The sequence below is a fragment of the Hyaena hyaena genome, unplaced genomic scaffold, assembly GCF_003009895.1.
Source record: "Hyaena hyaena isolate Hyena2069 unplaced genomic scaffold, ASM300989v1 scaffold_208, whole genome shotgun sequence".
Taxonomy (NCBI): Eukaryota; Metazoa; Chordata; class Mammalia; order Carnivora; family Hyaenidae; genus Hyaena; species Hyaena hyaena.
In genome coordinates this window covers 1,571,237-1,706,928 of record NW_024080839.1, presented here as the reverse complement: position 1 = coordinate 1,706,928, position 135,692 = coordinate 1,571,237, and the positions used below count along the sequence as shown (strand labels likewise).

Sequence of the window (135,692 nt, the reverse complement as noted above, 5' to 3'; positions counted from 1 at the left end):
GCGAAACACTGACATTAGTACCTATTTTCACTAACTGAAAGAAATCCGAAAACAATTTTTGCTTTTATGACAAAAAGCAAAAATAGCATTCAGCATTTGTTTTGCAGCAAAAGCCTATCCCCCCCCCCCCCCCCCCCCCCCCCCCCCCCCCCCCCCCCCCCCCCCCCCCCCCCCCCCCCCCCCCCCCGCTCCACACCTCCACACCTCAGCATCAAGCCGCCAGAGCTTTGAGCTGTGTCTGTGAGCATCTGGGCTTTATGTCAATTTATTTTGTGTATCCGTTAGCAAGATGTGTCCTAAGGTATCAGAAAAGCCTAGGAAATGTTATTTTTTGGGTCCAGAAACTCTTGAAATTTTTTCCATACATATTAATGGTAACTGTTTTTTCACTTCACACCACTTCTGCCTCCAAGAGGTTTCAGGGGAGACGTGTACTTTCAGAGAGCCGGGGAAGCATGTAGAGCATTCCTGTGGCCTCCTGGATTCTCAGATGCTATACTGAGGATTTTTCCTTTCTCTTACTAGATCAGGACTGGTATTCATTCTTGGTGACTTCTGCACAAAGCCACCTACTACTCACAAGGGACATTTGGTTAGACTCGGGACACATGAGCATCACAGCTAAGCCCTGTCATATTCTATGTCCTTGTAAATTCCCAGTACATAGAACTTTGCATCCCTTGTCTTCTTCCACATCCGCCTCCTGGCAGCTCTCACCCCCGTGTGTGTGTACACACACACATATATACACACACACGTACATACACATACACACACATGTTCCAGAGAGCATAGGGGACAACAGGCATTAACCCATCCGTCTTCCGGTGGTGACAAAGGGAATGTTGTGTGCCCCACAGAGGCAGTTTGTTTTCCTCTCAGACCTTGGGGATCAGGGCCAGCCCGTGGCATGGTTCCCATGTAATGGGATGATACTTGTGCATATATATTAAACTGGTGTGTTTTCTTTCCGATTAAATCACGGTGTTCTGCGGCTCTCCACCCATTTAATCAACAGGTTTCCATGCTTCAGGGAAAGGGAGATGCCAAAGAGAACAACCAGGTCATTGCTCAGCTTTGGCCTGCCAAATCCTCTCTCTCTCTCTCTCTCTTTAAATCACTGTAGTGAACGGTGGCCTCCAAAGTGGGGTGTGCCAACACATCGGGTGCAGGAAAAAAATATTAACACTTCTATTTTCATTTTTATCTTATCCTTTAAAATGCATTTGGTGGGGGGCACCTGGGTGGCTCAGTTGTTTAAGCATCTGACTCTGGCTCAGGTCATGATCTCACAGTTTGTGGGTTCAAGCCCTGCATCAGGCTCTGTGCTGACAGCTCAGAGCCTGGAGCCTGCTTTGGACTCTGTGTCTCCCTCTCTCTCTGCCCCTCCCCCAGTCATGCCCTGTCTCTCTCCCTCTCTCAAAAAATGAATAAAATTTTTAAACAATTAAAAAATTTTTAAATAAAATACCTATTGTGGGATATGTTTTATGAAACACATAATACCTTAGTACAGCATTATATATATAATTCTAAACATATATATGATGCACATGTATATCTAATATGTACATATTAAAAAAAAGTGTTGAATTTACTTAAATTCAACTTAAATCGCACTTCCAGTGTGGGAAGGCAGGGGAAAGAAGAGGAAGAAAGGCAAATGCCCTGCTCCCTATTCAGGCCTGAGACCCTGTTGGGTCGGTCTAGGGGCCTCCCAGAGCAGTGAGGCTATTCATTCTTTCCTCAGGCACCTTAGGGAAGATCTGCATCCAGCCTGGGAAGCCAAGGCCAAAGACGGTGAGTGGTAGGTGGGTTGCAAGGAAGTCTCACAGAGCCCTAAACTCTGCAGTGGCAGCACAGCCACAGCCAAGGGTACCCATCTCCCAAGGGGTTTGAGTGAGTACTTGGGCCCAGGAGAGTAGAGAGAGTTGAAAGAGAACGAGTGGCCACAAAACAGAAGAACCAAACGACCACAAGGACTATGGATGCAGGAGCCAAAGAGCCTGGTGAGAGCAGCTTCACCCAAGTGAGCCTTTGGCAGGCACTGGGTATTCAAAAACCGGATCAAACCAGCCACCCTACAAAGCAGACCAGGAAGGACATGGATGGTAGCTCCCAGACCCACCACCCTCGTGAGGCCACGTGCATATCCATTCCCACTCAGACGCCCCTACCACCAAATATCATTTGTTATGGGTTGAAGTGTGTCCCCCACCAAATTTATATGTTGAATTCCTAACCCTTTAATAAGATTTCTGCACCCAGTTTCAGTGTGGGGAGAGGGCTTTTTCACACACCAGCAAGCAATTCTCTGACACCAGCTAGGGTTCCTACAATTTAACCCGGTTCTGACACTGTCTACCCAGAGATAGTGTCAGATTCCACAGGTTAAGGGCTCAGCCCCACTAGACTGCCCTCCCTCTGATACTTCGGATGCCCACTGTAGGTCCAGGTCATCACCTGTGCTTCTTAGTGGAGGTTCCAATGACCTCCTTGGATTTGATTAATTTGCTAGAGTGGCTCCCATGCCCTCGCTGAGCAGGCCACTGTCCTTGAATCTCACCATCCTGAACGCTCTCCGAACTCTATCCTTTTGGGTTTTTATGGAGGCTTCTTTACATAGGCACAATGGATTATATCATTGGCCATTGGAAATTGACTCACTCTCCAGCCCTGCTCCTAATACCAAAGATGGGGGTGGGGAGTGGGCAGACTGAAAGTTCAACCTTCAAATCAGAGTTGGCTTCACTGGCAACCAGCCCCATCCTTGGGTGTGGTCCAAAGTTAACTTCATTAACACAACAGAGGACACGTTTATTGCTCTCATCACTTGGGAAATACCCAGAGTTTTAGGAGCTCTGTGTCAGAAATAGGACAAAGGCCAAACATATACCTCTTTCTATAAATCACAGTATCACATCCCTGGTGCCTTACAATGTGCCCTTATTTGGAACTTGGATTGTTGCACATATAATTAAGATGAGGTCATATTGAATGGGATGAGTCCCTAGTTCATGACTCGTATCCTTATATAAAATGGGAAACTGGAAGACATTATCAACCCTACTAACGCCTTGACTTTGGACTTCCAGCCTCCTGGGAGAGGATCAAATTCTCTCATTGACTGTGAGACAATCAATTTCTGTTGTTCCAGCTACTCAGACTGTGGTCCTTTGTTACAGCAGTGCCAGCAAATTAATACACCGTCTTTCCTGAAGGCCCAAGGTGCGTGGGGAGAAATCTGAAAGACTAGATCTGTATTCAAGAGGGGCTGAGAGAGCCTGGCGAGATTATTCTAAACTTAAAGAAAATGAGACCGTTTGAATTCCCTTTCATAGACAAGTGGAAGTCGAGGAAATAGAGTCCGTAGAGGAAGGGAAGAATAGTCACAAAGAATGTTGCCCTTTTCTGTACATCTGAGTGTACTGGGGAAGATTTCTGCCCAGCTTCACTCACTCTCCCAGAGATTTTGGCCTCCCCTGTTCCTCTGTTCCAGCGCCACCAGAGCCCAGGCTCCTGGGTATTTTATGTTTTCCAGGCTGGTCACTTATGATCATATAGTCTTATACTAGATCCCAGGCTTCTTGCTCTCGGCTTTGGCCCAGGCAGCAGCCTCCTAAGTTATATATGGGAGCAGTGGGCTCACTAGAACAGTGTGTGCAAACCCACAAGACCTGGCTGTTGAATTCTCAGGAATCTTAGGAGCCAGTTGTTAAATACAGGTATTATTTAAAATTAAATTACAGGGGTGCCTGGGTGGCTCAGTTGGTTGAGCACCCGACTTTGGCTCAGGTCATGATCTCTCGGCTCTTGGGTTCAAGTTCCGTGTCTGGCTCTTTGCTGACAGCTCAGAGCCTGAGGCCTGCTTTGGATTCTGTGTCTCCCCCTCTCTCTGGCCCTCCCCTGCTCGTGCTCTTTCTCAAAAATAAACATTAAAAAATATTTTAATTAAAAAAGTAAATTAAATTACAAACACTTATAGTGAAATAAATTGTATAGTTTTCAAAAAGTAATAAATATAAGCATAGCTTTGTATAACATAAGCAAAACATTATGTTTTGTTACAAATTAAAGGTTTGTGGCAACCTTTCACTGAGCAGGTCTATTGGAGCCATTTTTCCATCTGCATTTGTTTACTTCATGTCTTTGTGTCACATTTTAGTAATATTCTTGCAATATTTCAAAGTTTGTCATTATTATCCTATTTGCTGTTGTGACCTGTGATCAGTATGACTCACTGAAAGCTCAGATGATGGTTAGCATTTCCTAGCGATAAAGTATTTTTATTTTTAGCAATAAAGTATTTTTCAAAATTTTTAAATGCTTATTTTCTGTTTTTGTGAGAGAGAGAGCACAAGCCGGGGAGAGGCAGAGAGAGAGGGAGACACAAATCCGAAGCAGGCTCCCCCCAAGGCTCTGAGCTGTCAGTGCAAAGTCTGATGTAGAGCTTGAATTCATGGACCCTGAAAGAGTGACCTGAGACAAAGTCAGATGTTTGAGCCACCCAGGCGCCCCAATAAAGTATTTTATTTATTTTTTTTATTTCTATTTTTTTTATTTTTTATTTTTTAATTTATATCCAAGTTAGTTAGCATATAGTGCAATAATGATTCCAGGAGTAGATTTCTGTGATTCGTCCCCTATGTATAACACCCAGTGCTTATCCCAACAAGTGTCTTCCTTAATGCCCCTCACCCATTTAGCCCGTTCCCCTCCCACAACCCCTCCAGCAGCCCTCTGTTTGTTCTCTGTATTTAAGAGTCTCTTATGTTTTGTCCCCCTCCCTGTTTTATTAGTTTTGTTTCCTTTCGCTTATGTTCATCTTTTTCGTATCTTAAATTCTACATATGAGTGAAGTCATATGATATTTGTCTTTCTCTGACTAATTTTGCTTAGCATAATATCCTCTAGTTCCATCCCCATAGTTCCCGATGGCAAGACTTCATTGTTTTTGATTGCTGAGTAATACTCCATTGTACTTATTTACCACATCTTCTTGATCCATTCATCTGTCAATGGACATTTGGGCTCTTTCTATACTTTGGCTGTTGTCGATAATGCTGCTATAAACATTGGGGTGCCTGTGCCTCTTTGAAACAGCGCACCTGCATCCTTTGGATATACACCTAGTAGTGTCATTGCTGGGTCCTAGGGTAGTTCTATTTTTAACTTTCTGAAGAACTGCCATACTGTTTTCCAGAGTGGCTGCACCAGTTTGCATTCCCACCAGCAGTGCAAAAGAGATCTTCTTTCTCCGCATCCTTGCCAACATCTGTTGTTGCCTGAGTTGTTAATTTTAGCCATTCTAACTGGTGTGAGGTGGTATCTCATCGTGGTTTTGATCTATATTTCCCTAATTATAAGAGATGTAGAGCATTTTTTCATTGTCTGTTAGCCATCTGGATGTCTTCTTTGCATTATTTGTTTTCTGCCCAATAACGTCTTTTTAAGTTAAGGTATGTACATTGTTTTTTTATACATAGTGCTATTGCATACTTAATAGACTGCAGTACAGTGTAAACATAACTTTTATATGCACTGGGAAACCAAAAAATTCATTTGACTCACTATATTTCAGTGGTCTGAAACCAAACCCACACTATCTCCAAGGTATGCTTGTACTCAAAAATCATCATTTCCTATTTATTTTGATGAGGGAAGCAAAGGCAAGAGAAATGTAGCTTAACTGAAATCTCCTTACAGCTTGCAGCCCGCTGATAAGACGCCTGAAACACGCAGAGGGTGACCTGCCTCAAGGAACTGATGGCTGCCTTAGTGCCTTAATGTTTGTTTCATTAAAGACTAAAATTTTAACCTTAACAGTTGCTAGCCCATCAAGGTCCTGAAAGCCTTGCTTCCAAACTCCTTAGAGACGTATGCTGTCCCCAACCCCTACTAATTGAAATGTGTATGGTCAGTCACTCCTCACAATCCCATGCAGCTCTTTCTGCCCACAGCTCCTGTCTTCATGCTATAATAAAATCACCTTATTGCACTAAAAAAAGTCTCAAGAATTCTTTCTTAGGCGTTCACTCATGAACCCCACTTCAAATTTCATCAATTTCACTCTAGTTTGTGGTTATCTGTGATTTTGGGGTGCCTGAGTGGCTCTCAGTGAGTTGAGGATCCGACTTTGGCTCTGGTGATGAACTCATGGTCCATGAACTCAAGCCCTGCATCAGGCTCTGTGCTGACAGCCTGAAGCCTGGAGCCTGGAGCCTGCTTCTGATTCTGTGTCTCCCTCTCTCTGCTCACTCTGTCTCTTTCTTTCTTTCTCAAAAATAAACATTAAAAAAAACCTGATTATCTGTGCTTTGGAGATTATTTATATCTACTGCATCTGTATGGTGGAAATAACTTTATAATGAATTGCTACTGTGCATTTCTTGCCTATTTCATGTTCAGTGAAGTCATGCTGGAAGCTTGAAATCGACTATGGCGGCAGCATTTACACCATGGAAACTGGCAAATGCTTCAGCACCACCCCTCCTTCCAGGAGTGTCAGGTGGATTTTACCAGCATGCTATTGCACAGAGGCTAACATGGGCGTCTTTGTTCTGATAAAGTAGTGGATGTACTGAGAAACAAACCCAAGCTTCCAGGGTTGGGACCCTGAACAATTAGCTACTGACCTCAACACCTTTGTTCTCTTTTGCCACTACTGAAGATTCACAGTGCTGAACAGGGAACCCCCGAGCTGGCTTCTACCGAACCATTTCTAGCCCCACCTCCCTGCAGCAAGAGAGGGAGGAAGCTGAGAGGAGACCCAACCTCCAGGACTGAATCACAGTACTCTGAAATCCACTCTGTAAACAACCCCCTCCACTGGCCAAAATGGTATTTTTACTAGCTGGCGGAGCTGGATCCTTGGAGCTCTCTTTACAAAGTAATAGGTATAAAAATAGCAGGTGGCCCCACTTCAGTGATAGACGCCAAGCACAGTGTTTCTGGGACCACAGCACAGCAGGGCTTGGGGGCTGAGCAGGGCTTGTAACCAGATCCACCACTTACCAACGATGTGGCCTTGGGCAAGCGATGGTCTAAGCCTCCCATTTCCTCATCTGTAAAGCAGGGAAACAGACTGTCAACAGTTGAATGCGCAAGAGCAAGAGATTTAAGTAAATATTTTCCAGAGTTATAATGTTAACCAGTGCAGCGGAGGAGAAGTAGTAGTTTTTGTATACATAAATTAGAGGGGGCTGTCATCGCAGTGGTGACATAATCTAAACCCTTACTGTGACAGCAGAGCAGAATTCAAGCATATCGTTTAGAGGGAAGGGGTAGCTCCCAAAAGCAGTAAAAACAGAATCCGTAAATCAGTTACCTTTAGGTTCTGAGACTCAAGGTGGGGAAAGTCCCAGCTGTTGCTTTTCATTGCTGGATTTTCCGATTTTTTTTTTTTTTTTTTTTACTTCTTAATCCTGTTCATGTGTTACCTCATTTCAGTTTTTAAAGAAGGAAATAGCTGTGTATCATCTTAGCTAGAATTGTAACCTCTTGAAAAGCAAGTTGATTTCATTTGTTCTTTTCTCCGGAGTTGAGTTTACATGCCTTGCTTTGGGAACACTGGAAATCGTTTATTTTTACAGTTTCTAGGCTTTGTAAATTTCTGTAGCTCCTTTAAGTCTGTTTTGCATGTCTCTTGATTTATATGTTGGTGAATCATTCCAAATAAAGCTTTCTTTTCTTGCAGAAATATGTAAAGAAATAGCACCAGATGATTCAGAGTTTGAAAAAAATGCTTTCATCTCCAGAGCACGAAGCTGGGCAGCAAGCAGTTGTGGCGGCCTGAGTCTGCCTTCTGCTTGGGTCTCTCCAGCAAACTCCCTCCCTCTCCCACCCCTGCCCCCGCCCCCGCCCCATCTCCAAGCCTAATAGGAAATCTTGGCCCTGTTAACCCCAAATTCACAGTCTTGTAAGGGGTGTTTGGATAGGCTTCAGGAGACCCACAAACCCCCAGAATTACATATGCAACCGTGTACTTGCTTGGGAAGAGTGTCCAGTCTTCAGATTTTCAGTTTCCAGGACCCACGAACAGAAAAGTTTTAGACCCTAGAGCTGTAGGTCTCTAATACTCCTGACAAAGCAAACTTAAGTGGTTTTTACACCTATTTATAAACAGTAAAGACCGTGATTCTCCACCCCTTCTTATGTTTGTAACGTAGAGTGGTGGCAAAGAGCTCTAACTCTGGACCAAACTGCCTGGGTCTGAAGCCTACTTCCACCATTTCCCAGCTGTGTGGCTTCAAGCAAATTACTTAACCTCTCTGCTTCCCTGCACTCTCAATGAAAAGAATGGGGCAAATAACAGCACCTACCTCGCTGGCTTGTTGCTGTGAGGGTTAAATGAGTTAGTACAGGCCAAGTGCTTAGAACAGAGCTGGCACCAAGGCAGCGTTATGTGGTCTTTGGCCCATCCTTCATGCAGCCTGGCAGTTCCAAGAGGTCACCCCCAGCTGAACGGTGTGGGCAATCTTCCGTGCGCTTGGGGTGCAGCTGAAGCCCAGCCTGGTAATCATGCTTTACAAGGCCCTAAATGCATAGCCGACACCACAGAATTCCTTTGAAAAGAGCAGAGCCTTCCAGTTGATGTGCGTTGTGTGTTGAGGGGTGGAGATCAGAGGTCAGGGTGATTCTTGTGTTCAGCACCCCTTCCGTGGGCTCCTGGGACCCCTTCATCTGCTGGGCTAGAACAGCTGTGTACCATCCTCACCATCACCCCACCTAACCACCCTCTCCTGAGCCTGCTTGGCCAATATGTCCTCATCCCGAAAGACCCAGCTTGAGTCCCTCCTCTGAGAAGTCTTTTGTGAGCACCTCCTCCCTGCATGAAACCTGTTGCTCTTCCTTTGGGACCCCCTGCACGCTGAGCCACCGCGTGTCTTGCCCTGTGCCGCACAAGCGTCACACGTTAGCTCATTCACCCCTCCCAACAACCCCTGGAGTAAATGGAAGAGATTATCATCCCCCCTGTACAGATCAGGAAATTGAGGCTCGGAGGAACTTCTAAAACAATCTCTCAGAGGCTTCAGTCAGGACCCACGCTTCAATCCACTTCTACAGGCTTCCTCTGGTTCTGCCTCATTCCAGCAGCATTTTTGTTTTTTTGCCATTAATTTGTTTCTAATCTCCTGTAACCCTCCTGAAGACAGAGATCATATCTGATTCATTTCTGTACCTCAAACATCCACCACTGTGTGTAGCACACAGTAGGTATTCAATAAGTGGATGGATGGATCTTGAATTCAGGGCTCTGCAACATTTCTGCCCCAGCTTTTCCCAGATTACAACCTTTAAAAAAGACCTTCAGCCTTGGGGCGCCTGGGTGGCTCAGTCCATTAAGCATAGGACTCTTCATCTCCACCCAGCTCACGATCTCAGGATTGGTGAGTTCAAGCCCCTATGGAGCCTCGTACTGACAGCACTGAGCCTGCTTGGGATTCTCTCTCTCTGCCTCTCTCTCTCTCTCAAAATAAATAAATAAATAAAACATTTTTTTAAAAAGCTTCCAGCTTTGATCAGGTGATTTTTAAGCAATTAACTCAATAAAGAAGTATTTATTTAGTGTCTACTATGTGGCAAACAGGGAGGATGCAATGGTGAACGAAACAGCAGAACCTCCTGCTAGAGTGGCGCTTATGTTCTCTTTTCATGGACAGAACCTTTGTGGGGACCTTGTCCTGGCAGCGCCATCGTGATGCCTCTTGCTAGAAGACTGCGGTGAACAGTACCGACACACCTCTTGGAGTTCCGACCCCGATGAATAAATACATGCATAGCAATAAAAAACTACTCCCACACGCAAGCCCAAATACCGCCGGCTCCCAGGAAGGTTAACAGTCCTGGGGCCCCCATGTCAGACACAGACCTCCCGGCATCCTCCTCCGGGTTCCCACTTCCTGGGCTGCTGCTTCCTCCCCCCCCACCCCACCCCCCACCCCGTGCGGACCCAGGGGAGGAGCCTGGGCAGGTCCAGGACATTTGCCTGGGCTGCTGTCAGCACGGGGATCAAGGCGAGACAGCGCTGCCAGGAGTGCAGGGTGAGGAAGCCAGGAGCTGAGGCGAGAGCTGGCTCTGGGTTGGCAGTAACTGGGACACCGCGGGTCACTTGCAGGGACGTACTTCAGAGGCTCTGAGACTGACCAGGGACGCAAGGTCACAGAGCTCACCACATATGTCCTTCCTGGCATTTTCCTTCCATGCACAGATTTTTGAGTATGAAATCCCTTGTGGCTGTGGAAGGGATGGAGGTATAGTCTCTCACCTCAAATAAAATCTCATCAGATTATGTAGGCTCAGGGCAGAGCCCAGAGGGTGGGTCAGATCAACCCTTGATTCTTCCCTTCCAGTTGCCCCTCCACCCATCCTAGAAGACAAACACAGCAGTTTAGCCATCGGACCTCCTTACACAATCTGGAAGAGTCCTCAGCAGCCCTTTCAGCGTCTCCCACACCCTCTCACCTTCCACCCGACTAACCCTGGGCACCATCAGTCTAACACCCTCTTCCACACACCCCTGCAGCTTCTGTAATTAGCTCTCTTCACTTCAGTGACTATATATGCGTGCATTGGGTTACTTGGGGTGCGCGTGGGGAGGTTGGAATTTAGAGGCTTCTTCACCTTCAAAGGTCCAGATCATCTCTTGATTTAGGGGCAGGGCTGCAGCCTAAGATGATTCTCTTATTCTGTTAAATCAGTTGAAGGAGAAAGTCTGGAAGGAACTCAGAGTAAACAAGGGGTCACAGCACAGGTGCCTGGGAGTACTGGGTTTGCCCTTACTTTTATGCAGCGTGGAGCACTCTTATTTTCTTCCCTCCCTTTCCACCTGAATAACTCTTCCTTGATTTTTTTAAAAAAATATTTTTATTTATTTCTAGGAGAGAGAGAGAGAGAGAGACAGCATGAGCAGGGGAGGGCCAGAGAGAGGGAGTCACAGACTGAAACAGGCTCCAGGCTCTGAGCTGGCAGTCAGCACAGAGCCTGACGCGGGGCTCGAACCCACGAACCGCGGGATCATGACCTAAGCGAAAGTCGGACGCTTAACCGACTAAGCCACCCAGGTGCCCCAACTCTTCCTTGATTTTTAAGATTCGGTTTAAGTAGCCTCTTCTCAGTCACCTTCCCAGACCCCTCCAGTCCACAGTGACCTTAAGTTGCTGTGAATGTGTAGAGCTGTCACCACACATGTAGCACATTCAATCACATGTTGTCACTGTGTCTTCCCCTGGGTTGAAAACTGGATCAGTTCAGTTTTGGCCACCGGGGTCTGCATGGAGAATGCCCTTGAGTGCAGAGTCTACATGGGGAATCCTTGGAGACAGAGGGCACGCCTCTACCTCTGGGAGCCTCCTTTGCCCTCTGGCTTCCTGACGGGGTGTGTTAGTTAACACCTCCTTGCTCCTTGCTGAGTGATGGCCGATTCAAGGTGAAAACCTGCTCCATCATTCGATTCCACTCTTGATAAGACAGGGAGGCAGCTGGCATTTTGGGAAGGTGCCCATACCTTGTCTATTCTTTGGCTCCTGTGCTGTTTCAGCAAAAACCGAGGCTGAATAGAAATCCAAAGGAGTGGAAATTACAGGGAACACTGCTTTTCTAGGCTTGTGTTCCAAAGCGATGATAAAACATCCAAGTACACTTCCATTCCTAGCTCGGAAACCACAACAGATGGAAGCAAGTGTGGGCAGTAATTAGAAGCCAAGGTGAGGGAACAGAGTCATCCATCAGGCCCTGGAAAACCTCATCAAAGGAAATCAGCACAGAGAATAAATGCTCCTCAGGTTTGTTTTGGAAGAAAGGATGGGGGATTATGTCCTGGCTCCTACAAGTACAAGAGACCTGGCTCTGGGACGGACCATCCAAATATCAAACCCGGTAATTATGTGTTGTGGGCAGGGCCAGCCTGGCTTCTCAGTGCCATAGCCACTTCCTGTGGTGGGTGGCAGGTCTACAAGGCACAGTGATGCCAAGCTTCCTCAGCTCTCTGTGGCAGAGTTAGAATAAGGCCAAAGAGCATGGTCTAGAAACACATAGTGAGCCACTGTGAAGATTATTTGAGCAAGATGCACCAGGTTTCAACTACAACAGCTAGTTCTTTATGAACAGAGCTAAGCCATGGAATGTGGAATCTCCTGGATGAAGAGACGTCCGCAGGCAGGAAGAGAGTGAGGAAGCCCCTTCTCTGACCTGGGCCAGCAGACAGTTTGGCCAACTTCATAATCTTTCCCAAGAACTGCATGGAAGCACCCAGGGATTTCTGACCCTGTAAGGAGTTTAGGGTCATGGTCGCCACTCTCTCCCTTAGGCCTGGCACTGGCGCCCTCTATTAAGGGAGATGGCTCCTTTCTCTTCACCCCAACAAATCAACTAAATCAAAATGACCTATTTTGGTGAAAGTAGTCACTGGGTACCTTCACATATAGAAACTAAGGGTACCCAAGAGGAAGAAGTTGTGGCTCCCACAATTTTGGAGGGAAATGGGCTCAAAGGACGGAAATGGCCTTTGGGGATGACAGCTTTGGGTGCATCTCTCCAAAAACGAGTCTTTCCCAGTTTGTCCTCCAAAAAGGAGTATGCATCCCGTGGAGAAAACACCCCAGGATGTCCATCCCCTTATGCCCATGTGACTGGGTGGCCCAGGTCCTGGAATGAGGACCACCCAGAGAGCCCCTTTGAGGTCAGGGTCTCCAAAGGACCAACCGAGAGGTCTCATTAGCTCCACCTCGATGAAGATTATGGAATAAAGCCTTGCCCATAAGTGAGGGTCAATGATCTTAATAGGACATTTGTCCAAAATCTGCTTACCACATGTAAACCCTTTAAATTTTTAGGAGGTGCCCATACTGAGATGTGTTACTCAGCATTTTAGGAGTTACTTCCTCACATGCTATGGTTGGCATGCTGTTCACTGACTCGGTAAAGAGAGCCAGTGAGCTAGAGAACAGCATGCCTGCTGTCTCCTTTTCGGTTCTCCGCAGACATATGTCCCCACAAAGTCTTTGAATTTTCTTTCTCAGCTGTACTGAGATATAATTGATCGAATATATTTAAAGATTCAAAAAATTAAACAATTAATTTAAATAATTTCAACAATTATTTTTAGATTGTATTTGCTAACATTTATATCAATATTTGTTCATGAGACAAAATCTAGAAAAAAACAGAAAATTATTAAAATAATCTTTTAATCTCTTCCTTTTTTTTTTTATTTTGGAGAGAGAGAGCAGAGGAGAGGGGCAGAGGGAGAGAGAGGGAATCCCAAGCAGGCTCCATGCTCAGCACAGAGCCTATAGGGGACTTGATCCCATGTCCCTGGGATCATGACCCAGGTGGATATCAGGAGTCCAATTCTTAACCAACTGGGCTACCCAGGTAAATAATCTTTTTGGTTAAAATAATCTTTTAGGGGGGCCTGGGTGGCTCAGTCCGTTAAGCGTCTGACTTTGGCTCAGGTCATGATTTCACTGTTCCCAAGTTTGAGCCCTGCATTGCGCTCTGTGTTGACAGCTCAGAACTTGGAGCCTGTTTTAGATTCTGTGTCCCCCTCTCTGTCTCTGTCCCTCCCCAGCTTGTGCTCTGTCTCTTTCAAAAATAAACATTAAAAATTTTTTTAAATAATCTTTTACTCTCTCATAACTACAGAAACCAGAGTTAGCCACCACTACCTTTCTGTAAATATGCTTCCAGTATTCTCTCTGCCCTCCTTTCTATTTTTATCTTTAAGGACTGATTGATTTTTTAGGTGTATCTATTTTGAGAAGGAGAGAGAGTGTGTCGGTGCAAGCAAGGGAGGGGCAGAGAGAGAGAGAGAATCCCACACAGGCTTCTCACTGCCAGTGCAGAGCCTGACATGGGGCTCGATCCCATGATGGAGATCATGAGATCATGACCTCAGCCTGAATCAAAAGTTGGATTCTTAACCAACTGAGCCACCAGGTGCTTCCCACCCATTTTTATTTTAAAAATTAAGATCCTATGGTGTTATATCTGGTATACATGTGTGTGCACAGGTGCACACACACACACACACACAACTTTTATTTAGTCATATTGTAAATCCTGGCAATCAATATTTCTTCATGCACTCTTAGAACCCCTACCACAATCAAGATACAGAATATTTCCATTACCCCAAAAAGTTCTCTGTGCCCTTTCCCAGTCAGTCCCCTCAATCCCCAGCTCTAGGAAACCACCCGTCAGCTATCTGTCTCCATAGATTATATTTGTTTTTCTAATGTTCTTATATATAAATGAAATCAAATGCTATATATTCTATTGTGTTGCCTTCTTTCACACAGCATAGTGTTTTCGAGGTTCATCCACATTGTTGCAGGTCTAAGTGTTCACTCCTCTTGATTACGGAGCAGTGCTTATTCCATTGTACGGATACGCCACAGTTTATACGTTCACCTGTTGATAGGTATTTGGATTGTTTTCAGTTTGGGGCTACTATGAATAAGGCTTCTGTGTAAAGGTCTTCGTGTGGGCATATGTCTTCATTGCTCTTGAGTAAATATCTAGGAGTAAAGTTGCTGGATCATAAGGTCTTACTTTATTTTTTATTTATTTATTTATTTATTTATTTATTTTTATTTATTTCTAGGAGAGAGAGAGACAGCGTGAGCAGGGAAGGGTCAGAGAGAGAGGGAGTCACAGACCGAAACAGCCTCCAGGCTCTGAGCTAGCAGTCAGCACAGAGCCCGACGCGGGGCTCGAACCCACGAACCGCGAGATCATGACCTAAGCGAAAGTCGGACACTTAACCGACTAAGCCACCCAGGCGCCCCATAAGGTCTTACTTTAAATAATCACTTATATTTATGTATTCAATGTATACAGTTTAGGGGTGCCGGGGTTGCTCAGTCGGTCAAGCATCTGATTCTTGATTTGGGCTCAGGTCATGATCTCACAGCTCATGGGATGGAGCCCCATGTCGGGATCTGTGCTAACCGCATGGAGTGGCTTGCGATTCTCTCTCTCCCCCTCTCTGCCCCTCCCCTGCCTGCTTTCTCTCTCAAAATAAATAAATAAAACTTTATTTTAAAATGTATACGTTTTAAATGTATACATTTAAACAGTATTTGTACTGTTTTATAGTCCCACCAGTAGGGTGTGATTGCTCTGGTCCTGCCACACACTTGAACTTGTAGCCATTGATTGAGTGTGTCATTACCTGTACCCATCATGAGTGTTACTCATGATATTAAAGACTCTTTATAAATGTCACTCTTTGTGGATGCATTATATATCATCATGTAGGTGAGTCATACTTCAGTTCAGTAATTCCCTGTTGGTGAACATTTAGGTTGTTTGTTGTTTTCTCCATAAATAAGGCTGTGAAAACATCTTTGCAAGAACAAGCGGTTATTTCCTTAGGATAAATTACTTAAGCAATTCTTTCTAATGGTCATGAAAAAGAACAAAATCATCTATAATTTTACCATTTTGAGATAGCCAAACCACACCTCAAACTAATGCCAATTTTTATTTAAAAACAGCTATCTTCATTTGAAAAAATAAAAAGGATCATAGTGGAGAAAAAAAACTTACTTAGGACTCTTGGTGCATATTATCAAGAGCTCATTTCTGGCATTTTGGTGCCAGGAGAAGAGATTCTAGCATTTCAATCTGTCCGATGGGCAGCTTTCGGTTCTTCCAGTGGAACGGGTCCAGACCTTGAAGATAATTCCTTACAAATCTCAGGGCAGACTGTAGAGATGCTAGCTCTAAAAATGTCAAGTGCAGCCCTAACCCTCTTCAGAAGAAGCAGAATGCACAGAACTCAGAGATGAAACAACGGGTTCTTTTTTTCAGGCATCCTCATCCTCCTCTGCTAAATATATATATTCTACAAAGTGTTCTGATAGAATCCTCCCATTTCTGGGCTCTGGAAAGAATGCATTGCTAGACACACCCTCTCTAGATCCAAGGAGGAATTTCCTAAAAGATGGGTGGTGGGGGTTAAAAGAAAAGAGAGGCTCTGAGTTGGACTGTTAGGACAGGTCTTGACAGGCAAATGTCTCAAAGCCCCAGGCAGGTGAGCACCTGAAGAAGACACACAGGTAGAAACCTCCACTCTCAAGATAGTAAAGAAAGGAAGAGAAAAACAACTTTTTTTTTTCCATCCAGAGGTTATAGCTACAGGAGTGTACACTCAGGCAATTCGTAGGCAGACTGAAGAAGCGACACTGGGAAAATGTGCACACTTTCTATGTGCCACACACTGGACTGAGTGCCTTATGTGCATTAGCTCTCATAGTTAGTATTCAGAGTGACTCTGTGTGCTTGTTAGTACTATGGCCCCAATTTTGTAGACAAGGAAATAGAGGCTCAGAGAGCCCAGATGTGTGACCTGAGCCTCTCTGACCAGATCCATATTATATGGATCCACATAGCCCAGTAATTCCCAGTCTTTTCCCTTTCCCCCACCAAGCAGCAGTCAGAACAGTGCCCACTAACACTACCTCTGCTCTGTTCATTATATCCACATCTTCATCTAGGGCTGGTCACACTGGTGCTTTGGAAAGGATATACACCAGGATAGAAGAAAGATGACTGATTCTCCTGGGGCACCCTGGTGAGGGAGTCAACCTTGTGGAGAGCAAAGGGATGGGGATTAGAAGGGCCAAGTCCTAGCTTGAGATCTGCCATCAATAGCCTGACAACCATGGGTAAGTCATTTGACCTCTCTGGGTCTCTGTTGGGTCCTCTGTACAGGCACTGACATGCCTCCAGCATCCTTTCCACCATGTGACGGTAAAGGCTCCCTCAGGGCTCCCTGTGGGGACAGAGACTGAAGCCTCCAGAGCCACTCAGCTACTAGAGCAAACAGCCTGGATGGAATCCCAGCTCTGCCACTTGCTGGTTTGTGGGACCTTAAGGATTTTTATTAACTTGCTGTGCCTTAGTCTCTCCTCTGCAGAACAGACCTACTCCATGGGGCTGCGCAAGGGTTAAAGAGACAATGCCAGAGTAAGCAGTACCTATGTGTTATGATTCCTGTTAGCGCCATGGAATCTACATGCCCCCACACCTTGGTTGATTTTTCTTGTTGTCTAAGGCCCGCGCGTTAGTTCCTATGATGAAGAAATGAAATTCACACAGGCTTCTGGCTCCTTTCAGAAGGTTGCAGCAGGACGGGACACATGCTTGGTGCTGTTATTTAAAGGTATTTAAAACAAGAGCCAGGAACACAGCTGACTTCTTATTGAGAAGAGAGCCTCCTCCTGCCTCTTGGTCCACTGCACAGCGATTGGATCATAGGCAAGACGCTCCCCCAGAAGGAAACAGCACTAGTATGGTGTCTGGGCTCAAGTGTCATTGGAGATGTCTTCACCTGGGATCTGAAACCAGGGCAGAGCCGGGAACACAGGAAGAGGGGGTGCGGGAGGGGAGGGCTTTCTGTAGACATTAGGCATCTGCTTTTCATTTTAGAGACTGATGAGAGTACAGTGTTCTTGCTCCTGTATTTTGATAAAATTGTCCCAGTGGCACATTGCCTTAAAACCTGTAGGCACACCACACTAATTCAGACCAGGTGGACTTTGTAAAATGTCAGTGCTTTAGACTATTTCATTCAATTCAAAATATTTTTCTAATTTCCCTTGTGCTCTCGTCTTGGACCCATAGGATATTTAAGTGTGTTGTTTCATTTCTAAATATTAAGGGATTTTCCAGATATCGTTCTTTTATTGACTTCTAGTTTAATTCCATTGTGGTTAGACAACATACTTTGATTTCAATTCTCTTGAATTTGCTAAGGTCTGTTTTATGGTCAAGATTATTAGTGGGGCATATTTTGTGTGCACTTGAAAAGAATGGGTACTTACTGTCAGGTGAAAAGTCCTATAAATGTCAGTTTGGTCAAGTTGGTTACTAGTGTTGTTCAAGTGTTCTCTATCCTTACTGTTCTACCATCTGCTTTGTTTACTCCCTTCATCTTCCTACTGAGGGAAGAGTGTCAAAATCTCCAACTATAATTATGAATTTCTCCATTTCTTCTTCCATTTCTATTACTTTTTATCTCAGATATTTTGTAGCTCTGTTATTAGGTACATTTATGTTTAGAACTGTTATGTCTTCTTGATAAAATTGTTCTTCTATCATTATATAATGGACCTCTTTATTGCCAGTAATATTCCTTGTATTTGAAGTCCACTCCAACATTGTTGTGGTTTACTGTTAGCATGATTTATCCTTCTCCATCTTTCTTTTAAAAATTTTTTTTAATGTTTTATTTACTTCTGAGAGAGAGAGAGAGAGAGACAGCGTGAGCAGGGGAGGGTCAGACAGAGAGGGAGTCACAGAATCTGAAGCAGGCTCCAGGCTCTGAGCTAGCTGTCAGCACAGAGCCCGATGTGGGGCTTGAACCCATGAACTGTGAGATCATGACCTGAGCTGAAGTCAGATGCTTAACTGACTGAGCCACCCAGGCACCCCTTCTCCATCTTTTTACTTTTAATTTATGTGTGTCTTTATATTTCAAGTATGTTTCTTATAGGCAGCATCTCTAGCCTTTTTTATTCAACCTGATAATCTCTCCCTTTTATTAGGGACGGTTTAGACTATTTACATTTAATGTGGTTACGGATATGTTGGGTTTAAATCTATCTTCTTGCTAGTTGTTTTCCTTTTGTCACATCTTTCCTTTGTTTCTTTTTTCTCTTTCCCTGTCTTCTTATGAATTCATTTAGTAATTTTTTATTATTCCATTTTACCTCCACTTAACCTTTTTATTTATTTATTTGTTTATTTATTTATTCTTTTTTTAAGTAAATTCTGTCCCCAACATGTGGCTCAAACTCACAACCCCAAGATCCAGAGTCACATGCTCCTCCAACTGAGCCAGCCATGTGCTCTTTCCACTTAAACTTTTTAAATTGAAAGTGTTCCCATACATACTGAAGCCTTTTAATGTACTGAGTCTTTTTTTAAAGTTTATTTATTTTGGGGAGAGACAGAGACAGTGCAAGTGGAGGAGGGGCAGAGAGAGAGATGGAGAGAGAGAATCCCAAGCAGGTTCTGCATTGTCAGTGCAGAGCCCAATGTGGGGCCCAAACTCAAGAAGCCGCGAGATCATGACCTGAGCCGAAACAAGTCAAACGCTTAACTGACGGAGCCACTCAGGTGCCCGTACTGAATCTTTTAATGTATTGTTAACCAGAAATCCTTTTTATTTTAACTGAAAGAGCACAGACTATGGAGTCAAACAAACCTCCACTTGTAACCTGGCTCCACAAACTGGCTGTGTGACCTTTGTCAACCATAAGACTCAACTTGCCCATTTGTAGAATTGAAATAATCCTTATTACTTTTCAGAGTACAATGAGAATCAAATGAAAAAGTCAATTATGATAGCTAACATACATCTAGAACACAACAAATGCTTAATTAATGTCATTTGCTTTCATTTTATTTGTTTTCTTCACACAACTGTTTCTAAAAGAGGTTTGAACACTACCAAGGAAGCAAATACCTGGCTGATTTGCTACCACTTCTGATTATCCTTCATGAGCCCAGAGCAGACATTGCTAATCAACTACAGCACTGTTTTAAATAAACTCAGATATAACATGGTGCCAGCCAAATGGAGAAGGACCAAAGGCTAACACATCAAACCCTATTTAAAGTCTCTTTAATACATTTATTATTGTAAGTGGTTAAATCTCCCGTTCCTCTAACAACTTTCTACTTTGTTCGCTTAATCAAACCCTTCACTAAAGGTATTGCAAAGGAAAACATGTGTGTCCAGCTCCACTGATCCCGAATGCTGAATCAATGAGGTTTGTATTTGGCATCTGTGAAACGAGACACCAAAGAAGAGAACTGGGTGAAAGCAGAACCACTGGCCAGACGTCAGGGGCAGGATCGCAGCGCTGGCTCATCATCTCTCAGTTTAGAGTCTGACACAAGCATGTGATGAGGGCCTGGCGTCTCATGACAAGCACTAACTATTCCTCCTGGGGCCTCGGGTGTCACTTAGCTATGGATGCACAAAGGACGATCTGTCATTTGTCATTTGCTTTGAAAAAAAGCCTTGACCTCGTACCATAGCAAAGCACTGAACCAACTCCTTGTCCAGCTGCCTCTCTCCTGCCCAGCCCTGAAAAGAAAGACTTCCTGTTAATGGTGCTGGGGCCACTGGCCGTGTCCAGAGGCGAGCTGGTGATCAGGAACATACATGCAGCTTTGTCTCCTCAGGATCCTGAGCCTACGGGGGGAAGTGGGGGTGGGACACCAGCTTGGTCAGCGGCGCCCAGGCTGCCCTCCTTGTAACCCCAAAAAGAACTGATTTATAACAAGCCTGGCTTCTTTTTAGGAAAACATCAGTGAGAAAACAACCCTGCTATCTGAAGGGAGATTAAAAAAGGTCCCCTATCCTACTCTAAGCATGGATCTGCAGGGACATCTGTGTTCTCCACCACCACTCTCCTTGTTCTCTTTCCTTTTGCTTTAATTAATTAATTTATTATTTTGAGAGAAATAGGGAGTGCAAGTGGGGGAGGGGCAGAGAGAGGGGGAGAGAGAATCCCAAGCAGGCTCTGCCCTGTCAGCACAGAACCCAATACAGGGCTTGAACTCATGAACTGCAAGATCAGGACCCAAGCCGAAGTCAGATACTTAACAGACTGAGACACCCAGGGGCCCCCACTATTTCTCCCTATTGTTCCTGTTGTGGAAAGTTTCACAAAAACATCAGGGGTGGGCCTTCTTAAATTTTCCCTTATTACCGTAGAGTGTTCTATACTTGAAAAAAATTGAAACATAGAAATAAACTGAACGAGGGCCTACTTCCAACATACTTCCTGTGATTTGGGTAGATATTACCAGAATCCTTAGAAACAGAGTTGGAGGAGGGGCACCTGGGTGGCTCAGTAGGCTAAGCGTTCGACTTCAGTTCAGGTCATGATCTCATGGCTCGTGAGTCTGAACACTGCACTGGGCTCTGTGCTGACAGCTCAGAGCCTGGAGCCTGCTTCAGGTTTTGTGTCTCCCCCTCTCTGCCCCTCCCCTACTCATGCTCTGTCCCTCTCTCTTTCTCTCTCTCAAAAAGAAACATTAAAAAAAGAAAGAAACAGTTGGGAGAAAGAGTTCCTTCTACTTCATTTATCACAGATATCTTACTCTGGCATTTACTATTTACTGTTTAGAAAATGATTTTGGTCCAAATGTGTAAGAATGGTTAAAAATAGATGATAGATAGATAGATAAACACACACACCTGATTCTTACTCTAAGTTTTCAGCAGTGCTTTTCAAGTCTTTCTGCAAGGTGGATGTACAGCTTAAACCCTTGGCCTCAGAGTTCTTGTTGCCCTTAATACTGCTTCATGTTCATGATCATTTGGGAATGTCATATAGCTCTATACCAACATTGCTTAGGCAAAATAATAACGGTAACAATATCAAAAACCACTCAAATGCCAATGGAATATCTACTTTCAGCTGGCTGCTTTCATATGCAATCCCTCATTTCATCTTTATCAGGGTCCTCTGAGCTGAACATATTAAGCCCTTGTCCAGAAAACTTGAACACCAATGAATGGCTTACTCAGAACAGACAATTACGTGGCAGAGCTGGGATTTTTTTTTTAAGACTTTATTTTTAAGTAATCTCTACACCCAACACGGGGCTCAAGCTCACAACTCTGAGATCAATAGTTGTGTGCTCTTCTGACTGAGCAGGCCAGGGGCCCCCAGAGTTGGGATTTGAACCCAAGCCTAGAAACTGACTCTAAATCCAATGCTTGTTCAACTTTTTTTTTATACATAAAGAGGGGCATTATTTCCTTAAGACCACAATGTTGAAATGTGGACTCTTTTTCTCTATTTGGAAGATGGAGTCCCCACAAGTTACATGAATTTCTTCTCAACACAGAGGGCAGGAGAGGAACTGGGAGGGGGCACCCCGTCCATTCCCACGATTGGTCCCTGATGGACACTGAGGCAGACTGGGGAGCCAGCAGGGCCAGGAAGTGTCGCTCAGGGCTGTCAGTCACTGGAGCAAAAGCTCCTGTCCCCTCAGCATGCCTCCTCTTCCCCTGCCACCATGTTCCTCACTCCACATGCCGAGGGCAGTCCCTGGACCTGACAGCAGCTGTCACTCCGAGATCTCCTCTTAGCTTCACCTCAAGAAATGCTCTCCCCTCCCCTCTTTTCTTCGAAGTTCACTTCAGCGTCTGGGTTTCTGTGAGCCTTTGGTGATTCCCAGGCAAAGGTCATCAGTTAGGCTCTACACCTCCGCATGGCAGTGGGCATATGAAATGTGCCATCTGTCACATGATATTAAAATGAACTATTTTCATTTCATCCTTTTCTTGGTAGACTGTGCAGTCTTTAAAGGCAGGGGACAATCATTACCAGTGCTTCTAAGGGCCTAACACAGGTCCTCACTAATGGTTAGTTAAACTGAAAGGAATTTAATTAAATTGATTAAACTGGTTCATTGAGACAAATTGGAGCAGGAACATATTTCGTGATTTGTTATGAAGACTCTTTGATAATGTTTCTGCAATATCAAAAGGTTAAGGAGCAAATATTCTCATGAATATATCCAGGCTTGTAATCCTGACTGAATATGTGATTGAATATGTATATTGTGTGCAAGGCAGACACAGCTAGGTGTATAAGGTTTATAATTTTGTGATATGAGAATGTGATGGAATGAGGCAATTTTGAAATTATGACTAAAATATGTTTGGTGTAGATACCATGAGTTCCTCACAGAGTTGACTCGAACTAGCACTACAGATTTGACCATTAGTTTGAGATAGTCTTTCAAGTGCATAGGAATAGACACAAGCATCCCTTCCAGGAGCCTGTTCTAGAAGTTTTACTATCCTCGGTCATCAGCCAATAATCACACACTTCTTGGGGCTTTGCATAATCACCTCATGCCATCCTTCCCACGACGCTATAAGGCACACACTCTTGGCCTCCCTACTTCTCACATGGAAAGGTGAGGTAGCTTGAGGGAAAGTAACCTACCCAAGGCCTCACAGGGAGTAAGTGGTGGAACAGGATCTGAACCCGGGCAGTCTGGCTCCAGAGCCCATGTTCTGTATACTCTAGCTACTACACACCAGCCCACTAATCTACTCCGAGCAAACTCATCCTTAGATCTAGCATCATCTGAATTATTACATATTTGCCTCTTGATTTCCAGTTGTGCCCTCTGTGGGAGACAGAAAAAGATACTCAACACTCTCTTTATAATCACACCATGAATACTGGAAGACAGTTTTTAAGCTGTTTCTGAGTTTTCTTTCGGATATGTTTAATAATTCCAATCTCTTAGAGATTCTCTACCCCCTTTCCCTCATCCAGTCACCTACATTTCTCAGGGCACGCTGAATTTCTTTTAGATAGTCTTCCCAAATTGCAAAAACACCCTAACTGGATAGGCATGTTCTCTAGCTAAGGCCCTACGAAGGCCATATGTGGGAAAGTATTCCGAAACTGTGCTTATCTTTTCCACATTAACATTCCAGCATCATGTTCTTTTGTTTTCCCAGTATTTTCCGTATTACTAATTTTGGAGTTGCGCCCCAGCTGTTAACTTTGAAACTTTGTAACATTTTATTTTTTACTATAGTGGTTGTAAGCCATTTCTCATCTTGTATTTATGGTGCAAATCATTTCTTTTTTTAATTTGTCAAAGTCAATCTAGGAGGGTCATATTGAGTTTACTTCTCAGCATTGGGATGCTGCCAGCTCCACCTAATTTGGTATCATCCACCAAAAGCAAGATACTTATTCTCAACTCCATCATGTGGGTCACTGAAGAAAGTATTTATATAAACCTCTTTTCCCATAAATATACTTTTCTGGTTTCCAGATAGTCTGGGAGTGGTGAACTGAGTTCACATTTAATCTTTGCCAAGAACTGCAGTTGGTTATCTAAGCATTATACCGACCTATGAAGAAACAATCAAAATTCATTTCCAAATCTGAAGAAACGCTGATGTTTGGCCACTGCTCAGTTCCTGGAGGACAATCAAAGTTGAATTTATTCTAAATACAGGAGGGACAGCAATGTTCTTTGGAAGCAAAAGCTTGGCCTGGGTATCTGGAACTTGCTGAGAGGTCTCTGCCCCTCATCTTGCTTCTAGACTGGCATTCCTTTCAGTTATTGCTAAACAGAGAAAATTTACAAACTGGTAGCAAGCCAGGGTAACAATGAACCGAAGTATAGGAAGCCTTTAAACACAGGTTTTTATACTGTTTTGTATCTTGTGTCCTAGAGAGGAGAAGATAGGCCTTTTATAAAAAAAAAAAAAAAAAAAAGGAAGTTTCAGGCTTTTTGTGGGCTTTCATACCTGTAGGGTAAACTGATGCATTGGTTATGCCAAAAAAGTCTCAGACCTGGCTGATAATCAGAACCACCTGGAATGTTTGGAAAATTCTTATGGTCAACCCCTCCCTAAACTTATGAATTTTCATCTTGAAGTTGGTGTTAAGAAATAGGGACAGGGCATCCCTATTTTTTGAAACCTCCCCAAACTGATTAAATCTTTTATGGTTAAATCCATGTCATGGAACACCAAACAGCCACTTGAAAAGGCTACATGGGCTGACGTGGAAAGAGCTCACATTAGCCATACAGAATGTGTAGTAAGTTTCCATTGGGATGAATTTATCATGAAGACCTTCTTCCACAGACTTACATGCATCCATTTCTATGTGTATATTGTATATACATCCAGGTGCTTCACCAGAGGCACCTGTCAATCAGGAAGAATGCCCGCAGAGCACCTATGCCTGGTGTAACCCCTTGAGAGGACACATCATAGGGGACAGGGAATGAGGGGAGGGACCAGGGAGTCTGGGGTCCCACGGGGGTAGAGACAGTGTCTATTTACCAACTGACATGGAAGTTGAAATTTCAACATTTTTACACCAGGTAAGGCTTAGTCCTGCATTCACATGCATAAAACAATTCTGGAAGTTTTCCTAAGAATCTGAGACCAGTGGCCTATCCATCAACACTGGCTGAGTTAAGCAGACAGGTAATTTACTAGGCATGTATACTGGGTAGAATTATCAGGAAAGCTTGGAAAACAGACAAGAATAGAGGGAGAGTAGATGATTAGTCGCAACCACTGGCAAGGCCACATTGCTGCACCCACTGCTGACGCCAACCCCATCACTGAAGGTTGCTGCTGTCACCACTGTCACTTGCAAACTTTGGAGTATCACTTGGTGCATCATAGTCATGACTATCTAAACATTTACCTGCCTCTCCTACTGGACTGTGATCTCCTTGAACTTAGGGACAGCATCCTATTTCCCCAATTTCCAGCCCCCACCAGAACCTGGCACCCAGTAAGCAGAATGTTGAATGAAATAAATGAGCAAATAAAATTTAACTTCTACATATTATGCTAGTATAGCAGAGAGAGAGCTATATCTAGCTGCATGTGCCACTTTATTATTTACTTATTTATTAATTTAAGTAGGCTTCACGCCCAGCACTGGGTGCAACACAGGGCTTGAACTCATGACCCCAAGATCAAGACCTGAACTGAGATCAAGTCAGACCCTTAACTGACTGAGCCCCCCAGGCGCCCCTGTATGTGTCACTTTAGATCGTCTTAGAATATCAACAGGTGCACGTGCTTTCCCATCTTCCTTTTCTCCACTGATGGTCTATCAGATGTGGCTTCAAAAAAACGTTGGGTTGGGTTTCATGGTGGATTCGTTCTGTCTCTTTCTTTGAATTGAGCATTATTTTTAGCAGAGATTGTATAAACCATGGCTCATGAAGTGATTATCTCAATTTCAAATCTTACATCCAGACTGAGGTGGGTCTAGGGGTCAACTGTACTTCCATCTCTGTTAGGACTTTTGTTTTGATTGCTTACATACATGAAAGAATGCCCAACCCCTGGGCCTTAACAGCAAAAACAGAATTGAAGATTTCTCCTTCAACCTGTTCTTCATCCACTCTCCCCTATGGAGATACCAAACACCCGATTGGTCAGGCCAAAAAGTTTAGAGACTTCCTTGCTCACTCTCTCTCTCTTCTCATCCCCAACAGCAAACAGATCAGCAAATCCTGCCAACTCTACCTTATCCAGAATCCATCCCTAGTCTAGCACACCACCTTCCCTCTCCTGGGCCACCTCTGTAACCTCTCATTGACCTCCAGCCTCCATTCTCCATCCCTCCAACCCTAACCTCAGTCCATCTTCCACACAGTAGCCAGAATAATCTTTTCAAATATAAACTGGATCATGTCACTCCTTTGCCTAAAACCCTCCATCAGAGGCCCATCCAATTAGACAAAATCCCAACCGCATGCTACAACCTACAAAGCACAAACCATCTAGTTAGTCCCTGCTAACTACCTCTCACTCCACCCTCTGCCTGGAGAAGCTCTAGGCGTGTAGAAGAGCACAGACCATGTCTGCCTTGTAATAGGAGCAGTGTTCTCAGCCCCTAGCACAGCAAGTGCACAGTAATCATTTATTTGTGAATCCGTAAACCAACGATTTCATATGACAAACTTAAAATTCTAGACTGGTAACAACAGCTCTGTAGCTCAGAGTCCTGGCTTGAAAAGTCAGCAACTATAACTACCACTCTTCCCAGTTTGCTGTGAGAACTAATGGGGGTAAAATTCTAGCTCTAAAAAATCCACTCAATTGTTCTTTAATGGGTACATGCTCCAGTGTGAGTCCTGCAATGACAGATAGGGCTCCTCCTCACTTTATTCTTTGTGTGCAACGACACAAGACTCGAGTCGTCAAGCAAATGCTCCGTTTGTGCCTTCTACATCTGTTTCAGTGTGTGATTATCATGGCATGATAAGGGATGTGTGTGAAGGGAATAGGGTGCGTGTGGAGAAGGAGATAATTATTCCCAAGCGAAGCAACAGTGTTTGGGTAGAAAGCAGCAGATTTATCCAGTCAGTGGGGCTAAGAGAAGCCACACAAAAGAATATAGTCCCTGAAGCAGGAAGTGTGCTACCAGCTGGGTCCGCGCGAGATGTGACTGCCCCCGCTGGCTCAGTCTCCAGTGGATGCCAGTTGTCCGCACATGATGGATTTACTGCATTTTGTTCATGTGTTCTCTTTCTTCAGGGCACATTTTGTTTGCTTGATGGTCTCAGGCATGCTTTCGTTGGCGCTTGTTGCAAAGGGAAAGGGTCGGGGAAGAGGGTGTCGCACTCCCCAGCCAAGCTGCAATCCCATAACGTAGTTCAGGAGAATTGATACCTACGCATTTTTTTTTTCATCTCCCTTTCTGTCGCCAGCCTTTCTTCTTCCTTCCGTAAATATTTAAGTTTATGCCTCTAAAAAGTGGGGTGGTAGAGGGCTTACAAAACCACAGCAACATTATGTCTGACAGATTTACCAATAATTCCTTAATATCAGATAGCCCCCTAAGTAGAAAATTGCCCTGATTCTCTCTCTCTCGCTCACACACACACACACGTTAATAATTGGTTTGTTTAAATCAAGATCCAAGAAAGGTCCACATACTGCATTTGACTGATATGCCTTTTGTGTTTTTTTAATCTAACGTTTCCTCTTCCTTCCTTTCTTCCCCCTTGTTACTTACTGAAGAATAAGGTACGTTTTTCTGTGGAGTTCCCCCATTTTGAATTTTTCTGATTGAATTCCTATAGTATTATTTAACATGTTGATCCTCCCCTGAATTTCCCATAAATCAAATGTTAGATTTAGAGGCTCAATATGATTTGGGCTTTGTATTTTTGGTTTTGTGGAGAGCAGTTTGGCAGGAATACTTTTTTTAAGTTTGTTTTTGAGAGAGAGTTGTCACAGCAGGGGTGGGGCAGGGAGAGAGAGAAAGACACACACACACACAGAATCTGAAGCAGGCTTCAGGCTCTGAGCTGTCAGCACAGAACCTGATGCGGGTCTTGAACCCACGAACCATCAGATCATGACCTGAGCTGAAGTTGGACACTTAACTAACTGAGCCACCCAGGCACTCGTGCAAGAGCATTTCATGGGTGGTCTTTCATATTTCCATTGGAGGCATTTGATGACTAGATGTCCCTCACAATGTTGACTGCCACCGGCAATCAGTGCCTAGATCCACTATTCCATTGATGTTTTGCAACACGGCAAGAGTCTAACTAACTTTATCATTCGTTTTACATTTGTCATCTGGAATATTTCGACACAGAGAAGTTTTCCCTCGTCAACTATCTGGGTTGCCCTGAGTACACTTGAAAGAGTTCACTGCCTACCAGGGAAACAAGGCAAACTCAGATGCACCTGCTGTGCCACACGGTAAGTGGTCACCAAAGCATCAGTGCAGGAGGAAGATGGCATGAGCAGGAGAAATGAGATGTGAGTCCCTCCTCCCCGGGGTCCTCGTTACTTCTGCAAGGATGATTATGAGCTGGCGGATTGCTGAGCCCTTAAGTTTCCACTTCACAACTGAGCTTACCTGCACACTTCCCCATTTTGTATTGAGCTTTTCCTGACTCTGGAGTTGAGCTGTGAGAACAGGAACCCCACCTTGTTCTTCTTCTTTTTTAGAATTTTTTTTTAAATGTTTTATTTATTTCTAGGAGAGAGAGAGAGAGAGACAGTGTGAGCAGGGGAGGGTCAGAGAGAGAGGGAGTCACAGACCGAAACAGGCTCCAGGCTCTGAGCTGGCAGTCAGCACAGAGCCCGACCCTCATAGGTCTAGCAAGGCACTGACTACTGAGTAGGCTATCCGTCCATGACTGATGACTGCTTATAAATTCAGGATGATAAACTATTTATCATTATCATAATCACCCTCCAAAGCACTTCTGAAGTATCTATCTGGTCACAGGGCTGGCTGAAATGATATAGTTCCACCCCTCATTAAGTCTCAAATTATCACAGATTGACATGAAGGAGCCCTATATTTAAATCAGCCCTAAATGAAAACACAAGTACACAAATCTGTTCAAAAAGTAATATATTATTGCCAAACTGACTTCCAGAGTATATTTTCTCATCAGTGTGTGAGAATGCCTACTTCCCCACCCAACTGCCAACATTAGAAGTTGTCTTTTCTTAACATCTTTGCTAATTCTATAGGGGAAATGGAATCATATGTTCTAATTTAGACTTCCAATGAGTAGTGAGAACGAATACCTCCCCATATTGGCCATTTGTGTTTCTCCTTTTGTGGCTAATTACCTACTCACATCTTTTGCTCATAAACATTGAGATCTCTATGTGCTGCCAGATGGGGGTGGTATTAGATGTCACCACTATGCAAGAAATTGGGGACACTATTTTTAAACTATTGTAAAAAAAGAAAGTATAAAGTACATGTAAGCAAAAATGTTTAAAGAAAAACCATTCATGGGGTGCTGGGTGGCTCAGTCAGTTAAGTGTCTGACTCCTGGTTTCAGCTCAAGTCATGATCTTATGGTTTCATGGGTTCGGGCCTTGCATGGGGCTCTGAGCTGACAGCGTGGAGCCTCCTTGGGCTCCTCTCTCTCCCCCTTCCCCTCCCCCACTTGTGCGGTCTCTGTCTCTCTCAAAATAAGTAAATAAACTTAAAAAAAAAATAAAGAAACATCATTCACAATCCTACTTCTCAGGCAGAACTGTTAATAATTTAGTTATTTCCTTCCAGACTTTCTGTAAATATATGAGTGTTTTAGACACACAGTATCTTACTATATTTAGCGTTTCTATAACCTGGTTTCCTCACAGGACCATTTGCAATTTCTTCAAAGAAAGAATGACACATCAGTATAATAAAGATCAAAATAGAGTCCAGTAATAGAAAAAAAATGCAAAATGTGTGAGTAGTAAATAATCAGGTACCTGAGTTCAGACTGTTCTGCTCTCATCACTCCCAGGCTGGAGGTGAGGTTGGCAGGTCAGGAGTTGCTGAGGCAGATGAGAACTCCTATAACAAGTACCTAAAAAGCACTTTGACAACTTTACCTGGGATCTGGAAAGCATTTTAAGATTCTGAGCTAAAAGAAGGACAAACGGATTTTATCAATTAAGAACAAACACCCAGAGACCACTGGCCTTCATCCAGAACTTATGACAAGGGGCTATTATTTTATTATCTGTGATGCCATAATATAGTACCTGGGGTTGGGGAGTGCATTTACTCCAAGAAACAAAGCATTTCCTGTATTATGATTTCTGTGATAAACCAGGAAAGGAGATACAATGTGAAGAGGTATTCATCCCTACTCTTATTTGGGAGTATAAATTAGAATGAACATACAAATCTATCTTTCACTATCTTAGCATTTGCAATGATTCAAAGAAATGATAATGCCCAAGGGAGGAAGTGAGGATTCTCATACAGAGATGGAGGTAGTGTGCTTTGGGGCTAACCTTCTGGGAAGAGATTTGGTAACAATAAGGTCTTGAAGAGGAGTGTGCTCTTTGATGCAGCAATATCATTGCAGGGCAATGAGAAAACAACCATCAGTTTGAGTGATAAAGTGTGCATAAAATAACATAAGGGATTGGGCAAGGGTACTGTGACAGATTCATACCACAGAATATGACAGGGCTGAAAATCATATTTTAGGGGCACCAGGGTGGCTCAGTCAGTCAAGCGTCCAACTCTTGATTTCAACTCAGGTCATGATCTCATGGTCATGGGACTAAACGCTGCATCAGGCTCCAGACTGAGCACAGAGCCTGTCTGGGATTCTCTCTCCCTCTCTCTGCCCCTATCTGGCTTATGCTATCTCAAAATAAACATTTTTATAGATTTTTTTAAAAATGTTTTTTATTTATTTCTGAGAGAGAGACAGCATGAACATGAGGAGGGTCAGAGACAGAAGAAGACACAGAATCTGAAACAGGTTCCAGGCTCTGAGCTAGCTGTCAGCACAGAGCCTGACGCAGGGCTCGAACCCACGAATTGTGAGATCATGACCTGAGCCAAAGTCGGATGCTTAACCGACTAAGCCACCCAGCCGCCCCAACATTTAAAAAAAATATTTCAGATAAGTATTGGCTGCTCTAGATGCATTACCACAGGAAGAAGGGAGGTGCAGAAAAAAAACCCAGTTTTTGTTTGTATATATATGCACATAAATGACTAAAAGGGGATTCACAAAACATTAGCGGTAAGTTTTCTTTCTCCTGTGCTTTTCTAAGGTTTTGCGTCTTTGTGTTAATTTAAAGAAAAAAAGAAATTCTGAAAATTTATTGATATATTACCATTAACTACAATCCACTCTTTATTAAGATGTCCTTAATCTCTTCCTAATGTCCTTTTTCTATTTCAGGATTCTTCCAATATACTACATTACATTTAGTCATTGTGTGGCAGTTTTTCAGAAATTTCTTTAAGATATAATTCACCTACTATAAAATTCACTCTTTTAAGGTGTACAATTCAGGGACAGTATATTCATGATGTGTAACCATTTGCACTATCTAATGCACTATCTATCTTTCTCTGTCTCTGCCCTACACTCGTGCTCTTTCTGTCTCTCCCTCAGAATAAACTTTAAAAAAAGAAAAAAGAAAAAAGAAAAGCTGTAAGACAAAAGACAGTTACATACAAAGGAAACCCCACAAAGCTGTCAGCAGATTTTTCAGCAGAAACTATCCAAGCCAGAAGGGAGGCATGCTATATTCAAAGTGATGAATGGGAAAAAACTGCAGCTAAGAATACTCTCTCCAGGGGCCCCTGGGTGGCTCAGTCGGTTAAGCGTCTGACTTCAGCTCATGTCATGATCTCACAGTTTGTGGGTCCATGGCCACTAAATCAGCCCTGCAAGAAAAACTAAAAGGGATTCTTTGAGTGGAAAGGAAAGACCAAAAACGACAGTACGATGTGAGGAAACACAAAAGCAGTAAAAATGAGTATTTCTGTAAAAAAAAAATCATTCAAGGAACTCACAAATAAAAGGATATAAAATATGACACCATGTACCCAAGATGTGAGAGGAGAGGAGTAAAGAATGGGCTCAACCTTAAATGACCATCAAATTAATATAGGCTGCTAGATGCAGAGGAGGTTGTAGACAAACCTAATGGTAACCACAAATCAAAAACCACTAATAAATATGCAAAGAATAAGGAGAAAGAAAATATTACATCTCTAAAGAAAGCTAGCAAACCTTATGGAAGAAAGACAAGAACAGGTTGGAGAAAATCTTCAGAAAAAAAAACACAAAACAAGTAATAAAGTAGCAATAAATACATATCTGTTGGTAATTACCTTGAATGTAAATGGACTAAAAGCTCCAATCAAAAGACATAGGGTGACAGAATGGATAAAAAACAAGACCCATCAATTTGCTGCATACAAGATACTCATTTTAGACATAAAGACACTTGCAGATTGAAAGTGAGAGGGTGGAGAAACATTTATCATGCAAATGGATGTCAAAAGAAAGCCAGAGTACCAATACTTACATTGGACAAAATAGACTTTAAAACAAAGACTATAACAAGAGTCAAAGAAGGACACTATATAATAAAGGGGACAATGCAACAAGAAGACATAACAATTGTAAATATTTATGCAACAGAGATCCACTTGGGATTCGACCTTTCCCTTTCTCTCTGCCCTTTCCCCTGCTCATGCATGCATGTATGCTCTCTTTCTCAAAATAAATAATCTTTTATTTTATTTATTTATTTATTTGGGGGCGGGGGAAAGGCAGAGAGAGGGACAGAGAGAGAATCCCAAGCAGGCTCTGCACTGTCAGTGTGGAACCCGACATGGGGTTCAAACCCACAAGCTGTGAAATCAATACCTGAACTGAAACCCAAGAGTCAGATGCTTAACTGACTGAGCCACCCAGGCACCCTTGAAAAAAATAGCTTTGAATGACACACTGAATCAGATGGATTTAACAGACAATATTCAGAACATTGCATTCTAAAACAGCAGAATACACATTCTTTTAAAGTGCACATGGGACATTCTCCAGAAAAGATCACATATTAGGCCACAAAACAAGCCTCAACAAATTCAAAAAGACTGAAGTCATACCATGTGTCTTTTCTGACTACAACATTATGAAACTAGAAGTAACAACAAGAAAAAATCTGCAAAGACCACAAATACATAGAGATTAAATAACATGCTACTAAACAATGAATTAGTAAACCAGGAAATAAAAAAGAAATCAGAAAGCACCTGGAAACAAATGAAAATGAAATCACAATGGTTCAAAGCTTCTGGGATACAGCAAAAGTGGTTCTAATAGAGACTTTATAGCAATACAGGCTTATCTCAAGAAGCAAGAAAAATCTCAAGTACGCAACCTAACCTTACACCTAAAGGAGCTAGAAATTGAACAAACAAAACTTAAAACAAATAGAAGGAAGGAAATAATAAAGATTAGAGCAGAAATAAATGATATAGAAACTAAAAACAAGCAAACAAGAAAACAAAACAGATCAATGAAACCAGGAACTGGTTCTTTGAAAGAAATCAATAAAATTGATAAACTTCTGGCCAGACTTACCCCCCAAAAAGAGAAAAAACCCAAATAAATAAAACCACAAATGAGAGGAGAAATAACAACCAACACCACAGAAATACACACAATTACAGGAAAATATTGTGAAAAACTACATGCCAACAAATCGGACAACCTAGAAGAAATGGATAAATTCCTAAAAACATACAACCTACCAAAATGGAAACAGGAGGAAATAGAAAACTTGAACAATCTGATTACCAGCAAAGAAATTGAACCAGTATTCAACAATTTTCCAACAAAGGTCCAGGATCAGATGGCTTCACGGGAAAATTCTACCAAACATGTAAACATGTTAATGTCTATTCTTCTCAAACTATTCCAAAAAATAGAAAAAGAAGGAAAACTTCCAAATTCATTCTATGAGGCCAGCATTACCTTGATACCAAAATCAGATATACACACCACACACACACACACACAAAAGAGAACTACAGGCCAATATCCCTAATGAACAGATTCTGTGTCTCCCTCTCTCTTTCTCTTCCTGCTTGCAATCTTTCTCTCTTTTTCAAAAATAAACATTAAAAAAATTTTAAACCATTTTAAATATTAAAAAAAAATCCCCCAAAGTAAAATCACATCAACATATTCGAGAAAGATATTTGTTATGACACAGTGTATTATAACCAATTTCTCTACATAAATTAAAAGTCCAAGAAAGATTAGCGCATAGCCCATGATTTTGATAAAAACTTTGCAGTTTTAATGGGAGTTGTCACTGGAATTGACTTGGATGGTTAAGAATAACAGCATGAAAACAGGGTATTTGAAGCCACCCCATGTTAGCCCTAGACTGGAGCTGATGTGCCTCTGCTCTTGATATTAAATCTGGGGAAGGTGTCCAGTTTTCTCTGTGAAATGAGAGCATCTTTAGCTAAAGGCTAATGAGGATTTTTTTAATGTTTATTTATTTTGAGACAGAGAGAGACAGACAGGGAGAGAGCATGTGCAAGTGGAGGAGGGGCAGAGAGAAAGAGAATCCCAAGCAGGCTTCATGCTGCCAGCACAGAGCCCAATGTGGGGCTCGATCTCACAAACCTGAGAGATCATAACCTGAGCTGAAATTTAGAGTCGGACACTTAACCGGCTGAGCCACCCAGGGGCCTCAGGAGGACTTTGAAGCTTGAGGATAAACCTTGTGACCACAGAAAGGTTCGTTCAACCCAGGTGTTTTAGCGGGTTTAAACTCCTACAGGACTTTAAAATGGTAATATAGAACCGGCGGCTCTGTATTGCACATAGCGAAGTGGTTTCCTGAGTGATTCCTAACTGTCGCCTGCCAGAGAAAATCCGACTCACTGCCTAGTGAACATTCAGCTGTCCTTTGCGTGCTCCCCAGCTGTGCTCTTGCCTTCCTCAGTCACAGGGCACGCTTGTTCACCTCTGTTTTTGCACGTGTTCTTCCTTCACTGGAAGTCCCCCTTTGGTGCCACCCAATCCCTGCAAAGCCAAATTCAAGTCAGAACGCTCCCGGTCCCCCAAGAAGGGATTGCTCTTCTGCTCAGTTCTCTCAGGGCACTTGGTTTTTCCCTCTTTTATGGTCTCTAACACATTTAAAATCATCTTGTGAGCAGGTGTGTATTTTATTTATCTCCTCTACTATCCAGACCTGAGCATATGGTCTCTGTCTTGATCCCTTTTCCCTACATAATCCACCACAAGGCTCTGGATGGAGCAGAGGCTTTTTTAAAAAAATGTTTATTTATTTTTGAGAGACAGAGAGAGACAGAGTGCGAGTGGGGAGGAGCAGGGAGAGGGAGACACAGAATCGGAAGCAGGCTCCAGGCTCCAAGCTGTCAGCACAGAGACCGACGTGGGGCTTGAACCCATGAGCCATGAGATCATAACCTGAGCCAAAATCATATGCTTAACCGACTGAGCCATCCAGGCACACCTAGAGCAGAGGCTTAACACATATCTGTTGATAAATGGGTAAATGAAAGAATGAAACGCATATGCTAAAAGGCTTTCAAATGGCTCAGATGTACTTTATATCTCAATGCCAAAAATAATATAGCCAATATAAAGAGATTTAATTTTAAAAACATTTTATTTCCTTTATAAAATTTCATTTTTCAATTTCAAAAAGTGTGATAATAATAAATATTAGTCCTATATAAAGTGATTAAGTCAAAGCAGTTTACTTCAAAAACCGGGACTTACTTACAGAAATGGAACGTACAAGGATTATTTAGGGAATGCTGTTTGAGAGGACAATGTTCTCATGACTAAGTCCAGCGTATCCTGGATCCGCATGTTATTTCTTTCTATCAGGGAAGAATGTGCCCCAGACATTCTTGTGTTTTCTTCTGGTTCAAGGGGAAGAAGGGTATGGGGGTTGAACAGACATCGAGGCTCCCCCAAGATGCCAACTCTGTGAAAAGAATTATTGGTATAGCTGAAGCAGTGTGGCCAAAGAATAAGGTATGTGGCTGTGGTTGTGTGCCTGTGGGTAAGCTACATACACATGTACACACACACACACACACACACACACACACGTTTTCTATTTCCATGAACTACCATTGTGATTTTACACTTGATCTTAGGCAAAAGGCCGAGAAGTGTACCACTGTGATTTTAAATAGGAGTCCGAAAACAGCCCACAAAATGATTTTGTAATGGCCCCCCGCACGCTTACCAGAGATGATTGTTCTAATGGAAAAACCTCAGCTTACAGAGTTTGCTATTCCCGCCTCCAAATGAGAGCTATTTGAAGTCTGGCATAACTTTCGGGCAATGTTTTCTAGTCTAGCTGCTTGGGAAAGGAAACAGGTAGAGAGGAGAGGGTGGGTAGGAAGGTGGTGCTTTCGTCTAGGTTCAACTTTCTGGCCTTGGCATGGTGTCTAAACCCCTGCCCCTCCTGGCCCTAGCTAGCACATGACACAGGGCTCTCCTTTCTCTCCCCTTGGGCCACGTACTTTGGCATGAGCGTAGAGTCCAGACTTTCCATGTGCTCTTGCATCTGGGCTGGGAGTTTGACATCTCCTTGATGACACTTCTTCTCAAAGACATTCTGAGCTTTTTCTCTGAGAGATGGCAGCAGAGTAGACATGACTGGGGAGCGCATGTTAATGGCTTTTTTAATCGCTGGGCGTTTCGCCATCATTCTCCTGGGGTGGGGAGAGGTGAAATTTAGGTTACATCATCCTGTTTCCTAGAAATGGTCTTGAACTTCGGAAAGGCAAAATATCATACCTGAACTGTACAAAAGTCATGCGTTTCTTTTCGCCTCCTAATTCTTCATCCTCACGCTTCCTCCGAGGAGTATTGAACATACTGGTACGAAAGAGCCTTCCTATTTCTTCTTCAATCTCTGTGAAGTGTTGACGTCGGAAGACAATCCAAGCTACATACGTACAGAAAGTGTAAAAGGACTACAACAGAAAACAGACAAGAATCACAGTGCACGGCTGCGGTAGTAAAAACTCCTACTTGTCTATGTAACATTGCTAAGCAGACGCAAACCCTGATGACCCAATTTCTGCACGTTCCTGAAAAGCTCTGGAAAGTTACACATGTACTCACCTTTGCAGGAGGCAAATCAAACCAAAAACTTGAGATGGCACATAGCTTGTCAGCAATCTTTTAAGAGAAGATCTTCACTGAAAATAAGTGCCTGACACATGGCTATTGGTTCTTGGTCTACTTCATGTTTCATATAGAAAAGCCCCAAAATGTAAGTGACTCACCTCAAAGAATTTCCAGTCTTTTTGCGTATCTGAGATTTTCTCCCTGCAATACAAAAAGCACAACTATAGGCTGAGAGGGAAGTTCAATCTTTCAGTGACCTGGGCAAGCCCCTGTCTTTAAAAGGCCTCTCCATGGGATCATTACCTGTGGCCCCAAGGCTATTTACCCACATAAATGCTATCAAAAGGCACTGATGAATCCCAGTATCTTTTCCTTCAATGTCTTAGGTTATCTATATCAAAACCCCTCAAGTGTTAAGCGATGTAAATTCAGGATAAATGAGACAGCAGGAAATGAACATTTTTGGTGGTGAGTGTTGGGGGCGTAAGGAGAGTGGAAAGGTGGTAAGGAGATAACATGGGGTGTTAGTAGGTAGGGAAATAAAGAACTAGAAGGTAAATCTAAAATGGAGAAAAAGACAAAGAATCCAAAAAAATGATAATAAAAAATTTTTTTAAATGTCTAGTTGATGGGGAGAGCGGCATGTTCTTCCTTCTGGATCCAGTGGGTACGCTGAGCCTCATCTCTTAAAGGCAGGCATCTGCACAGGAGTCCTTGTGACACAAATTCAAGGTTAAGGATGCCGTTCTGGCATGGACATGCTTACTTAATTTGCCCTCCCACAAACAGGCCTCTCTAATTCTGATTCCCAGGCTTAGGAGGGCAGGCGTGGCCTGCGGAGGACATGGGGACAGATGGAGAGGGCTGCGTACCTTCTATTCCCCCATCACTCAAGGGGGTCAAGGAGAGAGCCAGCCACTCCAAGGATGATTCTGGTATTGCTCTGCTTCTTGCTTTCGGAGCAACAGACTCTAAGCACTGGCCCTTGTTATCAGACTTTCAAGAACTGTCCTGAACTCTGGTAGTCTGGGCAAGAGGGCTCAAATCCCTCAGGACCTCCAGCATTCTCACAGAGACCACACAATCTGTGTGAGCCCAGATTAGCCCTCCATTTGAGGGAAACACTGAAGAACTGGTTCGGCTTTTCCTGAGGTGGACCCCTCCCCTCCCACAGCATCTTCATTCATACACTGGCATCCCAGTGTGCAAGTCTTCATCAAGGAGCCAAGGTAATAAATACAGTGAACATGCACTAAGTACGGACTATGTGGCAAGCACTATGCTAAGCCATTTACATCCTCATATTTAGTCCTCGTAAGATCCCTATGGTGTAGTCAGAATTATTATTCCCACTTTACAGTTCAGGAGACTGTAGTCCAAAGACATATTTAACTAGGAACAGAGGCTGTACTAGAACTTGGGCCTGTCAGATCTCCACCACTGTCCCTGTAACCAAAATGCTAGGGAAACAAGCTTTTCCTTTAGAATATTTTGCAGATTAAAAACATGAAACTACAGAGTGCAGCAAAAGCTTTCAGGACAGACCTCAGCCTGAAGCCTCCACCTGACAGGAGTGCTCCTGTGGCACCTTCTACCCTTCTGAGGCCCTGCCCACTGAAACCAGACACCATGCAGCCCTGCCCAGCTGAAGTACAAACCCACCAGACTCAGTTTCTGGAATACCAAGTCAGCTTGGCTTCTGGGAGAAGGCTGAGAGCAGCACTTAACGTTTGTATAACTCAAACCAGCACCATCTTAGTGAGGTTTTGAAATGATAGAGGGATTGAGCAGGAAACATACACTTTCTCCTCTTCTCTTTTTAAACATTAGAAGAGAAATACCGTGAAACTCTTCCCCTTCCCCTCAAGTTGCCATAAAACTGGGACTTCTTTCTCCCTTAAAGCCCAAAGCAAGTTGATGTAGCCTACACCAGCTGCAAATCAAGTACAGAAGGTAATGGGCTTCTTACCATTCTGATTTAGCTCCGCATATAAACCTGAAATGAGTCCAGGAAATGCAGGCAGAGAATGGGCACATTTAGGACCCTCCTAGTTTAATCGGCAAATTCATCTCTTGGTGAATTTTGAGTCGTTTTTCTTTTTAATTTTATTTCATAATTTTTATATTATTAAGTATATAGTAATTATAAACTGATTATAAATTTAACATTTTAATATAAATAACAAATTTAAACACTCCAAATCCTCCACAAATTGAAATAGAGTATAAAAAAATTTTTTAACATTTATTTTTGAGAGAGAGACAGAGTATGAGCAGGGGAGGGGAAGAGAGAGAGGGAGACACAGAGTCTGAAGCAGGCTCCAAGCTCTGAGCCATCAGCACAGAGCTCAATGCAGGGCTCGAATTCACGAACTGTGAGATCACGACCTGAGCCAAAGTAGGGTCTATAATAGCAAAACCCAACAGATACATAATGCAAGCCACAAATGTAATCTGTGTGGTTTCCTTTCTCTTTCTTTCCTTTCTTTCTCTCTTTCTTTTGTTTCTTTCAAGGAGAGAATGCAAGCAGGGCAGAGGGAGAGAAGAAAGAGAGAATCTGTTTTTGCTTGCTTGTGTTTTTATTTATTTATTTATTTATTTATTTATTTATTTATTATGAGAGCAAGTGCAGGGCACCTAGGTGGCTTAGTCAGTTAAGCAACTCTTGATTTCAGCTCAGGTCATGATCTCATGGTTTGTGAGTTCAAGCCCTGCATCAAGCTCTGCACTGATGGCTTGGGATTCTGTCTCCCTCTCTTGTCTCTTTTTTGTATAGTATATATTTTACATTTATAACACCTTTAAATATGGACCAGCTACATTCCAAGGGCTCAATAGCCACATGTGGCAAGTGGCTACCAGGCTAGTCAGCAAAAATGCTACACATTTCATCTGTGAGGGCACACTCCAAAGGAAAGAGGGGAAAGGCAGCTTGGTGATAAAGCCAGAGATTTTCAGTGGCCTATTATTATGCTTTCTTATTCCTTCTTGCTACATTAGACTCTCAGCTCTAAGCCCAAATGAAGAAAGTATATCATATTTTTAGTCATTCCTGGGGAAAAAAAAAAAAAAAAGCCTAGGGCCAAACCCATGGGGTTCTGGTCCTGAGAGAAGAAAAGCTATGATTCCCACTTATGTTATGTTATGTTCCCATCCCCCCTGCTGCTTTGGGTGAAATCAGGTTTAAATGAAGGTCAAGGGCTACTCTGCACAAAGGAAGGGAAATATAAAAGGAATGCATTTGGGAGGGGGGAAAGAGGCCTTATTACATGTGACTGGGGGGAGAGATGGGAGGGGGTGGTGGAAGTAAGGAATAGGGCTTAAGGATGATTTATAGACTGAGCTTTAAGGAAACCCCTTATCTTTATGCTCATCCACGCACCAGCCTCTCTGGTCAGCCACCAGGTGCCAGTGGCAAAGGAGAGAGGTAGAAATCCTAGGGTATAGATGGGGGTGGAGTCCAAATTAGCCACAACCAAAGAATACATCTGATTCTATGGCATGTGCCACATCGAGAGAGGCTTTCTTATCTATCTTGGAAAACACAGAGATCTTTTACTGAATATGTTCATCAAAACTGTGCCAAAGCTTTTTCGATACTAGGCTTTTACAGATGTATTTAGAATAGAAAAGTATGTCCTCCTACTTTTCAAGAAACATGAAAGCACTAAATTAACAGCCCCCAAATTGCTGGTTCTTCTGAAGTCTTTAACTTCAGAGACAAATAGCGTAAGATGTCCTAGTCCAGTATTAAGTGTGCATATATTAGAGGAAAAAGTCAGAAAATACACATGAGAATATTCTTGTGAGAATATGAGCTTATTCACATTGGAAGTGAAATAATGATATGTTAAAATCAGGTAATCACTTGACTGGCAAAAACTGTCCTCATCTTCTTCATAAAACAGTCGAAGAACAGTATCAACCCCACTGGACGACATAATCAACACCCAGGGCCAATTAACAACTTTTACTGGCAAAAACATGCTGTAATCTGTTTGCCTCAGTATCCTTTGTTTGGCTCTTTGACCTGTATGGAATCTGCTATGTGAATGGTGGGTGGTACGCTCTAACTGGATTCTTCTCCAAACTGCTATCTGACAGCCAGGAGAAAAGCAGGTGGTGTTGCAAAAAGACCAGCACCTCCTGGAGATTAGCTCTTGCCAAACAGAGGCAATTGCTATCTTTCAAACATAATGAGATTTTTTAAAGTTTGTATAAGGATTACAGTGTAATAAAAATGTACCATTAAAGTATAATAACTTGGGGCGCATGGGTGGCTCAGTCAGTTAAGCCTCTGACTTCAGCTCAGGTCATGACCTTGCGGTTTGTGAGTTCAAGCCCCAAGTCAGGCTCTGTGCTAACAGCTTGGAGCCTGGAGCCTGCTTCAGATTCCGTGTCTCCCTCTCTCTCTGCCCCTTCCCTACTTGCATTCTCTCTCTCAAAATTAAACATTAAAAAAAAAGAGAGAATTTATCTTAAGAAAAATAGTATAACTTAAGTGTAGGTTCTATATGCAGAGAACTAAAAGATATGATAAATTCTCTAATTATGATATTGTTATTTATAGTTTGGGTTTTTTTCATCTCAAAATTAGTCTGAACTGCACATATGCTTTTATTTTTATTTTTATTTTTTTTTAAATTTCTAATGTTTTATTTATTTCTAGGAGAGAGAGAGAGAGACAGCGTGAGCAGGGGAGGGTCAGAGAGAGAGGGAGTCACAGACTGAAACAGGCTCCTGGCTCTGAGCTGGCAGTCAGCACAGAGCCCGACGCGGGGCTCGAACCCACGAACTGCGAGATCATGACCTAAGCGAAAGTCGGACGCTTAACCGACTAAGCCACCCAGGCACCCCTGCACATATGCTTTTAAAGATTAAACATTAAATGTTGGGAATTCAATTATTTTTTAGAGGTGTTTTTTAAAACTTTGTTGTAGACTGAAGGTTTGTGTCTCCCCAGCTGCACCCCCAAATTCATATGTTGAAGCCTTAACAACCCCCACTGTGATAACATTTGGAGGGAGAGTCTTAGTAATTAGGTTCAGATGACATCATGAGGGTGGAGCCCCATGAGGAATTAGTGTCCTTTCAAGAAAAGAGAAGGTACCTGCGTGACTCAGTTGGCTAAACATCTGACTTCAGCTCAGGGCTTGTGAGATCAAGCCCCTCATTGGGCCCTCTGGGCTCTCTGCTATTGGCAGGGGGCCCGTTTCTGGTTTCCAGTCCTGTGTCCCTCTATCTGTCCCTCCCCTGCTCAAGTGTGCTCTCTCTCTCAAAAGTAAATAAACACTTTAAAAAAGAGAAGAAGGAGAGACTAGGGCTTCCTCTTTCCACCAATGAGGCAGCTGTCTGCAAGCCAGGAAGAGGGCCCTCCACAACTCGACAAGGCTGGCCTCCTGACCTCGGGTTTCCAGAACTATGGGAAAATAAATTTCTGATGTTTAAGGCATTCAGTCTGGGGTAATTTGTTATGGCAGTCCAAGCTGACTAATACAAGCCGCAGATTCTAGTTTTCTCAATGTGAAGTGACAATTTACAGACAGAAGAAATGAGAGCAATGTAGAGAAAAAGAAATTTTACAAGTGATTGAATAGGACACTATAAAGCTGATGATGAACTTATATGACTTGAATAGAGGGGCACCTGGGTGTCTCAGGTGTTCATGTGTCTGACTTCAGCTCAGTTTGTGGGTTCAAGCCCCGCATCAAGCTCTCTGCTGTCAGCAAGGAGCCTGCTTTGGATCCTCTGTCCCCCTCGCTCTCTGCCCCTCCCCAACTCTCTCTGTCTCTGTCTCTCTCTCAAAAATAAACATTTAAAACATTTTTTAAAATAAAAAACACAAGGTAGAAATGTTCAAGTAAACAAAAATTCTTAACATTTTCATAATGTGTAAACACATAAACATCAAAAGGAAAGCAACAAACTAGAAAAACAATTAGCCAGTCCTTGCTATATGAAACATAAGTTATACAAACATCCAGGTTCCACTTGATAAATGGTTAAAACTAGCTGAGGCAATAATTAAATAATTAATATAATAAACAGGCAATAAATTATTTTATGCAGAAAAAGAGTCCAGACTCCAAAGTCATGAAAGATATTCAAAAGTCAAATAAAATAGCTGTAAGCTTTTTATACAACTATAAGCTACGAAAAAAATCAAACTAATAGAGCTAGGTATGCTTACTGCTGATGGTGATACAAAATGGCTTAACCTTTCTGGAGAACAATCTGGCAACATGTAACAAGAGCTAGAAAACTATTCATGGTTTCTAGGTAAATACATTCTGGGCAATACGCCATAAGTAAGTATCCCAAATGGACAAAGTGGTTTATGTAAAGATATCCAATGCAGAAATGTCGCGAAGCAGAAAAACTGAAACCACGTAATAAGCATGCATAGAAGGAACGCTGAAGCAAACTGGTATGTTACACGGTAGAGTAACTATAGTTGCTATTCAAAGTGGTAGATGAAATGATGTAATAAGCAGAATAAGAGAATAAGGGACACAGAAAATGTAGAATATAAAGCATACAGAAATCTCTGTATCTTGAAAATGTGGGAGATGCAGAGAGAACCCATGAATTGTGTTCTTTTCCTTTAGTTTGGGCCATGGCCGTGGTATGGCTTCTGAGCCTGTTATGAAACTGCTCAGAGAAGGAGATTTCCGAGGTGGGGTGGTGTTTAAGGATCAGAGTTTTCTCTCTAATACCTCCAAACTCTCCTGTGATAAGATGCTTTTAAATTTTAATTAAAGAGGGCACCTGGGTGGCTCAGTAAGTTAAGTACCTGACTCTTGATTTTGGCTCAGGTCATTATCACATGGTTCATGAGATCGAGCTCCAAGTTGGGCTCCACACTGAGAGCATAGAGTCTGCTTGGAATTCTTTCTCTCCCTCTCTCTCTGCCCCTCCCCTGCCTGTGTGTGTGCACATGTACACACACTCTCTTTCTCTTTCTCTCAATCTCTCTCTAAATAAATAAACTTAAAAAAATAAATTTTAATTACAGTAATACATAAACTGTCCTTCTAAGGCAAAGATTATCTCCCCACAAACCACATCATCTTATAACCCCCACCTTACTAGTTTGCACCCATTACTATTGCTACAAAATGAGCAGCGGAAGGGCAGGGGACACACCTGTAACACTGGCCCATCACCCAGCCTCCCGTCCCAGGAAGCCATGGAGACCCTGGCCGGCCCCAGGAAGCCTTCCAGGTTGACAGCAAGATTCTACTGAGCCAGTAGATACTGAGAGAAAAGTCTTTTAAACCTAAGCAGTGTAGATTCTGTGATTCTTCCCACACTCACTTGGCTTTCTCAAACAAGACATCACACGCATTTGGGGCAGTCTCACCTGAGCCCCATTTTTCTGTACAACAGAAAAGGAAACTTTCGCAAGGGCTCCAAAGGTCAAATATAAAGGTCTTGAGGATATAGATACACACAAAGTGAAGATCTCACGAGATGGTCAGTGTGCACTTACTTCCCGCAGCACATGTGATGCTTCTCGGGCATTCCCATGCCCAGGACGAGGATGCAGTACTTCTGGGCCAGGTATTTCTGTGCTGCTTCTAACTTCCTCATAACCAATTCCATCTCTTTTTTCTCTACAAGGCCCCTGAAAAGAAACCAGTCATTTGGATTAATTTTGGCAAATGCCAACATTAATCAGCACAAAGTCAGAAATGTAAACTAATTTGAAAGAGATACAAGTGAGTCAGCATATGTCACTTACCCTTTAGCTGATCTGAGCTTTGGCAGAGGGATGGCTTTGATATTTATCTTTGTAATTAACATCTCGGGTTCATGGTGAGTTTTCACTTTTTTGTAGATTCTTTATGCTATGTATCTCTAATGTTACACACAGGCAGTCCTAATTTACACAGAACAGCCCAACAGCCCAACTAACCAATTACCTACACTGGTTTCTGAGGCAGCTGGCAGCCCATTTTCCTGCAGTTTTGCTGAAAGAGCTACTGGAGACTCTTCCCCGGTCAGCTTCCCCTGGATTCCTGATGTTACTAGGAAGCTTGAAGGCTCAGTGTTTGAACCACTCAACGGCTCCGTACTCTCAGTCTGCGCTTGCTGAGGAAGCATGTGCGGAGCACTAATCTGGGAGCTTTGGCATCAATTATAATAGACTCGCTTTCCTGTGAAAACACTGCCCCAGTTCCAATTGAACTGCAAATAAACGTTTCCAAAAGACAACCTGTTACAGCATGTCTGGAGCCTAATTTTAGAAGTTTTTGCAGTACAGCCGAGTAGAGAACAATATTGCTAACCACATATTCCAATGATTGCTATTGAAAAGTGAAGTGTCACTGGCTTTTTATCTGCCTTTTCACTTTCAGAAAGATTTAAACCCAATGAAATGCACTCTAAACAACAGGGATGAATTACTGCCCCTTCTGATGTTAACTATGAGACTGACTGACCACAGGAGGATATGCTGTGGAGGAAGGGGTATAATCGAGGTATTTCAAAGCACAACATGTTATCACATGTGATAAGAAGGCTTGTACGTCACTGGAATAAAATGAGTTTATGGAATAAATGGAGTTCCAACTTTAAATGCCCAAATTTCAAATAACCCAAACACCTACACCCACACCCACTTGCACCTCAATGGCCATGACTATGCCTGCCCCCTGCTTCCTTCAGCAGCCCCCCACCCTCACCCTTTACCCCAACTTTTCCAGGGCTGCCAGTAGCTAATATGCCTCTTTTCTGTTGAAAACAAAACAACAACAACAAAAACACCTTGAAACTTTTAGGCCAATGGTTCCAGAGCTTAAATGTAAGCAAGAATCGTCTGGGATACTTGCTAAAAGTGCAGATTCCTAACGCCACCCCCTCTCCAAGATCTGACTTAGCAGGTCTGGATACAGTCTGGCATTTAAAACAAGCCCAGGTAAAATCCTTTGGGGGAAAAAATTGATAATTTCAAATACCATATAATTGATCATAAACTTGGGTCCGATAATCTCTCCTAGAAATTTATCCTTCTTAAAAAAATTATCCAGAGGTGCCTGGGTGGCTCAGTCAGTTGAGTGTCTGAATCTTGATTTTGGCTCAGGTCATAATCTCACAGTTTGTGGGTTCAGACCCTGTATCAGGCTTCATGCTGGCAGTGCAGAGGATGCTTGGAATTCTCTTTCTCCCTCTCTGCCTTTCCGACATGCGTGCTCTCTCTTTCTCACTCAAAATAAATAAATAAACTTTAAAAATTATCCAAAATTAAGGAGGAAATCTAATGCATAAAGATATTCAATAATATTCAATTATTATCTATTTGTCTATTAGGAAAACTGGCAACTCCCAAAAATATATAAAATGGAGGGGAAAAAGAAGTAGTAATGCAGACTGTAGTAATACAGTCAGGTGCCATTTAAGGACTTGACATTTATTAACTTAACATATGAGTCCCATAGGATTTATTCGAGCACCAAAGTCCATACCCTTAACCAGTATTAGCGCTATACTAGCTCTTAATAGATAAGTCAGTCAATAACACACATAAGCTTGATGGAAAGTTATGCCACCATTAAAAATTATAATTATGAAGATTGTAATAACTTGAAAAATGCTTACAATGCTTTAAAAACTACATTTGGAGGTGCCTGGATGCCTCGGTGGGTGAACTGTCCGACTCTTGATTTCGGCTCAGGTCATGATCTTGCAGTTTGTGAGCTTAAGCCCTGCTAACAGCACAGAGCCTACTTGGGATTCTCTCTCTCTCTCTCTCTCTCTCTCTCTCTCTCTTTCCCCATCCCTCCTGCTTACTCTCTCTCAAAATAAATAAATAAACTTTAAAAAAAGTAAAAATTACATAGTTTTGCCTTTCTTCAGACAGCACAAATCCTAAGTACAAACAGATAAATTCTGTATAAGAGAGCTCAGCTCACTGGCAGGGGTGTGGACACAGGGCTCAGTGGCTTAGCCGGGGGCCTGGGAGTTAGATCTGGGCTCTCATCTCAGCCCCACCCCCAACTAGGTGTGTCATCTCCAACCAGCTACTTAGCCTCTCTGAGCCTTGGCTTCTTCATCTGTAAAATGGGGAAAAGGCTCCGTCCTCTGGAGTTGGGGCTTTTTTAGTTGTCTAAACCCACTGAAGTATACCTCTGTAGCGCTTTCAGTTCTCCCCCCACAGGTTGAAGGCTTTCCTCCCGAGTGGCAGCCTCTGGTTTAAGATAATATGCATTATCTCATATATCTAGATGATAACTCTGTAAAGTGGATACTACCATGACCCGGAGATCATCACCGGAGCCGAAGTCGGACGCTTAACTGACTGGGCCACTCAGGCACCCCACAGAATCAATCATTTTAAGATTTGGATTTTTCTGTCATCTGTAACTGATTCCTTCTAAAAAAGTCTACCTTATTCCACTGTGCTCTAATAACTTTTAGTGTATTTTAAAAACAACCAAGAAACCTTTTTTCTCTGTTACCCATTTCTATAAATTAAGAAATGAAAGAAATGTCTGCTAGAGTAGCAGTAACTCTCAGAATTAGAAAACATCACATACAGTATAAGCGAATGTGCTACCAAAGTCTGATAAGTTCTTCTGGGGGGACGACAAGTCCCCCAAACCTTCTGAGTCTACAGCTAGCTGAGCCCTTTTCCTTATCACTGTAGAAACCCTGCATGATCTCTGGCCGCTCTGCTGTGAAATGCAACTTTGAAATAACATGGATGTGGTATATTCTGATGGCTTTACTGGATCAGCAATGTTTGAGTTATTTATTTGGTTCTTTACAAAACTGCTGCCGAGATACACTTATCTATCCATAAAATGTTTTTCAAACTGGTCATACACAAGGATTTTGCATTTTAAAAGCATTCCACAGCAACAGATTGATGACTCGACCAGTATTTCTAACAGCTAAATCATTGAGTTGATTCCACACGTACTAGGGAGGGCAGCCTGGGCACTTGGAAAGTTCCATGGTTTGCAAAAGGTCACCGAGCCTGAGAGGCATTGTTCTCCTCTGGACTTGGAGTTCCCGGATTCTTGCCCCATAGGGCTCTGAGCCACCTCTGCCTAAAGCAGTGAAATTCTTCCTATGTAGCCTAAGAAATCTTGTTTTCTTCTGCAATATGGAATATCATTTTGGTCATATCTATTAATTTTCTTTATTCTTAGTTTTTTTCATTAGATGCTTCCAAAAGCCCTAGCAAGAACTTTATAAGCATAAAACCAAATATCTGTATCTGCACTGTCCAACACAGTTGCCATGGGCCACCTGTTGCCAGTAAGCACTAACTGTGGTTAATCCGAATTGAAGAAATTGTAAGCATCAGATTTCAAAGAATTACTACAAAAAAAAAGTAAAGTATGTCATCAATAACTTCCTAATATTGACTACATGTTGCAATGACATTTCTGAGTCATTGCATTAAATAAAATACATTATTAAAATTAACTTCCCCCTTATCTTTTTATAGATATTTTATTTTTAAGTAATCTCTATGTTCAATATGGGACTCGAACTCATGACACTGAGATCAAGAGTTGTGTGCTCTACTGACTGAGCCAGCCAGGCACCCCCACCTTTATCTTTTACATTTCTTAAATCTAGCTACTGAAAAACTTTTAATTACATATGTGACTTTCATTATATTTCTACTGGGCAGTGCTGGTCTATATTATCTGGGATATTCTGTTGTTAGAATGACTATCTGAATTATTCAGTGAGCTTTAAAAACTAATGATTTCTGGGGCGCCTGGGTGGCTCAGTCAGTTAAGTGTCTGACTTTGGCTCAGGTCATCTCACCGTTCGTGGATTCAAGCCCCATGTCGGGCTCTGTGCTGACAGCTAGCTCAGAACCTGGAGCCTGCTTCAGATTCTGTCTCCCTCTCCCTCTAACCCTCCCCTGCTTACGCTGTCTCCCTCTCAGAAATAAAAACAAACAAACAAACAAAACCCAAAAAACTAATGAATTCCTCCCATGTAAATATTTTAGTAGACTCCAAAAATTTTTAAATTTCCATCATCTCTATTACTCAGCCATCAAAAAGAATGAAATCTTGCCATTTGCAATGATGTGGATGGAGCTAGAGTGTATTATGCTAAGCAAAATAAGTCAGTCAGAGAAAGACAAACAGATTTCATTCCTATGTAGAATTTAAGAAATGAAAGAGATGAACATATGAGGAAGGGAAGGAAAAATAAAATAAGAGAGAAACAGAGAGGGAGACAAACCATATGCGATTCTTAACTAAAGAGAACAAACTGAGGGTTGCTGGAGGGGAGGTAGGTGAGGGGATGGGCCAAATGGGTGACAGGCATTAAGGAGGGCACTTGTGATAAGCAATGGGTGTTATATGTAAGTAATAAATCACTAAATTCTGATCCTGAAACGAATACTACACTATATGTTAACTAATTTGAATTTAAATAAAATCTTGAAAGAAAAAAGTCAGTTTTAGTACTGGCAATGATAAAACTTTACAGTGCACTGCAAAGTCCTACTTACACCATATAGCTTTTGGGTTTCTTTTCCAGGGCTATTTTTTCCAAGTAATGAGATAAATAGTACAATAATGCCATGAGGAAATGGTCCAGATTCTTATTCCTATGGAGAGAGTTTAAAAAAAGAAAGAAAGAAAGAAATGAATGTTAACATATTTCAAACATAAAACTTCTCATAAAAATACATGGGCACATGACATAAAAATAAGAAGAAGTACATGTTATCATGCCTATCACACAACTAACTTACTATTTAATATTCTATCTACTGGGGCGCCTGGGTGGCTCAGTTGGTTAAGCGTCCAACTCTTGATTTCAGCTCAGGTCATGATCTCATGGTTCGTGATCATGATCAGGTCATGGTCTCATCAGGTCCCACATCTTGCTGACTGTGAGGAGCCTGCTTAGTATTCTCTCTCTCCCTCTCTCTCCTCTCCCTGGTTGCACATGTGTGCCTTCTCTTTCAAAAAAGAACAAAAAACAAAAACCCAACAACAACAACTTTAAAATTCTACTATACTATTGAAGATGTAAGAAATCAGATTTTTGTAACCAAAACTTTTTGGGAGGTCACACACTAAATTATAGTTTTGTTTATTAATTAGTTTTCCTTTTTAGTAAGTTTTATGCTATAAATAATATTTTTCCACTCTTTAAAAAAGGTACACAAATGTGTAAAGTAAAAAGTCCTCTCCCTCCCATGCTATCATCCTACTTCCCCGTAGCAGCCACTGCTAAGAGTGGCATGAAGCCTTTCTAAACTTTCGACAGCACAATTACATAGAAGGTCCTCTCCCACCAACACACGTACATATAGTATAAGTATATGACTTAAAGTCTTCTTTGGTAACACCGAAAATAATGCTATACACACAAGTCTTTGCAACTTGCCTCTGCAACTACATGTTTGGCATGGACCTCTTTCCTTAATACTATGGATCAATTTTCCTCATTCTTTCAAACAGCTGGGTAAGATATTCTATAACTCATAACTTATTTAACTAGTCCTCTACTTTTTTAAATGTTTATTTAGTTTTGAGAGAGAGAGAGAGACAGAGTATAAGCAGGTGAGGGGCAGAGAGAGAGGGGGAGGCACAGAATCTGAAGCAAGCTCTAGGCTCTGAGCTGTTAGCACAGAGCCTGACACGGGGCTTGAACCCACAAACCGTGAGATCATGACCTGAGCCGAAGTCGGCTGCTTAAGCAACTGAGCCACTCAGGCACCCCTAACTAGTCCTCTATTGATGGATATGTAGGTCTTTTAGAAATATTGTCGATACCGCTGCAGTAATTATCCTGATGGCCATGTCTCTGAGTAACTTCCTAGGACTGAAATTGCTAAGGCATAGTGTAGAGCATACTAAAGTTGCATAGTTTTGTTCTAGGAAAAGGTTGCACTGATTCACAATCCTATCTAATTTGTTTAAAACTACTTTGGGATGCAGCAAAGGCAGTCCTAAGTGGAAAAACTAGAGGTCTTTGTCTTCGTTCTAAATACTTTTACAAGATTTTTGCTACTTTCTTTCTAGCAAACGGAAATTCATACCGACATTCTTTCTTCAACTATACCTTGACAACAGGATGACCGTGGGCATTGCAGATTTTTTTTCAAACAACATTAATATGTCCCTGTCCTAGGTTGAGTTCTCACAGAAACAGACTGAGACAAAGACTTGGGATGTGCGCACAGGAAACGTCAGTAGTGGGGTAGGGAAGTAAGACAGGAAAGGGAAGGAAGCCCATAACGGGGGTGTTAACACTTGGTTATCCCCGTGGACAAATGCAGTTCAGTCCTGTGGGGGAAAATTTCTCAGACTTATCTTGACAGATGAAAATTAGGATATTTTTCTACCGACACTCCCTCCTGGCACACACTGACTGAAGGCTGCTTCTGGGACACTGCCTCCTCAGTGCTCCCAGCCTGCCCTATGGTCAGGCTGAGCGTGCGCCTGCTGTGGAATAAGGCCTCTGGTGTTGCCACAAACAGCCTTCACTGAATGCAAGGGGCTCTGAGAGGCCTGCCAATCAGAGTTGGGTACTTCTCACTGAGCATGCACGAGTGTGGTGCCATGAGAAGCACCCTCCACCCACAGCCTTAGGGAGACACGATGACTTCCGATTTTGTATCTGAGGAAACAGGCTCTGAAAGGTCAAGAAGCTTCGCCGAGTCACACACCTACTACTTGCTGGAGCTCCAAACATGGAGAAAGCAGGTCTTCAGTGAACGAGTACACCCTCTATTATATGCACATAATGTAGTCTCAGTGGGACTCCTGACAACACGCTCCCCATTCTCCTTGCCCTGGGGCTTTATTCTGGGCTGCTGGGACTTCTGGTTTCCTCTCTTTGGTCTCAGTCTGAGGGGATGGCAGAGCCAGTCCCATACCCTTTTTTCAAAATCCAGATTTGTTCATCATTTATCAGGCAGAATTACTTCAAATTAAGGATAAAAAATCTAAAATGTCTCGAGCATTACATACCTCATAAACGTTGTAAAAGAACAGATCCGCTGCATCTCAGTATCTTGTAGTAAAAACAAAGCAACAACTGAAAGGAGTGAAGATAGACAATTGAAAGAGGGACCATGGGCTGCCTCAGAGGTTCACCCCCGACACGGTATGTGAAGATGACAAACCCGTTACTCACATTTAGCATCATGGAGTGTCACATTGCCCTGCTGACCTCGCTTCTCTAAGGCTTTAGGTGATTTATCGTCTCTTGAAGCAAACTTTTTATCGGTCAACCTGTTTTGGAATAGAACAGTCTCTAGAAGTGGCTTGAAATGTTTTAATTATACGTAATTGATCCTGAGATGCATGAGGCTTTTACTATAAAGTAAGGAGAATTTTGGAATGCATTTTGTTAAACATCCTACTTACCATGTTAGGGGTAGGAGAAATGCACACTACCTGATATAAAATGTGAATGTCAATTCCATCCCAAACAGATCATTTAGATCATCTATTAAGATAATTCATTTATGGTCTTGCTACCATTTCCAGATTTTTAAAAAAGGGTAAGGGTGCCTGGGTGGCTCCGTCAGTTGAGTGTCCGACTCTTGGTGTCGGCCCAAACCATGATCCCAGGGTCCTGGAATCAAGCCCCATGTCAGGCTCCACACTGAGCATGGAGCCTGCTTGAGATTCTCTCCCTCTCTCCCTCTGCCTCTCCCCTGTTTATCTTCCAACACACACTCTTTCTCAAAATAAAGTAAAAAAAATGTTTTTTAGGGGCGCCTGGGTGGCTTAGTCGGTTAAGCGTCCGACTTTCGCTTGGGTCACGATCTCGTGGTTCGTGGGTTCGAGCCCTGCGTCGGGCTCTGTGCTGACTACCAGCTCAGAGCCTGGAGCCTGTTTCAGAGTCTGTGTCTCCCTCTCTCTCTGACCCTCCCCTGCTCATGCTGTCTCTCTCTCTCTCCTAGAAATAAATAAAAATATTAAAAAAAAATGTTTTTTAAAGTATAAAATGTTGAAAATTTGCTAAGAGCCAAATTATCACAGGGATACATTTACAAGTGCTATTATAACTCCTGCCATAATTATGAAATAGGTACATGTTCCTTCCTAATGGGTATTTGCATTTCAACCTCAGAAAATGGGAATGATATTTTCTTAGAGTTTGTAAACACTTGAGACATTCTGCTGAGAGGTTCTATCAGCAGCACTGACACAGCTGGGAAGGGACGGTACCTGTCCGAAGCTGGACCATCAATTTCAGCAAAGTGTATTGCTTTGCCTCTCCTTCCTTTTTCCTTGAATTCTACTGCAGGTATAAAACTGTAATAGAAATGAGAAAATTAGGAACCTAACTTGTCGCCAGGGGAGACTAATCCTATCACGACAGTAACTCATGGAATCTCAGGACTGGAATATGAGTGGAGCGTGAGGAGAATCTGAGGCACAGCGGTACTCAATTCATGTACTTACATATGGAACAACCATGTAGAAAAAAGGATTAACATTTCAGACTTTATATTCAGCCTCTACGTACCAGCAGCCTCTAGAATACCACCGTACACAAAACATTTCCTTCTGAAGATGTTGTAGTAACTTCACAAAAACAGAAAGTTCGCGATAAAGTTTGAGAGATGTTTTTATTTATTGAGCACTTGTGCACCAAGTGCTTCTAGGCACGATCTCATTCAATCCTCATAGCAACTCTATCAGGAAAATATTACTATTCTAGCCATTTTTCCACATGAGAGAAACTGAAGTTCAGAAAGAGGTAAGTAACTTGACCAAGATCACTCAGCAGGTGTCAGAGTCAGGACGGGGGGCCAGGATCTCTAGCTGCAGAGCCATGTGATTTCCTACCAGGCAATCCTGCCTCCAAGGAGCATCTCAGTTGTCCATGCTGTGGGCTGCTGAAAGGGCCTTGACCATCTCTTGGAAAGTGTTGGGACCCTTTACTTAATTTAGGGTGTCTTAAATTCTATAGCCGCACAAACATTTACTAAGCAGTAATGGGGCTAAGTGACAAGGGGCCACAACTGAGCAACAAACATATACCATGAGGCCACACTCTGTGTCACGCATTGCTCTAACATTGAAAATAAAATGGTACCTGTTAGAGTCAATGCACAGACTTTGAATGATATCCGCAAGTGCTGAATAGAAAACCCAGAGAAACATTTCTTTAAAAAAAATTTTTAAACATTTACTTACTTTTGAGAGACACAGAGACAGACCATGAGTGAGGGGAGGGGCAGAGAGAGAGGGAGACAGAATCTGAAGCAGGCTCCAGGTTCTAAGCTGTCAGCACAGGGCCCAATGTGGGCTCAAACTCACAAACTCTGAGATCATGACCTGAGCCGAAGTCAGATGCTTAACCATCTGAGCCACCCAGATGCCACCTCCTGCCCCTGAAAAACATTTTGTAGACCAGCAGGATGTGGTTCCTGCCTTTCAGAGTGCATTTTCTCCGAGAATTGTGGGGTCTACCAAATACACTGGTTTGGAAGCCCACTGTGGATTATGAGTTTTATTTTTCCACCTGAAACAATGCCATGATGATAACACAACCCAGAAGCCTAATCTCTGCCCACAGTGTCTTGTGTTTCTGCTAGGCCTAAGTGTTGGTAAAGTAATAGAAGCACATTCCCCCAGACTTTACTCATTCTCTGAAGATGGATATCAATCATATATACTCTCTTTCTCTTCTTGTCAACACAACAGTTTTGTGGTTTTTTTTTTTTTTTTTTTTTAACAACCGTGTGTTTTTGTTTTGTTTTGTGCTGTTTTGTGTTTTGACACAACAGTTTTAAAACAACTTCATTTGAAAATCTTCTGGGATTGATGTTACTCACAGAATAATTATTTTAGAGAAATAGCTCCCCATGGGAATAATAAAGTTAATCAGTTTGATTGATTCTTCTTCCCAGAGTTTCTGCCTACCTCCTAGCAGTGTTCAGGTTGTAGAATAGGTTAGCTCCTAAAAGCATATACATCATGACCCCACAAGGGAATGATTCTTTGCACTTTTCAACTTTTTTTTTTTTTTTTTTACAGATAATTGGCAGCAGGGGTGCCTGGGTGGCTCAGTTGGTTAAGCGTCTGAGTCTTGGTTAAGCGATCTGACCCGGCTTAGGTCATGATCTTGTGGGTTCATGAGTTCAAGCCCCAAGTCAGGCTTTACACTGGCAGCATGGAGTCTGCTTGTGATTCTCTCTCTCTCTCTCTCTCTCTAATCCGCCCCCACTTACACCGTGTCTCTCTCAAAATAAATAAATAAACTTTAAAAAAAAAAGATAACTGGTACCAAGTTGATCAGTGGATGATTTCTAAGGTTTTCATTGTTTCTGGTGCTCCTCTTATCCCTGGTCTCCTAGGATTGGGTATTTGCCAGGGAAGGTATATTGAAATACTGAGGGGGTGGGTGGGAAAAAAAAGAAATGGAAGAATGTGAAATGCTGATGGTGGCTACTGCTAAAAAGAGACAGGGGATCAGAAGGGGCAGAGAGGTGAAATGGTGATGAAGAGATCTAGCTTCCAATCTGTACACTTTCATATTATTTGAGTTTTTAAATAAGAATATATTGACTTATTACCTGCATAACTAAGAAAAAGTTGATAGAGACACATATAAAAAACACTATTTAGTTGATATGTTATATTGATGGACCATTTAGATCATCTTTAACAGAATAATAAAATCCCCCAAATACCCATTTTCCAATGGCTCTTTGAAGCCATTTCTCCTGCACAAGATGCCTTGTGCAGATTAGTACCTCCTTCTTTCATATAACCATCCTAAACAAGGAGACAAAGTTGTTTTCACATTTTTCCTTGGACCATCATATTGTTTTAGCTACTTACAATCCACTGGCCATTAACCTTCCCACCCCAGGCTAAGGAAGTCATTGGCCCTCCCAGGGTTTCTCTTCTCTAGGAGACAGGAGAAGACAGATACACCCAATAAAATTGCTGTCTCCTGCCCTTTTCTCAGTCCTATCCCTACAAATCAAAGTTTCCTGTCCTATTTGCCTGAGATGATTTGAGATGAGAGCACCTTAAAATAAGACACTAAGTGCCTGTCCTTAGCCAAGAGTCTGACATGTATTGCTAAGCCTCTAGTCCTTATTCTCTGACCTTTGGACATGCCTTCCCTACTTCACACTTGTCTGAGAGGTTTTTCACTTGACTGAAGTCATTCCCTACCTTGACTGGCAGGAAGGATTTCTCTCTGTTGAGGGCCGTGCCGTAGCTCTACAGGCAGCCTATGCTCACAGTGCATCTGAAATCACTAGGGAAGGGTCATAGTAATAACTAAAAGCTGCCCTTTGACTCGTACCTCTGATTGGCTGCCAAACAGCAGTCAGAGCTAGTTCTGTGCCCTCCAGCAGTCTCCACAGTCTTCCTCTCCTGCCGGCAACCCAGTTAGAATCTGGTCCTTTCTCAGACCACATTTTGTTACATTCCTAATATTACAACATAATCATGTCATTTCCCTTTGCCCTCAAATAAGTGAGGAAAAAAATCATACTTTCCCCTAGAACCCACCACTAAAATGCAGAGGTTGGACCACTCTTGGCTTCCACACAAATTGGAGCTCCTAATGGGTTGTGAGTTGGTTATAAGACTCTTCTCTCAGGCCATGATGAAAGATGAGAGAAGTTCGGGGCTTCTGGAGGTACAGTTTCCTCAGCTGTATGTCCTCAGGGGAGTCAATGACCTTGAGGTATTGAAGAAAGGTATTTCCTCTTTAACAAATAAGAAATGGGCATCCATAATGATGAAGATATGCAACACACTCATTTACTCCTCACAAGGCATTCTGATTTCATTTTATAGACAAGGGAACTGATAATTAGTGAGGCTAAGTAACTTGACAAATGATAATCACCTAATAAGTGGGAGAGCTAGGATTTGAACCCAAGTCTTCCTGCAAACCACTCTCTGAGGTCTTCTCCTTAACTGCCTATTCAGAAATAATGACTGGGATGCCTGCGTGGCTCAGTCAGTTGAGCATCCCACTCTTGATTTCAGCTCAAGTCATGATTCCAGGGTCGTGGGATTGAGCCCTGCATCAGGGTCCACAATGAGCGTAAAGCCTGCTTAAGATTTCCTTCTCTCTCTCTCTCTACCACCCCTGCCCCTGCTCGTGCACGTTTTCTCTTTCAAAAAAAGAAAAAGAAATAATGACCATCCTTTCCCTACCCATTACTGTGTGTCTACTTCTTGTGTGGAGGTTATGGATGTCTTATTTTATTGATACAGTTATTCCCTCTCAGGGTATTGCCAGTGACAGAGAGAGCCAGGTCTTCTCTGAAGGATAAGATTTCCAGTGCCACAGGAGGAAGTCAAACTTTCACTCTCCACAGATGACGCAATTCTCGATATGGAAAACCCAAGACATTCCACCAAAACACTGCTAGAACTGATCCATGAATTCAGCAAAGTCTCAGGATAGAAAATCAATGCACAGAAATTGGCTGCATTCCTATACACCAATAATGAAGCAACAGAAAGAGAAATCAAGGAATCGATCCCATTTACAACTGCACGAAAAACCATAAAATACCTAGGAATAAACCTAACCAAAGAGGTGAAAAATCTATACACTGAAAACTATGGGAGGAAAAAAAACAATTGAAAGCTAATGAAAGAAACTAAAGACAACACAAAAAAATGGAAAAATATTCTATGCTCCTGGACTGGAAGAACAAATATTAAGATGTCGATACTACTCAAAGCAATCTACATATTCAATGCAATACCTATCAAAATAACACTAGCATTCTTTACAGAGTTAGAACAAACAATCCTAAAATTTGTATTGAACCAGAAAAGACCCCGAATAGCTAAAGCAATCCTGAAGAGAAAACCAAAGCTGCAGGCATCACAATCCCAGACTCCAAGCTGTATTACAAAGCTGTAATCCTCAAGACAGTACGGTACTAGCACAGAAACACTCAGGTCAATGGAACAGAATAGAGAACCCAGAAATGGACCCAGAAATGGACCCACAGAAATGGATGAGTGTATGGCCGACTCATCTTTGACAAAGCAGGAAAGAATATTCAATGGAATAAAGACAGTCTCTTGAGCAAATGGTGCTGGGAAAACTGGACAGTGATATGCAGAAAAATGAACCTTGACTACTTTCTTACACCATACACAGAAATAAACTAAAAATGGATGAAAGACTTAAAGGTAAGACATGAAGCCATCAAAATCCTCGAGGAGAAAGCAGGCAAAAATCTCTTTGACCTTGGCCACAGCAATTTCCTATTCAACACGTCTCTGGAGGCAAGGGAAACAAAAGCAAAAATGAACTCTTGGGACCTCATCAAAATAAAAGGCTTCTGCGCAGCAAAGGAAGCAATTGGCAAAACTAAAAGGCAACTGACAGAATGGGAGAAGATATTTGCAAATGACATCAGATAAAGGGTTAATATCCAAAATCTATAAAGAACTTATCAAACTCAACACCCAAAATCACATAATCTAGTGAAGAAATGGACAGAAGACATGAATAGACACTTCTCCAAAGAAGATATCCAGATGGCTAACAGACACATGAAAAGATGCTCAACATCACTCATCATCAGAGAAATACAAATCAAAACCACAATGAGACACCACCTCACACCTGTCAGAATGGCTAACATTAACAACTCAGGCAACAATAGATGTTGGCAAGGATGCAGAGAAAGAGGATCTCTTTTGCACAGCTGGTAAGAATGCAAACGGGTGCAGCCATTCTGGAAAACAGTATGGAGGTTCCTCAAAAAATTAAAAATAGAACTACCCTATGACCCAGAAATTGCACTACTAGGCATTTATCCAAAGAATACAGGTGTGCTGTTTTGAAGGGGCACATGTACCTCAATGCTTACAGCAGCACTATCAACAATAGCCAAAATATGGAAAGAGACCAAATGTCCATTGACAGATGAATGGATAAAGAAGATGTGGTATATACATACAATGGAGTATTACTCAGCAATCAAAAAGCAATGAAATTTTGCCATCTGTAACTGCATGGATGGAACTAAAGAGGCTAAGCAAAATCAGTCAGAGAAAGACAAATATCATATGACTTCACTCATATGAGGAATTTAAGATACCAAACAGATGAACATAAAGAAAGGGATATAGTAACAGAGGGTTACTAGAGGGGTTGTGGGAGGGGAACGGGCTAAATGGGTGAGGGGCATTAAGGAAGACACTTGTTGGGATGAGCACTGGGTGTTATACATAGGGGATGAATCACTGGAATCTATCCCTGAAATCACTGTTGCACTATATGGTAACTAACTTGGATGAAATTTAAAAATAAGTTAATTAATTAATTAAAACAAAAGATTTCAGGGGCGCCTGGGTGGCTTAGTCGGTTAAGCGTCCGACTTTCGCTTAGGTCATGATCTCGCGGTTCGCGGGTTCGAGCCCCGCGTCGGGCTCTGTGCTGACTGCCAGCTCAGAGCCTGGAGCCTGTTTCAGTCTGTGACTCCCTCTCTCTTTGACCGTCCCCTGCTCACGCTGTCTCTCTCTCTCTCCTAGAAATAAATAAAACATTAAAAAAATTAAAAATAAATAAATAAATAAATAAATAAATAAATAAATAAATAAATAAAACAAAAGATTTCCAATGCCCACTCATTCAGGAAAGATGCCAAGAACTGCAAGCCTGGGAAGAGGAAAGAGATCATCTTTGCTGAACTGGAGAATACCTCCAAGTCTGCGAACTCCTGTTTGCTAGTAGGTGTAGTCTTCATGTGAAAGAAGACTAAAATCCCAGAAAGGATTCCCAGGGTCTGAAATTGATGGGATAAAAACTGAATGCCCCTGAGATCAAGCTGTTACTTTGCACAGCAAATTATCTGGATTTATAACACTTTAATATTCTTCCCCATTGCTGGCTGTTCTTTGTCTCCTTCTAAAAGCTCCTCTTCCTGGACATGTTCCCTAAATGCGAGTCTTTCTCAGGGTTCCGTCTGGTTACTCTTCTTACTTCTCTGAGTAATTTTATCTATTCCGCTAACATTGATAACTTACAATTATATATTTAAGGTTCAGCTCTTTCTTCAGACTTATAAAATGATACATCTACCTACTGGACACCTTCCCTTGGGCATCCACCACCCACCAGGTGGTCAAGTTGCAAAATGGTGTCATCCTTGCTTTCTCCATCAGCTGTAGCCCTCACAGCCCACTAATCACTTAATCCTTAAATACATCTCAAATTTGTCTACTTCCCTCCCTTCCCATTGCCACCTTCTTAGTTTTAGCCATCATTATCTGTCAACAGAATTTCTGCAACTGCTTAACTCATCTCCTGCCTCCAGTCTTGTTTCTCTCCAAGCTAGTTTCCACCCTGTAGCTAGAGTCATTCTTCTAAGATGTAGTTCCAATTAGTTTACATCTGTTTTTCTTTTTTTTTTTTTAGCCTTTATTTTATTTTGAGAGACAGAAACAGAGAGTGAGCGGGGGAGGGGCAAAGAGAGAGGGAGACACAGAATCCGAAGCAGGCTCCAGTCTCTGAGCTGTCAGCACAGAGCCCGATGCAGGGCTCAAACTCATGGACTATGAGATCATGACCTGAACCGAAGTCAGACACTTAACCGACTGAGCCACCCAGGCGTCCCTTTATCTCTCTCTTTAAAACCTTTCCAGGACACCTGGGTGGCTCAGACCATTAAGCGTCTGACTTCGGCTCAGGGCATGATCTCACCGCTAGTGGGTTTGAATCCTGCGTCGGGTTCTGTGATGACAAATCAGAGCCTAGAGCCTGCTTCTGATTCTGTCTCCCGCTCTCTCTCTGCCCCTCCCCCACTCGCACTCTATCTTTCTCTCAAAAATGAATACATGTTAAAGAAAATTTATGCTGATGCATAAGGGCACATGTACCCCAATGTTCACAGCAGCACTCTCAACAATAGCTAAAACATGGAAAGAGCCTAAGTGTCCGTCAACTGACGAATGGATCACGAAGATGTGGCTTCTATACAATGAAATGAGAAACAATGAAATCTGGCCATGTGTAGCAATGCAGATGGAACTTGAGGATGTTATGCTGAGTGAAATAAGTCAGGCAGAGAGAGACAGATACCATATGTTTGCACGTATAGGTGGATTAGGAGGAACTTAACAGAGGACCATGGGGGAGAAGAAGGGGAAAAAATAGTTGGGGAGAGGGAGAGAGGCAAACCTCTCATGAGAGACTCTTGAATGCCAGAACAAACTGAGGACTGATGGGGGTGAGGGGGAGGGAAAGGGGGTGATGGGCATGGAGGAGGGCACTTGTTGGGATGAGCACTGGGTGTTATATGGAAACCAACTTGACAATAAACTATTTAAGAAAAAAAAAAGAAATTTTAGGGGGAAAAAACCTTTCCCATGGCTCCCCAGTGCCTTCTGAATGAAGCTCAAATTCCTCAGCATAGCATAGCATGTGAGACCTTTCATGATCTTCCACTCACACCTGCCTGGAACTCTATATCCAGCTTCTTGAACCATGTACAGTCTCAAATACGCCCCTGGGCCCTCTCAGGATAGGGCTTTTGCACAAGCTGGGCCTTCTGCCTAGAAGACACTCTCATCCAACCAAATCTCCCTTTACCTTGCTAACCCCTATTGCCCTTCAGGTCTTGGCTTTGACTTGGATATCACGTCTGCTGGGAAGCCTTCCTTGTCCGCTCTGGACTTCAGGAAATGGCCCCATTTGGGTACTGGGTCAGTGTACCTGGGTGAATGCAGTTTTCTGCAGCCCTGGCCCCAGCCCAGTGGTGGCAGGGATGACAGTCACTAACGAATGGGCCCTACGGAGAGCAGCAATCTCAGGGGAAAGAGTTAGGGTCATAGCACTACTACCAAAAGATTTTCTTTCCAACAGAAGCCTAGAAGGGTCTAGTTTACTTTCGGTAAGAAGGGCAGCATACCCACCCCATCCCCAGCCCCTGGAACTGCCCAAGTCCTCCTGCGTCGTGTCTCTTCCTCCACCATACTCGGTGTGAAGGTGCTCCTATCTTTTCTGAGCTCTTCTGTACTCTTAATATTCCCTGCTCCTTCTCTTCTGTTCCATCTCTTCTTTTTCCCAAAACAAACAAACTTGAGATTTTTCTACATTTAAAACAAAACCAACAAAAATCCCCTTCCATCAGGACTGGATCCCCTAGAGGCTACCATCTCTTATTTTCCTTCTTCACAGGTAAACTTACTGATAAAAGTACACGATTTTTGCTAGGTTTTTTAATTTAACTTGTTAAATCCAAAGACCTGTTCTTAGTATTTGTCTAAACCTGAGCTCTCTTTAGCATCTGACACTGCTGACACTCCACACAACATCCCCTTTCTTAGAAAAACTTCTGGGATGCCTGGGTGGCTTAGTCGGTTAAGCGTCAGACTTTCGCTTAGGTCATGATCTCACAGTTCGTGGGTTTGAGCCCCGCGTCGGGCTCTGTGCTGACTGCCAGCTCAGGGCCTGGAGCCTGTTTCAGAGTCTGTGTCTCCCTCTCTCTCTGACCCTTCCCTGCTCACGCTGTCTCTCTCTCTCGCCTAGAAATAAATAAAACATTAAAAAAATTAAAAAAAAGAAAAAGAAAAAGAAAAACTTCTCATGCTTTCAAAGTCCTACGTGTCTCAAGGTTTTTTCCCTTACCCTTCCTTAATTATTCTTCCTCTTTGGCCAGCTCCTTTTTCTCTGCCTGTCTTTTGTTCCTGGGAGCCACGTAAAAATACCTATCAAAACATGTACACTTGATCAAAAGATATATCAAACCAATTACAATGTACGGAAATTATTTGGATCCTGATTGGCACAAACTTAAAAAAACACTGGACAGCGGCACCTGGGTAGCTCGGTCAGTTAAGTGTTCGACTCTTGATTTCAGTTCAGGTCATGATCTCATGGTTTTTGAGTTCGAGTTTGAGTTGCGAGTTGTGAGTTGAGTTTGTCAGCACGAAGCCTGCTTGGGATTCTCTCTCTCTCTCTCTGCCCCTTCCCTGCTCACCCGTGCTCTCTTTCAAAATAAATAAATAAACTTAAAAAAAAACTGGACAAGAGTAGATACCTGAATACAAACTGAGTACATGAGCTATAAAGAGATTACCATTTATATTTGTAAGTGCATAAACAGTAAGGTTTTTTGTTAAGAGAGTACTTATTTTTTGAGATACATACTGAGATATTTATAGATGAAATGATATGATGTCTGGGATTTGCTTAAAGACAATCCAGAGATGGAGTAGATGGGGTGTGGATGATATGAAGTTGACCTTAATTTGGTGACTGTGGATGCTGCCTCATGGGAATGCTGGGAGTTCATTACACCATTCTCCCACTTTTGTATATCCTTGAAATCTTCCAATATACAAAGTTTTTTGGGGGTATCTGGGTGGCTCAGTCAATTGAGCACTGGACTTCAGCTCAGGTCATGAACTCACAGCTCATGAGTTTGAGCCCCACTTTGGGCTCTGTGCTGACAGCTCAGAGCCTGGATGGAGCCTGCTCTGGGTTATGTGTCTCCATCTCTCTCTTGTGCTCTGTCCCTTTCTCTCTCAAAAATAAATATTAAAAAAAAGTTTTTAAAAATGTTTACTGTCTATTTATGTATACATAGAGAGAAAAAGAGAGAGAAAGCAGTGAAGGGGTAGAGAAAGAGAGGGAGAGGATCCCAAGCAGGCTCCACACTGTCAGCACAGAGCATGACATGGGGCTCAGACCCACAAACCACGAGATCACAGCCTGAGCCAAAATCAACAGTCAGATGCTTAACTGAGCCACCCAGGCACTTCTCTTCCAATACAAAAAGTTTTAAATGTTTACATTACTTAAAAAAAATTTAATAACACTGTAAGAAAAAAACTAGCAAAATCAGACCTGCAAAGATTTTACATACTGGAATAACCAGTCACACTGAAAATTAGTTTGAAATATACTGGAAATTAATTTCATTTACAAAGAATCTCAGTAAGTCCCACCTTCAAAAAAAAGAGGCTTGAGATGGCCTTTAAATATACATGAAGACTGAGGAAAGGGCATGTAGGCACTTAAAATTTATAACCACGTTTTCTGGTGTTGTAACATGTATTTAACTTGTATTTTGACTCCCATTATTATCTTGGCAGTCTAATCCCAAAGCTCTTTCTGTCTCTCTCACTGTCTACCTCACACACACTGAATGTGATATTTCAGGAGCTAGACAACAGGATTTTGTGACATGTCTGCAAACAAAAACCAGAAATCACCACTGTGGAAATGACAAACCACTCAGCAATATCGAAACAAATATTCTATAAAATATAAACTTTTAATTTTTTAGATTAATTGATATTAAAGGTCATTTTATTTATGATGTAACTATAAATTACATCTGCTTAGCCTTTCCTGACCTCTAGCCCCATTTGTCCAACAGCCTAAGAGACATACGCGTGTGAACATGTCATAATCACCTCAGACACATCACCAGTTTTCTCTATTATTCTGTATACAGGGGAAGGGCAATCCCAGCCACCCAATCACCAAGACAGACACTGGGAGTCAACCGCAGCACTTCCTCTCCCTCTCCCTTCACATCCTATCGATTCTATCCCAAATCCCGTCACTTCCACCTCTTGTATATTTCTTAGTCCTGTACCCTTCTCTCTCTTTCTTCCTAACACAGACTTTGTGCCGACTCACGGTTTCGTACCTATACAGCTATCTGTAAACCTCCCACAGCTAGCTTTTAAACTGGTCCCCTGCCTCCAGCCTTCCTCTACTTGAATCTAGTTGGTTTGCTGAAATATTCAATAAACATCTGGTTAGGGCCCACTCTGTGAAGTTCTGTAGACAGTTCCTTCAAGGGACACAAAGATGAGTAAGACAGTTCCTGCCACTGAGGGGCCTACAGTCTAAAGGAGGGAGACTACTGTCCATGGTGGGAAGGACTCTGGCATCAGACAAACTCTGGTTCAAAATGTCAGTTGTGCTACTTCCTGGCTGTAGGACTTTGGTTCAAGTCTCTCTTGCTCAGTCTCCCTGGGCCTTGTTTCTTCATCTCTAAAATGGAGATACTCATGCCCACTCTCCATGGCTGTTTCAGAATTAGAAAACACGCAAACGTCTGCCTCATAACAGATACGCAGCACAGCAGATAGTGCCTAGTATTGTTAGTTTACTTACGCACTTAATAGAATCAGATTTTCTCAACGAGGCTTAAAATCATTAGTTTTTTCTAATTTAATAATTTTACCTTGTAGACGTGACTATCTATTGCACAGCAAATGTAATACAGTCCCATTAATGTAAAACTCTTTTTGTATAACTCAAGGAGGCAATTTCATAAAGCAGTTAAGAATATGTGCTCTGAGCCAAACAGACCTAGATTTCAATCATCTTAGTCACCTGTGAGCTGTGTGATTTGGCCAAATCACTTACTTTTACTCCAACCGCTTAACCTTTGACTTCAGTTTCTTCATCTATAAAACTGGATGAACATGAAGCTTTTTCAAAGGGTTGGCAAAGTGATTAGCACAGTGTCTGGTACATAGGAAGCAGCTGATAAATGTTATCAGAAAATGATATCTGGATGACTGCTCACCAAAATGGTTTTCTCCAGATGGCTGGATTTCAGCAGTTATTTATTTTGCTCATTACATTCTTCTGTATTGCTTGAATTTCTTTTCTTTTTTTACTCCAGGCATATGTAATTTTTATAAAAGCTACAATAAGGTTCTCATAAAATTTACCTTCTGAATTCAAGAGTTCTGGTTTCATCTTTCCAGTACCACATTCCCAATCGTAATCCCAATTGCTGTAAAATGAAATGATAGCAGCAAACATAATTAAAAATTCAATTTACATACGCAGGTCATAATGAGCTTTTAACAATTCCCACTAGCCGCTCTTTATTCAATAAGGATGTAGAATCTTCAAGTGTTGCAGGGTTTGTTTTTAACTTGAAACCAGGCTTTTATCCATTTTGTTTTCAGGTGTAGTTTCAGTAGAAAAGATGAATGAGGGAAAGAGGAGGAGAAGGAAGGGAAGGAAGGAAACTTCTCTAAGCCTGCACTACTATCTCAAGGCTCATCATAGCAATTTACGATGAACTGGGACTCAGGCCACAATAAACTGATGCCCAGCGCGGCCTCAGCAGAGGAGAGGAGTTAAGACCCTCATAACAGGGGAACCTGCTCTAACCGACCCCGCCCAGAGGAAGTGGGCAAGGAACCAGCTTACTTTTTCAGCAGTGGTAGCTCCCAGCCCACCAGCCTTTTCTTTCCGCGGATCGCACCCCCAGCAGGACAGCTTCCTGCGCAGGAAGGCTATTTATTTTACAACCAACAAATTAGAGGTGGTGAGGTGGAACTTTCATAAACCTCTAAACATCCCGGTAAGGAGCCAGAATTCAATTCTGCCCTTTAGCCGAGTACACCTCCATAGTTTCGGTTTCGTAGGCAAAAATGCCCACATCTCTGAGTGCCGCCGGGTCGGGGCTGAGGGGCAGGGGGGCGCGCCGGGAGCCGAGGGCCGGGAGGAGGCGGCAGGGCCGGCCCTGCCTCTGCCTCGGGGGCGGGGGCGACCAAGACTGCGCTTACCTCCGCCAAGGAAGCCCCCTGTCCTTCTATCCGCTTCCTCCGGGGATAAAACTCCGGCACCGACATCTGATGCATGATCTCTCGAAACCAACCTCTCAGGGTCACCCAGGCAACAGCGCGCCAGCGCGGGGCAAACGAGACCGCGGGGCGTAGGGCGTAGGGGGGCGGGGACATGCTTCGACCGCCGGCTGCGCGGCGCCGACGCGCGGGCAGAGACGCGCCGGGGCCCCGAGGCTGCGCACGCGGGGCGGGGGGCGCCTCCGCCGGGCCCGGCTCTTGCGGGGCTCCGTCAACTCTCTGACTACCTTTGCTGGGGCGGCTCGTTTGCATTTTCGTGCTGAAGCCGCCCGGGGGTTATTTCCGATTCTTCCCGGCCTTCCAACTGTGAAGTAAACCCTTCGTAATTGGAATTGTTCGTAATTGGAATACCAAGATCAGTTCCATAGGGAAGATGCCTTTGTCGCGAACATTAATAGCACTAAACTCCAAATCCAGGCTGGGATTAGGTCGATGGGGGTGTCGGGGAGGTTCAGGGAAGGATGCGTGGAAATACGGTTTCTTAACTTGGTTCCGCTGCATAACTAGATGGGTTTGTCCAGGACAAGGCAACTCTGAACCTCTGTCCGAAGATACCCAGATCAGGAGTTAGGAGGATGTTTAAGGAGTAATGTGTATAAAGCACCCCCTCCCTTCCGTGCAACCCACCCTTCCGTGCTCTAAATTAGTGTCGCCCTAAGAAACGAAACTTGGTTTGTGTCAATGAGTGTTCAATTACATTTTTACATGTCGCTTTTCACTTTTTCTTTTTCTTTTTTTTTTACAATTAGTTTATGGTCAAGTTGGTTTCCATATAACACCCAGTGCTCATGCTTTTCACTTTTCAAATCATGTCTTGTAATTCCTTCTTTAACTAAGTAGATATGCAGACTTTGGTATTTCTTTTCCCCTCCAACGCTGATGTAAGCAATGCTAGATATCGCTACATGATTGAGAACGCCTAATATCTTCTGCCTTGGTTTTATCCCCATAGCCTAGTAAGGTAAAGAGATGCTCAGGAAATAGTTGGTAACTATACTCCCATACATTTAAAAAATAGGGGAGTAGTCAACCCACTGCTTTCCCTTACCTCACCCTCCCACTCTCACTACCTGATAACACACAATCACTGGTTACAGTGGTATAAAATTGTAATCAGCTAGATTCATGGTCCACTCCAGTCCACTGCTGTTCACATTGTATGGAAACCCACCTATCCCCCGGCAGTGGGGCTTTGAGGCTGTGGCCTCAGGACTGGCCTATTACATACATGAATGGCTCACTTGAAATAGGAGTAAGAATATCCCAGTTACCAAGAGTTTTTCACCTAACAATGTATGTAACTTGGGGTGGGGAGGACATTATGAGCTGAAGCTCCACATGACTGAGAGACACCAAGGACTCTGCGTAGAATCCATTCACCACACAACCAGTATCAGAAAGACCACACTTCAGTCAACCTCTTTGGTTTATCCCAGTGAATGAAGAAATGCAAACAGACAACCAAAGACCTTTTATACTTCACCATAGATTAACTTCAAGCTCTCTAAGGTACAAAACTAAGGTAAAAAAATGAGTTGCGAACTCCAATGATCTACATAAAAAGAGCATGACAAAAACAATTTTCCCTTTAAAAAAAAAACTCATGATGTTATAAAGAAGGGACAAAGGTACCATTCTAAATATATATAACAGTTTCAAGTGTCCTGTGAGGGAAAGATTTTTGTTTGGTTTTGTATTTGCCTAATGAAGAGAAACTTCTCAAGGTCATGTAACTAAGAGCATATAAGATAGAACTAAATTGCTGATCTCAGATTTTAGGCCCAAGACATTAACTGAATATAAAGTATGCTTATATATGAAAAAGTCATACTGGAGAGATTTTCCGGGTAGTATAATTCTACCTTTAAAAACTAACCTGTAAGGGGCGCCTGGATGGCTCAGTTGGCTGAGCATCTGACTTTTGATTTCAGCTTAGGTCTTGATCCTAGGGTGGTGGGATCGAGCCCACTTTGGGCTCTGCACCAAGTATGGAGCCTGCTTAAGATGATCTCTCTTCCTCTGCCCCTCTCCCTTCTTCTCTAAAAAAAAAAAAGAGAGAGAGATTTTTGGGATACCTTGGGGGCTCTTCCAGCTTCAGCTCAGGTCATGTCTCAGTTTGTGAGTCTGAGCTCCACGTTGGGCTCTGTGCTGACAGCTCAGAGCCTGGAGCCTGCTTCAGATTCTGCCTCCCTCTCCCTTTCTGCCCCTCCCCCTACTTGTGCTCACATGCTCTCTCTCTCTCAAAAATAAACATTAAATAAATAAAAACTAAATGTAAAAAAATAGCAATAGTACTTGAATATCAACTCCATTTTAGGTTGCTTAGTTCCCCAATCTTCAATTCATAAACAACCTAAACTAGAGAAGCCTATAGCTTTTTAATTTGTTCTAAGGGAAATACATTTCAACATTAAGCATCACCCCATTAAATCTCAGAAGTGCATATACCCTAAAGTATTCCAAGAGCTATCTCAAGAATAAATATTGGGCTCTTTTTCTAAGATCCAAAATTTTAAAGGAATGTATCAATTTTTCTGTATCTAATTTTAATGCTTAAGGAAAATCCTTCAAAACAGTTTTCTCATTCCTATTTCGACATTTTACAGAAGCAATTGAATATTTCTATTGTTCCTTAACCTAAACATATATATTGCCTTAGCAATTGTCTTGTGATGTATGGATTTGAGATTCTTTACAACTTTAATTCCAGTGTCCAAAAGCAAGGGGAACATGCCTCATGGCACTTTTATAAACTACATTCAATTCATAGGATAAAAGTCTCCCTGACATAATCATACAGGTGATACATTAAATATCCTATTATGCATGCTAAGTTTAAAGATGTGAACACCTGGGGCGCCTGGGTGGCTTAGTCGGTTAAGCGTCCGACTTTCTCTTAGGTCATGATCTCGCGGTTCGTGGGTTCGAGCCCCGCGTTGGGCTCTGTGCTGACTGCCAGCTCAGAGCCTGGAGCCTGTTTCAGTCTGTGACTCCCTCTCTCTCTGACCCTCCCCTGCTCACGCTGTCTCTCTCTCTCTCTCTTCTAAAAAAAAAAAAAAAAAAAAAAAAAAAAAAAAAAAAAAAAAAAAGATGTGAACACCTAAATTAATACCTCCTCATGAGGGTGCCTGGGTAGCTGGGTTGGTTAAAAGCATCCAACTCTTGATTTCAGCTCAGGTTGTGATCTCGGGGTTATGATCTTGTGGTCGATCATGGGATCCAGCCATTCCTCAAGCTTTGTGCAGAGCATGGAGCCTACTTGGGATTCTCTCTCTGTGCCCCTCCACCCCCCCCAAATGAACTTAAAAAAAATCTCATGAACAACTGTTAATTACCACTATACACATCAAACTAATGCAATAAAAAAAATTTAGAGTAAGCTTGTTTTGAAATTTCATGCATCTCAAATACTGTAAACAACCTGCTAGGTCTTATTTTGAAAGGTGTTTAGACTTATTGCTGTAAAACAGGAACTATATTAGACCTTCAGGTAAGAATTTAAGTGCCCATTTGAGAAATGTTCCTTTTTAATCCTTTAGAATTCTATATGTATTGCATTAGCCTTAGTCATGACTAGTTCCTAGTGTAACACTACTTTCAAGGTCAAGTGATGCTAATTATTCCTTAAACTGTAATTTAGCCTCATCCTAACATCAAGTACTTTTTCCATTGTCATTTGACTATGGCTGATCTAACATCTCCTAAGGAGTTCCCAGGAGTTATCCAATTACCAGTTTCAAATGACCGATGGAAACACTGAATGGCTACTTTGGTGGCTTTATCTTTGCAGTATTCAGATCTAGATAAATTTGAGAAGACAAAATTAAAAACACTCAAGAAGGCTGGGAGTTTTACAAATTACTGTTCAGAAAAACAGAAAATGCAGTATCTGCATACTGGTATTTGTGTTATAGCAAGTTACCAGAGGCCACACCACAGGATAGTCAAAGAAACTACCATTGGCCATTTTTTTCTGATACTTTAGAAACAAATCTCTTCTAAAGAAAGGTCTAAAATGAAACATACTATTACCAAATTGTATTTCTGCACTTATAGAATGATTCCATTATATTTTGAAGTTAGAACAAGGGATAAATGCTTCCAATAAATAAAGGACTAATAAAAGGTTAACACAATGAGCATTATTGGTAGAAATTCATGTTAAACATCACTCTATTGGGGCGCCTGGGTGGTTCAGTCGGTTAAGCGACCGACTTTGGCTCAGGTCATGATCTCACAGTTTGTGGGTTCGAGCACCGTGTCAGGCTCTGTGCTGACAGCTAGCTCAGAGTCTGGAGCCTGCTTCAGATTCTGTATCTCCCTCTCTCTCTGACCTCATCTCTGCTCACGCTGTCTCTCAGAAATAAAACATTAAAAACAATTTAAAAAAAAAAATCACTCTTTTGCTAGCTAGTATTCACCTGATTCTGTTAGTACTAAAGTAGTTTGTTAAATATTTATGTGATGCTCTTTGTAGTTAATTACTCTTACTGCCTTCCTTGCTGAAAACTTTCCACTAACATGGTATTAGCATCACAACATCTGAGTTATCAGCTTTTCAGTGTAAAGAGTAATTACCTTAAACACTTTTTAAGTTTATTTTGGAAACAATTTCAATATTGCCTTTTTATTCCATCCACTCAAATGACTTTGCTTAAAAAATAAAGACTTAATGTACATATGAGTCAGCTCTTGTAGGTGAGGGTTATTACAAAGCTCAACATTTTTAGGCTAATTTGTGCTGTAGTTTTTATATTTAAAAAATTAATCTCTCTGCATGATACAGAAGGGTCCACTACTAAAAATATAGTTTCTATAATTCACTGTTATCTTATGAACAACATGGAGCAAATCTACATCACTTGAAAAGAGATACTGAAGTGTCTACATGTGGTGAAAACATTAGGTTAACTGTATTTTCCAATCAGCTTTACTGAATTTCTCCCAAGTTCCCCTTAAAGACAATAGAACAGAGCAGAAGTGTCATTCCACTAAAAAATACAAATAAGAACCCCCTTCTCCTACAGATGTGGATTTTAAAGCTTAAGCCCAGGATAGTGTATCCCAAAGGGTTATAAGATATTCTTATCTGTTATAATCTCAAATCAAATCAAATATATAAGAAAATGGATAAGTTGTGTATTAACAAAACACAGGACTATCTTGCACTTTTGTCTTTTAGGAAAGAAATCTATTCTAGTGATTTAAGGCAGGCATTGCAAAAGCATCAGGATTCTCAAATCAGAAAAAAAAAATCATTATCTCCTTCTATCACCCAAGTAATGGTAAATGTTGAAAACACAGCCTTATGGAATTTGCCATAAGCTCAGAAGTTAAGCTGTTTCACTAGAAAATTGAAGTTAAAACAAGTTTGACTACATTGGACTCTTTAATATTAAGTGGCTTTGAAGTTTGCTCTGCTGGCTTTTGTTTCAGGCATCTGGATGCACAAAAAGCATTTGTTCCATACTGTGTCAGGCTATTATTGTCAGAGGACAACTTCTGCCCCAGTGTTTGTTTAGAGAAAGAATCATTTTATACTTAACCCCAGGATATAGTTTATATTTTGCTGGAATATTCAGGTGGATTTTCACTTGAACACTTAAGTCAAGCCTCAGGAGTCCGGGTACACTGGCAGACCTTCTTTATTAAAAGGAGGGGGAAAGTTTACCCAGATCTTCTCCCCTTAAATTATTGGTAACTCAAAGCAGGAATCTCATCTGAGAATCAGAGGAGACTGAGGTGGATACATTTCACCTCATACTAGTCTCCTAAACACCAACATGGTTAAAACTGTTAAGAAAGGAAAAGTGAAAACTCCAAGACAGTAATTTTGAGATCAATTTCAGCTTTACTTTAAATTTGTATTTAAGCATTTGTTTGCAAAAAGTATGCCTGTGCTTAACGTTACTAACTGTTCATTTTAACCTTAAAGTAGTACATAAAAATAAACAATTCAAGCTTCTATATATTTTATTGTTACCAAGCTTCCATAGAACTTGTGTGCAAACTTCAGGTTTCCCATCTCTAATAAATCTCCATGCACAAACTAAGCTACTCAAAAATGCTCAAGTCAGCAAACACCCAAAATGCATTAAAGAGAAACCTCAAATAATGGTTTTAAAAATCAAACTGTAGAACTAACCTTTTATAATTAAACTAAGTTGTTGCACCCTTCCTTTCATATGCATACACGGGCTAAAGACTTCCAACAACAGATCTCAGACTTGGCACAAAGGCATTTCAAAGGAAAAAAAAAAAAAAAAAAAAACAGAGAAAGGAAAAGAGGTTTACGCTGACTCGACTGCAAGCTTAGTCCACTTCCTCGATGGTCGGTCCCCCGGAGGCTCCAGAACCGCCGCCGCCGCCGCCGCCGCCAGGACCGCCTTGGTAAAGTTTGCTGATGATGGGGTTGCACACTCTTTCGAGCTCTTTCTGCTTGTGTTCATACTCATCTTTCTCCGCCATCTGGTTTCGGTCGAGCCAGTTGATCACTTCCTGACACTTGTCGAGGATCTTGTTTTTGTCCTGCTCGCTAATCTTGCCCCTCAGTTTCTCGTCTTCCACCGTCTGCTTGATGTTGTAGGTATAGGACTCCACCGCGTTTTTGGCTGCGACTCGGTCACGATTGGCCTCATCTTCCGACTTGTACCGCTCCGCTTCCTGCACCATCCGGTCAATGTCGTCCTTGCTCAGACGACCCTTGTCGTTGGTAATGGTGATTTTGTTTTCTTTACCGGTGCTCTTGTCAGCCGCGGTGACGTTGAGGATGCCGTTGGCGTCGATGTCGAAGGTTACCTCGATCTGGGGGACCCCGCGGGGCGCTGGGGGAATCCCGGTCAGGTCGAACTTGCCCAGCAGGTTATTGTCCTTGGTCATGGCCCGTTCGCCCTCGTACACCTGCACCAGCACGCTGCTCTGGTTGTCAGAGTAGGTGGTGAAGGTCTGCGTCTGCTTGGTAGGGATCGTGGTGTTCCTCTTGATCAGTGGGGTCATGACGCCGCCCGCCGTCTCAATGCCCAGCGACAATGGGGTCACGTCGAGCAGCAGCAGGTCCTGGACGTTCTCGGACTTGTCCCCGATGAGAATGGCGGCCTGCACGGCGGCTCCGTAGGCCACTGCCTCGTCGGGGTTGATGCTCTTGTTCAGCTCCTTGCCGTTGAAGAAATCCTGCAGCAGCTTCTGGATCTTGGGGATGCGAGTGGAGCCGCCCACCAGCACGATCTCCTGGATCTGGCCTTTGTCTAGCTTCGCGTCACGCAGCGCCTTCTCCACCGGCTCCAGGGTTCCGCGGAACAGGTCAGCGTTGAGCTCCTCGAAGCGGGCGCGGGTGATGGACGTGTAGAAGTCCACGCCCTCGTACAGCGAGTCGATCTCAATGCTTGCCTGCGTGGAGGAGCTCAAGGTGCGCTTGGCGCGCTCGCAAGCGGTGCGCAGTCGCCGCACAGCGCGCTTGTTGGGCGCAATGTCCTTCTTGTGCTTGCGCTTGAACTCCTCCGCCAGGTGGCTGACCATGCGGTTGTCGAAGTCCTCGCCACCCAGGTGGGTGTCACCGGCCGTGGACTTCACTTCGAAGATGCCGTCCTCGATGGTCAGGATGGACACGTCGAAGGTGCCGCCGCCCAGGTCAAAGATCAGCACGTTTTTCTCGCCGCCGGCGCAACCCTTCTTGTCCAGGCCGTAGGCAATGGCCGCCGCGGTGGGCTCGTTAATGATGCGCAGCACGTTGAGGCCCGTGATGGTGCCCGCGTCCTTGGTGGCCTGGCGCTGCGAGTCATTGAAATAGGCCGGGACCGTGATGACCGCGCTCTGCACCTTGCCTCCCAGGTAGGCTTCGGCGATCTCCTTCATCTTAGTGAGGACCATGGACGAGATCTCCTCCGGAAAGAAGGTCTTGATCTCTCCCTTGTACTCCACCTGCACTTTGGGCTTTCCTCCCTCGCTCACCACCCTGAACGGCCAGTGTTTCATGTCCGACTGCACCGTGGCGTCCTCGAACTTCCGTCCGATCAGCCTCTTGGCATCGAAGATGGTGTTGGTGGGGTTCATGGCCACCTGGTTCTTGGCGGCATCGCCGATAAGGCGCTCGGTGTCGGTGAAGGCCACGTAGCTGGGGGTGGTGCGGTTGCCCTGGTCGTTGGCGATGATCTCCACCTTGCCATGTTGGAAGACCCCCACGCATGAGTAGGTGGTGCCCAGGTCGATGCCGATAGCCGGGCCGCGGGCAGACATCCTGACTTAAAGATAGGTAAGCGACGTTAGGCGACAACACCTAGGACAGAAAACCTGCGGCGTCAACTAACGGCCAACTCGCACTAGACGCTGCGAGCGCAAACAGCTCCCCCGCTCCCCCTTCTCGGCTCCCTGCTCTTATAGTCGCCTCCCTGCCGCCTTCTGGAAACTCCCGGAGCCAATCCGCTCCCAGGACCGCCTGCCACAGGCTTGCCTGGGTCAGAGTGACCCGCCCGTAGCCCAACAGATTTCCAGTTGGGTAAGGGGCGGGACCCCGGCCGGCGCTCAGAGGCGGGGGGCGGCCGTTATGCAAATAAAGCCTCCCACCCGTCTCCCGCAGCTGCCTCCAGCCGCCCTTCCACGTGCGCAGCCACCAGCTTGGGGGCGTTACGCTCGCGCCCCCCTCCCCCGGCCCCGGCCAGGTGTTGGCGCTTTAGTAAGTTCTTTGCCTTTCCCTAGGCGGGATTCGTCAGCGTCCACCGGATTGGCAGGGCACAGGACCAATAAGCAGCGCGGACTCCCAAGTGGGTGGGGAAGAGAAAGCTGGGGCGTGTCGCAGAGAGGGGAGGCGGAAGCGGAGTCCCGAGAGTGGAATCACCTAAGCACTTCGCTCAGTTCCTAAGACCTTCAGTGCATTTCAAAGTCGAGTATCCCAACCAACCTAGGACGCTGGGGTGGGGGCAATTCCTTCTGAGTTGGTTGCTCTGAGGAACTAGGTTCAGAGCCAGCTTTCCCCCCACCCCCTCTCCTGCGCCGTTCAAACGGAAGGGACTGGGAGTTGGCTTGGTCTGGGCGTGAGGTCGGCTTCATCCGGCGGGGACAAAAAGAAATGACTTTGAAGTTCCTGAGACGGGACGTCGGCCTCCTGGAATTTTACTTCGCGTGCTTCGCAGCGTCCCTGTGGGTGTGAGCGCTCGATAAAAACCGCCTGGCGGGCGGGGACAGCCGTAGCCCGGGGGTGCGCCCCGAGAGGCCGATGGTTTTTCTGCGCCGCGTGCGGGCGGCCTGCACAATTGGAGATCGGGCAGCGGCTGCGAGTCGTCCTCCCAGGTTTAAACTTTCTCCACCTCGCTCTCCATTTTTCTTGCTTGTCCTGCCCCTCCCCCCCTTTTTTTTTTAAATATTTTTATTTATTTCTAGGAGGGAGAGAGAGAGACAGCGTGAGCAGGGGAGGGTCAGAGAGAGAGGGAGACACAGACTGAAGCAGGCTCCAGGCTCTGAGCTGGCAGTCAGCACAGAGCCCGACGCGGGGCTCGAACCCACGAACCGCGGGATCATGACCTAAGCGAAAGTCGGACGCTCAACCGACTAAGCCACCCAGGCGTCCCTTGCTTGTCCTGCCCCTTAAAGCTCCCTGATTTCGTCTCCCCGTTCTCTCCACTGCTTTCCTTATTTTCCGTTTCAAGTGCTTTATTCGCCGCTTTGAGTTCTTCACCGGAAGCATCTGTAAATTAATCAAAACCTGCATGTTGAAGCACCATTAAGTAACTTAGGCTGACGCCCCACAAGACTCTCTCATCCCCAGCATGAGCTCACGCGCCGGTGTTCATGACCCGGTACAACTGAAATGGTTTTCTTTAGCTATGCTGAAGTTACATTAGAGACGTAAACCCTCCGAGTAGGTAGGTGAAAAGGAGCGTAATTCATTCTGTGATGTTTAAGAGGAATATGAGAATAGGTCTGGAAGTACTATGGGCACCAGCTGATGGGAGGTAGAAGCAGCCCCCTATATTTTTGGACTCTGGAAGGAAGACCGTAACAAAATTGCTGTAACAGAAGCAGCGGTGACACTTCACGTTTTGGGGGAAAGCTGGAGACCTTCAAGGAGCTTTAACAGGTACGTATTACATGAGAGTAAAAAGACAAATGAAATGGTCGGTTTCTATGAGGTTAAGACTCTAATACAAAGAAAAACGTAATTGAGAGAAGTGCTATGGGAACTCAAAGTAGGGAAACATCCAAACAGGGCCGGCTGTGTTGGTGAGGGTCACCTGGGAGGCATGGCCCCCCTGAGCCAAGCGCTCAAGTTTGCCAAGAAGAGAAGGGGGGTCGGGCATTCTTAACATGCGTTGTAGCATCGGCAGAGAGGAGAGCAGTGTGTGCTGAAGCAAATACAAGTTCCGGACAGAAGCTTAGTGTTAGGGGAGGGACACAAGCACCAAATAGTCTTTTCGGGTGGACAGGTTACATTTAAAAGCTTTACCTGTAAAGGTTTTTTCCTGAGGCTATGCGAAGGGGGGGGTCCAGGTTTTCAAGGAGGCTAAGACCGTATAGCCCCACGCAGACTTGGGTGAGGCAATGCCAGAGAGAAGTTTTGGTCTAAAAATCACACCTAGCTATCTGTGACCAAAACATAATGTTGACAGAACCCTGTAAAATCAATCGATGGGGGCGCCTGGGTGGCTCAGTCGGTTAAGCGTCCTACTTCGGCTCAGGGCATGATTTCACGGTTCGTGGGTTCGAGCCCCATGTCGGGCTCTGTGCTGACCGCTCAGAGCCTGGAGCCTGTTTCAGATTCTGTGTCTCCCTCTCTTTCTGACCCTCCCCTGCTCACGCTGTCTCTCTCTCTCTCTCTCTCTCTCTCTCTCAGAAATAAAACATTAAAAAAATTTTTAAATCCGTGAATATTCCTTTCTTTTATATAGTTGTGTATGTCATTTTCCAATTTTAAAAAACACATTTGCTATTTGTGAATCTCATTGGTTACAAAGAACACTGGTTTAAACCACAGTTGCCATCTCCTTTTCTCGGAAAGAAGTGGATTTGGGACTAGGAAACCTTTTAAAGAAAATATTAGGGAAACAAAGATAAAACCAGAAAGTTTCTATTAGAGTTGTCTTAAGTTGTGAGTACAACTTGATTTTATTCTTGGAAATGTTTGCCTTTTATGTAGTTAAAGGGGGAAGGGGAATTGGGGGCTGGAAAGCAATACAAATTCTTTGTAGAACTGATGATACAGTGTGATTTAGAGACAAGGTCCCAGCTACAACTGTGAAGGCAGAAAGAACAGTGAGAAACTAACTCATCGCATCTCTTGTATTCAGACAGCCCTCATACACTTACTTCAAGCAAAGCAAGGTTGCAAAAAAGTAAACATGCTAAGTTCTTACAGACACTAAAATTGCAGCTTCAGGAAGGGAGAGGTTCTTTTGTATAGTAACTGTGTACTCTATGCATAGTTATTATAAATAAATCTTGCAGTCTAATACCACATTCATCTTTAACACTGCTGTCTGAAACCACAATATCAACTTTATCTGTATTTTCATTATTTACATATATATTTTTTCCTGCTCTTTTTATCTAGTATATCGAAGTTTTATAGTTTGTTTTTTTTTTAAGTAAATTCTACTCCCAACAAGGGGCTTGAACTTAGGTCCATGTGATCAAGTCACATGTGCTACTGGCCTGGCATCTGAGTTTTTCCCAAAAAGGCATAGTGTTTACATTTTGACTTTATATGAAATAAACATTTGGGGTCCTAGAACATTGTCATATACTGATCATTTTCAGAATTTTTCGATTGTTCCTTATTTGTATTTTTTTAATTTTTTTTCTCTTGGATGATTGTAGCTCATAATTCATTTAAAATATAGCCCATTAAGGCAGAAGATATGAACAGACACTTCTCCAAAGAGGACATCCAGATGGCCAACAGACACATGAAAAGATGCTCAGCATCCCTCCTCATCAGGGAAATACAAATCAAAACCACACTGAGATACCACCTCACGCCAGTCAGAGTGGCTAAAATGAGCAAATCAGAGAACTCTAGATGCTGGCGAGGATGTGGAGAAACGGGCACCCTCCTACACTGTTGGTGGGAATGTAAACTGGTACAGCCCCTCTGGAAAACAGTGTGGAGGTTCCTCAGGAAACTAACAATAGAACTCCCCTATGACCCAGCAATAGCACTGCTAGGAATTTACCCAAGGGATACAGAAATGCTGAGGCATAGGAGCACATGTACCCCAATGTTCATAGCAGCACTCTCCACAATAGCTAAAACATGGAAAGAGCCTAAGTGTCCATCAACAGATGAATGGATCAAGAAGATGTGGTTTATCTATACCATGGAATACTACATGGCAATGAGAAACAATGAAATCTGGCCATGTGTAGCAACATGGATGGACCTTGAGGGTGTTATGCTGAGCGAAATAAGTCAGGCAGAGAAGGACAAATATCATATGTTTGCACGTATAGGAGGATTAGGAGGAACTTGACGGAGGAACAAGGGGGAGAAGAAGGGGGGAAATGGTGGGGGAAAGGGAGAGAGGCAAACCATGAGAGACTCTTGAATGCTGACAAAAACTGAGGACTGATGGATGTGGGGGGGAGGGGGGATGGGCATGGAGGAGGGCACTTGTGGGGATGAGCACTGGGTGTTATGTGGAAACTAATTTGACAATAAACTATTTGTAAATAAAATATAGCCCATTAAAAATGATCAAACTTGCAAATTTATAATCAAATAATATTCATCAGTGCCAGCATTGGTGCAGCAAAACAGGTAAATGCTCTGGTGGGAATATAAATTAGTACACTCTTTCTGGAGGGCAATGTGACAATATTTTTTCTTTACCTTCAATATGATCATACGCTTCATTTAGCATTACTCTTTGTGGGATCCATCTTAAGGAAATAATAGAACATACAAATATAGTATTTATAATAATAGCAATAATAAAAGGGAAATGGCTTAAATATCTGACAATAAGGAAATGATTACATAAAGTATAATACATTCATATGATGAATTACTGTGTAGCCATAAAATTGTGCACAAGAATTTTTAATGACCCAGGAAAATGTTCATGGTATAGTTAAGTGGGAAAATAAGATATAAGACTTTCGTATCTTATTCTGTATGTAGGATAATCTTACATATATTAAAAATGAATCAAAATTGATTATCTCTAGACGGTAGGATTGTCAATACTTTTCTAAATTTTCCTATAATATTTCAATGACTTTTAAAGCTTGACTATTAACATTCAATTGAAACAGTTTGCTAATCTGCTTACCTAGAAATTACTACTGATTTTCAACAAGAGAAATCTATTTGGCAGATTATAAATACTAGGGTGTTTCAAATATTTTTAAAATCCAAAGACTGAAATTTCACCCAGTCTGGAAAAAACAAGAGCTTCAACATATGTCAAACCCTCTCTAATTAATCCCCACCACCCATAAGAATACCTGGAACACAGTAGTGATTCACTAGTTCAGTGTTTACTAAGAGTGGCCTGAGGCACATTATTTAACCAAAAAATGGGAAATAACTTTTTTCCCCCCGTATAAGAAGAAGATTCTCTGCCTATCTCTTATATTTCTGTACTAAATAGTACTACTAGGACCAAAAGTTGAAACAAATTCACATCTGAAAAGATTTGTACTAGACATACAAAGATGAGTAAGACTAGGTCTAGGACTATGTGCCTAAGTACTTGGTAGTCAAGCCTGCCCTAAGGAGACTGAATAAGAATAATTTTTTCCAGAATTACCAGAAAAAAAAAATTATGGATTATCTGGAATCCTCTCAATCCCTACCCGGACACAACCTTCATAAAGGTTGTAGATTGTTTTGAGGAGATAATCTTGGCCTGAAGAGAAAGTGGCATAAGTAGCAGCCTGTAATTTGAAGACCTATGAGCAAGCTAGAGCTGAACTAGTTAAGATCTCTATAGGGGCGCCTGGGTGGCTCAGTTGGTTAAGTGTCCGACTGGCTCAGGTCTTGACCTCATGGTTTGTGAGTTGGAGCCCCACATTTGGCCCTGCTCTGACAGCTCAGAGCCTGGAGCCTGCTTCGGATTCTGTGTCTCCTTCTCTCTCTGCCCCTCCCTGACTTGTGCTCTGTGTGTGTGTCTCTCTCTCAAGAATAAATAAACATTAAAAACAATTTCTAGGGGGTGCCTGAGTGGCTCAGTCGATTAAGCCTCCGACTTCGGCTCAGTTCATGATCTTGCAGTTTGGGAGTTTGAGCCCTGTGTCGGGCTCTGTGCTGACAGCTCAGAGCCTGGAGCCTGCTTCGGATTCTATGTCTTCCTCCCTCTCTGCCCCTCCTCTGCTCACACTCTGTCTCTCAAAAATGAATAAACATTAAAATTTTTTTAAAATAAAAAAATGAAACAATCTCTATAAATACTTCCATTTTATACTTCATTTGCAGTACCCTGTCCCAAAATTTTTCTCTAATCACCTATCATTGTAGGAAAAATTTCACCAGTTCTTTTAGTCTTAAAAACCTCTGTCTTTAAAAGTTAAAATTAAACTGCAGATACACAGTGGTCTGGAGTAGGACACTTCCTCGTATGGAAAGCCAAGACCTGCACCTGGAAGAGAGGCTTTTCCGGAAAAGAAGTGAATCTGTGACAACAACACTCACTGGGCCTTACTTCAGTTCTGTACAGTGCTAACTTCAAGGATAGAATCTTGTGGAATAGTCTGACTGACCCAATATTGTCATAATTGTTAATACTTAACGAGATTTTGTGCAATTAATGGTAATCATCTTTAGGAACTGGACTGAAAGGAAGAGAATACACTTTGCTGATCAGTGGAGGGGGTGTGCAACTTATTAAACTCTTAAGCTGAAAATAAACAAAATGAATTATATTAGTAGGGAAGTTATTTCTCTAAATTGTTATTTTGAAAATTAACACTCTGAAAGAACTAAATACTATGGCAGTGCATTTTTTATAAATAAGTATTTTTTTATTTTAGAGAAAGCATGAGTGGGGGAGGGAGTAGAGGTAGAAAGAGAAAGAATCTTAAGCAGGCTCCATGCTCAGTGAGGAGCCCAATATTATGGAGCTCCATCCCAGACCCTGGGATCATGACCTGAGCCGAAATCAAAAGTCGGAGGCTCAACTGACTGAGCCACCAAAGTGCCCCTGTTACTCCTTTTTACATTATGAGGAAACCTAATTAATTTGTTGCCATCTGTGTTTGCCATGAGATAGTACTTTTCTAATCATTCTGTATAAAAGAATCCAGGATTTGGCAATAGGAATGGTTTTTTAGTTTTGCTTTGTACACTTTTTTTTTTTTTTAAGATTTTAAGTAATCTGTACCCACAACATGGGGCTCGAACTTACAACCCCAAGATCAAGAGTCACGTGCTGTTCAGACTGAGCCAGCCAGGTGTCCCTGCTTTGTGCATTTCTTAAGCTGCTCAGGAACATAATAATTAGCTGTTTCAGATACTTTATTATTTTTGTATTAGAGAATGGATGGAGTTGATAATAACTTTTCAGACAAATAATTTTATAAAAGAGCCAGGTTGAAAAAATACTGTATAAATAAAAGTAATATACAGACAGCTTAACTTCTGAACATAGAGGAGGAAATTTTATTAAGGAAAAGCAATGGATTAAAAAATGTAACAAAAATTTTCCATGTAACTCAGTAACTCCATTTTATACTAACATACAGAAAATAATCACATTATAGAATGCATTTATATCACTTATAATTATTGTAATTCATTACAGTTATAGTTTAGTACAGTCAAAATTTAAGCCATATTTCTTTTCTAAATCTACTTCTAGCAGTCAAAAATTTTTTGTGGAGTCACTACTGTATCGATCTGGCACTTTTAATTATAGGTAATCTTTTATCTTGTCTGTTTCCTACTTGTTATAAGTCTGCAGTTTTATATGCTTCCCAAGAGATTAATGATAGTTTTTTACTTTGTTTTTGTTTTTTTAGAACCTAATGCTTTTCTAAACTTATTTCTCTTAAAGCAGTTGATTTCATATGAACTTGAAGTCTTTAGTGTATTTCTCTTTTCCCTTCAGGCCCCCATACCTACTACCACATTCTAATTAACTTTATCTAATTTTTTGTTAGTCTAATTATTAGAAGGAATATTCAATTATCATCCCACATTATAGCTAGAGATTTTAAATGATTTAGCTTTTGCATATACTATTATATATACTCTAAGATATATTTCTTATGTAATTCTTTATTAAAACATTTGAAGAAATAGGCATAAAAACAAAATAAGCATTTCTGGAAATATATAACATCAGGATATTGCATAAGAAACAAAATAATAATAAATAATGGATAGACAGTTAAACAAAAGTAAAACTACGAGCATTTCACAATAAGGAAATAATACGGCTGTAAGATTCATATGGTTAAGAAATGTGTGTATGAGCATATATATATATAAAACAAAGTATTTGAAGCCAGGTTATAATCTCAGCAAACATTTCATTTCCCAGTGAAAGTTTTTTTAAAACACATCAATCATTGTTTCACTCCATACTCAGTTAAATTTTATCTTGAAATATGAGAAATATGGTATTATATGGTAATACCGAGAATACATATTTAACAGAAACTCATTCTACCTTATTAGGTTATATTGCTAAGTTCAGAAGAAAATAATGTGTCTTAAGATACATTCTTTTTGTTGTCTGTGATTTATGAAAATCTATTATTGAAGTAACAATAACCACTTCTGGTTTTCCTTTGAGTTAACAGGTTTAAAAGGGAGCTTCATTAATATTAATAATCCAGTCTGTGACAAGTATATACAGTGAAAAAGGAGGAAGGGCAAATGTTACATTACAATGAGTAATAACTAGGTTATCTTTTCTTTTTAAAAAACTTGGTCTCATATTTTTTTCTCTGTACCCACATCTTTTTATATATACTCTAAACTACAGATTTGGGGGTATAATTTTTTAAAATTATCTAACTACATTTCATAGTATATAAACTGTGATTGAGATTATTTTAAGTTTAGGATTATATGTGTTTATACAGATACGTTATTATCTCTTTATAATGTATTTATAGTAGCCTAGCAAACCTTTTATTTTAGAAGGGGCCATGGAAGATAATTAGCATATAAAGTTTCATTTTAGTGTAGCTTTAACCACGGATGCCATAGGAATATTCTAGTTACTTTTCTTTAGCAGATTTTCCACAAATACTAGGAGAGTCACCATGAATCAATTTTGTCACAGCAAAGTGATTCCAAAGTGATCTTTACTGAGTTTCCTTGGATCCTTGAAACTGGAACCTTGGGGATTGATGAGGTTTGTCAGGAAGACAGAAAAGATGGTGTCACTTCAGATCTGATATTCCTGGGTCTGGACTTAAAGATTATCTGTTGAAGATTGATTCTTCCCCATGTCCTCTCCAAATTCAGATCTCACTTCTCCAGAGGTTTAGAAGGCCCTATTTCACCACTGCCACACAGAAAAAGACAAAACTCAAGAAAAATAATATTACAAGTTCACTGCTCTACTACACACAACATAATTCTTAAGTCAGAATGTCATGGCTTTGGGTACTAGGCCAGCATAATATTACTAGAACAAAGAATGGAAACGAAAACATAGTTCCTGGGACTTAAATTTATTTAATTTCTTCCTTGATGTAACTCACTGTACCCTTCAAATATAAGGTGTTCTTATTACTAATAGAATTCTTCAGCTCTAGAGGCACGTTTTTTTCTCATGTAATTTAAGCTAGAATGAGTAGGACACATGCAACATGAAAAGGGGTCAGCCAGGTAGAAGAAAGTAGGGAGAAAGGAAGCAGTTAAGAGGTCTTTCTTCAAATCAAATAATTTTACAATATATTTTAACTTAAAAAAAAATTAGGTAAGTAATCTCGACATCCAAGGTGGGATTCGAACTCACGACTCCGAGATCAAGCACCACATGCTCTATTACTGACTGAGCCAGCAAGGTGCCCCACAACGCATTTTAACTTGTTAATGGGAAATCTCTAATTGGAAGATGGATCTAACAAGTTTAAAAGTTCATATTCTTTTTACTGAGTGCCTTCAGCCATCAAGCTAACATTGTTTTCTGCAAATATTAAATGTTGCACACTCTGCAAACAAAAATAAAGTATACACATGCACACTGAGAAGTTTTCCTTCAAAGTCCTAAGTTCATAAGTCTTCTAAACGGCCTCAGTGATTCTGGGTAGAATTATATTTTTTGCAACAATGCTTTGCCCTATTTTTTTTTAAAGAGATCATCTCTTAAAACATTTTCTCCCACATCAGGGATTGCATAAGCATTAGAAAGGGAAAATGACCTTCATAACCTGGACAGAATTATATTTTTGTCACCCAAAAATGAGCTCTGCTCATTCTGACTGGTATAAGCAATTGGTTTAAGGACAATAAAAACAACATGGTAACTTTTGAAATAAAGCTTATTTGGGGGCTTTATAGGCTGTCTACTTAACTATTCCTTTCTCAAACAGGTTAAGTACAGAGAGTTCTGCAAATTTTATCACATAAAACTGTTAATATTCCTGATTCTGAAATGAAATCATGTCTTTTATATATGTCATCCCCTGGCCTTAGAGTTTCCTGTGACTTCTTCCTTTGTTACAATGGTGATTAGTAAATTGATACATTCAATTCAGAGCCAAGTACTGGATTGCAATCTTTACACCATCTTTTTTGTCAGCAAATGAGTAAGATAATAAGAAATTATAATGGCTTCCTGCCCCCTAGTGCTCTGTGGTAGATTTTGATAGAAACGATGAACAAATCTGCCACTACCAATGGACTTCAATGATTTGGTTCTCCTGAATATAAGGAAACGACTTAAATAGAATTTAAGCTTCTTAATGCTAAAGTCAACTAAGCATGTGAATATAAACATGTAAGTGGTATTAAATTGGTTCAAAATTAGCATGAGTTTACAAGCTATTATCATTTAGCTTATATTTACCAATACTCACAGACATAAAAATCCTTGCATTTTAAATCCTTGCATCTCTGCCTCTTGCCAGCACCTAAATTTCTAAGTAGCTAAATTTCATCTGGTTTTAGTATAAGACTCTATTGATATGTTACCAACTAGTGTGTCCTTGAGTTTGATAGGAGGCAATGAAAGCGGGCCACCTGAGTGATTTATAGAGGCAGGATCGATGGAGTCTTCACCATGCTATTCTCTTTTCACTGAAAAAATAACATTTGGCAGATGGTAGAAAGACCATTAAAGTAGTAGATTTAATATAGTAGTAGTAAAACCTATTGCATAGGTGTTAGACATCAGGCAATAGATGTATCAAGTTAAAATTGCGTTAGATCGGCAGGGGAATTGTTTCACTTAAACCATTAACTGTTCTTTTTTTTTTTTTTTAAGTTTGCCATCAGGTTAGGGTGCATAAACAGCTGTTGCTTCCTGAAATTGTCTTTCATTTCTTTCATGAGTAACACTGTCTTTGTACATTTACATGAATATTTTTGGTAAATTGAACTATAGATCATGAACTTTTGATTTTAGACAGATTATGCCATAAACTTTAATCAAATCAATCACAATATGCCAATTAAGGACTTGTTTTGTTTTTTAACCAAAGAAATGAAAATTTTCTCATCCACATCATCTGTTAAGGCAAAAAGAGGAAAGCAGTTATTCTGGGGGTCTGGTTTTTCTTGGGAATATTTTCAAATGGTTGGAATTATTCAACTCATCAGTCTCATAACCAATAAAATGGTGAGTGGCTGGAGACTGAAACATAAAGGTCAGGAACAGGGAAAATAGAAGGGAAAAAAGCCAAAGAGGTAGAAGTACAGAAGTGGAATTCAAATTAAATTTTAATTGAGCACTTACAATGGGTCTTCCCAAATGACTGATTATACCACTAAAGGTTTAAGTTTAAATAAAGGAAAATTAAAACATGTCAATATTTAGGATTTATTTCTAAAACATCACTCTGAATGACCCAAACAAATAAAAAGTTTTGTTTCCAGCTGATAGGTTTCCACATTATCCAACGCGTTCATTAAGTACCTTACCAGGCACAGCAGGCCACAGATGAACCTGGAGCACAGAGTGTCATAGGAGCTTTATCACATGTATTCCTGGCTGAAAAGGCCCTTCTTTGTACTCCTTGGTAGGTGAGGTATGTGGCTTAGTGGTAAAGTACAGGCATGCAGAAATCATACAGGTCTAGGCTCAAATTCTAGCTCTAGTGTTTAATTTCTGTGTGATCTGAGGAAAAAGACCCAAGTCTCTGTGAACCTCAGTGCCCCATCTGGAAAATTAAAATGATACTTACCTCATAAGGCCATGAGGCTTAATTAAAATGGTGCACGTAAAGCGCTTAGCAGAGCGTAAAGAGCACTAAGTAAATGGATGCCAGGTTTACTCTAGGATGGATGGATCTGGGCGGCATCTTCATGCTCTTAACACCCAACAGCACCCTACTTGCATCATCTCACTGGCATGTATCCTGCCATTCCGTTCCCTACACCTCAAGTATCAAGGGGATGGGGGCATTCCCCAAGAATATGTCCCTACAGAGCTTTTTGGCACCCAGGTATCCCAGGCATTGTATCACTAGGGTGCCCGCACAATGCTGGCATTTATCACAGAGAAGCATTTGTTACAAAGGAGGTGGGGCTGGTGAGGAAAGATGAGGAACTAATAAAGTAGATTAATGGCAAAAAAAAAAAAAAAAGATTTTTAATTCCTATAACCCATTGAAAATTAAGAAACACCAAATTTCTTTACTCTCAACCATGTGTACAGATACACATTCAGGTTTTCTTTTGGTTGGTACTAATTTACCTTTCAACAATGACAAGTTTTATGTTCACTCTAACTGTTAAACTGATTACTAGGGGGGATTTTTCCAGAGATCTATTTAATATGGAAGTTCCTTAACAAGTGGTGTAGAGGAACAAGTACTATTTAACCAGGAAGAAAGTTGCCAACCACAAGCCTCTCTTCCCACTTTTTTAGAATATAAAAGTTGGTATGTTATCTCAAGTATTTAGGCATATCTTTGGCAAGTTCACAGCAATCGTTTTATTAGGCACTTTATAGCTGTAATTATTTCAATGTATCAGTCAGTATTCCTTTACCCTATCAATTACTTCAATCTCTAGTCTCACCTAGACAATTCCAAATGTTTATTTTTTTATTCAACTCCTACATCTTGTTCATATTTTTGTTCTCAACTACAGTACTTAAATATGACTTAAATATGTTTTTCCCTTTAATTGGTGCTCTAACTGCCCTAGCAAAGTCTGTCCTTATTTTAATTCTTTTAGTTTCATAACTAGTCCCTAGAATCCTTATGTTCTTTCTTCTAAGTTTTGTCCATGTTCAAACTTCATACATTAAACTAGCCTTGTACCATCTTATGCATGAGAGTCATTTCCCTCAGTATTTTTACTTTAACACTATGGGTGAGATTAAGACAGATTTCTGAGTCCTAGTCCAGTGCCACCTTGTTGGGCTTCATTAATCTGAGATTCTTCGTGCTGTTGACTAAAGAATTATAAACATCTGAGTTGCCCTGTAACTGGTGACAAGCTTGATGCACGGACTCCATTTCTCTAGGATTTCTTGCTGAAGAACAAGAGGCCCTTTAAGCAAGACTGTGAGACACAAGATTCCACAGATATCTTAGATTTTCCCTTCATTTTTGGATTTAGAGCCTAATTACATAAGTTGTAAAGGCAGGAAGAGAAGGGAGCTTCCACAGTGAACCTCTGTGATTCATTGCCTTCACAGCATGGAGGGCAAGAAGCAATGGCAAGGAGTTACAGCTCTGTAACCCCAGGAAAGGAAGGAAAGAAGAGGAAACTGGATTGGAGGGAGGTGTTAGACATTTTTCATTCCCCTTAATTTTAAGAGGCAAGTAGCCTTTAAATGTACTGTCTGCCTTAATAAGGAAAATTTGTGCATTATACCTACAGAAGCCTGTGCTGCCCTATCGCTAGTTCCAAAACAAAAGTTGTCCCGGGCAATATAAAACGGGAAGGGAACAACATGGTGAGGTGGGGCTTTGTGAAACCATAAACTTCTCAGTTATGTAAAGTTAGACATTCTGTTCAATGTTTGTATATTTGCTTGCTAATTGTTTGTTGTTAGTACATGTCAGAACACTAAATTAACCCTCCCTTTTCCTAATGGAATAGACAATCCTTTTTACAGCATGGTAGTATTTAGAAACAACCTATTCTTTAATGGCAGGAAGCCACTGCAATAGATTTTGATGAAGGTCATGGAAAAAAGTGATTCCCCCCTAAAAATTATGTCCACTAAGAAACTATATAAATAGTTTGGAAATTTGTTGTAGGTTTATCTGATCTCTCTACACAACCCTCTGATGGCTTCTGGGTCTGTTACACAACTTTTATTGGGTTTCTATCAGTAATGTATACACCATATTTCAAGTGGCACTTCAGATTTCATTCCTTGATAAACTACTGTGTCTAAGACTAAGTTGAATCACTTTTCCTACCTTTTTTTTTTTTTTTGGCTATGTGGCCTTTAAAAAAAAAAAAAAATCCTAACTCCTTGTTTATCTGTTAGTGTATTTCCCCCATTTCTATTTCCCATTATTTTAATCCCACACCCCACCTCTATTGTTCCTGTTCTGACTTACCTGTTCTTACTTGTATCCCCACAAATCTCTGAGCTCACACTGTGCTCTATTACTTACTTCTCTTTCAGCTAGGTCTGTTAGTCAATATGTCTCAATTCTCTTGGCAAGTTTTTCTTTTATGAAAATTGTATAGAAAAATATGACTTGCATATCTTAAGAATCTGATATAAACAAAAAGAGCAATGCTGTTAAGTTACTGTTCATAATTACAGAATTATATTTTTAAATACAGAAGTCACTTAAAATCCCTTTCACTATGAGAAGGGGATTACAATGCGAGAAATTCACATTAAAAGGCATTCTATTCAACAGATGTGTTTATTGGGTCAGCTGTGCCAGTGTTTTAATTCACATGTAATTCACGTAGACCCTGTGTCAGCAACGACTAATACTACTACTTTAACTAAGAAGTGATACACTATTTCTACTTATATGCTCTGTGATTATTTTATAGTCCTCAAATCTTGTAGTTCTTTACAGGAAAAAAAAATAATAAAGCATGGCGATAAACTGCAATTTGCCACAACACATTTCCTCCAAATCTTAGGATAAAACACAAGACATTATTTTGCACACTCTACTTTTATAGAACAACCAGGTTTGTAATTGATTTCTTTATTTTATTTGATTTATCAATATACATGGCAGCTTTCTCAAATCTCAAAGTTAAGTTCCAAAAGTATGTAATTTTAAAGGTGAAAAATCATTTTCCTTTAGATGTCATATTCCTAGAGAGCTATTAAAGTCTATTTATAAACAAAAATAATTGATAAACTAATACACTTTAGAAATCAGAATATTTTAAATTATTTTAAATGAATACAAGATATGTCTTTTTAATTAACTATCATAGTTAAATTTAATATCACAAAACAAAATGACATGTCCCCACTAACTTCTCAAGTGGGGTAAAGTCATTGGATTTTACACTTAATATAAGTTTTAAATGTGATTATTAAATGATAATATTTTATCAATTATAGGAAATATTCATTTATAGGAATTTCCTTAGGTCCATCAATCTTTTTAGGCCAAGTTTGAGCCCATGTCAACCTTCAAGTTTAGAGTCAATGCACCTAAACTGCCTAATAAGCACGTCAATTAAAGAATATGGATTTCATTGATAAAAAGGGGGAATAAACAGTGGCTAAATCACTGTTCAACTTACAAAAAAAAAAAAGCTAAAAGTAAATGAGATAGTTTCAAAGAATTATTTTTAAAAGTTTTTTTTAAATAAACACAAATGGCCAATGATGTTGGATCTAAAATTTCACAGGATAACCTTAAAAAAAAAAAAAAACCCACATAGAAATAGTAAAGTCATCACCTTATGATAAAAAAAAAAACTAAAGTTTAATAGTCATTGAAGGGGTAACAACCACTTGTAATCTACATTGAAAAGTAATTTTAATCGTAGCTAAAACAAACTAAAATCAAAGAATTCTATGAAGAAATAACAAAAATGATAAACATTTAATAACATCTAAAATGTAGATACTTAAGATCCTAAACAAAAATATTAAAGGTAAAAGGGCCTTGAAATTTCTCTCCAACAATTCATCTTATAAAATCAATTTCTAAATAGCTCATATCCTTTGCTTTGGTGTTTTGTCTGCTATTAGCTAAACATGAGTACAGTAGAAAATCACTTATGTTCTTTTCAAATGCTTGGCATTATAATGTGATCTCATATCTTTCCTCAAATTAAATTTTGCTCCACATATTCCACATGTATACAGATGAACATCCATGTGCTGTTCCAACTGTTCATTATTTGGGAATATCTGAAAGCAGACCTGGCATATAGTCTCACCAGCAGATAGATGAGAAATCATATGCCGTACATGGTCATGTTTTCTGAAGTTTCCTTGATCACAAATGGAACAGACATACCTGGCCATGCCCTTGTGCATATCATTGTGCAGTCGCAACTGACGCTCTCTTAAAAACTGCTTTCCGCATGTCTGACAGACAAACTGTTTTTCCTTGGTATGAACGGTGTAGTGTTCTCTTAAGTGACACCGCTGATAGAATCCTTTCCCACACAGATTACAAAAATGCTTCCGCCTGTGATCTCTTTCGTTTTCTTCCATGATGGCGCTCTTAAACACATCTTGGTCAAGGCAGCTAGACATATGTTCAACCACTAGGTTTTCCGTTTCAAAACGCTGGCCACAATTGGGACACCGAAAAGGACAGGCAGAATGTTTAAACAACTGCTTTTTTTGGATGCTGTTTATCTGGAAATGATTGTCCCTGAAATCGTCCAACATCTCCACGAACATATCTCTGATTTCTGACTGCTCATCAGGATTCTCTTCCATGTCCATTTTCTCCTCGGCGTTTCCTAGCCCATTCATTGTCAGATCTTGGGGCTCGCCACATCTCTGAGCGTGTTCCTGAAGCTGTCTGCCCTTGACAAGGATCTGTCCGCATTTACCGCACGCACAGATATTTTCAATGTGTTTGGCTAAGTAATGGGATGACAGGTCCTCCTCGGTTATTGTGAGTCCGCACAGCTCGCAAGAGGCGTTTTCCGTATCCTCCTGCACCGGACTGCTGTTGTTAGGGGGCCTCATGCTTTCCAAGACGCCTCTTTCTTCAGCGTTTATTGACATCCGAGGTTTTAGAGTTTTCCTACCACTTTTTTTAATACCGATGTCTTCTTCAACATAGTATCTATAAAATGGCTCTTCGGCTTCATCTTCTAATTCGTCGTTGTCAGTGGACTCGTTACAGTCTTTATCAGTAACTTTAATAATGTTAAAGTCTTTCAGTTCGTCTGTCGGAATATCTTCTGGCTCCATCTTGATAATGATTCTCTTCCTTTCGGCAGCTCTGCTCTTTTCCTCGCTGGCTAGCTCAGACTCCACCGTGCTACTTTTTCTGCTTCCAGGGGTGGATGTCGAATCCTCGGCCGCCTGGCTCGGGTCTCCTCTGTATTTGTCCGTCTGCGCAGAAAACGTTTTAGGAGAATCCTTTTCGCCAAATTCAGCTTTGATATTACTATCTTTTCCGTCTCTAAGGTCTACTATTCTGTGGTAGGATCTTGTGTTTTGGTATGAATGTCTGTTAGTACAGGTTAGCACATGCTCATCCAATAGCTTTTCACAGCTAAAGCCAAATCCACAGCTATCACAGGTAAAACTCCGTCCAAAGCGTCGAGACACACGCTCTTTCGGAGTGGACAGTTTGGACACAGAACTTTTTTTACAGACGTCAAACAGTGGTTCCGGAAAATTCCCTAACTGTAAAGACTCTTCATCAGGCTCTCTGTTGTGTGGTGTATTGACTGTTGAACTGGGCTCTGCACACCACCTACTGGCCTCACTGCCATTTCTAGCCACCGTGTCTTCATACATTCTTACCCCAAATATCATTTTGCTGTTCTGTTTGCTAGACGCAGAAGATGAACATTTTGAACTAGAACAATCTGCATCCTGTATGTCTTCTAAGCAGTCGGGAACATTGTACAGCTGTAGGTAGTTCATTGCCACTTTAAACTGCTCAAAACTGGAGGGAGCAGTCATGATTTTTCCTAAATACATAAACTGCAGAATGAGATCAAAACACTCGGCACTAATTTTCATGTTGCTGAGATTCAGTTGTGCAGTACTGTGCTGATGGTTCATGAAGAACATTCTAAAATAGGAGCTACAGGCAGCCAGAACTGCTTTGTGTGCTTGGAAGTAAATGTCATCAATTGCAATACAACAGTCACAGAGAAAACCCCATTCCCTTTGGTTGTTTAGCTGCTGAAGGACGTAGCTGCTGTGACTGGGCTTTGCCATCTTCGATTAATTAGAGACCTATGCAAGACAAAAATAGAAAAGTCAGATAAGATATCTCCAGAAAAGCACCTGAAAAGAAGAATAATTTTGATCACACTCTATGACTTGTGTGACTTTGCTATTGTAACAAAGGTATAAATAGTTTTCCGTTCACGTGTAATGAAACTCAATTAATATGTATCTGAATGCTTTTAAATTTGAAGATGAAGATAGCCATTTATTCAAGCTTCCCATTTTGATTTTAAGAAGCACAATGGGTGTGCCTGGGTGGCTCAGTAGAGTGAACATCCGACTCTTGATTTTGGCTCAGGTCATTATCTCATGGCTCGTGGGACCAAGACCCATGTTGGGCACTGCACTGACAGACAGTGCAGAGCCTGCTTGGGATTCTCTCTCTCTCTGGCCCTTCCTCGTTCCCATGCTCGTGCTCTCTGTCTCTCTCAAAATAAATTAAATAAACACTTTTTTAAAAAAAGGAAATCCAAGTTAAGGTACCAAAAGCAAAAACCATCACTTTGGTGTTCTCAAACTCTATTGGGAATAACGTCTACTAGATCTGAAAGGAAAAAGTGTAAAAGTACCTGAAGGATACAATGAAAGTAAATAAAATAGCAACTTAAACTGAAAGTTCAAAAACTAAACTGCAGAGTAATAAAACTTAGGTAATGGGTGTTAAGGAATTACTGCTCATATTTACGTGTGTTGAATGTACTTTGGTGGGGTTAAAGAGTCCCTATCTTTTAGATACACATGCTAACATATTTATAGATGACATGATATAGTCTAAAGTATGCTTGAAAACAATCCAGTGAGGTGGATGCGGGGGCTATAGGTGATACAAGACTGGCCATGTGTTGATAACTACTGAAGCTGGGACACGAGTAGAGTTTTATTTTTGAGGGTTTGAAAATTTCCATAGAAAAAATTACATTAAAAATGCTTCTTAGATTATATGGAAATGGCAACAACAGATAGGTTTGATCAATGCTTTTCTCTTGATTATTGGAGAAGCAATCATTCCTTAGAGTCAGAATATCTGTCTTATATTGCTTGGCATGCACTTTATGGTATGACAAAGCAGCGGATGCATTAGCAAAGGAGGTAGGGTGCTTAGATGGTAAATTTTTATTCATTCTTAACTGTTTTTTTTTAAAAAGTATACAAAGTAACATGTGCTCATTGCAAAAATTCAAATATATAAGAAAATAGAATAAAAGTACACCTTAGGTCACATACCTCTTCCCAGAGGTAACCTCTCCAAACACTGGATTGTGTATCTTCAGATTTGTTTGTATGTATCTACACTGAGTACCTACTATATGCCCAGGCATGCAGTTTTTGCTCTTGCTGTGTTTTTTTTTTTTTTTTTAACCTAAATGATATCATCCTATATATACCTTTCTACAACTAGTTTTCTTCACTTAACATATGGTAGAGGGGCGCCTGGGTGGCTTAGTTGGTTAAGCGGCCGACTTCAGCTCAGGTCATGATCTCACGATTCCTGGGTTCGAGCCCCGTGTCAGTCTCTGTGGGGACAGCCAGCTCAGAGCCTGGAACCTGTTTCAGATTCTGTGTTTCCCTCTCTCTCTGACCCTCCCCTGCTCACGCTCTCTCTCTCAGGAATTAAAAAATAAATAGATAAAACCCATATGGTACACTATAAATATTACTTAACAAGTATTTTTTATTTTAAAAAAATTTTTAGTGTTTATTTGAGAGACAGAGCAGGAGAGGGGGAGGGGCAGAGAGAGAAGGAGACACAGACTTTGAAGCAGGCTCCAGGCTTTGAGCTGTCAGCACAGAGCCTGATGTGGGGCTTGAACCCACAAACCAGGAGATCATGACCGGTGCTGGAGTTGGACTTAACCAACTGAGCCACCTAGGCAGCTCCCACTATAAATACTATTACTATAGCGAGTTGACCTTGGGTAAAGGAGAGGAAAACATTAAAAGTACTAGAAGCCCTATCCATTATATCATAAAACTAAAATAGGATCCAAATTTAGCCTCATTTTTTTTTTAAGTTGGGGGGGAGTGTGCACAAGCAGGGGAGAGGGGCAGAGGGAGAGAGAAAAATTTAAGAAGGCTCCAAGCTCAGTGCAGAGCCTGACAGGAGGGCTCATTCTCACTACTGTGAGATCATGACCTGAGCTGAAATCAAGAGCTGGACGCTTAATCCATAGCTTCAACTTTTAATCTGTATACATTAACTTCACTATCTTCTACTTAAAAACAAGTTCCTATTTAATCTGAGCATAAAAAGAACATTTAACAAGCTATTCAGAGAAATTAAATGTTCACTCTTCAGGCCCCAAATGCTTCTAACGCTTACAATGGTAATTAAGAGGTATTTACAGTTTATTTCCATTTGCTTTTTACTGTTCATCACAGATCATATGTGGATCGCATACCCCCTTTCCCCACTACCTAAAGACCCATCCCTCCTCCTCCTTCCTGTCCTTCCTACCTAATGACATAGAATTGCTTAGTCAGGGATACGCATCTAGTGAGTCTAGTAAAAAGAAGGGGACTGATCACGAGGACTAGAGCCTTGTTAAAATTGCAACCACTGTACCTTTTTGCAAGCCAAATCAAGCATGTCAAATAGGTACGCTGTTTCAGCCTTCTTTAAGTCTATATCCACAGCCAATGAGGAAGCATGCTCAGCATGTACCGAAATACAAAAAGCAATATGTGCACAAAGATACCCATCAATATGTTATTTATAATTTGAAATGTCTGGTAATAAGGGAGCTGAACCAAGGTAAATCTATTACCTAAAATTCACTGTCATGTGGCCTTTAAAACAATGAATGAAGACTGTAGACTGTAGACGAAAATGAGATAAGTTTCCAGGGTGGAACATCAAATAAATACACAAAGGATATGAAATTATGTAACAATAACAATTATATGAAACAAAGCCAAAGGACAAAAACCTTATTCAAAGAGTGAGAAACACACACGCAAAAATGTTGACCCCAAGCCCATTTTTTATAGGATGAGATTTTTTTTGTACAGAGGCTTTAACTTTATTGAACTCACAGCTTCTTAGACATATTTATTTTTATTTTTAAATTTAAATTCAAGTTAGTTAACATATAGTGTAGTACTGGTTTCAGGAGTAGAATTTAGCGATTCATTACTTACATTTAACACCTAGTGCTCATCCCAACAAGTGCCCTCCTTAATGCTCATCACCCATTTAGCCCAACCCTCCAGCAACCCTCAGTTTGTTCTCTATTTTTTTAATTTAAACCCAAGCTAGTTACATATAGCATAACAATAATTTCAGGAACAGAATTTAGTGACTCATAACTTATATATCACGCCCAGTGCTCATCCCAACAAGTGCCCCCCTCAATGCCCATCACCTGTATTCCACACCCCCATCAACCTTCAGTTTGTTCTCTGTAGTTAAGAGTCCTTTATGGTTTGTCTCCCTCTCTGTTTTTATCTTATTTTTGCTTCCCTTCCCCATGTTCATCTATTGTGTTTCTTAAATTCCACATATGAATGAAATCATGATAACTGTCTTCTCTGACTGACTTATTTCACTTAGTATAATACACTATAGTTCCATCCACATTGTTGCAAATGACAAGATTTCATTCTTTTTGATTGCTGAGTAACACTCCATTGTGTATACGTACCATATCTTCTTTATCCATTCATCAGTCCATGGACATTTAGGCCCTTTCCATATTTTGGCTATTGTCAATAGCACTGCTATAAACATTGGGGTTCACGTACCCCTTCGAATCAGCACTCCTGTATCCTTTGGATAAATACCTAGTAGTGCAATTGCTGGGTTCTAGGGTAGTTCTATTTTTTAATTTTTTTTTGAGGAAAAGTTCATACTGTTTTCCAGAGTGGCTGTACCATAGAATGAGATTTCTAGGTCTATAGTCATTTTGTAGGATTCATAGAGAACTTTAATGAATAATAAAGAGAAAGGGGCAGAAGGATAGAGGTTATCTCAAAAAAATTTCTCCCAATAAGAGTTGTTAAAAAATGAAAGAAACTCTTTCAGATGATAAGAAATGCCCTGCATGGAAGAGGGATGAAATCTCGATGAGGACAGCATGGTACAAGGAAAAGAACACAGGCTCTGCACCAGAGAGAGCTGAGTTCCAATCTGGCTTTGCCACCTTTAGTAACTTATTTACCCTCACTGGCTCCAAAGTTCCTGAACTATCAAAGTGGGTATAATAATATGTCAAATAACATATCACACATGAAGATACATAAAAGCAATGTGTAAAATGTATAGTTCTTGACATGTGATAACTAATGGAAGTAACACAGGCAGTGGTGGTGGTTTCATGCATATGTTAAGCATCAGGAGCTAAGTTTACACTTAGCTACATTCCACATATGTAACATACATATTCCACTATATGTAACTGGATAATCTTAAAGTTTCCTTCCAAACAGTAGTCCAATAGGAGGAAGGTCAGCAGTTAATCTGTGAAGACGTGCAGATTTTACATATCCTGTGCTTAATATAATGACATAAAGAGCTTAGGGGAGCCTAGGTGGCTCAATCGGTTAAGCGTCTAACTCTTGATTTCGACCCAGGTCAGGATCTCATGGTTTGTGGGATCGAGCCCTGCCTTGGGCTTTGCCCTGAGAGTGAGGAGCCTGCTTAGGGTTCTCTCTCTGCCCCTTTGCTGCTTGTGCTCTCTCTCTCTTAAAATAAATAAATAAACTTAAAAAAAAAAAAAAGAGCTTAAAAGTTCCAAGAACTCTTCTAATCTAAGTGGAAAGCAGTTTTATGGCCAGCAACCAAAACTGTTGCAAGCACATCAGAGGCCAATATGATAGGCGCCTCTCTAGATAAAATCAGATTCAGTTACGTTAGTAAAAATGCATCTGTGTTAACATAAACAAAACACTAGAACAAGAGCACCAACAGCATTTTAATGCACATTTGTCAATGCAACAAACATTCATGGAGTGCTCCGGGGCATCGGGCACTATACAAAGTACTGAGAGTCGGCAATAGCACAGGTATTCTGTAATCTCAAAGATACATCATTGAGGAGAATTTTGACTTTTTCTATACAAGTGACTTCATTCAATGGGTATTTGTAAAGCTCCTTCTCTGTGGAAGAAGCCATCATGCTCTGGTGGAGAGAGCAAAGGGCTCTGGGTCAGAAAGGCATGGGTTTGAATCCCACTGTCTTCACAGCCTCTCTACATTCCTACCTTCCCCTCAGAGAGCTCAAGGCCAAACAAAATTCAGGCTAAGATTACAGCTTCTATTTTTTTTTAATGTTTTATTTATTTCTGAGAGAGAGAGAGAGAGAGAGAGGCAGCAGTGTGAGCAGGGGAGGGTCAGAGAGAGAGGGAGACACAGAATCTGAAACAGGCTCCAGGCTCTGAGCTAGCTGTCAGCACAGAGCCCGATGCGGGGCTTGAACCAACGAACTGTGAAATCATGACCTGAGCCAAAGTCGGATGCTCAACCAACTGAGCCACCAAGGCGCCCCAAGACTACAGCTTCTAGGCTGACCTAGAATTGTAGTTTCATCGATATCATTATGCAAATATCCACGTTCTGAATAAAACTGACTTTAAAAAACAGAGTAACTTTAAAAAAATATTTTTAGGTTTATTTATTTATTTTGCATGCACAAGAGACAGCGTAAGTGGGGGAAGGGCAGAGAGAGAGAGGGGGAGAGAGAGAGAGAGAGGGGGAGAGAGAGAGAGAGAGAATCCCAAGCAGGCTCTGCACTGTCAGCACAGAGCCTGATGAGGGGCTCGAACCCACAAACCATGAGATAATGAGCTGGGCCAAAACCAAGAGTTGGATGCTTTACCAACTGAGCCATCCACGTGCCCCTGAAGTAGAGTAACATTTATTTATTTATTTACTTATTTACTTATTTATTTATTTATCCCCCCACTATGTAGGCTTTTTCAGGGAAGACCACTTTGTCTTCCCAGACAACAAACCCTCTACTTTGCTTTATGAGGCAGATAGCAACCCCAAACCACAGGTAGAGTAACTTTTAATAGCAACCCTTTATATACTAGTACCAATAACTTTGTTCTTATTACACCTCACTTATTACACTTCACAGCTTTGAGAAGGCCTAATAACACCAACAAAAGAGAACCCAAAAAACAGGGAAAAAAGAGGTATGGAATCTGAGGTGAAGGATCTAAATTCCCATGAATTTAGCTTTTAGCTTATTACCTATCTCTTGAGAATAATTTTTGCATTAAAATTTTAAAAACTTATTCACTTATTCTTTTAATCTTTTATGTTCATTTATTTTTGAAAGAGTGGGAGAGAGCAGGGGAGGGCCAAAGAGAGAGGGGGACAGAGGACCTCAAGCAGGCTCCGTGCTGACAGCAGAAAGACCCATGTGGGGCTTGAACTCACAAGCTGCAAAATCATGACCGGAGCCAAAGATGGATGCTTAATGGACTGAGCCACCCAGGTACCCCAATTTTTTTTTTTGAGAGAGTGAGCAAGGGAGAAGGGCAGAGGGAGGAGAGAGAGAGAGAGAGAGAGAGAGAATCTCAAGAAGGCTCCATGCTCAGCACGGAGCCCAACACGGGGCTCAATCCCATGACCCTGGGATCGTGACCTGCATCAAAATCGAGAGTCAGATGCTCAAATGAACAAGCTACCCAGGCACCCCCTTTTAAAAAATCTTTTTCGGGGCGCCTGGGTGGCTTAGTCGGTTAAGCGTCCGACTTTCACTTAGGTCATGATCTCGCGGTTCGTGGGTTCGGGCCCCGCGTCGGGCTCTGTGCTGACTGCCAGCTCAGAGCCTGGAGCCTGTTTCAGTCTGTGACTCCCTCTCTCTCTGACCCTCCCCTGCTCACGCTGTCTCTCTCTCTCTCCTAGAAATAAATAAAACATTAAAAAAAAAAAATTTAAAAAAAAAAAATAAAAAATCTTTTTCTACATTCATTTACATTAAATTTATTAATTAAAAACAATTTCATTCAAATTCCAAAATAAGTTTTCTCCTTTCAATTTTTTGATATTCTTTATAAAGCTACCAAAACTTAATTTTATATTATAGGAAAGCTTGCAAATGTTTTAAATGAAAGGATTGCTTATATTTTAGCTGTTCTTAACTCCTTAATCCCCATCGCCTATTTCACCCATTCCCCCATCTACCTCCCTTCTGGTAACCATCAGTTTGTTGTCTATAATTAAGAGTCTGTTTCTTGGTTTGTATGTGTCCTCTCTTCCCCACCCCCTTTTCTCACTTGTTTTGTTTCTTAAATTCCACATATAAATAAAATCATATGGTATTGGTCTTTCTCTGACTTATTTTGCTTAGCATTGTACTCTAGATCCATCCATGTCATTGCAAATGGCAAGATTTCATTCTTTATGGCCAGATAATGTTCCTTTGTGTATATATACCACATCATCTTTATCCACTTATCAATCAGTGGATATGTGGGCTGCCCCCATATCTTGGCTATGGTAAATAAAGCTGCTATAAACTTGGGGGTTCACGAATCATTCTGAATTAGTATTTTTATTTTGTGTGTGTAAATATCCAGTAGTGTGATTACTGGATTGTAGGACAGCTCCATTTTTAACATTTTGAGGAACATCTATATGTTTCCATGGGGGCTGCACCAGTTTGCATTCCCACCAACAGTGCAAAAGGGTTTAGCTGTTCTTGTCTTTATAACTGAATCGGTGACTGCTTTTGTGTTACTAGCTATTTCACTAGCCAGAGAAATTTATTAAAGCTAGAAGTCAAGGGCTGGGACTGAGAGCAGAGCTTCAAATGCGATCTAAAAGCCAAGAGTTCTGAGGCCAGGTGGGTATCTGTGTGCATGCAGTTTCTCCAGGAACAGAGAGAAGTTGGGTGATGCAACACATTTTACACTGGATTTTCAAAGTTTTAGTTTGAAAGTTTCATCTCAAATTCAAAAACAGCCACAAAGCACATTAAGCACATCAATGTAGATATTCACGGATTTTTAGAGTCTAGAGAGTTCTAAATCTGGTCCAACATTCTTATTGCATAGAACAGCAAAGATCTAGGACTGTTAAACAGTGTATCAAGAGGACAGTTACCTGGTAAAGGAGGTATGAGGATTAGGATTAGAGAGAACGAGGACTCCTGGCCTCGCAGATGGGTACAAACCACTTGTAAAGGGCACTGGGTAAAGTACGCTTCTGCAAAGAACGCTGGGCAAGGGCTGGGCATGAGTCTGTACAGGACTTACCGGCCGGTGCTCTGGCACAAGTGACTACCCACATCTGAACTCTATCTGTAATGTTGTTTTATCTGTATATGTGCATCAAGTTTTACCCAGTAGACGTGTTCCCTAAATTATACTGTGTAAGCTATTTCAGTGCATTTCTCACTGACACAGTAAGGTATCAGAAATACTTTTCCTTCATCACTAAATCTCTTAAATTGGAAAAAAACAGCTTTGCTGAAAGTTTCTTTTGCTTCTGCCTTAGTCAAATGATAATTGAAGAACCGATAAATAAGCATATAAAGTGAATGAAGGGGCACCTGGGTGGCTCAGTCGGTTAAATGTCCGACTCTTGATTTCGGCTCAGGTCATGATCTCAATCTTGTGAGATTGAGTCCCACATTGAGCTCCACACTGGGCGTGGAGCCTGCTTAAGATTCTCTCCATCTGCTTCTTCCTCACTCTTGCTCACTCCTGCTCTCTCGCTCTCTCAAAAAAAAATTACTTAAAAAAATAAAGTGAATGAAGAAGTCACTTACAGTAATTTTGGACTGATTCCTTCTGTAAAGCGAATCATCTTTTTGTAATGTGTGCCACAGGCCAAGGAGACCTCCCCGGGGACAGCTTGCATCGCTCAGTGAGGATCTGTAGCAGAGTCTAGCATCAGACTCTCAATTCCGTGCCCCTATCTCTCAACCACTAACAATGACCTCTGGATCTCAAAGGTCATTTAGGTATATACATTCATTTCCTCATACCTATTTCTGTGTCTTATATGATTGGATATATGTATAGGGATTTACTTTGAGGGTTACAGGCTATCCTTTAAAAATCCTGAAATGAGGGGTCCCTGGGTGGCTCAGTCGGTTGAGCATCCCAGTTCAGTTCACGTCCTGATCTCACAGTCTGTGAGTTTGAGCCCTGCATCAGGTTCTGTGCTGACAGCTCGGAGCCTGGAGCCTGCTTCAGATTCTGTGTATCCCACTCTCTCAAATATAAATTAACATTTAAAAAAATGTTTTTTAAATCCTGAAATGAAATGAAAGGGTTCTCTCATGTTAATAAAACTATCAGAGTGTATTGAGCATCTAACAATATTCCTAACACTGCATAAAGCATTGAAGTAGAGGGTGGAAAAGGGTGGTCAACATAGAACTCATTATATATGAGGGATTAAATTTTAAACCAAGAAACCATTTGAGAATAACAAATCAAATTGAATAAAGTTCAGCAGGAGTTAGAGGGGGGAGAAAAAAGCATGATTGTACTAAAACAGTCAGCGTTAGGAAGGATGGAGGATTTAAGCAAAGTCTTGATGAATGAGTACAACAGAGAAAAATAGAAAATAAGATGAAAGGCATTTCAGGTATCTGCACAAGGGAGACGAATACACAGCAGCATACACAAAAGCATGAAAACGTAATGAGAGGGAAAATAGATACACTTTACCAAACTCATAAATGGAGGTTGTGAAGATAGAGTGAACCACAACTGTTAACACAGAAATGACAGGAAGAGCCAACATTTGTTAAGCCTTACTATCCACGGTCAGGCTCGAGTCTAAGCGTGTGTGTGTGTGTGTGTGTGTGTGTGTGTGTGTGCACACTGGTACACAATGTTTTATAAGTTCTGTAAGGTCACAGAGGACCTGGTGGGATTAGGACACAAGCAATATAGCTCGAGCCCGAGATCATGGCCTTTGTCATTATGCCACCTATAAAAAATAAGGTCGCCCTGGTGAAATTCTTTCTTGGAATACCATTTTCCAGGATATAGAGTTCAGTCTCTAAATTTAAACTTGATGAAGTTCTTTAGGTTTTCTTGAAATTTCCAGGAGGAACCAGTTTTGTAGATGAAAAGTTTTACTTCAAGGCACTTAAATGACAGACACGATCAAGTTTAGAAGATTTTATTCACTTTTTAGAACAGGCATTCTGGCTGGTTATTAGACTGTAAATTCAGTACTTAGCACAAGAAGTTCTGAAATTATAATTGGGTTATGTTCTAAAACTTTATTTTTAAGTTAGTTATTTAGAACTTCAAACACATATTCCCATAGAAACAATGCTATAAATGGTGAGTCAGTTCTACGCTCACACCCTAAAATCTTTTAAAACCCTAATGGTGCTTTACATTAGTCCCAACACTGCTAGAGCATGACTTCTATCCTTTACACTCACTGGGGTACCATATAGCAATGCCCACTACACTGAGCTCGAAAGGCTCAGGATGAGACTTCAAGGCCTTCGTGCTCCCTGTGCCCAGCACACATGTCCCACAGACGTGGCACTTAATGTACACTTGGTAAATGAAAGTATCAAATAAGAGCCCAGAAAGCAGGCACCAATAGGTTTGGATACCAACTCTAGCACTTATTCAGCTATGAGGAAACATCCTTAGCTCTCTAAACCTGCTTTTCCCATCTATAAAATAGGGATAATCATACTCCTCATAGGATTCACATAAATTAGAGACCAAGGGCACCTGGGTGGCTTCAGTCAGTTAAGCGACTGACTTTGGCCTGCGTCATGACCTGATGGTCCATGAGTTTGAGCCCCACGTCGGGATCTGTGCTGACAGCTCGGGGCCTGGAGCCTGCTTCAGATTCTGTGTCTCCCTCTCTCTCTCTCTGTTCTTCCCCCCACTCACGCTCTGTCTCTCTCAAAAAAAAAAAAAACTTTAAAAATTAAAAAACAATAGGTACGCCTGGGTGGCTCAGTCGACTGAGCATCCGACTTCGGTTCAGGTTATGATCTCACTGTTCCTGAGTTCGAGCCCTGCATAGGGCTCTGTGCTGACAGCTCAAAGCCTGGAGCCTGGTTCAGATTCTGCGTCTCCCTCTCTGTCTCTGCCCTTCCCCTGCTCATGTTCTGTCTCTTGTGTGAAAATGAATAAACATTAAAAAATTAAAAAATAAAAATTTAAAAAAATAAGAGATGACAATCTCTTCCTGTCTTTTCAGTCAAGCATAATACAATTTTTCTTAAATATTAATATCATTGTGAACATACGTCATAGAATTTTACAAAGTGATCAAGTTCAACCCAGTGCTTTCCACATGAGAAAACAAACTGAGGCCCTAAGAGGTTAAGAGACATGCTCAAGGTCACCTCCAGCTGTAATGGCTGAGAGCAAAGGCCCTGATCTCCTCAGTCCTGGTCTAGGGCTTTTCCTGCGGGTCTGCACCCCCCGAGTGCAACACCAACGGCCTGCCCGCCCCATGCTCTGTGGCAGTTGTGTTTTGCTAAAATACAGGCGCTGTTCAAACTGGCAAAGGTTGTTTGCACCTACACAAAAGGGCCTCAAACTGTTGTGCTTTCAGAGGCTGTGATTTGTTGGCTGGTTAGTAGTCTGTCTTGCTTGTCAAGCCAATATCTATCACTTCTAAAAGGGGTGCTGATCTCCTGCTGCCCACCATTTTCAATCTGTTATGGGTTAAGAAATTACACAAAAACTCATTGAAACTGAGTCTCCAGAGTTTAATTTTCTGAGAGGACCTAGGGAAGAGTTCTGTAAGATAAGGTTTTAATTCCTGCACTTTGTTTCATCTATTTTATTTTTTAATGTTTTTGTTTATTTTTGAAAGAGAGAGAGAGACAGAGTGTGAGTAGGGGAGGGGCAGAGAGCGAGGGAGACACAGAATCCAAAGCAGCCTCCAGGCTCTGAGCTGTCAGCCCAGAGCCTGACGTGGAGCTAGAACTCAAACTGTGAGATCATGACCTGATTTTTCATCTATTTTAATTGCTGCTGGCAACAAATTGCCTTACTCTTGCTTCTGGCCAGGGCACTGGATAATGAGGTAGCCGACCATGTAAGTTCTGAATAAGTGAGTTGTTCCTAGGTCTAGGAAATAAATTTGTCCACAGAAAACAAAGGGAACATATGGCTTCTGGAATATTTCTCTCTCCCTCCAGAAGCAGAAGAGGAAAAGTATTTACTCCAGGTCATCTCTACATTTTGATCCATTCATCTTAAAGAGGCAACATGGCATCTTCCAACCACTAGAGGGCACTGTGTGAACAGTAGGCTTCTCAGCAAGAAGCAGCTTTACCAGGAAGTCACTTTTTGCACGTGGCATTGGTATTCTTGGTAATCTTAGGGTTCATTCTTTGGAACTTATATTTGTACCGCTGTGAGACTTTGGGACTCACCTAAACTGCTCCTCCCCCCTGTATTCTCTGTCTCGGCTGGTACTGCCATGCACCAATCACCCAGGCTATTTGCGAGCTGCCTGGGACTTCTCCCACCCTTAATAGTTAACTATTGAGTCTCACCAGTTTTCTAAGTAGTTCTCAAATCTGCCTCTCCAGTCCATTACCACCTTCCCTGCCCTCCTGAGGTCTCTATAATCACTCCTGAGTTATTACAACAAACAATTCGTAAAGAACATAAATCATACCATCTATGCTCCCTTCACATATCCTCAGGCTGAAAAGTAAGAACTCCTTACCAAAGCATACTAAGCCGTCCATGCCCACCCGTCTAGTCTTCTGTTTGGCTACTTTTTCCTTCAAACTCCATTCTCAAGCAGCATAAAACTGCTTGTCCCCCCACTCCCCTTTGCTTAATGTATTTCTTACCTCCATTTTAACTCATGCTGATTGATTGCTTCTTCTGGCTGAACCTCCCACATACCTAACAATCAGTTTATCACCTCCTCCAGAAAGCCTTCTGTAACACCTCCCTCTCCCACTATTTTAGGTTTTGATATTACTCTGTGTCATCTCCTTATTTTGCACTTATTATGCTATATTTTAATCACCAGAACAGCAACATAAATTGGATGTTAAAAAGCACAGACTAACCAGATTGCCCGGGTTCAAATTCTGGCTCTGCCACTTACTAGGTGTGTGACCTTGAATAGGTCGCATAAGCAATCTGCACCTCAATTCTCTCATCTGAGAATGGGGATGATAATATTTCCTAGTGTTTAGAGTTGTCATGAGGCTGTGGCTGTCACAGAGTAAATGCTAAATAAGAACTGGCTACCCCAGTTAGCTGTGTGTCAGTCAGAAGGTCTCCCCACTAGATTAGGAGCAACCTAAAGACAAGGCCCTTAACCTGTTTCCGTGCAACATAGTAAGTATTTGGTAAACGCTGCTGAAAGAGCAGCAGGGAGGCAGTTCTAGGACACGGGGAAGTCCAGACTTCTGCCCCCTACAGATCCACACATCTTTTTAAATGACACTGTCTCGAATTTTTCCAATTATAGCCCCGTTTTTCTTGTTTAATTCTAAACAAAACCCTGCAAACTCTTATCCAATTAAAGGTCAATGAAATGAAACAAATTAAAAAAAAGTATCAAAAAATGTGTTCATTCTAAGAAGCTTAACTCCATTTTTAAGCCTTAAGTCTATTTAAACTTTAAGATTCCCCTTCATCCCAAAGGACCTCCCATACCAAAAGCCTTCATGCTTTCATATATGTGATTCCCTTTCCTTAGAACCTTTTTGATGTCCAGTCACTCTTTGGGGGAATTTTTTCCAGACCCCATGATAATGCATAATGCAGATGCCCTTCGTCTCTTCCAAAACAGCCCCTACCTACAACTAGGTAGGGTCCACCACCACACTCTTGGCAGAGATTATAATTCTATAATTTTGCTTTGCTGTAAGCTCGAGATCAGGGTGTTGTCTTTGTCATCACTGTACCCCCTGAGCCCTAACAATTGCCTGACATTTCATTAATATTTGATCAGTTTTGACTGAATAAATGTTGAAGTAGGTAAGTTTTATTTTGCTTATCAATTTGTTGTTAGTAATCTCTACAATCACCGTGGGGCTCAAACTCACAACCTGGAGCTCAAGAGCCACGTGCTCCAGGAACTGAGCCAGCCAGGTGCCTAATTTTTTGTATTATTTCCATCATGGCAGCTTTTATATAGTAGTCAAAAATTTACAAAGCAATTTCCCATACATTATACAACTGATTTTCACAACAATCCTGAGCTGGGTATTTTTATTATCCTCATTTTGTGAATGTTAATGGTTGATACTCAAGCGCTCATCTTTTAAGTAGAATGTGAGACTCAAATTCTGCAGTCTTGATTCAGGGCCCTAAGTTTCAGCTTTTATAAACCAGACAACACTCTTCACGGCAATGACTATTAACTGCAGCGTCCCTTTAGAACATCCTAAGTCTCCCAGTGACCCACTCTCACATAGCCCCATGTTGCAGGCAGAATGCCATGCCCCTTCCGCATCTCCACTTCCACCTGCTGACTCCCACTCCCCATCAGAGCAAGCCCTTCCCTAATACTAAAGCTGTAAAGTGGGGATGGAGCTCTTCAGTTATCTCTAAAAAGGATTATGTGTATCTCACATAGACAACAAATGGAAAATCTAGTTGGCGATTTAATGCTTTAATTTTCCAATTTTATTTTGAAAACGATTTTTTGAATGCTTATTTATTTATTTAGAGAGTGCAAGTGTGCTCGCCTGAGTGTGAGTGGGGGAGAGGAAGAGGGAGGGGGAGAGAGAGAATCCCAAGTTGGCTTGCACTGTCAGCACAGAGCCCAATGCAGGGCTCATTCTCATGAACTGTGCAATCATGACCTGAGCCAAAATCAAGAATCTGACGCTTAACAGACTGAGCCACGCAGGTGCTCCTGAAAATGATTTTAAAATCAAAGCAGAGTAGTGTCCTTGACACTATCAAATAACCAATGGTAGGATTAAACTTCTATGTACTACTTTGGGGCTTTCAGAACACTACCAACTACTTCACACACATTCTTCTTGAATATGCCAGGCTAAGTCATAAATGGTTCTGTACTTTGACTAAGATCTCTTGTAGTTACCACACAAGCCACAGATATAAGTTAGAAATCTGTATTAAACATGTACCCTCTCCTTCCATGCCAGATCTAAAAACTGTACAGTCAGGAATCCCCTTCTTTGTTCTAAGTCTCTTTCCTTGCTGTCAGGCATGCTACCTCCAGGTACTATTTGAGAGGAACCCCTCACGCCGTATCCACACAAGTACACTTTGGCAGTGTCCTTCATGGCAAGTACAGCCACTCAACTACAAAACTATGACACTGCCTACAGATATAAGGCTTTTTTTTTTTTTAATGAGTTTGGCTGGTATAAATCAATGCACTAGAAGCTGGACATCAACATTAGCATGAAAAAAAAGTGTGAGAACTAGCCTACCACAGTACAGTAAGTACTTCATAAGGACAAACCTAAAATAGCAGCCCTGTTATATTTAAATGCTCACGTCTGTTACTTGATCATAGAATTTTAAACCAGTGCAATGCAAAACATTCCCTTTTTCTCCACCTGGCCAATTCTCACCAACCTGAGTACTGACTAGAGAACATAAGGCCATGAATCATCACAGGCACACTTAGGCAGGGTGAAGCACACACAACAGCACAGTTATGATCAGATGTTGCCTTCTCTTGTTTTAAACAAGTAATTGACTGTTAACAGTGATTGTCTCTGGGGAGTGGGAATCAAAATGATTTTCATTTTTGTATTTTATGTACTTTACTATTGGCTGAATTTTTACAAAGAGCATGGGTTTTATAATAAGTATTTCCATTTTGAGAAAAAAATAGGCACGGATCACTTTTAATTTGGTTCACATAAAAGTATTTAAGAATAACAACGTCAAAATGTCAGGGTAAAATATATTAGCACAAGAAAAAACAACAAGAGGAAACATCCTATACAGACCAAAGAGACCTCTCAAGCAGACATTTTTCAAATATACCTCCATTTTTTTAGAAGACACTAGATTATAGCTTAAAAATAAAAGTCTAAGGACACTTTTCTGCATTTGTATCCCACAAAGTTTCCTCCCCCTTGGCCCAGAAGGTTAATAGGAAAGGCTTAGCACTTTCCTGGCTGGAGGAGGAGAGGCACTTCTTTTCTCTTGCACATTAGGATATGAAACGCTGCTGCAAGGAACACAGAGACACTCTGAAAAAGCTCTATGAACTTATCATCCCCAGAGCCTGGCAAAAAGAAGAGAATAAGGAAACAGTACAAAAATCTAGCTGTTAATGTGAAATCAAAACACAAGGTCAAGTGCAAGTGGCTGAGACTGTGTTCATGCCCTGCTGAGGTCCTGGTTAAATATGGTTTCTTTTTTCTCTGACAATGATGCACCAGGGCTCCCCCACTACTTCCCCAAAATAGGCCATCACATTGGGAGTGGGAAGAACAAAAAGGCTTCAGGGAAGGCTACTCAACCTGAGTTATTCTATACTGTGAATATTTGGTCATAATAAAGAAATCTCCTAAAATGAATAGAAGATGTTAAGTAAAGGCTCTACAGCAGACTGTCTTTATTCATCTTTGAAAATAGTTTCACATCCATTATGCTTCAATTTTCTCTGAGATGAGGAAGCTCCTACCTAGCTCCCAAAGCCATTCAGTTATTACTGAGACTTTATCAGACATCCAGCAAGCTAATCAAAAGTTTTGAGGTTGGAATGGCCAGCTATCATTCAACCTTCATCTTTTTGCATCCCAGTTCTCCCCATCATATCCACTTGCACTGACAAAATTTCATAGAACCTAATTTCTTCGTTTCTAAGGAGAAGGTGGTAATCCCTTTGAAGTTAACATGAGAACAGCATCCTTCACCAATTCTGGTCCAGACTGCCTTGAACTTCAACTCAGAATCTGATTCTAAGTCGCTTCAAAAAGCCTGGAACCAGTCCTTGGGTTCGAGAAAATTGTTCCTGTGATCCTTTTCCTGCCTTGAGACAAGCTGTATGGAAATATACTTAGGCCAATGGAGAATCTGCGCGTACCTACCACGTGAAGCTCGATTTAGGAGTGTTATTACACACATACAAATGTCTCACTGTCCCCAGAAAGCAACAAGGACTTCTATCAACCGACACTCCCAATTTGGAAAAGGTCATGTCAACCTTTCAAATCATACAGACGCATTGCTTAGGTTAAAAAAAAAAAAAAGGGAAACTGACAAGGGTGGCTGAGCTCAGACGCAAGCCTACATATTTTAGTGGTAACGACTCCCCGATCTACACCCAACACATTTACCGAACACTAACAGAACTTGTAGCAAGCGCCCACCACTGGAATTGAAAGCACTTTCTTCCCAAGAAACACATCATTTCCACTAAAAACTCCCAAGCCCGAGACCCACTACTTTTTTACTGAACAAAAACCGTGTGTGACGGCAAGTGGGGGTGGAAAAGAGCGTGGCAAGAATTTGCACGGCTCTTACGCCTCCTCCCTCGGAGCGCGCCCAAGTCTGCGGCCTCGGGCTCCGGGACACTTCCCCTCCCACCCGCCGAGAAGCCGCAGCTGTAAGTTGAGAGAAGCGGGCTCTGGGCACGTCAATCAACCGGGTCCTCCCGCCTCCCGTCTACACCTCCCCTCCCCTCCCCCCCCCCCAAGGAAAAAATAAAGGCAGAGAAAGAAAGGGAAAAGAAGGTAACTAATTTGGGAACTAGTCTCCGCGGGGGCTTCGCCTGCGACCCAGGGAGGCCGCACGTCCCGGACCAGGCGCGCGGGCGAACGGCGGGGTCGAGCAGGCGGCCCGGCAGGCGCCAGGCGCCGGGTCCTCGCGGCGCGTCCTCCGCGCTCAGGATCCCCGCACGGGTCGGCACCGCTCTCGCACCGCACTCCGCCAGGCCGGCGGCCCGCGTCCTCCCGCCCGGGCCAAAGTTGCGCAAATAGCCCCACAACTGGCAGATACTCACCGGCCGCAGCAGGAACCGGGGCTGCGGAGGTTTTAGGGAGTTTAAGGCAAATCAGCCACGGGAAAGGCGGGCGGAGGCGAAGGGGCCGCGAGCTGCAGTGGCGGCGGCGCGCGGCGTTCGGGCTGGGCTGCGCGGAGAGGCTCTGGCTCTGCCAGGGACTGTGCTGCAACAAAGGACTTCCGCTGCCGCACAGCCGCGCCTGCCGCACCGCACTGAGCCGGCCCCGCTTACGCGGCGACTCCGGGTCTGCCCACCAGTTCGCTGCGGCGTCCGCCAGCCTTCCCCTCCCTCTCGCCCGCCCACCCACTCCGCCGCTGGCTGCTAGGGGCACCCGCGGTCGCCTGTTTGTTTGCAACAAGTTTCTGCGTCGGGCTCCGGGGAGGCTGGCGCAACCCGCACCGCGGGGGCCAGCGCGGCGGCGGCGGCTTTACCACCCCTCTCGCCCCTCTCCCAAGGGTAGGCTTGGGACCTCCTCCTCCTCCTGTTTGCACAGCTGGATAGGACTGGGCTCCTCCCGACTCCCCAAGGGCAGGATGCTGTTTTCCCACTCCGTCCAGATGTCAGACCCCTGCCCCAGAGAGCTCAGCAGCTGGGCCTTCCCTCGCGGTTTGTCCCCGGCGTTCTGGGGGCGCCGGCACCCTCGCCCTGTCCCGTGCGCCGCCAGTCGGCCCGGGGTCACCCATTCCTCGTGCTCCCCCCACTCCGCCTGCCATGGGCTTGTCCGCCTCTGGCCTTGAGTCACTTCCCCCGCCATGCCCCACCCCGCCCAGCCCGCCTCCCCCCGCCCCCCCCCACCAGGCTCGAGCAGCTCGGCCTCCTTGGCCCCGCGCCCCCACCTCTCTCCCCGCGAACACGCGGGCGCATCCTTCCCCACCCCCACCCCCGAACTGAGGCAGTGCTGTGCTTTTTGCACGCCCTGGGGAAAGTCCCCGGGTCACGCGGTTGTGTGTGGGAAGCCTGTAACGCTCAGGCTCATCTCCACGCTTCCGCCTACAGAGTCACGACTGAAGACCGTGGCGGAGGTGCCCAGAGCGCTGGCCGACCCCCGCCGGGCCACTATGAGTAGGCAGGCGGGCGGGCGCGCACGTACGCACGCACGCACACTTCTGCCCTCGCTCGCCTCGTTCCCCGGCTACCAGGCGCGCGGTCACGTGGGCCCATCGCGGGGCGGCCGGCGCGGGAAGCCGCGCGAGAGCGGGCTGTGGGGTGCGTGAGCCGGCGCCGCCGCGTGACGTGCGCGGCGCGGGAGCCGCCCCTCCCGCACGGAGGAGCCGGCTGGCCGCCGCGGCGGCGTCTGGGTAAGCGACGCGGCCCGGCCCCTGTGGGCTGCTCCGGGCTCAGTCCCTCCCGCCGCGAGCCGCCGGGGGCGGCGGCCTGCAGCTGCGCCGGTCGTGGGACAGATGCAAGTAGCTGGGGAGAGGGGTGTTCTGGTCCGTTTGACATGTCAATCAGGGCACAGGAGGAAAATGGCAACCGCTTGTGAGCGCTGGGCCGAGGATGCCCAGAGCCGCCCTTCGCTGCCCGCAGAAGGCGGCTGTCGGGGCCTGACCCCGCGTGGGAACCCCCACCCCCAGCAGGCCTGCGGCGTTCCCCGGGCGGCCGCGCGGACCCTTCTCGCAAGTGGGCGGTCTCCTGGTGCAAACTGCGAGACGCTGCGGCCACTGTCCTCTCCCTTCCCCACCCCCATTTGTGATTACCCCGTTTCTAGGGCAGGAAGTTCCTCCCCCCCCTCATAATTCATTTCTTCCTTTTTTTCAGATTATATTAATTTCATTCTGAGTAAATCCAGTTTTTCTCTTTAAAGTTTGCCCCATTATTCACTGCTTACCTAGCACTCGTCATTTGGAGAAATCAAGCTGCTTAGGCAGCACCTCGCGCTGTACTTGGAACTTGATAGCAGCTAACGTGTTTCATAAAGTAACGCCCGGTTCCCCCGGGGAATTATATTTGGCTTTGGTTCTCTTGAGACTCAGGTCTTTTGGCAGAACTGTTGATTCTCACGGGATTTTGTCAAGCGTGTGAAGTATATGTTGGAATGACAGATTTTAAAGCTGCAAGGGGCCTTAGAGAAGACTAGTTCATCCCTCTCGTTTTATAGATGAAGACGTCCGGCCTAAAGAACGTGTAACTTGATCGAAGCCCTACGCCTTTTGAGTAACTGTACTCTAGGGCTCCGGGCCTTGGTTATTGGGCTCTCCACCACACCAGGAGCACGGTGTCGGTTTAACCCACTCACTGTAGAGACTGCCTGCCAGAGGTGATTATGTTTGGGTTGATTCAGATTATTGAGAAACCAGGCTTGGCCATTGTGTGATGGCTCTGGTATTTTAAGGAGTGGGGTTGGCATTACCTCTAGGTGAAGTAGACTGCCTGTGATGTACTTTGGGGCTCAAAGCCTGTCTCCTCCAAAATTCAGCCCTATTCTCCTCAAGAATAATCAATGTTTGCAGCATTGGTTGTTTCCTTAGGTTAAGGCATCAAAAATCTCTTTAGCAATGTGGAAATGTTTTGGTTAAGGGTAAACTATCCATGATCAGAAATCCGTTCCTTAATAGGGAGTAGAATACTGGGATAGCACTTGTAATAGATCAGTTTTGTTTTAGCTTTGGACGGGTGTGGGGAGGGGGATAGATTAGTTCTGATAGCTGCGAGGTTATGGGAAACAGTGGAACATCGTGGGGTTGGTCAGCAACAAAGCAGGGAGAGGCCTCACGTGACTTGCTATACCTTTTTGCTCAGCCCTTCTCTGAATGTCTTATTTGGAGGTAGCGGAGGTGGATTGTGCTCAGGTCATTGGCTGTTTATTGAGCATCAGCAGTGGCTAGCCACTTTCAGAGGTGAATTTTGAGTAGTTAATCAATAAGAAGGTAGTAAGTATTGTTTCTATGTGACAAATGAGGACACAGACTCAGATTTACCTAGCTTCTGTGATGCTGTCATTTGCAGCAGAATTCAGGGCCAGGTTACTTATCTCACAAGTCTAGTCACTGCTCTTTTGCATTGCATCTTGCTACTACTTCAAGCCAGGAAAGGGATGAGAGAATCGCCTGTGGCTGATTTATTGGCGCCTGTGGTTGCCCAGAGAGGCTGAGCAGGACTTTCAGCTGCCCTCTTTGCCTTACAAAATGGAGCTGTGTGCTTCCACCCTATCTCCTGAGGGGAATGCGCAGGAGCCAGGCTGTCTAGCTGGGGAGGAGGGGCCCAAGAGTCTTGGCCGTAAAATATCCTGGCAAAGGCAGTGCTGGGAAGTGTTGCGTAATGCCCTCCCCACCACTGAACCAAAGTGATTTATTTACTATGGCCCATAGGTGGTGCTTGACCATCTTGTTAAAGAAAGCTTGTCTTTTTGTGTCATAATAGGGTCAGAACAGAGTTGGGGTTTTAGATGATTGCAGGGTTTTTGTTGGTTTTTTTTTTCTCTCTTAAAAAACCAGTGCAGGTGCTCTTATCTTGATAAATTATAAAGTACTTGTACACCACTTCCTGTGCCCCCTTTTTGCTTATTTATTCCAAATTGCATGCGAACGTCAGTCTTTTGAGAGACGGATGCTAAGAAAAGTACTATTCCAGTTTAGAGTTACCAGTGCAGGTTATGGAGACAGGCCTAGCTTTTGATCCCCACTTTGTACTATCTGCTACTTGTGTATACTAAGTCTAGGTTTTTCCTTATCTGTAAAATGAAAATAAAAATAACACATAGTCAACGTGAGGACGAGGACGAAAAGAGAGAATGTGCATAGAGTACTTAGCACAAGGCCTTGCATGTAGTATTTACTTAGTATAACAGTAGCTACTTTAACTAGAACAGTATTACTCTAGCATACGAAAGATACTGCTACTTGAATTTGTTTAGGGAGAGTGGAGGAAGAGGAAAGTACGTGAAACAAACCTCAGTTTTAGTAATTTATTCACACATCTGCTTTCCTTTTGCCAGCAGGATTTTTTTTTAATCTTTAAAAAAAAATTTTTTTTAATGTTTATTGTTGGGGGAGGGGGAGGAGAAAGAGAAGGAAACACAGAATTCAAAGCAGGCTCCAGGCTCCCAGTTGTTAGCACACACTATGTGGGCTCGAAGTCACAAATCGTGAGATCATGACCTGGGCCAAAACTGGGTGCTTTACCGACTGAGCCACCCACGTGTCCCATTTTAAATCTTAATTGAAGAAAAAGTGTTTATAGTATTGTTAGTTATTTTTGAAATTTTTCTAATTCATTTGTTCCCTGCATACATCAGTCATACAATGACTTTTGGTTCCTTGTGAAAAACTCTGGGCACCTTAAGCAAAATTGACCCATGTGTTTGTGGAGCGTTCTGTGGTACAGGGAGTCCTCGTTCACCTATATTCAGGTGTTGTAATTATTCTTGTGTGTACTGTATTCTAGGTCTGTCCTCACACTGTTGTTACCCAACTTTGTGCTCTCCTTTGAGTACCTTATTTCTTCTCTTTCAGAAATGCAGTCATTATTCTTTTAGTGGACTGAGAAGAATTGTTTATTTTCCTTCAGAGGGTTCTGATTTTTTTTTTTAAGGTCCACTAGCAGTTTGCACTCACCAGTCTTAGCATTCATGTTCGCCTGGTGCTGCGGCTTTATCAGGCACCCCACATGTTGGTTAGATGGGGGTTAGAGATGTCGTGGGCTGGCCGGGTCTGGCAACAGGCAGGAGGCCCCAAACTGACGTTTCCCTGTTCCGTTGAAAGGTTTCTAGAGCATAACTGCTCTTCCTGTGTCATCTACCACGTCTGCTGCTTACCCTCTTCTCTAGCATTTTCAGTGATTTTCATAAGCAGATGCCTACAATTACTGTATGTTTTATCTCAGTGTTTTCAGATTTGTGATTTCCTTATGATTTTCAGATATTATAATAGGCATAATGGTGTATGAGAGTAAATACCTCTGTTTCCTAAATACTTTTTTTAGAAGAAGCCTGAAATGATGTGTTCCTCCTTTGCCCCCAGTGTCCATTCTCCTAGTTTGGGAGACTTTTGTTTCTTAGAATCTGGCTCATTTTTTTGTTTAATGTTAAATTAGAAGTACAATAGTTGATTTTTTTCATTTAGTGTAATTGGTATAATTCCCACATTTTGAGCACTTCTTCTAAAATTGCTTCTTTTTCTCTGTAATTGTAGAGTGTGAACTGTTCTCTTCGGTTTGCTTGGTTTCCTTCTAACACAGTGATTCTTGACTGAGGCATCCTATTAGAACTACCCGACAAGCTTTTTAAAAAAGGATCTGAGCCTCACAGCAGTTCTCTCTGGGTTAGTATGGAGTAGGATGCAGGCATCAGCCCCTGCACTCAATGAAAGTTTTACAGGACAGTCAGTGATAAGAGCTACTGGTCCACAATAAAATGATCTCTGCAAACATCCTTTCTCTAGATTGTAAAATGTTACACCTCCACAGTCATGGGAAAGTACCATTAAAAAATGAAAATCATTGTATAAAGTCTGTTATCACTTGGCACTTTGAATATACCTGCTTTTATCTTTGTATTTATAGCCATGGGTAAGTATCTCAAAAAAGCTGTACACATTTATCTGCCAACTTTTCTATCTCTTTGTCTTAATTATAATTAATAATAAAGTCACAGTGGTAGGACCCACAGAGAAAATATATCAGCCTGTTTATTTTCTGCAGAAACAGATGCCCTATACCTTATGTCTCTTTTTTATTAAAGATTCATACAGCCTGAGAGAATGAAAAGCTGTGTATTCAAGGATGCCGCCTGTCATCTGGCTACTATAGAGCTGAGAGTCTAGTCTAATACAATAGATATATTTTAATAAGTAAGGATAAATAAAATAAAATTAAAGGATGTTAAAATGAACTAATTTTGAATTAAACAAAAATAGATACTGGCATAAAGCTGTTCTAGCCTACTTAGTTTGAGCTAATCCAGAGTTACTGCAATTGAGTTAGTAAATAAGATTTTGTAGTTTTTCTTAAATATCAATACTGATTTTATTATTATAAATACTGCTTTGATAATAGATAAAGCATCTTACGGCAAAGTACTCTTTCATTTTGGCTGTCTCATTTGTCAGTGTAATAAAATTATTTTTCTGCAGCCTCTCTCACATCCTAAAATTGCCACCCAAAATTCCTTTCTTCTTAACTCTTTTTCTTTTTTTTGAGAGGGAGGAAGAGAGAGAGTCTTTTTTTTTTTTTTTTTTTTTTTTTTTTTTTTTTTTTTTTTTTTTTTTTTTTTTTTTTTTTTTTTTTTTTTTTTTACAAATAGTTTATTGTCAAGTTGGTTTCCATATAACACCCTGTGTTCATCCCCACAAGTGCCCTCCTCCATGCCCATCTCTCCCCTCCCCCCCACACTCATCAGTCCTCAGTTTGTTCTCAGCATTCAGGAGTCTCTCATGCTTTGCCTGGAAGAGAGAGAATCTTAAGCAGGCTCCATGTCCAGCACAGAGCCCTATGCAGGGCTTGAGCCAAAATTAAGATTGGACACTTAACTAACTGAGCCACCCAGGTGCCCCTCCACCCAAAGTTCTTAAAAGTAACTTCTGAGACCTTTCTGTATGCATAGAAAGCTTTGGCTATTCCACACAGTAGAGAAAATAGAATTGACGGTCAAAGAAATAATGAGCAAAGGCTATATGAAAAGCCTAGCTAAGAATTTGCTAAGTAAGTTGCATTAGAAAATGTTTTTAATAATTTTGTGATGGATTGGCTCTACTGATATGAGATAAAATCCGATTGTGTTGCCTTAAAACATCAAAGGTCTATTATTATGCAAACAAGTTTGAGTGAACTTATTATATATGTTGTGTTTTTTTTTTAACAGATCTGATTTTTTTTTCATTTTATACACTTAGAAAAATTCCCCCCTTATTCAGTTCAGTATATTTGCAAAATCTGCCATCAGTGTGTATGTTAAAAGTTTTACATGGGGGTTTTAAAGAAAGGACATGAGTTTAAAGTCAGACTTGAAGGGTGCCTGTGTGGCTCAGTTGGTTGAGCATCTGATTTCAGCTCAGGTCATTAATCTCACAGTGTGTGGGTTTGAGCCCTCCATCGGGCTCTGTGCTGAAACTCAGAGCCTGGAGCCTGCTTTGGATTCTATGTCTTCCTCTTTCTCTGCCCCTCCCCCACTCGCACTCTGTCTCTTTGTCTCTCAAAAATAATAAACATTAAAAAAAAAGGAATTGTCCTTTTTTCAGTAACTAATAAAAAAAAAAAAAGTCAGACCCGAAGTACTATCAATGAATGGCTAGTTGCCTGATGTTGGGTACTTTTCTTGCCTTCTCTGAGCCTGTGGTTCCTCAACCATGAAATGGAACCAATATAGTATCTGCTCTATTACCTCATAGGATCAAAAAAAAAAAAAAAGATAGCATAAGGCAGAGATTCTCAAACTATGGTGCAAGGACACCCAGAGGCTCCTGAAACCTTATCAGGATCTACAAGGATCTTGCTTTTGCAAGGCTGAAATATCTTAAGATGCTTGAATCAAAACAACATGTGGCAGGGGCACCTGGGTGGCTCAGTTGGTTAAGCAAGTTTCGATTTCAGCTCAGCTCATGATCTGACAGGTTAGGAGATTGAGCCCTGACTAGTGCTCTGCCCTGAGAGCTCCCACCATGCTTAGGATTCTCTCTCCCCTTCTCTCTGTCTCAAAATAAATAAATATACTTTTTTTTTTAAACGTTTGTTTATTTTTGAAAGAAAGACAGAGTGCAAGTGAGGGAGGGGCAGAGAGTGAGGGAGGTGCAGAATCTGAGGCAGGCTCCAGCCTCTGAGCTGTCAACACAGCCTGACGGGGGACTTGAACCCACGAACCAGGAGATCATGACCTGAGCCAAAGTCCCACGCTTAACAGACTGAGCCACCTAGGCACCCCAATAAATAAACACTTTTAAAAAAATGTAGCAACAGATTGAACAGAGAAGCAATGAACTCAGCTGTATTTTTTAGAGCCAGGTATGAAAGGATTGTTCGCTATAAACAATGTTACTTTTCCCACTTAAAAATATACATGTTATTTTTTAGAAAAAAAACATTTTATGTTAACATATAATGGGTTTACTGTTTAAATGAATTAAAAATATTTAAATGTCTCCCTTTTGGGACACCTGGGTGGCTCAGTCATTTGAGCATCTGACTCTTGATTTTGGCTTAGGTCATGATCCCAGGGTCATAGGATTGAGCTCCATGTTGGGCTCTGCACTGAGCATGGAGCCTGCTTGGGATTCTCTCTCTGTCTCTCCCTCTCTCTCTCCTGCCTCTTCCCAGCTCACATGTGAGCACACTCTCTCAAAAAAAAAAAAAGAGATCTCACTTTTAATTTTTTATATGGTAAATATTGATAAATATAACCCACGTAAAAAATGGCTTTTTGCAGTCCTTAATACTCTTAAATTTTAAGAGTGTAAATAGATCTTGAGGCCAGAACTGTTTAGAACTGATGAAGGGTTATAATGGCTGAATAGTTCCTGTGGGGACCATTCTGAAATAAAAACTACATTTGACTCTTGAACAGCACGAGGGTTAAAGGCATCACCCCCCTAATCTGCATATAGCTTGACTCCCCAACCTGAGCTTAACTGTTAAGAGCCTATTGTTGACTGGAAGCTTTACTGTTACATAAAAAGTCAATTAACATATTTTTTATGTTATGCATGTTATATGCTATATTTTTAAAATGATAAAAGTGAATGTTATTAAGAAAATCATAAGGAAGGGGTGCTTGGCTAGCTCAGTCAGTAGAGCATACAACTCTTGATCTCAGGGTTCTGAGTTGAAGCCCCACGTTGGGCCTAGAGCTTACTTAAAAAAAAGAAATCATAGGTTAGAGAAAATACATGTACAGTACTGTACCGTGTTTATGGGAAAAAATCTGCATAAAAGTGGACCTGTGCAGCTCAAACTGACTTTCAGCTGTATAAATTTGAAAAAAGCTTTAGAAACTACCAAATGGCATTTGAAAGTGACAAAAATCAGAAACTGGAATGAGGTCTATGCTTGGAAGAAGAGAACAGCAGTGGGCACATTTCCATTTTTATGGCTTTTATCCTGAGAGAAGTCTTCTGTTGGTGACATGCAGGGATGGCTAAAATTAGGTTAATAACCTGTAATTTTACTTCCTTGAAGAAAAGAGGACAGAGTTCAGGGTGATCACACAGCTGGGAAGAAAAGGAAAATTCCAGAAAGGATGCTGGGAGGCCCCCAAATGCTGTGTATCACTCAGCTTGAATCTCTTGTCAGCCCCTAAACTTAGATATATGTGAAGCAGCCCCCACTCGGCACACCTACTCCTAAGAAAACTGAACCAGAGGGCAGACAGAATTTGGAGTTTAAGTCCAACCAAGTTAATTGTAACAACAAAGCAAAAACATCAATACGTTTTGGAAGAATATTACAGAATCTAGAGTCTTTACTACAGTAATCACAATGCCTAGGATATTGTCCAAAATGAAACAGGAAACGATCACTCTAATTAATGAAGATTGATTCCAAAATGACTCAGGTTGGATTTGGCAGAGAAGATTTAAAACAGCTATTAGAACTATGCTCAAGAACATAAAACGAAATAAGTAGTAATGGGCAAACAAGTAGGAAATCTCAGCAGAGGACTAGACACCAAAAAAAAAAAAAAAAATCAGATGAAGATTTTAGACCTGGAAATATATCGGAAATTAAAAATTCACTGAATGAGTTTAATGGAAATGATACAGACCATGAATTTGAAGACATTAACAGAAAGTATCACATCTACAACAGAAAAAGAAATTGTTTTACATGAAAGTTTTGTATAAACGTCGTCACTCTATGTTAGCATCAGGGATTATTAGTCTAGGTTTCTTTCAAGGCCCACCTGAACTCAGCTCTTCCCTCTGCATATGGACTAACTTCTAACTTCATAGTATGTAAATCAAAGCTGTCTACAACTACTCTCAGATTCTCTCCTCCCCTCAGCCCTCTCCTTGCCACCATCAGAAATCTCTCTCTTCTCTGTGCCCGACAACTACTGCATTAAGACTTCTGTTCCTTCTGGCTTCTAGAAATTCCACCCCTCTTCAGCTGAAAGTCTTCTCCGAGCTGATAATTATCAATAGCTCCCTATTATCAGTGTCCTGTCCATCTGCACTACCCTTTATGGCCTCTGCTTTCTAACATCCTCTTGCAGGGAGATATTTTGCTCTTGCTGCTTTCCCAGACCATTGTCAAAGGTCACCAGAAACCTCTTGGTCACCCCACTTGGGGTGTTTGTAACAGGCCTCATCCTCATGTTTCTCTGCAGCATTTTCCACTGTCAGTAGGCCTCCAGCCAAGGCTCTTGCCTTTCCTTCACCACCCCCTTATCCCCCATTCAATGTATTTTCTTATTTCTTCTTCATGTTGTGTCTTTTCTGTGTTGTTCAAAGATTCATTCTTAGCTTTTTTTCCCCCTCTTATTTCACTCAATAGTCCCATGCATTCCTGGTGGCTTCAGTTGTGTAAAAGCAGAAGACCTTCTCTCTGCCTAGCCCTGATCTCCAGAACCCCAGTCCTGCACGTTGTCTCATTGATCACTAAACGTTTCTACTCAGATGTCCTAGAGTGAACACCTTGAATTCACTGTGTCCAAAATGAAACTTCTCTTTTATGAAGATAGCCTCTATGCCTCTTCCCTGGCATTCTGGGACCCTGCCTTTATATTGACACCTGACAGTTACTCTGCAAAGATGACCTGAAGGGATGAATGAATTCTTCCAGTGGCCCAAGCTGGAATTCTGAGACTCACCTTTGATTTGATCTTCTCTGGCTTATCATATCCAATCTGCTGCCAAGTCATGTCAATTCTACGTCTGGTGTATCTTCTTTTATTCCTTCATTCCCACTGCCATTACTTGGGTATTACAGTGAACTCCTTGCTGGTCTGTATCTCTCCATACCTTTCCCTTGGTAATCTTTTTATGTATGGTTACTAGAGCAGTCTTGACTAATAAGCCTAATGATAATGATGATCATCCTGATCATGATTGTGGTACTTGGTATTTACGGAACACTTACTATGGGCCCCACAATTTTTAAGTGCTTATATGCATTATCTTGTTAAATCTATGTAACAACCTGTGAGATAGATACTATAATTATCCCTATTTTACAAGTAAAATCCAGGGCCAGAAAGTTAAGTATCTTTTCAAGATCACACAGCTAAATGACAGAATTGGAATTTTTTAATCCAAGCTGTCTTATTCCAGGGTCCAAACTTTAACTACTATGCTGCTCTCCCTCCAGCAGAAAACATCTTAACAGTTCATTTGAAACACTGCTGGAGTACCTTTCAGTTTTACAGTCAGTACCCTGTGTGCGCTAACCACATCTTGTTAGTCACTTACTTTTGTTTTTTTCTACGCCAGACTGAATTCTTCCGTCATCTATATAGTCACACACTTCCCTGTAATTCTATTCATTCTATTTTTTTCTTGCCTGGAATGCTATGTTCACCTCCTTTTCATCTAAATTCAGTTCAAATGGCTTATTTTCCATGGAGTCACCTGCTGTTGGTCCCCTCCCCCCCCATAGCATGTTCTATGAACTTCTCGTGACATTTATCACTTTTACTTTATATTATTATTACTGTGTTTTCTATTTTATCTCCCCTATTAGCCTGTGCAGTCTTCTTGATGTGGCATCTATGTAATTTTTTTCTATCCCTAGGCCTTGTATAATGCATGCTTTCAAATCATTTTTTCTGTATTAAGTTTCTCTTCAAAAAATGTGTTCAGTAAATGAAGAATTTATTACTCATAGACCATTAACCACAAGATTTTTGTATATGTGGCTTTTTAGTGTGTCCTTTCTCATTTCCACGTGGTTTAATAGTTCATTATACTAATGCACTATATATAGACAGATAGATATAGATCTGGTGAAAATGTTTATGATCTGAGGTTTTGTTTTGTTTTAAACAATTTGTAAGGCTAGTTCAAGCTACTTCACTTTGAACCGTTCATTGAATCTGAGACACATGTTTTTCACATGGTGAAATCTCCAGTGTATTTTGGTGTTTTCTTTTGGTTTTTAAATCTCTCTATAAGTTGGTGGTGTTTTAGAATCTGGGAAATGTGGCAAATACAATAAGTAGTGACTTTTAGCCAAATGGTCTTTTGGAACAATACTCACAATTTGGATTTTTGTTTAGGCTCAGGTCTCTATAGGATCTGTTATTTTACTTCTTATTTCCTTACTCCTTAAAGGGTTTTAAAATGAGATGGTAAGGAGTAAGAGTTTTGTTTTTTATCTATTTTTTAACTGGGGGAGGAATAGGAGAAACTTGTGTGTGAGTAAGTAGAATTTTAAATAGTAATTTACGAGTGTAGAATTAAAAGCAGCAAATTGCAGGATTCCTAAAGTACACTCTGATTTATATAAAATTTTAAAACATGCGAAATAGCACCCTACCTTCTTAAGGGACATGTACAGATGCAGCAAGAACATCATGATGTTCCAAGACAGTCATAAACACCAGAGTCAGGACGATGACTACCTTCAGAGGCAAGGCAGGAGGCAGTGCAAATGAGAGAGAGATGGCAGGGGTCTCTGCCGTGTTTGTATAACCTCTGCCTTATGGCTCAGGAATGGGTGACTGAGTGTTTGTCACATTGTTCTCTGGACCTATTTGTCCATCTGAAATACTTCATAATTTTTTTTAAGCTTATTTTGAGAGAGAGCGAGTGAGGACGAGTCAGGGAGAGAGGGACAAAGAGAGAATCCTGAGCAGGCTCCACACCATCAGTGCAGAGCCGGATGGATGCAGGCAACCATGAGAGCATGACCTTAGCCGATACCAAGAGTTGGATGCTTAACCAACTGAGCCACCCAGGCGTCCCTTCATAATTTAAAAAAATGTTTATTTACTTATATTTAGAAAGAGAGAAAAAATGTGTATGTGGGAGGGAGGGAGACAGAGAGAGAGAGGGAGGGAGAGTCCCAAGCAGGCTCCATGTTATCAGCTCAGACCTGGACACGGGGCTTGATCCAATGAACCATGAGATTAGGACCTGAGCTGAAATCAAGAATTGGATGCTCAACTGACTTGAGCCACCCAGGTGCCCCTATTTCATAATTTTTTTAAAAAATGAGGGAAAAGGGAATACATGTTGGTATGTACTTATGCTGCTAAACTTCAAGAAATGGACTTCAGTACAGACAGTACAATTTCCCCCACCCTTAACTTCCTGCTGGGAGCAAACATTTTTCTCATTTCTTTGAACCTTTGCAGAGATGTATACATAAACAAGAATATATGTATAAATTTCTCCCCCACCTTTAAAAAAACCACTCTACCCCTTTTACATTAAGAGTAGTCTTCTCTTGGGGCGCCTGGGTGGCTTAGTCGGTTAAGCGTCCGACTTTCGCTTAGGTCATGATCTCGCGGTTCGTGGGTTCGAGCCCCGCGTCGGGCTGTGTGCTGACTGTCAGCTCAGAGCCTGGAGCCTGTTTCAGTCTGTGACTCCCTCTCTCTCTGCCCCTCCCCTGCTCACGCTGTCTCTCTCTCTCTCTCCTAGAAATAAATAAAACATTAAAAAAAAAAAAAAGAGTAGTCTTCTCTGGACAATTTTACACTTTGCTTTTTTTACTTAATGTATCTTGGAGATTATTCCACATCAGTGGAACTACATTAAATATGTAGTTTATTAAAAATAAGTTTATTTATTTTGAGAGAGAGTAGCAGGGGCTGGGGGGCAGAGAGGGAGGCAGAGAGAAAATCCTAAGCAGGCTCCACACTGTCAGCACAGAGCCTGATGCAGGGCTCAGTCTCACAAACTGTGAGATCATGACCTGAGCCAAAATCAAGAATTAGATGCATAACTGACTGAGCCACCAGCTGCCCCAAGTATATAGTTTTAATAAAAATAGATTTAACTTTTTATCGGTAATCATTACCTTTTTCTTTCCCAGTTTTAGGTTAGACTTTATCCACTAATAAGTATTTGTTTTCTGTGTCAGGTTTATGTAAGCAAATTAAGCAGCAGAAAATCTAGGTTTCTCCCTAATTCCTCTTTCCAAACATTCTTGGGGCTTCCCTGTGGGTCTTTAAATTTTTTTTATGTATTTTTTATGTATTTATTTTTGAGGGAGAGAGCATGAGCAGGGAAGGGGCAGAGAGAGAGGGAGACACAGAATCAGAAGTAGGCTCCAGGCTCTGAACTGTCAGCACAGAGCCCAAAGTGGGGCTCAAATTCACAAACTGCGAGTTCACGACCTGAGCTGAAGTCGGACGCTTAACCGACTGAGCCACCCTGGTGCTCCAGGGCTTCCCTGTGTGTCTTGATGTATAACCTGACCATTCCCTAAGCATCTCCTGTGTGTGGGTCATGTTCCCTCTGAAGGGTGGAAAGGGAGGACATTTGGGCTCTGGAGCCCCGTGCCTAGGCTGGAATCCCCTGCTTGCCACTTACTAGCAATGTGACTTGAGTCTCTTAACTGTCTGCACTGATTCAGTTTCTTCATCTATAAGGTGCATTGAACACTCCCTTTCTTTGTAGAGTTGTATATAGAATTAAATGAGTAGAAAGTACGTGACACACAGGAAACACTGTTAAGTGTCAGCTGGTTCTGTTATATAAGTGATCACTTAGCTGTCTGCTGCCCAACCTGTGGCCAGTCTCCAGACAGCTAACCCCACACTTTCTTCCCTGACCTCCTTTGACTTTGGTCTCTGGCTAGTGAGGAAACTTCATTCTCTTTTTCAGAGATTGCTTTAGAGAAGGTTTTCCCAGCTTGCCAGCGATACCCTTCATACCCAGCTGCCTTCTCCCTAGAGCACTGGGGCTGTCTACACAGTTGGGGTGGAGGAGGTGGTAAAGTGGAGCCTCCCACCTACCTGTAACGACACCACTCTTGAGTACCCTTGCTGCTCCCATAGACTTGAGTACTCTTGCTGCTCACACTGCCCTCCCTTGCTGGCAGAATTCTTCTACACGTTCTCCCCCATGCATGATTTTTCCCAGGACCAGTGGTCCCATTCTATATTGTCCCTTCAGGAGCCTCCATGCTTGTATGTGTCTGAATCCAGTTAATATCTGGGTTTAGGCTTTCCCATAGGGTTCCAGGCCCCATGTACATCAGGGGATGTGGCTTGGTATCTATTTTAAGAGCTCCTGAATATACTGTGACTGATATGTTTCCCAAACATTGTTAGTTAAGAGGCCAGTATCCCCTGACCACATAGGGGATTCCTCAGGAGCAAGAAACACCTCTAGCCCAGCCAGGACACTGTCAAGTTATTAACAGTTATAGTTAACATTTGAATAGCAGTTTCCAGCCCAAGGTGCAGTTCGTATAACTTCCCTCATTTAGCTCTGAGGAACGGGTGTCTCATTCCCATTTTCCAATGAGGAAACAGGACTAGAAACGTTGTGGTCAGATAGATTGAAAAAGGACAAACTTCCCTTTGCTTCTGTGTCACTCATACCAAGCTACCTTCTTACCAAGCAAAAAAAGACCAATATTTTATAGTTTTAGCAGAACTGATATTTTCATAATGAGGGGATTTCATGTTAGCTAGGTTTGGGGCGAAATTAACAGTATTAAAAACTGTTGAATAATCTCGTTTAAATTTAGGTCTCCTTGTACTCTAGATATGTGTGAACTGAAGCTAATTTTGTAAAAAAAAAAAAAATTTGTGCTTTTTCTCAGAGCCGCAATGGACACAGGGAGCCATAGCCTTGTTCTCCTGCAGCAGCTGAACATGCAGCGAGAGTTCGGTTTTCTGTGTGACTGCACAGTTGCTATTGGAGATGTTTACTTCAAAGCCCACAGAGCAGTGCTTGCTGCTTTCTCTAACTATTTCAAGATGATATTTATTCACCAAACAAGGTAAGGATGTGCTTTTGTAAATCAGAAGAATTTTAAATATTGTGATATAGCTAAGCCTTATTATAACGTCATTTGGGGGACTCTTTTATGGGATCACCTTAAGAAATAAAAACAAATTGGAGTGCCTGGGTGGCTCAATCAGTTAAGCATCCGACTTCGGCTCAGGTCATGATCTCAGTTTGTGGGTTCAAGCCCCACATCGGCTTCTGTGCAGGCAGCTCAGAGCCTGCAGCCTGTTTCAGATTCTGTGTCTCCCTCTCTCTCTGCCCCTCCCCTGCTCATGCCCTGTCTCTCTCTATTTCAAAAATAAATAAAAACTATAAAAAAAAAGAAATAAAAACAAAATACGTATTTTTTTTTTACACATCCAGTAATTCATCTCAGTGTGTAGGATACATGGTAGAAGGTACAAATCAAAATGATAATAGCTAAAAGTTATTGAAGGCTTATCCCATACCCAAGCACTGAGTATTTACCTAATGTACATTCTGCTGTTATCTACACTATTTTAGTTTAGTTTATTTGTTTATTTATTTGTTTTTTTTGGTGGGGGCGGGAAGAGAGAGAGAGAGAACAAGCAGGGGAGGGACAGAGAGCCAGGGAGACGGAGAATCCCAGGCAGGCTCCATACCATCAGCACAGAGCTCTACTGTGCAGGACTCGAACTTGCTAACTGTGAGATCATGACCTGAGCCGAAATCAAGAGGCAGATGCTTAACCGGCCGGGCACCCCTTATCCACACTATTTTAGAGAAAAGGAGACTTGAGGCTGAGTTAAGTAACTGACCTATCCAGGATTATAGCCCCCCAATAAGTTACATTCAAATGCAGATCTGTGTTTGTAAAGAGCTGTGTTCTAACTCACCAAGTTGCTGATACCTGTTCTGTAACACTTTCATAGCAAGGCCTTAATGTCATGTTTCTACCCACGTTATATTCCATACTATGGATCAAAAGTCATTTGTTTCAAATACTGTCTTCGAAAAGTGTTTTGATTTTTTGAATTTAGGTTATCCCAACGTGATAGGTATGTATGAAGAGGGCAGGAAAATGGTATTCAGATTCTGACCTCTTAAAGAATAGCTTTAATCGATCCTAGTTTGAAAAGGATAGAATTCTGTGTGTTTTTGTTTTAAAGGATTTTTGCATAAAATACATAGGAGTCTAGCCTCAATTACACATTTTTATTTATACATTCATTCATTTAAGCATGTATCTGGTACTTAATGTCAGCACTGTGCTAGACCCCAGTAACAAGCCAATTATGCTCCCTGCCCTCATGGAGTTAATAGTCTCATAGACAGTGCACATAAAGAAAATAATCGCTGTGTAATTGATCTGTGTCTCAGTTTCCTTCCCTGTAAAACACTAGCGTTGTATGTATGCTCACCCCATGGTGTTGAGATGTAAATGGATTAATAATATTAACACGCTTGGAACCGGGCTTTGCACCGTCAGCTACCACTGTCAATAATTAATGTGATGCATCTATAATAGAAGTGTTGTACAAGGTAGAGTGGGGTGTCAGCACCCTGTTTTGAGGAGGTTTGAATATGCTTTACGGAAGCCTTGGATCTTGAAGGATCAGGAGGAGGTGTTTGGATGTTGTAGAGGAATGCAGGAAGGTACACTGCAGGCAGAGGGAAAGTGCCTGGAAACACAGGCAGGTATGAACCAGGCTAGTGCATTCAGGAAACGGGGAACATCGGTGTGACCGGAATACATGGCACAAGTATGTGTGGGGGGGGGGGCATGTCATGGGTAGTGTCAGTGTTGAGATTAGATTAGAAACAGAACCTTCACATCGGTCTCCTCTCAGAGCTCTGAGTTGGTTCTGCTCCCAAAGCGCCTGTTGTGTGCCAGGCACCATGCACGCTGAGCTAAATCCAAGAGACGCAAAGGTGTCAGGCCTGCTGTCTGGTAGCTCTGCTGAGCAACTAAAAATCCTCAGTCACCAGAGCTCTGTGCTGATATAAAAAACACCTGCCACCGACCCCGGAAGTGGGTGGGTGAGAGCTAAGAGTGACACCCAGGAGGGAATCCTGAGATACAGGGACTGAAAGAATGGATTGTCGGTATACTTCCTGACCCCAGTGCATTCTGCAGCATTCACAAAGTTTTGCTTCAGAGAAGGTAAGTCCACTGACTAATTCTGTCGTTCCTTGACATCCAGCACTTCCCTTGGGTTCTCTTTATCCTAATTTTGCAGGGTGTTTCCCAATTTCTTATTCATTTGTTATTTTCACCTATGATCTGAATTCTAGATTCATATCTAAAATTTGGGCTTAGAGTTATTTTGAAGTTTTTCAAACTTATATCTATTCATTTGTGATATAAAGACTAGGTGTGGTAATATAGTTAGAAAGCCAAAATAAGATTAGTGTTATTTATTTATTTTTGTTTATTTATTTTTGTGAGAGGGACAGACCACAAGCAGGGAAGGGGCAGAGAGAGAGACACACATAGAATCTGAAGCAGGCTCCAGGCTCTGAGCTGTCAGCACAGAGCCCAGTGCAGGGCTCAAACTCATGAACCATGAGATCATGACCTGAGCCGAAGTTGGATGCTCAACCAACTGAGCCACCCAGGCGCCCCTCAGATTAGTGTAATTTAAATTCTAAATAGTAACCAATTTCAATAGATCCTTTTAAAATTTTTAATGTTTTTTATTTTGGTAAAATATATATAACAAAACCATTGGAACCATTTTCATCATATAATTACTGGCATTAAGTACATTCACAATGTTGTGCAATCATCACCACTGTCATTTCCAAAACTTTTCATCACCCAAAACAGCAACTCTGTACCCATTAAGCAATAACTCCCCATCTCTTCCTTGCCCAAGCTGCTGGGAACCTCTAATCTACTTTGTGTCTCCATGAATTGGCCAGTTCTAGATATTTTTTATCAGTAGCATTGCACACAAAGCATCCTGGGTCTGCTTATTTCACCTACAAAACATTTTCAGGGTTCATCCATGTTGTAGTGGTGTCAGAGCTCCATTCCTGCCTTTGGCTGAGTAACAGTCCCCTGTACGGATGCGCCACATTCCGTTCATCCAGGCATCTGTTGCCAGACACTTGCATTGCTCCCACCTTTTGGCTAGTGTGAATAATGGTGTGGTGAACACTGGCGCACAGGTTCTGTTGGGTCCCTGTTTTCCGTTCTTTTGGTTATATATTCAAAAGACTGTTGGGGCGCCTGGGTGGCTTAGTCGGTTAAGCGTCCGACTTTCGCTTAGGTCATGATCTCACGGTTCGTGGGTTCAAGCCCCGCGTCGGGCTCTGTGCTGACTGCCAGCTCAGAGCCTGGAGCCTGTTTCAGTCTGTCACTCCCTCTCTCTCTGACCCTCCCCTGCTCACGCTGTCTCTCTCTCTCTCTCTTCTAGAAATAAATAAAACATTTTAAAAAAAACCAAAAAAAACAAAAGCAAGGCACCTGTTTTATTCATCATGTTTCTACTCCCTGGCACCTAGCATAGTGCGTATCACTTAGGAGTCACTAAATGTTGAGCTCCACAGAATAGCTGTGTGTGTTTCTTAACTTTAGGCAGCAGGCTGGATACACGAAGACTTTTTGCTGGGCCACAAAGCCGGTGTACAGTGAAAGTTTGATGTTCTGTTGGTATGTTTCATCAAGGCAGGTTGCTGAGTTTGAACTTCTTAGGAAGAAACCTCGTTAGCCTAGACTGTATACTGCTGCCTAAAAGGCCAACTGGTTATTTCATTTTGTGTGGTTCTGTTTTTTGTTTTTAACAGCGAATGCATAAAGATACAACCAACGGATATCCAGCCTGACATATTCAGCTATTTGCTGCACATTATGTACACAGGGAAAGGGCCAAAACAGATTGTGGATCACAGTCGTCTGGAGGAAGGTATTCGATTTCTTCATGCCGACTACCTTTCTCACATTGCCACTGAAATGAATCAAGTGTTCTCACCAGAGACTGTGCAGTCCTCAAATCTGTACGGCATTCAGATCTCAACAGCCCAGAAAACAGCTGTCAAACCAGGACTGGAGGTCAAAGAAGCTCCATCCGGTACCAGTGGCAGTAGGGCTGCCATGCCAGCTGACCCCCCGCAGCTGCAGCTCTCTCTCGCCATCGGGCTGGATGATGGCACTGTGGATCCGCAGAGGGCACGTCCTGCCGCCCAGGCTGTGGAGGAGCGCCAGAAGCCCCCAGCGTCCATCAAGCAGGAGAGATGTGACCCTGAGTCTGTGATCTCCCAGAGCCATCCTTCACCCTCAGCAGAGGGGACAGGCCCCACTTTCACCGAAAGCAGTATCAAAATACACTTATGCCATTACTGTGGCGAACGCTTTGATTCCCGCGGTAACCTAAGGCAGCACCTCCACACCCACGTGTCTGGATCCCTCCCATTCGGTGTCCCTGCTTCCATTCTGGAAAGCAATGACCTTGGCGAAGTGCATCCACTTAATGAAAACAGTGAGGCTCCTGAATGCCACAGGGTAGGCTCTTTCATTGTTAAGGAGAACGAGCAGCAGCCTGACCACCCGAACCAGGGTACCACCGAGCCTCTGCAGATCAGCCAAGTGTCTTTGATCTCCAAAGACACGGAGCCAGTAGAATTAAACTGTAATTTTTCTTTTTCAAGGAAAAGAAAGGTCAGCTGTTCCATCTGTGGTCATAAATTTCTCCGAAAAAGCCAACTGCTGGAACACATGTATATACACAAAGGTAAATCTTCCAGATATAACCGATGCCAAAGGTTCGGTAACGCGGTAGCCCAGAGATTTCAGCCGTACTGTGACAGCTGGTCCGATGTGCCCCTGAGAAGTTCTTGCTTGTCGCAAGAACAGTTAGATTCCTCCTGTGCCTTAGAGTCAGAGCTCACACAAGAAAGTGTGGACACTATCCTTGTGGAGTAGCCGTTTCTCCTTCATCATTTTTATATCAGTTCTGAAAAAGAAAACTCACGTGCATTTTTTGATTCATAAACTATTTTCCTCCTCCATGTCTGCTCACTTTTTTTTTGTTGCCATCTATCCATAGTTTTAAGGTGGTATATATTAGGTCTTCTTATTGTAAGATATGGTATACACATGGCTATTAAAATGTAACGTTCAAGTACAGCTGTGAACCGTTCATAAGTCACAGTTAAGAAATCAGAATTTGGGCCTCATGGGTGGCTCAGTCAGTTGAGTGTCCGACTTCAGTTCAGGTCTCACTGTTTGTGGGTTCAAGCCCCATATCGGGCTCTGTGCTGACAGCTCAGAGCCTGGAGCCTGTTTCATATTCTGTGTCTCCCTCTCTCTCTGCCCCTCCCCCACTCGTGCTCTGTCTCTCTACTTCTTTCTCTCAAACATAAATAAAACATGAAAAAATAGAAAATCAGAAATCAATGTAAGAATTATGGAGCTTTAGAGTAAATAGTTATTTATAGAATTTCTAAGTTGTAGAAGAAGTAAAACCAAATTGAAAATGAAGTAAATGAAATTTTTAAAAGAATACTCTAGACTCTCATTTTTGGCTAATTTTTCACATGAATAAGCCACTGTAAAGACCACTTAAAAATATTTTCTGGGGCACCTGGGTGGCTCAGTGTTTGAGCATCCGACTTAGGTTCAGGTCATGATCTCACCATTCTGAGTTTGAGCCCCACTTGGGCTTTGTGCTGACAGCTCAGAGCCTGGAGCCTGCTTCAGAATCATGGTCTCCCTCTCTGCTCCTCCCCTGCTTGCACTCTGTGTCTCAAAAATGAAGAAATGTTAAAAAAAATTAAAAATAAAAAATATTTTCTGCCACATATGAAGTTAAAGTTATTTCTAATGCATAACTATATGTTATAATGTATAAAAATTTTGTCTTAAGGCATAGCTATAATAAATCATGAGTAGTTTTAAAATCACTTTTACTTATTAGCTCTGCAGCATCTTGTATGGCATGTATTTTTTCACATTGAGCATACCTCATTTTTAATAAAAATATTTTACTGAAAACAGAGAAACAGAAGAGATTCAGATATTAAAACAAAATCCTAAGGAGAGAAACAGAAACATACATGTTCTGTTCATGTAGATAAACATGTAGATTATACATGTTCATACATGTAGATAAACAGAGATTCAGATCGATCTGCCTTGACTAACACCCAATGTTGTTACCTTAATCTAGAATGTTTTCTTAAACATCTTAAGAGCAATTTGAGATATTTTTATGACCAGAGGTTTACATCACCTTAGAGAGGAAAATGATAAAATACAAATTATCTTTCTACCCTCAGTGTCAGAGGATTTTCTAGGCTGCCTAAGTTGATGTTAATTTTCTATCACTTGAAAAAGTAATTTTTCAGTGACACAGCTTTCATTTTTTCTGGTCCATAAAACTAGCAGAGTAGACACAGTGTCCTAGAACTATGTCTAAAAATCATGATAGCATTTCCTTTGTGAATAAACTTAGCTCTCTTTTATAACAGTGAAACTTACAAAGCTAAAACACCAGAAAAATTAAAATTAATGGACTAAATGATAGATTGTCCTGCTTTATGTAGCTGGGGACTCGCTGGTCAAACTTCACCACAAAAGATAGATCTACATTGTTTCTGAAATGTTTAAATTTCAAAGATTAGATAGTCAAGAATAACAAAGCAGAGAGGCTTTAACACAGCCTCATCTTTTTTGTGTGTGCTGCTCTGTTAAATTCAAAGCCTCACAGACATTTTAATAAATCTGGTTTGTGAGGCTTACAATTTAACTGTATACAGGAACTCTGAGCTCCTTTATTGACTGCATCCTTCTGAGGACATCTCCTGACAGCCTCAGCGTGGAGTCAGAAGGAAGCTCAAAGCATAATCCAGCCATTCTAAGGGCACAAAGGTTTTCTCTGGGTAAACACTTGAGTTTAGGTGACTTGTGAAGTGGTAAGTTTTTCTTGAGGGCTGAATGAAGAAACCACCGGGCATTGTCTAAGGCAGTTGAGTTTCTCCCTCACACAAATGACTACAGCTTCCTGGGGTAAGGATTGTGATGTGTTGAAAATGAAATCTAACTAGCTGTTATTGTATAGTTATCAGTTACATTGGGAGTGGATTAAAAACAAATGTGTTGCCCTTGGGGGTGAGAACTTAATCTAATCTTGCACTTCAGTCATTTAAACAATTAGTCAAACTTCAGCCCTCAAAAAATCTCATCTCATAGGGTGCACACACATATTAACATTTATTTTGTGTATTTTAGGCAATTCATGATATATTCCCCAGCACTTCTTCAAGTAGAATTTTATTTTTCTCCTGAGGATAACTGTTTTTTGAATTTCTTCCTTCTCTGTTTTCTTCTTGCTCAATCGTTAGTCCTTGACACAAGAAGTGTGGAGCTAAAGAGTGGGATTGTGGGTGCATAGGAGTTGAGGGGTATGGTAGCTATTCAGGGCAGAGTCTGGAGAAATTCTAAGTGTTCGCTTGTGGCTGATTGGCCATGGCAGCAACAGTACAACTGAAATAGATCTATGCTTGTTGGATGTTAAGAACATAATGGTTAATTGTATTTTTATTCTCATTCAGATAGTTCCTTTTAATGTTAGAAATTCAGAGCAAATGTTCTTTCTTTAGTCTTTCTTTAGTCTTCATAATCTTCTATTTTAGGAAGTGGAAAAATGTTAACTCCATTTTGTAGGAAAAAAGTCCCAACAGGTGGGTTCTAGGGAGCCAGTGAGTTGTGGTATGGGAGCTGACCCCAGTTTTTTTTTTTTTTTCATTCATTCAACAGCCATATTTTAAAAATAACTGTTACATGTATGATTAATGCTGTGCCCTGAGTGTATTTTTTTAAAGACTTGATTCCTCAGTAAGAGAATCTACTTTGTATAAAAAAAAAAAGGGGTCTTCCAGCTAAACCCTTTAGTTTTGACCACATCATCTGTAAAATGAGCTGTAATCTTAACCATATAATATAGTTTGCCTGATTACCAAGCTCTTAAAACTGGAAATGCTAGCTGCACCTTAATCAACATATGAGGCAAATATGAAGCAGACATTTTCTTGGATCAACTTAAGATTTTCTCTTCTTTCCAGATCCTACATATAGTTGTTTTCTGGAGAAAAACAGACTTGTTTAGTATTTGTCCCTATTAGCATACTGTCAGAACTCTGGAACTCTTATAAATGTGGTCTGCCTTATAAGATAAAACCAAAATTTCTTGATTTATGTTATCTTGAGATTATTTCTTGCTTGGCTTTTCTAAAGTGGATATAAGCAATCCCTACCTCACAGCGGTGTTGTGAGGAATTGTGTTAAATTTTCTTAGTATTATTTATAAAAACCAACCATATAGGGGCGCCTGGGTGGCTTAGTCGGTTAAGCGTCCAACTTTCGCTTGGGTCATGATCTTGCCGTTCGTGGGTTCGAGCCCCGCGTCGGGCTCTGTGCTGACTGCCAGCTCAGAGCCTGGAGCCTGTTTCAGTCTGTGACTCCCTCTCTCTCTGACCCTCCCCTGCTCACGCTGTCTCTCTCTCTCTCTCCTAGAAATAAATAAAACATTAAAAAAAAAACAACAACCATATAAAGAAAACATACTCTACAGCTAAACCTATTAACTTCGATATTCCAACCTGTAAACTCTAGAACGTCTTAGAAGCAGTCATATACTATTTAATACTCAATAATTATTTGACACAGTTCTTTTATTTTTTAGAAATACTCTAGAAACAGCAGTGTTGCTAGAATTCCATTTCTACTGTAGTTTAATCAGCAGTATTTCTCTTTAGACTTTAGGAAGAAGGATATTAGTTCATTGGCATTATTGGGAATAAAACCTTGCCAATTTCAGCTTCATGGAAAGTTCCCCCAAACATATTGTTTACACATGGAAAAAGAACAAAAGCAATTGAGAAAATACCATTTTCATTTCTTTGCTTTACATCATCTAAAAAGTACATGGAGACAAGAAATAGAGTGCAGATAATAACATAGTTATTCATTATGTTGTATTAAAATAATATTGGAAAGGCCTCACTTTAAACTGAAGGAAACACCTATTAATCATGGCAA

At 41.9% G+C, this 135,692-nt stretch overlaps 4 protein-coding genes and 1 non-coding gene across 9 annotated transcripts; 2 read left to right on the top strand and 3 right to left on the bottom strand.

The window, feature by feature from the left end:
• Positions 1-35,564: 35,564 nt before the first annotated feature.
• On the bottom strand, positions 35,565-66,586 carry PPP1R36 (protein phosphatase 1 regulatory subunit 36). 2 transcript variants are annotated; one of them, XM_039242118.1, is made up of 11 exons: positions 66,486-66,586; positions 65,637-65,701; positions 53,157-53,243; positions 52,114-52,211; positions 51,948-52,014; positions 49,472-49,570; positions 44,474-44,608; positions 37,140-37,182; positions 36,646-36,824; positions 36,369-36,560; positions 35,565-35,821 (listed from the first exon to the last, which is right to left on the bottom strand). In XM_039242118.1, exons 1-11 carry the CDS (start codon positions 66,558-66,560, stop codon positions 35,635-35,637), a joined length of 1,227 nt encoding a protein of 408 aa, XP_039098049.1. In that variant the 5' UTR covers positions 66,561-66,586; the 3' UTR covers positions 35,565-35,634. The 2 variants fall into 2 exon arrangements, with proteins under 2 accessions (XP_039098049.1, XP_039098051.1); XM_039242120.1 differs by lacking the exons at positions 51,948-52,014; positions 52,114-52,211.
• Positions 66,587-72,394: 5,808 nt separating this feature from the next.
• Positions 72,395-75,052, bottom strand: HSPA2 (heat shock protein family A (Hsp70) member 2). The gene has a single exon (XM_039242121.1). It carries the CDS (start codon positions 74,793-74,795, stop codon positions 72,876-72,878), a length of 1,920 nt encoding a protein of 639 aa, XP_039098052.1. The 5' UTR covers positions 74,796-75,052; the 3' UTR covers positions 72,395-72,875.
• A 6,240-nt stretch (positions 75,053-81,292) lies between these two features.
• LOC120238442 lies at positions 81,293-81,357 on the top strand. Its single transcript, XR_005530229.1, has one exon. It is a non-coding gene; the product is annotated as a small nucleolar RNA SNORD2 (small nucleolar RNA).
• Positions 81,358-82,175: 818 nt separating this feature from the next.
• Positions 82,176-111,250, bottom strand: ZBTB1 (zinc finger and BTB domain containing 1). 2 transcript variants are annotated; one of them, XM_039242130.1, is made up of 3 exons: positions 110,862-111,250; positions 91,086-93,001; positions 82,176-84,007 (listed from the first exon to the last, which is right to left on the bottom strand). In XM_039242130.1, the coding sequence occupies exons 2-3, from the start codon at positions 92,981-92,983 to the stop codon at positions 83,971-83,973; spliced, it is 1,935 nt and encodes a 644-aa protein (XP_039098061.1). In that variant the 5' UTR covers positions 92,984-93,001; positions 110,862-111,250; the 3' UTR covers positions 82,176-83,970. The 2 variants fall into 2 exon arrangements, with proteins under 2 accessions (XP_039098061.1, XP_039098060.1); XM_039242129.1 differs by lacking the exon at positions 82,176-84,007 and having other exon boundaries at positions 89,624-93,001; positions 110,862-111,156.
• A 10-nt stretch (positions 111,251-111,260) lies between these two features.
• ZBTB25 (zinc finger and BTB domain containing 25) lies at positions 111,261-131,662 on the top strand. Of its 3 annotated transcripts, none has more exons than XM_039242138.1 (3): positions 111,261-111,317; positions 126,501-126,680; positions 130,442-131,662. In XM_039242138.1, the coding sequence occupies exons 2-3, from the start codon at positions 126,508-126,510 to the stop codon at positions 131,574-131,576; spliced, it is 1,308 nt and encodes a 435-aa protein (XP_039098069.1). In that variant the 5' UTR covers positions 111,261-111,317; positions 126,501-126,507; the 3' UTR covers positions 131,577-131,662. The 3 variants fall into 3 exon arrangements, with proteins under 3 accessions (XP_039098069.1, XP_039098067.1, XP_039098068.1); XM_039242136.1 differs by lacking the exon at positions 111,261-111,317 and adding an exon at positions 111,879-112,159; XM_039242137.1 differs by lacking the exon at positions 111,261-111,317 and adding an exon at positions 112,921-113,118.
• Positions 131,663-135,692: the final 4,030 nt, after the last annotated feature.

Excerpts from the sequence above, each read along its gene's own strand:
- PPP1R36 (XM_039242118.1), bottom strand. The coding sequence starts at position 66,560 with ATGCATCAGATGTCGGTGCCGGAGTTTTATCCCCGGAGGAAGCGGATA. Across the intron at positions 65,702-66,485 it reads AGGGGGCTTCCTTGGCGGAG|CAATTGGGATTACGATTGGG; the intron begins GTAAGCGCAGTC and ends TTCATTTTACAG. Across the intron at positions 49,571-51,947 it reads TCTTTTACAACGTTTATGAG|GAATAAGAATCTGGACCATT; the intron begins GTATGTAATGCT and ends CTCTCTCCATAG.
- HSPA2 (XM_039242121.1), bottom strand. The coding sequence starts at position 74,795 with ATGTCTGCCCGCGGCCCGGCTATCGGCATCGACCTGGGCACCACCTAC.
- ZBTB1 (XM_039242129.1), bottom strand. The coding sequence starts at position 92,983 with ATGGCAAAGCCCAGTCACAGCAGCTACGTCCTTCAGCAGCTAAACAAC.
- ZBTB25 (XM_039242138.1), top strand. The coding sequence starts at position 126,508 with ATGGACACAGGGAGCCATAGCCTTGTTCTCCTGCAGCAGCTGAACATG. Across the intron at positions 126,681-130,441 it reads ATATTTATTCACCAAACAAG|CGAATGCATAAAGATACAAC; the intron begins GTAAGGATGTGC and ends TGTTTTTAACAG.